We start from the raw sequence: 123,473 nt of genomic DNA, 5'->3' as shown, positions 1-123,473 counted from the left end.
ACGTGTTTTATGTTCTATAAGGAAATAAAATCGCAGACCTCTACCTGGTGTCCCTGGGTGTTCATTTGACACAACGCAGTGGAAGCTCTCCGCTACACAGTGATGTACAAAATTTAATTAGGGCAATAAAAGTCTTAACTCATTTTGTTTCTTCCATCTACTCAGTGTTATACTTACTTGCCAGAGATAGCATAACTAAATAAACTTATGAAGGAGAAAGGGATCTCGGAAGAGAATAGATTGAGAATAAGGCTAGAGGTTGTAAATTCTGTCAGATCAATTTTCACATGCAGTAGACTAAGGGAAACCTGATTTACAGTGCTGTGAAAAAGTAAGGATACCTCATGAACAGGTGTGTGTTTTTCAACATATTTGCATGTATGGATATTTGATCTTCATTTCAACAATATTGATAGATAAAAGCGATCTAATTTAACAACAATGACAATTATTCATTTCAATCATTTATTCAACAAAAAAAGTCAGAAATGCAATTGTCTGCTGTGGAAAAATTAAGTACAACCCCTAGCTTCAATACCTGGTGTTGCCCCCTTTGGCAGAAATCACATCTTGTAGGCATTTCTTGTAATTCAGGTGGGGAGCTGCGTCAGCATGCGAAGGCTGCAGAGGAACAAGTAATAGGTTTATTCCATGCTGAAAAACAACATCAGTGACACCTGAAGGAGGCTCCATGGCCGAAACGTTGTGTTTTTTCTCTCTTCTTTTTTTCAGCATGGAATAAACCTATCACTTGTTCCTTTGCATTTCTTATAATTGTCTATCAGTCACCTACTGTACATCAACTTGGAATTTTTTTTGCCCAGTCCTCCTTACAGAACTCCTTCAACTGTGTGATGTCTGAGGGCTTTCTTGCATGTACTGCCCGCTTCAAGTCCCCCCACAGCATTTCTGTGAGGTTAAGATCTGGGCTTTGACTTGGACATTCCATAACGCTCCATTTCTTCTTTTTGGGCCATTCTTTTGTGCATTTGCTTCAGTGTTTTGGGTCAATGTCTTGTTGTGTGGTTCACTTATGGTTCAGCTTCAGCTTTTTTGACAGATGGAATCACATTCTCCTCAAGTACTCTCTGGTACAATGTGGAGTTCATGGTTGAATCTATGATGGCAGGCTGGCCAGGACCTGAGGTAGAAAAGCAGTCCCAAACCATAATGCTTCCACCACCATGCTTTACAGTTGGTATGAGGTTCTTTTGGTCAAAGTTTTTGGTTTTTGCCAAACACGTCTGGCATTGTGGCTAAAACAGCTCTACCTTTGTCTCATCCATCCAGACCACATTGTTTTAATAGTCCTGATCTTCACCTAGGTGTTGTCTGGCAAACTTCAATCATGAATCTGTATTCTTTTTTGAGAGCAGAGGCTTCTTCCTTCCTGACCTCGCATGTAGGGCTAAGTTGTGCAGTCTCTTTCGGATGGTTGCCTCCTTCACTTTGACATTGACTAAGGCAAGATTTGCCTGTAAATCCCTTGATGTTATCCTGTGTTCTTGGAGACTTCCTGCAGCATCGTTTGGTCAGCTCTTGGGCTGAATTTGGTTGGACAACCTGGCCTGGAAAGATTGCCAGTGGTTTTACATTTTCTCCATTTGTAGATGAGCTTTCGGACAGTGGAATGATTGACTACAAATTGCTTGAAAATGGCTTTAAAACCCTTCCCAGACTCATAGGCATCAACAGTCATTCTTCTAAGGACCTCAGAGAGCTCTTTTGATCTTGGCATGATAAAGCCACACATCTCAATTCCTAAGACCAAAGCAGACCGCAGGTCTCTGATTTTTATATAAGGCAGTGCCCTCCAAGTTACTCTCTAGTGATGTTCTAATCATTTGCACCTGTTTTGGTGCACCTGATTCTAATTTAAGGCATTTGATTCAATGATAAAGTTATTGGTGTACTAACTTTTTCCGCACAGGGAAATTGCATTTCTTTCGATTTAAATAGTACAATGAGTGCAAAATGTAATTTTTCGATGTTATTTTTTAAAATTAGATCACATCTATCCATCAATATTGTTGAATTGATGATCAAATATCCTTTTTTCCACAGATATAAAAAAGACAAACCTTTTCATGGGAGGTACATCCTTTTTCACACCACTGTATGATATACCGTATAAGTTACTACATAGATTACATATCACATCCTGTCTTTAAACAGAGTGAAGGCTGCCAGTTCACCTTTATGTGTAACTGGAAACTCTCATTATTACTGGGACTGCAGATGGTTTTCATGTTTCTGAAGCTTTCTTTCTCAGGCACTGAGGGGTGTTTTTCATATTAAAAGAGTGAAGCCTGGCCTCTTTACCCGTGGCCTACCTTCTAAAATGGCAACACATTTTCAGCTTCTGGATTAATTATTTTTAGCAAAGAAATGTTTTTTCATCAACTGGATGGATAGAAAAAACACTTCAAACACTTTGGTAAAGAGACATTTTTAGTGTACTGACCCATGAAAGGCCTAATACAGTTCTGAAGGGGAACGGAAGATCTTTCCTTAAGTCATGGTCACCTCTTATTGAGTAATGGTGCGGTGGCTCTGTGGCTAAGGATCTGTCGATGGAAGTTTGCTGGTTCAGATCCCATGTCCAGCAGAGGAATCCTACTATGTTGGGCCCCTGAGCAAGGCCATTAACCTCAACTATTCCAGGGTTGCTGTATAAATGGCTGACCCTGTGCTCTGAGCCCAAGCTTCTCTGCCTGTCTGTGTGTCTCATGGAGAGCAAGATGGGGTATGTGAAAAGACAAATTACTAATAAAATAAATTGTATATTGTCAATAAAGTGATCTTATCTATTTGCCAGTGGAGCTAACAGAATTGCAGCTGAAGGGTCATTGTGTTTAAAGAGGAATTCCTTCTGGTCTTCCACACACTGAGGGAGGAGGGGAGCTCTGCTGGATGGGATTGGTGGCTGGATTTGGAGAGGAGATGGGACAGTCACTAGAGAGCTAGAAGGGATATGGATATTTCAGTGTTTCTGTACCCATATGATATTGTATACTATTTTCTTTTATGGTTTATTCCTAATGCTCTTTAATGATGGTAATCACATATGATGGTATGTGAACTGTATGTGAATAATACATTTCAAGAAAATAAACGCAGCTGTTAAACGTCTTCAAAGTGACGCCAGCGGGAACAATTGAACCTCCAGCCAGTCCACTTGGTTCAGTTGGTAGAGCATGGGGTTCTTAATTTCTAGTTGGAAGTAACAAGTAATAAAACTCCAGCACATTAAAATGTGCTTCAACCTTTAAGTTGTGGCTTTACAAACTAGGATATTGAGGGAGCACACATACAGTACACGCTGTGCGATGGAGAACAAATTGAAATCCATGTCTGTGCTTTGAAGGAGATTCTCAAACACTTCTATCATATTTCTTTCACGCTAGGACGTGAGTGTATATATGTCTCGCGGTTCCCATTTCACTGAATTTCATTGTAGATTTGGGGATTTACGATGAAAGAATCAGTAGCCTCAAAACGCAAAAGCTTTGCTTCTCAGTGATCATGAAGGCCCTGGCCGACTGCACAGGGAAGGGTGGTGATGTCACCAAACCAATTCACACATCCTGTAATGTTGGCCGTATGCATTACAATAGCATGTGCCACCGATGATGCTATTGATATGTTATATGTGCTCTTGTTTGTATTCTATGCATTTTTGTTGTTAAAATAAAAAGTAAAAAAAGCTTTCCAGATGCTGTAAAAATTAAACGACATCAAGGGTGCTGTATGCAGAGGTCTGAAGCCTGTTCAGGCCTTCTGAAGTTCCACAGAAGAACTACATCCAGAGGTGCTAAAGAAGATTTCTCCATGAGAGGGGAAGCATCTCAGAAAAAGCAGGCGCAGTGGGTTCCACAGTCATAACGCCACTAGGTTGGATGACAAGAGTGAAAGCCACCTGGCTTTCTCCAGGCTATAATAAGACAAAGAGATGGCCCAGAATGGGTAGTATGGCTTAGCGGTTGAAGGCGCTGGCTTAAGGAGTCAGTCTTTTAGGGGGCGTGGGTTCGAATCCCACCGCTGCCAGGTGCTGTCAAGACCCCCTTTCTACTGACTTCAATCACAAGGAAGGGAATTGCTTTTGGACAGTCTCTTGAAAAACTAAGCAAAGTGTTTAAAGATACTTTGTCAGCTTGACATCAAGGGAGAAAAATAAAAACTTCCTTGCGTCCTCTCAACCCAAATGCGCTTTGCCACCTTCTGCGTTATGCAGGGAACAACGTCTACAGAGATCACTTTTGAATCAGTGCAAATCGCAGTGTGCCATTAATTTCAACTTATTGCTTAGATAAAGTTGTCAATAAATCTTTCACTCAATATCAGCCGTGTTATTGGTACCGAGCGCTAAATGTAGGCATGTAGGAGAGGATCATAATGAGACTCAAGACATTCTGGTCTTTTCTTCTTTTGAGGACGAATGGATTACTATGTTGCAAAAATCGGTTCAAAATTAAAATCCTCTCCTATTGCTGTTGCTTCTTTGATAGTTTCTTTAAATCCTTCAACTGAATGTCGATATTGGGTGACAATATCGTACAAATTGTGGTTTTCTTTTGATCGCCAATTTTATTAAAATACCAGCCTCTTTTACTGTTGTCTTAGATATTTCACCAGGTATAATACTTCTCCTTGCATTCTCAGATTAAATATTTTAAAACTACATCAACATTACAATAGATTGAACAGCATTCATGGTTACAGATTATTAAAGTTAAGGTAAATAAATGAAAATATAAAAATATAACTGTACAGTCCTAACCTACTAATATCGCAGATCTGTCTTTTTGCACACCACACAGGCCACAACACTAGACTCTGGACTACCACATCATTAAAAGCCAGCTATTATACCTCTTCAAATTGACAGATTGTTATTGTTAGTCGGGACAATAACCAGTGCCTGACTAGCTCAGCTGTTAGAGCATGAGACTCTTAATCTCAGGCTCATGTACAGTATTTGAGCCCTATGTTAGGTGTGGTAAATGCTTGTATTAAAAGACAGATCCTTGACCACCTTGTTGAGAAGTGTAATAATACAGGCACACATTGTTAAAAACAAATATTTATTGCAATCACAAAACACAAACTGCACTACACCCAACAAAACATACAACACACATGTTACTTTATATAAAGTATTTACACACAAATCATCTCAGAGGCCTAACATTCTGGTCACCCAGAAAACTCTGGACTGTTACTACGCACTGAATTCTTAATGCCTACAGAGGCCACATACAGATGCAGCCATTCAAAGTGCGCATTACAAACACGTACCGCAGGTGGCGTCGTGCATTGTGACGCAAGATGACGCGTGGCACCGCAGTACGTGATTTGTTGACCGACAGGGGCACTCGTGGTCCGTTGGTCTGTCGTAGAAAGACTTACAGTTAACGTCTTTGCTGTGCCCGTTGTAGATATTGAATTTTACCACTGAAGGGAAATCTTAGTAGCTGAGCATAAAAAGAATAGGAGCACACTGTAACGCGTGTGAAGGCCATAAACGATATTAATTTTGGAACATAAACATACAGTACTGTATATGGCTGGTCTTGGTACTTTAAAGAAAAAATACACACCAGTATTCCAATTCTCCCTAAACATTTTAAGCATCGAAGTCTTTAACTAAAGAGATACCGGAGTCAACAAGCATACTTTTAGAATTTGATTAATAGGGAATATAATATGGAATTGCGTATCTAAAGAATTTAATAACGATATGATTATATTCGTGTACTGCGACAGGGCTGTGTAGTGCTGTTTTGCCTCCCTCTTCCTGCGACTTCCCCTGTAGCCTACTGGTCTACATGCCTGTTTACCAACTCATGGGTTGTGTGTTCAAATCCAGCTGGTGCTGGACTTTTCTTTTAACAAACATTTCTTCGAAAAAGTAGAATAGCGATATTATAGACAATCAATTGACTTTTATATTTCAAAATATCACAACATGATCGATTCTAAGTCATTTTTGATAACAATGAATAGTCACCTTCTTCCCTTCTGACAACGGTCCCTGCTTCTGCTTCCTGCTTCTATTGTGTGTGTGTGTGTAATAGAGTACATTTTTATAGAGAAATGGAGGCTGGACAGTATGCGATACAATATAAACATTTATATTGATTTAAATCGTGTTTTGATTTAAATCGCAAATGCGTGTTTAATTATATGTGTTTTTTTAATCATAATCAGGCTAATGCAACATAAATTGATACAGTATCTCTGTCTTATTTTTAGTAAATAAAGTGCATTTTTGCACACTATATGTGCAAACGTTTTATGATATGTCGCTGTTGTGAATGTCTGTGGACATGTGCTGGCTGGACAGGAGGCTCTACTGTACACAGAGAGCTTAGAAGACAAAGATATCAATTTATTTTAGTCAAAAATTTATATATCACCTTTAAAAGTGGAATCTCAAAGCAAAGTAAATACCCAACACTGATTGAACCCATCTGCCATGCTAATAAAACACCTTGAATTGAATTGAATTGAGGGAGAGAGGGGGGGAGGGCGCGCGGCAAATAAGATACACTCCACAGGCATCCACAACAGCAACATATGAAACGTTTGCACATATGGTTAAGTTATTACTTGGTTTTCAAAGTGCAATGAAATACAATATTGTTGTTGTTGCTGTTCTTGTTGTTTTTATCCTGTAAAGCGTTTTGAGAAGCCACCTTTAAAGGCGATATATACTGTAAAAGCGCTGATTCTTATGGAATGTGTTCCGCCGGGGATTCAATTTTTTTTTTAATCGCGTATCTAAGGAAATCTCAGTATAACTTTGTTCATGAACAAACAGTAGCATGTTACATTATTATTAGTTTTTTTATTTCGAGAGACTGAATAAGTAGTTCAAGTGTTTTTTTTAACTTCCTGAAAAACAACTAATAATTTAACTATATGTGCAAACGTTTTATGATATGTCGCTGTTGTGAATGTCTGTGGACAGGAGGCTCCACTGTACACAGAGAGCTTAGAAGACAAAGATATCAATTTATTTTAGTCAAAAATTTATATATCACCTTTAAAAGTGGAATCTCAAAGCAAAGTAAATACCCAACACTGATTGAACCATCTGCCATGGTAATAAAACACCTTGAATTGAATTGAATTGCGGGAGAGAGGGGGGGAGGGCGCGCGGCAAATAAGATACACTCCACAGGCATCCACAACAGCAACATATGAAACGTTTGCACATATAGTTAAGTTATTACTTGGTTTTCAAAGTCGCGAGACATTAGAGGCTAGCCACACCCGGACTGTTAAACCAACGCATTAGCACGTCAAAGCCCATTGAGGACCCGGGCGCAATAATTGTTTTGTCCCTTGATTTACTGATCTGCATTAATTATGGAAATCGAGTTCCTGCTCTGTGCAGACGACCTGGTCCCGCTGTCGCCCACAGAACAGAGGCTGCGCCAGAACCTGGCACTGCTGGAGCAGCACTGTCAGACCTGGGCGCCAACAGTCAATCTGGACAAGACCAGAGTTATGGTTTTCCAGAAAAAAAGCCAGACCTCAGGGAAACAGGTACAAATTCACACTTAACAACACATTAACACCTAACAACGGGAGCAGGGACGAATTAGGCCAGTACCCACTACTGTTAAACATACAGAAAAGGATATTAAAGTATTGAATATTAGTATTGGCTTTAGTATTAGCCATACAGAACATTAAAGTGCCCCTTTTCCATTCAGCGGGTGCCTGAGCCGCTGTGTCCTATCTTCTGACAGTCGCCGTTGTGAACAAACATTTCTTTGAAAAAATGAGACGTTTCCCTTGGTCAGAGATATAAATATATAATATATAAATAAATTAAATTTAACTAACATGTGAAATAGCGTGTGAAAAAGTGGTAGTTTAAGCTTTTCTGCTAATATAATATGGAATCGTGTATCTAAAGAATTTAATAACGATATGATTATATTCGTGTACTGCGACAGGGCTGTGTAGGGCTGTTTCGCCTCTCTCTTCATGCGACTGTACCAGGAAGAGGATTTCTTTCTATTCGAAACGTGTATTTTAAAAGTTTAAGAAGTAAAAACCTTACAGCGTACACAGATTTCTAAACTGATCAGGATCGTTATCTTTGTCTTATGCATAATAATGTTCACCGCTCTGTCCAGCAAATTAATAATAAACTTTATTTTATATAGCGTTTTAAACGAATAAGTAATTAGATTGCTCATAAACCTAATCACTTGCTTTTTCTTTTTATTTAGGCTCAGATTTCAACTATAGATCGTATTATTAATAACCATAATAACAACCAACCAACAAAAACAACCATATAAACATAATACCAACCTAAAACATAGATAACGACCACAATACAAAATCAAATATATCAAACCATTATACTCTCGCAAATTCCTCCAATTATCATAATCCCACCCCTTATGCAAAACCAAACCCTCCTCCCATCCCAGTTTATCCTCTTTATCATAAACAAAATCCACCTCAATTTTCAACATAAAGCATTACTGCTTACTGGGTTTTTGAGGGGGGGGGGGTGTCTTTCGCTGGAAATCTCGCCTGCTTCTACTTTACGAGTACAACCCCCTCTCTGCAGGAGTGCTGGCTGTGACGAATTAAACCGGTTTCACAGGTATTTTCAAAGTAGGAAGTACAGTGTTAACTGGTAGCTGGGCTCCTCAATGGAATCGCTTTAACATGCTAATGCATTGGTGTAACAGTCCGGGAGTGGCAAGCTTCCAATGTCAACTCGACTCGATCGGAAGACAATGAACGTATTTTAGCCCTAAAATGAATTAATAGCAAACATGGTTTACATAAAATACATTTTTCCAAGAAAGTTTATAATAATGCGATCTATAGTTGAAATATGAGCCTAAATATAAAGGAAAAACATTTTCAGAGAGCAATCACGCTGTGTTTATGTAGAAAAAGCGATTAGGTTTATGAGCAATCTAATTACCTATTCGCCTAAAACGCTATATAAAATAAAGTTTATTTAGAGATGAATGATCAGTGTCGCAGTTTAAATAATTTTCGTAGGAGGGCTTGGACAGATTCCAAGTGCATTTTTGCAATTTACGTTGCATTGTCCAATGTGCTGTTGTAATACAGTGTAGAATACAGTTAGTCTAAGATTTATCAGCTTTATTTATGGGTTGCAATTTAGAAAAAGTCAAAAACCGCACTCAAAATGCAATTTAGAGCTTTCTGGCAAGAGGAGACACCCAAATTATAATGTAACATGCCACTGTTTGTGCATGAACAAAGTTATACTGCAATTTTCCTTAGATACGCGATTAAAAAAAATAAATTTTTTGAATCCCCGGCGGAACACACTCCATAAGAATCAGCTTTTATACAGTATATCGCCTTTAAACAGATATATTTAAACACGCGTTTACGATTTAAATCAAAACGCGATTCAAATCAATATAAATGTTTATTTTGTAACGCATAGGTGACTATTCATTGTTATTAAAAAGACTTAAATTCGATCATGTTGTGATATTTAGAAATATAAATTTGTTTGGTGCGAGTGAGGTTTTATTTAATCTCTGACCAAGGGAAACGTTTTATTTTTTCAAAGAAATGTTTGTTAAAAAATAAAGTCATAGTTCCATGGGATTCAATCACAGACCATGTGACATGGGAGTCAGGAAACTAACACACAGCGCCACCAGATTTGATAACACTATAAAAACGTTATAAAATAATGTGACTAGGCACTGAACAAGTTTACAGCACAGTACAATAATAAATGCTGACCATGACTTTAGAAGCATAAATTACCTTACACTCAATTTAAACACAAGCTGTCTTTAGCCCTCTAAGCTGGTTCATACAGAAATGTAGAGATCCAGGCTCAGAACACACAGCTTCATTAGCGAATACATATGCAGGACAACTAGAGAAGACGTTTTACAGAGGATGGATTTTTAGAAACATCCCATCAGTGACATCACTGAAGTCAACTCCTACTGTAGGTAACTGTCGTGTGGATAGTTTCACAAGAATCAGACAAAGGTTTAAGCATCGCTTGTTCTAGATAAAACTGCAAAAAAAAACAACAACCCATAATGTACTTCTTTGCAGCTCTGTTTGCCCAAATCATATATTCACAACGTGAAATCTAGAAAATAATATTACGTAACCAAAATCCGCAATATGGAAACAGAACCTGTGTAATTGTTGACAGATGATGTTCTCGTAACATTTGTACAAGACAAACTACAACATTTAAAAAATGACTTGTATGTACTTGATATCTCTAATCAATCCACGGTGATATAGTTAAAGCAGTCCCCGCACAAAATGAAACTAAAACGCCCTGGGCCTACCGTTTCGCGCTTCTTATCAGTTGCTCAAAAGTAATTTGACCGTATGAAATGCATAATATAAACCTAGAAACATATACAGTACGTGAGCAGTATTTACGTAGTATCGGTGTCAAGACATACCTCTCAAATACTGTAAATCAAGTTAAAAATATCTCAAGACCGATTCTGGTCATAATGAAACCATGTTTCGTGTATGTTTTCTTTGAAGTACCGAGACCAGCCATATACTGTATGTTTATGTTCCAAAATTAATATCGTTTATGGCCTTCACACGCGTTGCAGTATGCTCCTATTCTTTTTATGCTCAGGCACTAAGATTTCCCTTCAGTGGTAAAATTCCATATAAATATTCAATACTTAAACGGGCACAGTTAAGACATTAAATATACATATACATACTGTATACAGTACAGTTTGCATACAGTAATATGTTTATGTTCCTAAATCAATCTCTTTTATGAGCATGTGTAAGGCATGGTGAATCGATTCTCAAAAATTACTGTACTTTGCATGATTGGAAAAAAATGCGTGATTGCGAAATGCTGTGGTGTTACTTTTACAAAGACGGTCAATGAAAAAAAGAATGTGGACCAGGGCAATACTTTGAGTTTACAGCTTGTCCAAGGTCATTTATTATTAATACTATTAGTAATATCTTCGTTTAAGACTTTGATGGCGACAGCTCAAACATGAGAGGTTGAGCTTTATTAGCTCCACCTTGCGGAAATTCCGGATACTATTATTTTGCTAGCGGTATTTACCGGTAACTTGCGGTATTTACCGGTAACTCGCGGTAGACTGCGTACAGCGTACCGGAAAATAATGCGGTATCGCCCGCGCATTTTGAATGGCTGCATCTGTAGGAGATGAGGTGCCTTCTCATTAAATACAATGCAACCTGCAGTTAGTTCTCTCTCCCTAACAAGGTTCAGATACTTAGCTGCAGTCCGGTTTGGTTCAGATGACCAAGAAGTAGGGGATCTCGCCTGGCGTAAGCTTCAAGTCCCAACTCCTGCGGACTTCTCTCTCCTCTCCTTGTTTCTCCTCTTCCACCTTGTCTTCTCTCTCCTCTCTCTGTGTTTTCATGTCATGATAATTTGTGTGTGTCCGTGCTGCTCCTTGCCAATCATGAATCTACAATGTATATAGGTGTGCTAAGATAAACCTTACAACTATTTCAGCTCAAGGGACCCCTCAAACCATAGCAAACATCCTCCCTCCTTGGAAGTTAGGAGTGTTTTACTCTTCCCACTTCTGTCACCCAAAGCTGTAAAATTATAGTTACCTAAGTTTTTTTTCAATGATCCCAGTAACTCTTACAAAAACATTTTTCAGAACAGCTTCTTCAATTATCAAAGATTTTATATGATCTAAACACACTCATGGAGTAAGAAGGCAATGTCTACATCTGCCCAGCTCAGAAGGTGGGTTAAATCTCCCAGATCTAGAATGACATCAGCTTCTGACACAAGGTTTTTATTTGTATTATATATTTTTAAACTCCAAACAAGAGCAATGGGTTAAAATTGAAAACGTACATGCAACATTGAAAATATATCCTCAGACTGTATTTGTTTATTCTTAAAAATAGGTTTTTGGAGCACAAATAATTTTATTAGTAAGTCTACTGTTATTATCCCAGTGCCAAAGTTGTTGAGTATAACATGTTTAAAGCCGATATTTCAGTGTTTGAATGGCAAATTGGTAAGTATGTGCTCATCTCCCACCTAATCTCACATCAACACGAACTCTCTGACATCCAGCACCTTGAGGCCCCCAGTAAGTACACATGGGCCTTGATGATAGATTACAGCTCTGCCTTTCACACAATTCAGCCCCCGAATCTCTTTCATAAATAATTGACAAAGGTGTAAATCCATCAGTGTTTTTTTATGAATTTAAGAATAGTTTTACATCAAATCCTACATTGATAATTATGTACATTATAATATCCTGCAAGTAAAACGTGGAAATATATTATCAGTTGCATAAATCGACACTCACGAGCATCGTTAACTGGCATGTAATTCACTCCTCCTCAATAGGTGGCGCTAGAAGGTGCAGTCAGGTTTATATCCGGCTGCAGAAACTCCTGTTTATCATTCCCGCTCCTCGGTTTTTTTAAGCCGCGGCAGCGCTAAGGAATAACGTAACCGTACTGCACGGCTCTGACGATATGTCATCCACTTAGCGTTGACTGAAACGCTTGCTTTAGCTAAATAATAAAGAGGAAAGTTATTCTTTTTTTTAAGTACCTTTACAGGGTCTGAATATGCCATGTCTTGTCGGTTGTGTTCATATTTGAACAGATCACAGTGATCACAGATCACAGAATACAGGATCTGTGAGGAATAAAAATAAAAAAAGTTCTTGAGTTTAACTCACCTTTGTTTCTGATTGACTCTGAAGAAGGATGGCGACGTGTTTGTTGAATCTACAAACCGAGATTCACTCTTTCATAGATATTTTACTCAAATCCATCGTGTATGATGTTTCAGAAGTTTTCCGAAACAGGATGTCTGACTCTGAGGAGGAGTTTCAAAACAAACTCCGTAGCGTCTCCCAGATCCTGGTGAGACGGGCCGTGTTTAAAATCACACAGTGTGTGGAGGACAGTGTCGGGACTGAGATGGCGCGGCTGAAGAAGGAAAACGAGAGGCTGAAGGTGAGATTGCAGCTGTGGGAGAAGGAGTCGGAAGCAGGAGGAGATCGGGGACAGACAGATCGTGTTGGACACACGCTTCCCTGTGAAGTCACCACAGGAATAAAGGAAGAAATGGACACGAAACTGGAGCTGTCAGGTCAGTGGGGTGACTTGTACAGTATGAAGTAAGTGTCTGAACTGTTGTTGTCTGATTATGGCGATTATAATACTTAGTTCAGATATACCAGTTGTTTCACTGAATTATCGTATAATCCTATGTCATTAGGAAAAAACTATTTAGTTTGCATTTACGTTGTATTGTTTTAGATTTTTATATGTATAACAATGATGATGCGTCTGTATTAACCTCTCTCTCTCAGTGCAGCGTTAATGTACTGGAGTGTGCAGTCAGTGTGCCTGTATGAACCCCCCTCTCTCTCGGTGTAGTGTTAATGTACTGGAGTGTGCAGTCAGTGTGTCTGTATTAACCCCTCTCTCTCTCAGTGCAGTGTTAATGTACTGGAGTGTGCAGTCAGTGTCTGTATTAACCCCTCTCTCTCAGTGTAGTGTTAATGTACTGGAGTGTGCAGTCAGTGTGTCTGTATTAACCCCTCTCTCTCAGTGCAGTGTTAATGTACTGGAGTGTCCAGTCAGTGTGTCTGTATTAACCCTCCTCTCTCAGTGCAGTGTTAATGTACTGGAGTGTCCAGTCAGTCAGTGTGTCTGTATTTACCCCTCTCTCTCAGTGCAGTGTTAATGTACAGGAGTGTGCAGTCAGTGTGTCTGTATTAACCCTCCTCTCTCAGTGCAGTGTTAATGTACTGGAGTGTCCAGTCAGTCAGTGTGTCTGTATTAACCCCTCTCTCTCTCGGTGTAGTGTTAATGTACTGGACTGTCAACTCAGTGTGTCTTTATTAACCCCTCTCTCTCTCAGTGCAGTGTTAATGTACTGGACTGTCCGGTCAGTGTGTCTGTATTAACCCCTCTCTCTCTCAGTGCAGTGTTAATGTACTGGACTGTCCGGTCAGTGTGTCTGTATTAACCCTTCTCTCTCAGTGCAGTGTTAATGTACTGGAGTGTGCAGTCAATCAGTGTGTCTGTCGTAACCCCTCTCTCTCAGTGCAGTGTTAATGTACTGGAGTGTCCAGTCAGTTTGTGTGTACTAACCCTTCTCTCTCAGTGCAGTGTTAATGTACTGGAGTGTCCAGTCAGTCAGTGTGTCTGTATAAACCCTTCTCTCTCTGTGCAGTGTTAATGTACTGGAGTGTCCAGTCAGTGTGTCTGTATTTACCCCTCTCTCTCAGTGCAGTGTTAATGTACTGGAGTGTCCAGTCAGTCAGTGTGTCTGTATTAACCCCTTTCTCTCAGTGCAGTGTTAATGTACTGGAGTGTCCAGTTAGTGTGTCTGTATAAACCCTTCTCTCTCAGTGCAGTATTAATGTACTGTAGTGTCCAGTCAGTGTGTCTGTATTTACCCCTCTCTCTCTCAGTGCAGTGTTAATGTACTGGAGTGTGCAGTCAGTCAGTGTGTCTGTCGTAACCCCTCTCTCTCAGTGCAGTGTTAACGTACTGGAGTGTGCAGTCAGTGTGTCTGTACTAACCCTCCTCTCTCAGTGTAGTGTTAATGTACTGGAGTGTCCAGTCAGTGTGTCTGTATAAACCCTTCTCTCTCTGTGCAGTTTTAATGTACTGGAGCGTCCAGTCAGTGTGTCTTTATTAACCCCCCTCTCTCTCAGTGCAGTGTTAATGTACAGGAGTGTGCAGTCAGTCAGTGTGTTTGTATTAACCCCTCTCACTCAGTGCAGTGTTAATGTACAGGAGTGTGCAGTCAGTCAGTGTATCTGTATTAACCCCTCTCTCTCTCTCAGTGCAGTGTTAATGTACTGGAGTGTGCAGTCAGTGTGTCTGTATTAACCCCTTTCTCTCTCTTAATGCAGTGTTAATTTACTGAAGTGTCTTGTCAGTGTGTCTTTATTAACCCCCCTCTCTCTCAGTGCAGTGTTAATGTACTGGAGTGTCCGGTTAGTGTGTCTGTATTTACCCCTCTCTCTCTCAGTGCAGTGTTAATGTACTGGAGTGTCCAGTCAGTGTGTGTGTACTAACCCTTCTCTCTCAGTGCAGTGTTAATGTACTGGAGTGTCCAGTCAGTCAGTGTGTCTGTATTAACCGCTTTCTCTCAGTGCAGTGTTAATGTACTGGAGTGTGCAGTCAGTGTGTCTGTATTAACCCCTCTCTCTCAGTGTAGTGTTAATGTACTGGAGTGTGCAGTCACTGTGTCTGTATTAACCTCTCTCTCTCTCAGTGCAGTGTTAATGTACTGGAGTGTGCAGTCTGTGTGTCTGTATAAACCCTTCTCTCTCTGTGCAGTGTTAATGTACTGGAGCGTCCAGTCAGTGTGTCTTTATTAACCCCCCTCTCTCTCAGTGCAGTGTTAATGTACAGGAGTGTGCAGTCAGTCAGTGTGTTTGTATTAACCCCTCTCACTCAGTGCAGTGTTAATGTACAGGAGTGTGCAGTCAGTCAGTGTATCTGTATTAACCCCTCTCTCTCTCTCAGTGCAGTGTTAATGTACTGGAGTGTGCAGTCAGTGTGTCTGTATTAACCCCTCTCTCTTAGTGCAGTGTTAATGTACTGGAGTGTGCAGTCAGTGTGTCTCTATTAACCCCTTTCTCTCTCTTAATGCAGTGTTAATTTACTGAAGTGTCTTGTCAGTGTTTCTTTATTAACCCCCCTCTCTCTCAGCGCAGTGTTAATGTACTGGAGTGTCCGGTTAGTGTGTCTGTATTTACTCCTCTCTCTCTCAGTGCAGTGTTAATGTACTGGAGTGTGCAGTCAATCAGTGTGTCTGTCGTATCTCTTCTCTCTCAGTGCAGTGTTAATGTACTGGAGTGTGCAGTCAATCAGTGTGTCTGTCGTAACTCTTCTCTCTCAGTGCAGTGTTAATGTACTGGAGTGTGCAGTCAGTCAGTGTGTCTGTTGTAACTCTTCTCTCTCAGTGCAGTGTTAATGTACTGGAGTGTGCAGTCAGTGTGTCTCTATTAACCCCTTTCTCTCTCTTAATGCAGTGTTAATGTACTGAAGTGTCCAGTCAGTGTGTCTTTATTAACCCCCCTCTCTCTCAGTGCAGTGTTAATGTACTGGAGTGTCCGGTCAGTGTGTCTGCATTTACTCCTCTCTCTCTCAGTGCAGTGTTAATGTACTGGAGTGTGCAGTCAATCAGTGTGTCTGTCGTATCTCTTCTCTCTCAGTGCAGTGTTAATGTACTGGAGTGTGCAGTCAATCAGTGTGTCTGTCGTAACTCTTCTCTCTCAGTACAGTGTTAATGTACTGGAGAGTCCAGTCAGTGTGTCTTTATTAACCCTCTCTCTCCCAGTGCAGTGTTAATGTACTTGAGTGTCCAGTCAGTGTGTCTGTATTAACCCCTCTCTCTCAGTGCAGTGTTAATGTACTGGAGTGTCCAGTCAGTGTGTCTGTATTAACCCCTCTCTCTCAGTGCAGTGTTAATGTACTGGAGTGCCCAGTCAGTGTGTCTGTATTAACCCCTCTCTCTCAGTGCAGTGTTAATGTACAGGAGTGTGCAGTTAATACAGACACACTGACTGCACACTCCAGTACATTGCCACTGCACTGAGAGAGAGAAAGGGGTTAACCCCTTTCTTTCAGTGCAGTGTTAATGTAAATGTAATGTAGTTGTGATATTATTACAGTAGACTCACATTTTACATGGTATTTTGGTTCCTGACAAAGCCTGTATATCCAAAATCGCATAAAATCAGAACACCACCCTTAGACGCTTATTCCCCTGTTTTTAAACAACTGAAATCAACCGTGTCTGCACTGTCTGTAGTTTAAAGCAGTGGTTCTCAAAGTTCTGTGTTCCATGGACCACTTACACCAAGTCACAGATGCGTTGGGCCACCTATGTCCACTTCTTATCGTGTAATAATCATCAGCTATTATTGATAGGTTACTAAAAATTTAGTAAATAATTTTTAGTTATTTACTAAAAATAACTAATATTGAATTAAATATTATGTAAAATATTTTTTACAATCAAAGCTGCATAGTTTGCAAATTTAATGTGAAGAATGGAGCTGTTTTTTTTTGAGAAATTGGAGAAGTGATATCTGGATCTAAGCTGGACAACATTAGTCTCATGTCCAGAAGCAGACAAAGACATCACATCAAGCACACCTTCTGCTTCCTTGCACATCACATTTATCACACTGTTGGAATTAGAATTACAGCACGGCTGGTATGGTTCACAAATGACCTCACTCGCATTTTCACTTCTATTTTGCATCTTACTCACACTTGCGCTGTCACTATCATCGCTATTTTTGCGTTTCACAGTCCCAGATTTGAGCCAGTGCTCCATAATAACCCTTCTGCTGCTTTAAATTACACTCAGAACTTTCAAACTTAAAGTAATACATTATAATACAAATTAATAATTGCTCATACTTACTCATATAGTGCTTTTCTTGACACTCCACTCAAAGCGCTTTGCTGGTAATGTAACCACCTGCATCCACCTTATAAGAGAAATTCAGGTTCTTTTAGAGTGGAAAGTGCTCTTTATTTCCAGCACAGCAGTAAAGACAGCAGTACATAAATTCAGCGTTATTAGGCTAGAACACACTCGGGTCACAAGGGGTACAGGTACATAGGTATAGGGTGGTTAAGTAGGTACAGGTATAAAAGTGTGTAAACCAGAGATAACTATTTATATGGCAGCCCAGCAGCCCACAACAATGTACAACCACACCTGATGGTCAGACCGCGCTGGCCAGTAGCCCTCAGTCTCCCCTTCAGGTTCCTCCTCCCATCCTGCCCTTTGCCGCGCACTTCAGCTGGGGGCTTTACGGCTGCAACACCAGGCGAGGGCGCCACAATATTGAAAAGTAAGAACAAAACAGTCCGAACAATTAGTGCGACGATCGACCCACACTCGCATATCAAAACGTAAGCAGTGTATCCAGGCAATCGTAACAACTAGTGATGTGCGGGTTGACTCGGGTTAAAAAAAAGATTTTAGATCAGGTTGGGGGGGTCAAAAAAAGATGACCTGTGCATCACTAAAGACAATAGACTGCTGCACGGCGGCAAGGACATCGCCACCAAACTGACATCATTTCATTCGTGGTGCATAAAACTAAAACACTGAAGCGATAGGTGCTGATGGGGAGAGTGAAGAGGTGAGGTGGTCTGTCATAACTCAAGCTTCATTAAAACACAAAGGTAACAGAAGGGTACAGCCAAGAAGAATGAGTGGAAACTCTGCCCTTTCAGCAGACCCTCACGACTAGGCTGGTGTTCGCCTCACTAATGACACACACAGTCCCCTTAAAGACTGGTGAAACCCCAATACCTAGACTCAACACACAAGTGCCACCTCCCACTTTTTACAGCTTGCAGTTCTTAACAGTGCCCCCAAGGGGGAGCCACTTCATAGCAGACACTACAATATTCTTTCCTATGACTTAAACAGTTTTAAGAAAAATGATTAGGTCAGCCCACGGACCACACTTTGAGAATCGCTGGTTTAAAGTATAATGAAAACAGTGATACAACTTAACTTGCCTTGCCTTTCCTCTTCATACTTGTCATATTGATGGTGATGCTGCATGATAACAAGTGACCAAATCCCAAAGAGCAGCTCAGATGTGTGCTACATTAGAGTTGAGTTCTTGAAATTTCCTGAATTATTTAAACATTATTTACACTAGTTGTATTTTTTTCACCACTGACTAGGTATACATGAATTTGTGTGAAAATGATGTAATCATGTAATTACACTACATACTTCATAATTATTTGAGTTTTTACAACTTAATTTACATGCAGATACTAAAGAATGTCTTTGCTATCTGAAATTTAAATTTTAAGAAGCTTTTTGTATTGGAATGACTTCATTTTGATCACTACTCTAAGCTCATGCTAAATGCCTTGTCGTCTTGTCCTGTGTTTTCAGGCTCAGTGGCCAGTGCTCTCCCTGATGCTGGGGACAGGGCTCCTCTTGAACAGCAGCACAGAGAAGAGGTGTGGGGCTCCAGTCTGGTGCAGGAGACAGAGCTCCCTGCTGCAGAAGGGAAAGAGACACTCAGTGAGCAGCACACAGACAGCAGACAGAGTGTGGAGGATCTGCACTTTGTGCCCGTGATGAAAACAGAGCCTGAGAGTGAGACAACTGGGTTCTTAGTATGTGATGCTTTTACAGGGAAAGTTAATATTCTGGACAATAATACTATTACAGTAAATTGCAATGCACTAGAATCTGTGTCTGTACAGAGGCTCAAAGAAGAGGAGCTGGATGAACTGGATGGGTTTAATCTTACAGAGCAGTACATGGTGATCCAGCTAATTGACCCTGCAGAGCAGCAGACATTTTTAGATCTTAGTCTTGTCTCTGAGCCTGGTAAGTGTTCTATCTAAATTTAAAAAAAATGTTCTCCATCCTTCACAATAATGTTGTCCAGATAACACTGTGTACCTGTAGTTCCCTGCATGGCTTGTTCCATCACCCTCTGCCATACAGCTTGAGCCCCAGAAACTAGGTGATTGTATTGCTAGTATTAATTGTCAAACATTGCTTTGATGATTCTTCAATCTCCATTTGAAGATATCCCTGAGCCGAGTCAGTCTTGGAAAAACGCTCACCTCCTGCTAACGTTACAAAATTGCCTTCTACACAAGGTAAAGGGTAATGAACACTGAGGAGTACAGGGTTTATAGTAACTTTAAAATCTCTACAAATGTGCACATCACCAGCCTTTCCTCAGTTCAGAACTGGGACTGTTGGATTTGCTCATTCCATTCAGATTTAGACAAGATTCCCATTTCCTCTAAATTTTGTAATTCTGGCTCCACCTTAAGACAAATAACATATGGTGCAGGGTGTCGCGATCCATCTCATTAACTGTAGCTTTTGTGTTAATTCCCTTCAAGATTGCAATGCCTTCCTTATTTCCATGTTTTGCATCAGGCAACAACTGTGAAATTCTCTTTTTGGTGAGTTTGTTACTGGAAGAGCCTAGATTTAGTGCCCTGATGGAGCTCCCATTGAGGGGACTTTTTTTCAACCACTCATGACCTGACGATACAGACACCCCTTTTCCAGCAAATAAAGGTCTGGCTTACGTGTTATTCCTTGCATTCCATTCCATTTCCTTTAATATCCCAAGAGTCGGCTCAGTCTCACCAGTGTAAGTTACAAAAGGGCCGACCTTGTGTCTAGCTCCATTTCTAGTTTTACTCCAGACACTTCTGGTATAATCCAAATTATTCTCCTACAGTATCATCCTCCCTAATGCTATACAGTTGCAATCATCCCAGATCATCCTCAATTGAATTTGCATCAGTATATGATGCACCTTGTTCAATTTCAGAGTATGTGCTTTAGTGGTTTTGCTTTATTCCACACTGTTGGCTGTTTTTTTCTGGGATTGCATTTTCACTGCTCTACACGTTCTTAATGTAGCCACGTTTGTGGCAATTTCCACAGTCTTTTTCTCTAAACCAACATGTGTCCCCAGTCAGTGGGGTCATGTGAGGATTTGCCACCATGAAAACAAGGCTGCCCTTTCCAGTATTTTTTAACAAAAATCTTATGTGTAGCACATGCAACTATTTTCTGATGCAACTCGTTTGCATCTTTGGCAGCCACTTCCATCAGAATCACAATGTTTAAAGTGTGCCGCAGTGTTAAATTGTGCTCAGTGAGCAGCTGATTCTGTGTGTTTTCACTGAGCAACCCACTCACCAGTTTGTCCATCAAAGCATTTGACAGCCCGGAGCCAAACTGACACTGTTTCAGTCTTTCACTAGTTTCATTTATGAAATGGAAATCTCTCCACTATGATCAATGGCTTTCAGCTCAAATGATTCCGCAGGGCAACCACATTTTCTTTAAATGTCTTTTCAGAAGTTTTTGCCGGTGTCATATCGAATTAGGGGATACTATTGTGTATGCAGGTAACATGGCTAAGGTGAATCTTTCTGCCTACCCATAAAATATTTCAGGCAAAGAAAAAAATACAGCAAATCAAAATACAGCAATATCTTTTTATGTTTATTTTGGTTCCTCTCCAGGAGTTCGTTTATTTAATGCACGTTAAGACTGAATTCATAGGAAGATGTAATTGCCGATTAACACCTCATTTCTCATGATTGTAATACTTAAGTAACTGGTTCAAAGTATAATAAAAACAATGATACAATTTAACTATTCATGCCTTGCCTTTCCTCTTCGTACTTGTCATAATGATGGTAATGCTGCGTGATAAGTGACCAGATCCCAAAGAGCAGCTCAGATGTGTGAGTTGATTTTGTGAAATTTTCTGCATTTTTAAAATTTGTATTTACACTACTTGTATTTTTTTCACCACTGACTAGGTATACATGAATTTGTGTGAAAATGATGTTATTATGTAATTACACTACATAATTCATAATTATTTGAGTTTTTACAACTTCATTTATATGCAGATACTAAAGAATGTCTTTGCTATCTCATATTTAAATTTTAAGATTTTTTTTGTATTGGAATGACTTCATTTTCATCACTACTCTAAGCTCATGCTAAAGGTCTTGTCATCTTGTCCTGTGTTATAGGCTCAGAGGCCAGTGCTCTCCCTGATGCTGGGGAAAGTGCTCCTCTTGAAGAGCAGCACAGTAAGGAGGAGTGGGGCTCCAGTCTGATGCAGGATACAGGTCTCACTTCTGCAGAAAGGAAAGAGACACTTAGTGAGCAGCAGACAGAGTCTTGAGGATCTGGACTCTGTGCCTGTGATTAAAACAGAGCCTGAGAGTGAGACAGCTGGGTTCTTGGTATTTGATGATTTTACAGGGAAAGTTAATATTCTGGACAATAATACTATTACAATAAATTTCAATGCTCTAGAATCTCTGTCTATACAGAGGCTCAAAGAGGAGGAGCTGAATGATCTGGATGGGTTTAATCTCACAGAGCAGAACGTTGAGCCCCAGTTGATTGACCCTTCAGAGCAGCAGACTGATATACCTGGTGAAGAGAACAGTACTGAGTCACAGCACACAGAGGAGAGTCATTATAGGGAGGAACAACAACAACTCCAACAGGGCTTGATGATAATAAGGCCTTGTTCCGTTAAGGTGGAGAGACTGTCATTGCAGAAGTGGTTTAAACAATTGGATAATCCCTCAGTATCAAAGGACTTTATAGAGAAGTGTAATCTGAACACTAAGAATATTGCAAAGCATATAAAAGAACTAGAGTTGGTCTCTGTACAAGGGCGCAGGGAAGAGGGAGAGAAGGAATTTAATGTTTTCAGTCTAAGGGAGCAAGAAAGTGGGTCCCAGCTGATTCAACCTGCAGAGCAGCAGACTGATGTATCTGGTAAAGAGAACAGTACTGAGTTACAGCACACAGAGGAGGATCAGTACCGAGAGGAAAGAGAGGAACAACAGGGAGGCCCACAGGACTTGATAAGAATGATCCCTTCTTCTGCAAACATGCAGAGACTATCAGTGCAGAAGACTACAGCCCAGAAAATTAGGAAGACTCATCCCAAACCTTGTTCAGATAAAGTGGTGAAAATGTCTGTTCAGCACAAACGACAACAATGTTTTCGGCAACCAAGTAAATTAAAAAGTCACCAGCACACTCATACTGGTGAGAAACCATTAACCTGCAGTCAGTGTGGGAAAAGATTTAATCAGACAAGTCATTTAAAAACCCACTTACGAATTCACACAGGAGAGAAACCATTCACCTGCCGTCAGTGTGGGAAGAGTTTTAATAGAGCAAGCAATTTACAAAAACACCAACTCATTCACACAGGTGAGAAACCTTTTAACTGCAGTCAGTGTGGGAAAAAGTTTACTCAGAAAAACCATTTAAAAACCCACCAGCTTAGTCATACAGGAGAGAAACCATTCAGCTGCAGTCAGTGTGGGAAAAAGTTTACTCAGAAAAAACATTTAAAAACCCACCAGCTTAGTCATACAGGAGAGAAACCATTCAGCTGCAGTCAGTGTGGGAAAAAGTTTACTCAGAAAAACCATTTAAAAACCCACCAGCTTAGTCATACAGGAGAGAAACCATTCAGCTGCAGTCAGTGTGGGAAAAGTTTTAGTCTGCAACGCAGTTTAAAAACACACCAGCTTATTCACAGAGGAGAGAAACACATGATAAGATGGTACACAGAAGTTTAGAGTTGTACAATGATTTATTGATTTGGAAACTTCAAATAGTCTTGTTTTTTTTCTAATCTATTTCACCATGGCTAGATTCATGAAATAAATGAGTATCTGAGGTGTTTAACCTCATAGCAGAAGTCACAGATTGGGTGTCTTTACGGGTTTTACATTTACAACACCCTCAAGTTAAACTTACATCATCATAAACAACACATTTAAAAAAAATACAAGTGATACAATTGTGCATCTAAGCTCCAACTTTCTCTATATCCAGCCATTAAATTTATTTTCATGGTAGTGAAACTATGTTTTTATATAACATTGTTTACCTTTTTGCTTAGAAACATTATCAATATGAGTTTCGTTCTTCAAACCTGAGTACTTTCACAACAGAAATGTGGATTTCACCCCTGCTTCAAGCATAATAGTTTGAAACTCAGGTGTATATGTATTCAGGGTATGTTTTTACTGTTGAATTTCTTAGCCTGTTATTTTCCTCCTGTTGTGTAGTGTTACATTTGGCAGGGGCAGATGAATGGTAGCTCTTCCAGTTCAGACAGTTGACGTTCTCTGGAGTGACTGAGCTCCACAGCTGCCCTTTGTCTTGTCTGTTCAGCTCTGATTGAGGTTTTCTTTTTAGATTCTTAATGTTGCTTTAGCTTCACAGAAAGCTCTTCATCTTCATCAAGTTCAGATTGAAAATCCCTATAACTAGACATCAATACATTGCAGTTTTTGAGGTTCACTGTATGTTCTTAATGGACTCTCATATTTAAACATGTGAGTTTCCCTTTTCATTTCTTTATCAAAGTTCAGTTTGATTGTGTTGCAGGATGAGTACTGAACTCATCAGCTACATATGTGTCATCTAACCTTGTAATGCAATTAAACACACCTGCTTATGCATGATGTATCAGCAGTGTATTCTTCTGACACTTCACTTCCATTCACCTTTTAATTAATATGTGTGTGGCTGAGGTCATTCACCCATTTGGTCAACTCTCAGATTAGGGATTCTGTATCATATATATCATGAGTACATTGTCCCAGAAAAAAATCATATCAGTGGTTCTTATCTGCTATACTGCAGTTTTACTGCAGCCTGTACCCCCTTTGGTTCTCAAAATCTAAAAATAAAAGAGTTTTTTAATCAAAGTAGTGTTTACTAAAACAGATTTCAAACCAATGAGTTTAATAAAACAACATAGTTGTGAATCATTTTGTAGTTGTGGTGCTCTCAATACTACTTCCACTTCTTCCTGTGCCTCTTGAAGGCCATCATTGTTAATCACGTGAGATTTCTCTTTTAGGAAATTCACACTTGGCAATTTTAGATCTTAATCTTGTCTCTGAGCCTGGTAAGTGTTCTATCTAATTTTTTTTAAATGTTCTTCATCCTTCACAATAATGTCGTCCAGATAACGCTGTGTACCTGGAGTTCCCTGCAGGGCTTGTTCCATCACCCTCTGCCATACAGCTTGAGCCCCAGAAACTAGGTGATTGTATTGAAACAGGCCTTTGCTAGTATTAATTGTCAAACATTGCTTTGATGATTCTTCAATCTCCATTTGAAGATATCCCTGGGCCGACTCAGTCTTGCAAAAACGCTCACCTCCTGCTAACGTTACAAAATTGCCTTCTACACAAGGTAAAGGGTAATGAACACTGAGGAGTACAGGGTTTATAGTAACTTTAAAATCTCTACAAATGTGCACATCACCAGCCTTTCCTCAGTTCAGAACTGGGACTGTTGGATTTGCTCATTCCATTCAGATTTAGACAAGATTCCCATTTCCTCTAAATGTTGTAATTCTGGCTCCACCTTAAGACAAATAACATATGGTACAGGGTGTCGCGATCCATCTCATTAACTGTAGCTTTTGTGTTAATTCCCTTCAAGATTGCAATGCCTTTCTTATTTCCATGTTTTGCATCAGGCAATAACTGTGAAATTCTCTTTTTGGTGAGTTTGTTACTGGAAGAGCCTAGATTTAGTGCCCTGATGAAACTCCAATTGAGGGGACTTTTTTTCAACCACTCATGACCTGACTATACAGACACCCCTTTTCCAGCAAATAAAGGTCTGGCTCACGTGTTTTTCCATTGGGGGCTACATTTCCTTTAATATCCCAAAAGTCGGCACAGTCTCACCAGTGTAAGTTTCAAAAGGGCCGACCTTGTGTCTAGCTCCATTTCTAGTTTTACTCCAGACACTTCTGGTATAATCCAAATTATTCTCCTACAGTATCATCCTCCCTAATGCTATGCAGTTGCAATCATCCCAGATCATCCTCAGTTGAGTTTGCATCCGTTTCTGATGCATCTTGTTCAATTTCAGAGTCTTTATGTGCTTTAGTGGTTTTGCTTTTGTCCACACTGTGCATTTTGGTTCCTCTCCAGGAGTTAGTTTCTGTAATGCACATTAAAACTAAATTCATGGGAAGACTAAATTGCCGATTAACACTCCATTTCTTATAATTGTAATACTTAATTAAACCTGAAATTCAGAATTGCGCGTTTACTACACGCTAACAATGCTTGTGTGAGTCTTTTGTTTTTGTTCGGGAGATGCAAATAATTGAAATACTTATGTAAACCTGACATTTAGAATTGAGCATTTCCTACAGATAATAAGCACTAGCAGGCAGACAAATAATACCTCTGATTTCCAGTGCACATGCACACTTTGAAAAGGTATGCAGATTTCTACAGCATACACAATTTGACACAACGCCAGCGCTGTCCTTAGTTGATGAAAGCCCCTATCGAATAAACAGAAAACCCTAGGTCTGTGTCCCAGCAGTGCTTTTCTTCCCTGTCTTGTCATACAGAACTTACCATTATGGAGAGCAACATAGGTCTTGATTTACTTTAATACAAGTGTGCATTTCATCTTTCATGACCTTGCGATGAAAGATGAAATGGAAATCTTGCGTATCAGTGCAGAAGAAATATTGCTGGCTGGCAAAGAAATGCTAGCAAATTTTCGTTTCTTAACGATAAACTTTCAATAAAGAAATCTGAAGTGTCAGTCTCTGTAGCGCAATCGATTGTTAGTTGCAGGAAATTCAGGTGTGGAACTACAACAAAAGTAAACAGATAAGTATGGAAGTTAATATCACCTACAATGTCCAATAATGACCAACATCGGCAACTTCCAAAAAAAATATATTCCATGATCACAGAATCTGATCGTCGAATGGGTGGGGGAGGGATTCTTTTATATTCCCGTGGAATCCTCAGCAAAAATATTTTAAAATTATAAAACAGATTTATTTGGGAACTTCACAAGCAGAAACGCCAGCATTGGTAAGTTAGGACTGTACACTTTTATTTGAATATTTTTATAATTTTATCTCAATCAATGTTAATATGAATGTAAACATGAATGCTGAGTAGTATATTGTAATTGTTATATTTTTATATGTATCATTGATCAAATTGAAAATAATCAAAAAGCAAATGTATTTCCTTGCTTGAGTGGATAAATAAAAAAGCCTGCCTTCAACATATTCACAGCAGGCACACGGCAGCTGCGCCGAGAAGCTTTGCTTATGCACAGCTTTCTCCACCGCTTCCACTGAACCTCAGAGCTCCGGATTTGGATACGGAATACAAGATACGGATGGAGTCGTACAGATTTTTTTAAATAGCCAGTGGATCTACCGAAGCTCCGGATGCCGTGAGACGTGCTACATTAGTGCACGTATCGGAGCACCCGTGCGGCGGATTTTCGCCAACCTCCCTGGAGAAATAGGGAGAACAGACTGTAGCTGCCTTAGACACTTTACACCACGGAGAAATGTGGTTTTGGAATGGCATATATTTAGACAAAGATCTGTACGGAATCCCCAATGAAGAGGTATGCAGATCCTATGCAGAAGGAGGAGGAGGTAGATATCGAAACAGGCGTACAATCTGAAACGTCAGGTGAGATCATGGTCGAAAGGCGAAAGGTACTGTAGTTCGAAATCCAGGAGATGTGAAGAGAGGCGTACATTCCAAATCAGGAGGCAAGGTTCAAGGTTGAGGGGCAAAAGGGTGGTTCTGAAATCAGGAGAAGTATAGTAAGTGAGGTACAAACAAAGGCGGGATAGAGCTCTCTAGGAAAAGACTCAATACCGAGCAGCAGGAAGTGGGTTAGGATGGCTTAAATAGCGCTGCCTGCCACACGGTAGAGCATGTGGTGATGGGTTAACGTGTGGCGGCGCTTATTATTATCAAACCGCTGCTGGCACTGGTTAGCTCTTTTGTGGGTCGATCTGGGCTGGCTGGCGGTCGTGACAAGATCTGTCTCAGGACAAGTCTGTTGATGCTCTTGAACTGGCTAAATCGTGTGACTTTGGAGGATTGGAAGCTGACATGTTAAGAGATCAACTTGTGGAAAAATTTGCACATAAAAGACTACATGATAAATTGCTGCAGGAGGAAGGACTGACTTTAGAAAGAGCTCTTACAGTTGCTAGAATTTATGAAGCAGCTCAAGCAGAATCAAAAATGCTTTCTGACCACAGTGACAAAGCTAGAGAGAGTCATGTTTACTTCACGAGAAACAATGAACGGGTTGCTCAGTCAAACTTTAGAAACAAAAGCCAAGCAGCAGGATGCAGTTAAGCTACAGACGTAGAAGAACAGGGGACTGCTGACATTAAATTACATAAATGACATTACAGGTGTGGACTACCAATGACAAAGCAGATGAATGTGGAGTGCAAATAGCAAAATGTCTACACTTTAAGAAAACAGGTCATTATGCACGAGTGTTTAGAAAGAAAGACAGTTTCCAAAAAGAAAAGAAAGTTAATACAAATAAGGAAGGGACAAACCTTAAAAAAACTGATAAACCTCTGGGAGGAGTTCAAGAACCATCTTCAGACTCAGATGAATTTGTTTATTCCATTGACCCTGAAGGTAAAGAAACTGTTCAAAGAAATGGCCAAGAGATAAAAATGGTGATAGATACAGGAAGTTGAAGAAACCTCATTGGAGTAGAACTTTTCAAGAAAGTGTTTGCACACAGAACTAAACTTAAGCAGACTAATAAGAAATGCTATGCCTGTGCACAAATTAGTCCACTTCAGTGTGTTGGCTATTTTGAGGCACAGCTAAAATGGCAGAAAAATGTATTAAAGGACTATGGAATTGAAGGAAATGTAGAACAGTTATTGGGAAGAAAAGCATGCTTTGATCTGAAGATTCTGAATGCAGGAGACACTGTCAAGGTGGTTGACCAGTCCTCAGAGAGGTTTAAGCAGTTAGCACAGGAATATGAGTCACTCTTTAAAGGTTTAGGACAGATCAAGGTTATAGTAGATGAGAAAGTTTCGCCAGTAGCTCAAAGTCTGAGACGAATACCCTATCTGTAGCGGCAATGCTTGTTAATAAGACAGAATTAAGTGTTGCTGTGCTTTCCCAAATGAGGCCCCATCTCTCTCTTCATCTCTGTGGTGCAGAGAGAAGTAAATGGCTGGTCAGCACACCACATTTAACTGTCACTATGACTTGTGACAGGCATGATACAGCTACCATAATGCAGCTACCTAACCAAACAGTTTTCTTGCAAGTTCCCGAGGAGGCCATAGTACAGCTTGGTGACTTAACACTGTACGGTATGGAACCAGACAATATAAGACCAAACTTGAGGTCATGGATGCCTTCAGGTGCCACACTATTGAATTGGATAGAAGTCCAAGAAATAGTAAGCCCTGAAGAGGTACAGGTAGTTGAGTTTGCTTTAATGGAACAAACCTCCAACCCACCCTGGCAGGTGCCCAACACAGGTGTCGTGGTTTATCAGGGGGGCTGGGAACAGGAACTGTTGTTATTGTAACACTACTGCGGGGTAGCTGGGTCATGACTGACAGTGTACTCTGAATGCTGTACTCTTACATCAAGATGTACTCCGGGTAGCACGAATGAGTCAAAGGTAGCATGTCAAAAGAAAGGAAGTTACTTCTTCCCAAATATCTGCCTACAGAGGTATCAGATACTGACAGTGAACTTCCTGATGTGTAATGCCTAGACTGAGATGATGTCTCCTACTTGTTTATACATACTCCAGATTTTATTCATCCTGTTTGTTCCCAATGCTGGTTCCGATATGAATTCTTGAGGAGTAATGTGGACATTTAAGGTTAATGTTCTAATGACAAGGGACATCACTTAACTCTGTTTTGTTTTGAAGGCAACAACGCCTCAGGAACTCGTGACCTTAAAAAAGGGGGGATATGTAGCGGCAATGCTTGTTAATAAGACAGAATTAAGTGTTGCTGTGCTTTCCCAAATGAGGCCCCATCTCTCTCTTCATCTCTGTGGTGCAGCCACAGAGAAGCTATTCATGCAGGCTGATTTAAAGATGTTTTCTTTTGATAAGGGACAGCTCCCAAAGGGGGATGCACTTAGCTAAGCCTGGCTATCATGATCAATGGTCATCCATTGGCGCCTATCTGTCTAGGGAGTGCCAGATGGACATCTGGACTGCATTCCTAAGTGTCAGGAGTAAGTGACTCATATCTCACCTTGATCAACCAATCAGGGACTGGTAGGGCCGAGTAACCCACGTGGGTCTCTGATGCCCATGACACTTTCACCCAATGAACAACCTGCAGTTCCTCCAGGTAAAAACAGGCAACACAGAGAGCCTGTAGGAGACTTTCCAGTAGGAGAATCTCTAAGGAGAATTCCAGGGGTGTGAGACAATTCCAGGGCAGGACGGCCCAGGAGCAGAAAGGCTCCCAAGGGCAGGACATTCTCGCAGCGCGCCTCCTGACCATCCTGAGACTCAGCCCGGACAACCACGGAACGGCCAGTGTGTCCGAGTGCCAGAACTTTCCTTTGTTCTAAGAGTCTAGAGCGGAGGTTGCCAGAGAGTAACCAAAGGATCCACCCGAGGTTAGCATCAGCAGCAAGCCTCGTGAACAGGTCGGAACTGTGGACAGCTGAATCACTATTCAGAACTAGCGCTTCATCAGGAACGAACTGATCTTCTTCCTGACCTGCTGGGACCCACAGTCATCTTTTCTCCTGTGCACAAACTCTTGCTAGTTTCAGCCAAAACTAACTAGCCGGTCTTCAGAGAGCATCAGCAGCACACCGTCGCAAGCCGCAACAGCACAGCTTGGCACCTAGCCAGAGAGCGCGGATTGGACAGCAACAAGCCTGCAACTGTTTCTTTGTGCCCACAGGAGATCTGAATCCCCAGAGATTGGATGAGTATTCAACTTCACTGCATTACTGCTTGAGAATTCAATTGTTATCCCAACCAGTTGATATCAATTTAATTCCTAAGAGTAAAGTATTTGTTTTGAGTATCTAATGTAGAAGTTATAACCAAGTTCATTTACGAAACGATCTAAATGAATGATATACTGAACGTATGTCCTCTTGATATATGTAACTCGTCGTGACTGATTGAATATATACCTTTTGTATTCTGATAACCCTCTTGATAAGATCTGTTAGGTTTATATGCATATTCTATGTATAAATAAATGTATCCTCGTGTATTAGTACCTGTGTGTGTGCGTTGTTTGAGTTATATCGCAAGGTTGGATTCTAAAGCCATTAAAAGAATCATTTTGTGATTTACGGCTACAATTAATAATTGTCCCCGTAAATGCCCAAACCCCTACAGAACTGGTGCCTCATGAGAGCACACTACATATCCGATGATAGAAGCTGTTAATCAAGAGTTAGATAAAATGTTGGATGATGGAATTATTGAAGACGTGAATGAAGGTGCAGAATGGATCTCAAATATTCTGATAATACCTAAAAAAGACACCAAGGAAGTGAGACTGTGTGTGGATCTGCGAGAAGTGAATGAAGCAGTTATCAGAGAGAGACATCCAGTACCAAAAAAGCTTGAAAAGGGTTCTGGCAAGTTGAGTTGGCCCCGGAATCAAGACAGCTGACTACCTTCATCACACACAGGGGTTGTTACCGTTTCAGAAAAGTTCCTTTTGGCTTGTCTAGTGCACCAGAGGCCTATCAGAAGGCTATGGACTCGATGTTGTGTGCAATGCCAGATGTTGTATGGTACAGTATATGGATGTTGTTGTAGTACATGCGGAAAATGAAGAACAACTAAAACAGAGGCTCAGGCAAGTATTCCAAAGATTCCAAGACAGAGGCTTAACTTTAAATAAAGATAAGTGTATCTTTGGCCTAAAAGAGATCGAGATACTGAGACCTTTGGTTACTGCAGAAGGAATAATATCAGACCGAAAAAGGTGACAGCTGTTTGCAGTGCACCGAGACCTGAAAATGTTGCACTTTTGCGCTTGTTCTTAGGCACTTGTAGATTTTTTATAAAATTCATTTCTAATTATACAGATATATCAGAACCCTTTAGAAAACTAACTAGGAAAGGACAGGCAATGCAAAGTACATAGCTCTCCAAATGTTAAATTGCCCTATTCTGTTTGTGTTTTCTATGTAGAAGTTACTTAGTCTGCTAGAAATGAGGTGATATTTAGAAGTGACTTAAGTAGAAATTTAACTAAAATTTGAGTTGTTACATATTTGAGTTGTTGTTAAAAAAAGAGAGTTGAATGTGTTGAATAGAAATGGAAGGTTTTACATAAATTTTGTTGTAATAGATAATTTTCTTGTGTGTTGATATATAATTCTTACAATCGTATGGTAAGGTTCTGGACTAAAATAACAAAAGAGGAGATGTATTATAGTGAGTAGACATTGCGAGACAACACAACGAGGGAGTATGAATATATGGCATAAGGTTGTGATTTGTGTAGTTAATAAACAGGTCAAAAGAATATAAGAATGGCTCTTTATTAATATACAATATATTCTGGATCCAAAAGAAACATTTAAAGCTGATAAAGTTTCCATTTATTTTGCTTGTAGTTATAACGTCCCTCGAAGAGAGATTTTATCAGTTACATGCAATGTATATTTTTGGCTTTTTGTATGGTACCAGAAATATTAAAAAAGATCTCATGAAGTATTGTCAGGACCTGCTTTTAGCGCTCTGTAGCGATAACGTTGCTGATATTCATGGACTAAGATGAACTGACAGCTTTATCTGCGCACCTTCTTTTTTTCAGCATGGAATAAACCTATTACTTGTTCCTTTGCAGCCTACGCACCTGAAAAACTAAAGCTCAGAGTCATGCTATGTCATGCTATAATTTAGAATGCAGTTCACGTTAAAAATAAAGGCAAAAAATAAAATCAGCATCACTCTACAAGAGTTAATAATACCCCTTCTGCTACAGTGTCATCTACATTAAAACTTGTGTTGGCCCTCACCGGGCAATTTCCAATAATGACCAACATCATCAACTTCAAGTAAAATAAGATTCACACATGGAGTTTTATCTTGGAAAGGAGGGCGGGAGAATTCATTTATACTCCCGTTGCATCTTTAGCTAAACTATTTTAAAAAATATGATGCAGATTTGTTCAAGACATTCGTAATTGCCTTAAAGAGAGTTTTCATGAAGACATACGTCGGCTAGCTCTCCACTGTTAATTGACAGGACTTTTGAAGAAACTGTTCTCATACAACCAACATACAAATCATACATCTTAATAAACATGAATGGAAATCCGTGTTGTGAATAACATAAAACTGTCACTACACATGATTGAGTCCTTGAGTCTGGCACCTAAGACCACTCAGCCATCCTGACAAGCAGTGGAGGCTGGTGTTTTGAATGCGCCCGTTTCTTTGTCGAAGGATTATTAACTACTACTGATAGTTCTTTTCTTCTTATTACAGAGATTTCTACATTGCAAGACAATTGACGATATAGATAAAGTAAAGTCTTGGCAAACGAAATAGGGACGGACGGGGTTGGACCCCGCGATCTTCGGTTTACGAGACCGACACCTTACCGATTTATAATGACATTCACAATAGATTTAAGGAAAGCACAACCACCTGAACAGGAACTTGAACCCTGCACCCTCAGATTAAAAGTCTGATGCTCTACTGACTGAGCTATCCAGGCTCCAGAAAAGAGTTGACACTGTCAGTATCCTCGCAAGTCACATGTCTCTTCTTGTGCCGAAGCGCAGTCGTACCCGACCCGTCTGGAATGACCACTGACGGACTTTATCCAGAAGCGACGGGACCACTCCCAGGAGAATGAAAGAGAAATACAGAACGACATGAGGAGTCAAGGGGCTCCCACAATTCAACTTTCCTCACATTACTCATTTTTTCACTAACATTTTGACCTTTTCACAATCAGATATTTCACATTTAATAAGATCTTTTAATCAACACCATTTAAGAAAGAAAACAAACGAAACATTTTTTGGAACAATAATTAAAAATAAACTTTCGATGCCTTGGTATAACACCCAAAGAAGGCTCCACTGCTTCCTTCTCGTTTCAGCATGGAATAAACCTTTACTTGTTCCTTTGCAGCCCATGTATGCTAACACAGCTACTTACTTAAATTACCACCAGCTGACCTGTACACAGATAGATGAGAGATATCTTCTTAAACAAGAGGAGCAAGATGGAGTACCGGAAACTTGAAAAAGCTCTCGCAGTTAGATTCTGTGTTTTGGTTGCTCCCTAGATATGTTTTTAATGTTTTTTTTCTTTTTAAGTTGTTTCATTTGTTTGTTTTTATAGCTGTTAGACTACTACAGGGATTTACTTAGGTTCCCGGAAGACTTCTCGTGTTGTGGTTGTTGTGTTTTTGGGTTACAACTGTTTTTTTTTCTATTGATAGGACCCCACGCATTACTGTGGGACTAGTCAACTTTAGTTCTTACATTCTACCTGAAATTACCTCAATACCTACAACTCTGTTTTTCTTTTTTTTAAAGGCACAAGTGATGTTTTTTTCTTGAGGCTGATCGGTATCTACAACAGGTCGATTGCAACGAACTTGGCTGCTGAAATTTGTCTTCATCTCTGTAATAAAGACTAGCAATCTGGTATTTGCGATGAAGATCAGTTTCACATTTTTCGGCACTCTCGCAGTTAGTATTGCCTGGAGCGACAAAGTACCATACCCGTTCATTTTTGCAGCTACATCAACGGTAACAAGGTTCTGAATCGTTAAGAAAAAATAGTTGTAAAACCAACAGAAAGCACAGACTGCTATAACTAGTCTAGTTATATAACGATTTTAAGTATAAGGATAAACTACTGCAAGGAATCGGTCCACCTGAGCAAACAGGATCGTAATGTTGACACTCAATAACAACACTGATATGTGCAGTTCCTGGACGGATAGCCCTCCTGCCCATCAAACAGTCCGAGTGACTGTTAGTGTCAATTAGTGTTGTCTGACCATTGACAAAGTACAACTTTTTTTTAGGGTGCAGGTTAAGTGAGAGAAAGTGTTCAAAAATCCTTTTGCCCAGAACTGAGGGGGAGACACTCCTCCCTCCCCCGTGATGCCAGGCCTGTCCCCATCCTATTCCATAATGTCATTATATATAATACCTTACAACAGTGACCGTTTCCTTACTAACTGCATGCGTTAAAGTTGCATATCAGCACACAGCAGGGAGCACATTGCTGTGATGTATTATCAATGTTAAATTGCAACCGTAATATCGACAACATTAATAAACGCATATATAATTGACATTGGAAACACAGTAACTTTTCTGGTTATATACCACAATGCATTGCTGATATTCGTTAGTCGCCATTTTGGTTAAATACTTTCACGTTTTTCAACAAAGAAGAAATCTGCAAAAATCTCAGCAGTCCTCTTTTGACAAGTAAGTATAAATAATAATAATACTATTTGAATACATACAGGTCTTACTTAATATTATTTTGGTTAAAAATAGTACGTTAATAAGCAATAAATGGCACATAAAATAGTGTGAAGGTGAAGATCACACAAAATCAACTACAAATTGTGGGAATTTTAAAATTTTAGGATTATAAATTGCATGTAGCACATTAGCAACACTACAGTAATGCTAATATAACAATAATGTAAGAAAATCCTCACCTAATTTCTTTCAAATGCTGATACAAAATGTGAATGATTTCAGAGTTTCAGAAGTGGGTATTGAGTCTCCTATAGAGATCAGAGATGAATTGAGGCGTGTGAGAAGGTGTACAGAACCGTTGGACTCCCAATTCCACATCAAGAGGCTGAGCACAATGGAAGAGTTCTGTACACACGAGCGAGTCCTTGCTGCTGGCATGATATTATATTTTCTCTGTGGTATAGCCAAAAGCAATATTAAGTGGAACTGATGGCACACTATGGTTTGCACTGACTCTCGGCAGCTGTTGTTGCCAGCATAAAGCTGAAGGGACCAATGAGCATTTCTGTTGAGAAGACAAATTAAAGCTTTTTTCTGCCTTGATGTTCAGCTGACAAAGACTATCTTGAAAGACTTAGCTCAGGACAGACTGTCAAATAAATCTTTCACTGATTTAATCTCTGGGGATTGGTGTTGATCAAGTCAAATAGAGGACTTATTAATAGCCGACAGTCGAAAATGAACCAGCGGCCACAATGGAGAAATTAGCACTATGCCTGATCAGTGATCACATTATTCCTATCCTGTAGTCCTTGCACTGGCTGCCTGTCAAGTTTTGTGTCGACATCAAAATCCTCATGCTCACCTATAAGGCTCCGCATGGCTTGGCACCTCAGTACCTTTCTGAGCTGTTATTGCCCAACTCCCCACCTTGCAATCTTTGCTCTTTTAATTTTGGTCTCCTATATGTCCCCCAAGCCCGTCAACACTCCCTGGGTGACAGGGTCTTCTCCCGTTATGCCCCATAGCTCTGGAACTCTCTCCACAAGCATATCAGAGAGTCACCTTCTCTAAGCTCCTTCAAATCCAGACTCAAAACCTTCTTCTTTAGAAGAACCTTTATTTAACTGTTCCTTACCCCTCTGCTTCTACTGTACTTAGTACCACCATCTACTGTCTCCTCTAACTGTATATCCTCATCCTGCTTATCTTGTGTATTTTTTTATTTTATTGTTGTTATCATTCTGTAAAGTACTTTGAGAAACCACCTTTAAAGGAGCTATATAAAATAAGGTTTATGATTATTATAAATGATGAACAGTGTATTTAACACAGACCACACACGGTCCTTCGTTGCGAAAGATTGCACGGGTAGGGAGTATTCTTTTCACTCGTTTTTTTGGCTTTGTTGCAGGAATTGTCTGGATGCCATCATTGTAGGAATGAGAGGATCAGGGTTTAGGGGAGTCTTTTTGATTCCTGACACTGTGTGGTTCTCTAAACAAGCTTTTCAATTGTGTTGTTGAAGACCGTATCCCGGCTTTGTTGCAGGAAATGTGTGGATGCCATCATCGGAGCAAGGAGAGAATCAGGGTTTTGGGGAAGTCTTTTTGACACCTGAAACTGTGTGGTTCCTGGTTGTAACGGCTGGCACTCTACACCTAAACAACAGAGAACACCGATGAAATTGCTGAACTGCCTAGCGGACATTTTGTCACTTTCTTCTGACCTGTATTTAACGCAATTCTCTGAAAACGTGGCACGTTATATGTGTGCTACCTTTATAAAGGGTCATAGATCTGATCATAGATTCGATCACAATCATCTAAAAACAAGCATGAGAAAATGACATTACACTATAAGGCTGAGTTCTCCTGTTCCCTCTGCAGCAAATGTGTGTTTTAAAGACGGTGTCATGTTATTTTTTTTTTTGCCGTGCCATAAGAACAGCATGGTTGTTTAAATTAATTGGTCTGAAATTGGTTGAAACCACAGGGATGTAACAAGAAAAAAACAAGTTCTTCTTGACACAGAGATAGTTGGAGATATTTGGCAGCAGTGGGAATCCAACTCAACGCCCCCAAAGAGACTGGAGCTTTAATCCAGCTCTTTAGAGCACTCGGCTGTGTTAGCCTTGATTGCCTCATACTTCACACTGTTGGCTCAGAGAAAACTGGGTGACTTATAAAGGCTGGTAGGAGAGGAAAGGAACAAATGCTTCATTTTTGGACAAAGACTTTATCTACTAAAAGAAGGAAAGAAATATTTGATTATTGTTTGTTCATTAGACATTTTGATCAAATTATTGAAATGCAGTGCCAGGTACAATTAAGGTATAATATGTACACGAACATCATGTCTGAGTCAGTGATGGCAGCTGACTATCGCTGGAGGACAGTTCTTCATGAGTGGGTAAGCCTCCATAATGAGGGAGAAGAGATCAGCCTCTGTGACGCAGTGTCCAGTGACACTAACTATCTGTCCTACTTTTCTCTGCTAATGTAGAGGGTGAATGTAAGGTTTTTCTTGTAAAATATTTTCGAGCGCATTTTTGTTGCTGAAAATAAATCTTGTGCATTTGAATGAATTCCAATATTGTCACCTAATTCTATACATTTTATCATCAGTCTACAACATTTAGAGGAGCTCAATTGGATAATGATAGTATTTCTTGCCTTTTAAATACATCAGTCAAAAATGTAGAGAAGGTTCTCCTGTTTTCAGCATTATACTGTGAACTGTGATGTACCACTAATATTTACGCTCATAAAAGCATTGTAATTGTATTGTTCTGTTCTGTTACAGTCTTGAATGACACAAACCTTCTCTTTTACTGCACTACACAGTTCAGCACACAAGGATCCTCAGTCAAACAAACACTGCAATCACTTGATAAAAGCCATTTCTCATCCTTTCTCTTGGTGTTGGTGCTACTACTGTATGCAAAGAAGGCGACATGACAATGAAAGGTGTAATCATCTTAAAGAGAGTCTTCATGAAGGTGTGTGTCGTGAAGCTCTCCACTGGCAATTGACCAGGCTTGTGAAGAATCTCATTCAACAATCATACAAATCACAGCTTAAGGCACATGAAGTGAAATCTGTGAGCTGATTGACACAAAATAATGTCGCTACGCATTATCTGCAAAGCTGTTTTGCTTGTCTGACCACCTCTTCCTACTTTACAGTGAGCGCATATATTTCAGTTTCTTCTTTTGTATTTTCCTTACTATTTTACTGTCCCTTTCCCCCATGTTGAGATGTATCCACAGCCAAAACCCTGTGTTTCACCCTACGTTTGTGCCAGTTTTACAATCTGTGTAGGAGCCTGGCTTACAGAGGTCCAGTGGTGCAATCGATCAGTGTATGGTACATACACAGCTGTGCACAGTGGATGTTGGTCTGGACTCTAGAAAGTGTTTCAATTCACAAGCTACTCTGGACCTCAACACCTGTTGATGGGTCACTTCTGTCAAACACACCAGTGGAGCCCACACTCATTTACACACACTGACAGATATATACCTACACACTCACACACATTTACACCCACAGACACAACACACTCTCACAGACACAACACACATTATACACACAATCAGACACTCACACACTCACAGATACACACCCACACACTTACTCACACACATTCACAGACACACAAATAAACACTATATACACAAATAGACACCGCATACACTCTTAGGTACAGATGCACTATAACTAACACTAATGCAGATACTGCTAATATTACAACAATAACACCATCACCAAAACTTACACTGTCATTGTTACTAACTGACAAAATCTACTACTAGACTAATAATACTTATAATTACAGTAATACTGTCATGAAAACTAACATGATGATGATACTCTGACACTAACAGTATAATTATCACTAATATTAACATGAATACTAGCATTAAAACTAAAATTAAAAGTATCTATCATCACAAACTCTTACATGTTTACTTATATTATTAGTAAAACTACCAGATATACTCTCACTAATATTAACATGAATACTAGCATTCATACTAAAACTATCAGTAATCCTATCATCATTAATACTCACATAGACACATAGACACTACACACACTGACAGACATACCCACACATACACTTACAAATATAAAACTACATACTGACAGACACCACACACTCACAGACACACACCATACACACACATTCACAGGCATGCATTCACAGAAACAAATAGACATTACACATACTTACAGACACACACTTATAGACACCACACACTCAGAGACCCCACACACTAACAGACACAACATGCTCACAGACACTCACAGACACACAGCCCACACATGAACAGACAACACATCTACAGATACATGATAACTAGCACAAATTGATTCTACTAATATTACAACAGTAACACTATCACTAACACTGACACAAACTACTAATGATAACAGGAATGATATTATTAAAATTAACATTACTACTGGTGTTAATACTCTAACCGTAACACTTTAGTTATAATTAATATTAACATGAAAATGAACATTAAAAGTAGCGTTATTGTCATTAATACTCACTTGAACACTAGCATTAAAACTACCAGTTGTACTCTGATTAATATTAACATGAAGACACTGGTATTAGTATTAGTTGCTGCCTGTGACGTCACACCGCTCTCTGTGACGAATGCAAGACACTTAGAGGCAAGCAGCAACGGGGCGCCTGTCGCCGTGGTTACCATTCTTATGATTTATAAACATTGGAAAACATTGGTTGTCGATAGATAAGTGATCAATAACTCTCCTGCGTGCTCTCCGCGCACCTCCCGCGGTCTTGCTCTCTGATCCCGGTGATCCTGTTAGTGTCTGTGACATCACAGCCCTGTTTCTGACAGAGCAGAGCGCGTCTCCGCTGGAGGAGACTCCTGTCCGGAGCCCGGAGGGCTTTTCTTAAAGATATAACATCTCCAAATAAAAAAAGAAAACACCGGGCTGTGAAGAGAAGCGAATCATCACAGTTGGAAAAGGAGAGCGACGGACCTAGGAAAGATATTCATTAAACAGAAAAAAATAGTTGACTTCGCAGATTAATGCGTTACAAAGCGTACCCATGTGGAGCAGTAGAGAACGAGCACGAGTCCCTGAAATAAGCGCTTTTAAGGGTTTTACACGAATCTTCAGTGTAATCTTCAGACTCCTGATCTCTCAATTCCTCTGCGGGTTTGATGATTTAATTAACTGTATAAATGTTATCAGACTCTGTTTAACTGTATATTCATAAGACTCTGAGAGACGTGTGGGAGATGCTGAATCCCAGGTCTGGTGTGGAATCACACACAGACAGGTCTTCTGTTTGATCTGAGTCCCACTGCTCAGAGCTACAGACTGGTCAACTGGTCACTATTGTAGACATGACCTTCAGACCATTGGCTACTGATAATCAATATACTGATCACAGTGTCACTACTGGTGTTAATTACATAAATACTAAGATAATTCCACACTCACTTGTGTTATAAAACGTTTATAAAAAACATCTTTGGAGGCTGAAATACAGTAAAGAAAGTAATACTGAAGGGCTGGAAGTCCTGGAAAGGGTTAATAGAAACTTGTTGCTTCTGACCTGGAACAGAGCCCACAGCTGCCAGATCAGTGACCCCTGAGCCCTGTTCACGGAGAGGAGAACCAGGAGCTCTTCTCTGTCTCTAAGAGGCTGTTAGGAAGGAGAAAAGGGGGAGATGTGACCTGAGTCCAGGCTGTTCTGATATTATTCATGTAGCAGCACTGATTGTCTGAATGTACTCTTGTTCTGGATTGTGAGGATAGAGAGCAGTATGGAGTTGAACTTCAGTCTGAGTGTGAGTCTAAACTGTGAATCTGACTGAGAAGAGAATAATGATTTTTTATTCTGCCTCAGAATTTTTCTTCTTTGCCAAGTGGTGTTACATCCCCTTCAGAGACTCTGCACAGACTGTCAGAGTGAGAGAAGAGAGAGATGGACAGATAAGAGCACACACAGCGAGAGAGATATGTCTTGATTTACTTTGAAGCAAGTGTTCATTTCCTTTCTAGAACAAGCTGTTTCCAAACTTCAAGAAATTCATACAACTTCTGGAAGATAAAATACAAATCTTGCTTATGAGGACAGAAGAAATACTGCAAAAAAATGTCAGTGATTCTTTCTCCTTTTAACGAAAAGTGCAGAAAAACAACAGCAGTGCATCTCCGTCGGCTTGATTTAGCTTAATACAAGTATTCACTTCCTTTTCTGGAAATTATAGCTTGCGAAAGATTAAATAAAGTTCTTGATTATTCTTCGTCAGTGCAGAAGAAATACTGCCAGCTGGCAGGAAAATGCCAGTATTTTATTTTCTTTAACTACAAACGTATGAATGGTGAAAAAATGTGTCCCTGTGCAGCTGTTAAACAAAGGGCTAGTGGTTCAAGCTCAGATTGTTACGATGTAAACATAATCTCCGCTAAAAATTGATGGGATTTCTTTGCAAACCCTTTTGAACTTTGGAGGAAATGTGTTTTACTCGTGTGGAACTACAACAAGTAAAGAATTAAGTACCTACGTCAATGTCCAAGAAAACCATTTTCACGTGTGGAATTTTATCTTCAACTGGCTTTCGGGATAATTTATTTATACACCTGTTGTATCCTTAGCAAAAATATTTTAAAATTAGAAAACAGATTTGTTAGAGAACTTGACAATCCTTGACAATTTTTATTAAATGAGCACTGTACAAATGTCCGTTGATATTTTTTATATGTACCTCAACTGGAATATATATATATAAACATAATTGCTTTGATATGGATGTTCATTTGAAGAATTTGAGGAAATATCAAGGATTTCAGAACATCCAAAGATACATTTGGGCATCTGCATATTTGTAAAGATTAAAGAGCACCATAAGTGTGAAGTTTGCACACACGAGAGAAAAAATCAGTTTCAATGCACTTCATTAAACTAATGGTGTACTTATCAATCATGCGAAAAATGCTCATAGCAGAGGATGGTTTCCATTCGTCGACTTCAGGGTAAGGGGCCCAGCATGCTTTTGCTGAGGGGAGCTATTCAACACAACTGCTTTTTCACCCGAGATGAAAAGTTTCAATGGTAAACGCAGACATCACATTGAGCACTTGGTGTTTTGTAGTACAAATCATCACACGCTACTCTACATGGGCGTTTCTTCAAGATCATTGAGAACCAAAGCTTCTGCCTTCCGAGGCAACTGATTCTTTCGTCGTTAATTCCCAAATCTTCAATGAGAATCAGAGAAACGAAAACCAAACACATGTACAGACTCGCGTCCTAGCGTGAAAGAAAAACAATGGAAGCATTTGAGAAATAACAAGAGTAGTCTGAACAGCTCCAGCCTATCAACTGCTCTACAAAGTGATGGCTCCCTCTACACCCAGTTTATAACACTGAAAATGATGCAGGAAGCACAGCAAAGTTCTAAAACCAGCGGTTGAAAAGCGTTTAGATACATAAGATGACAATTTCTCATAAGTAAAATCTTCAGCTTTAAAAGATTGTCATCCATATATTTTTGTTTTTCTCTTTTTTACATAACATGCTTTCGAGAAATAAACTGTCTTGTAATGAAGGCTGCATTAGAAAATGTGTATCTAGCTTTGTTCAATTAAAATCGGGACATCCCAATGGGCAAACGATGTAGAATATACGTCTATTAAACTCATATCTTAGACGTACTGTATAAATGTGGTCTAGTAACATGGCAATATATATATATAGTAATGACAAACACAGACTAATTACATGAACACGCCAATATCTAACTCAAAACCACATTTCGATTCAAATATGTTTTAAAATTGACAACTTCTGTATTCCAAGAAAATATTATTAATGTAGCACAAATGCTACTTTCAACGGCACAAACACAGCACTAAAGACCAAGGTGGGTTTCATCGTTTTTGCTGTTTGTAGGGGGCCAACTTCACTGAGCTGAAACAAGCTCGTCCAGCAGCTCCGGGGTTGAGGGTGAACATGTATCGTATTCTAATGGCTTCTATTTCAATTGATGAATGAGACAGATTCACGAGGAGATCCTTCACATGATTAAGCGAACACATTGCCTTTTCTGTCTGATGTAGAGGCTACATTTGTGTAGCGCTTCATCTAAGAGGATTGTTAGAGCACAATTACATTCACCCACCCAACTTATTCTTTGATCATCTAAGAGGATTTTTTTACTTTCGCACACGGTTACATTCGCCCACACAACATATAATCTCTGACTATCCAATGGCTCAATAACCCTGTTTTCCCCTGGGAACCACCAGTGTACAGTCCCATCCCATTCAAAAATATAATGGATATACTCAATTGATATATTCAATTAACAAATATAAAAAGAGCTCTCTTGTTCATATAGATCCAGGTTTACACAATTAATTTAATGCATACTCGAAGTGCCTGAAGTCTTCTTCTGCTGTTTTAAATATACCTCCAAAGCATTTAGTTGTGTTAACTACCAAATTATTTGAACTAATTTAATGTTACAGCATATTCAGGAAATTCAGAGGAAGTCTTCAGACTTGTCATGGCTGTTGAAGAAGCCACCTGTTGAATCTTACCCGGGATTTCTTGAGAGATCGTTCAGCGAGCGAGTCCTCCTTCTGCACTCCGCACTGAGCTGAAAGCTGAATCGTATAAAATATCCATGGTACAACTCGAGAAAAACTGAAGACTAAACAACGACTTTAGTCGAAGAGATTCAAAAAACACAACCGTCCGCACACGGGCTTGGATCCTGAACGCTTAAGTTAAAAGACAAAACGAAGGATACGAACTGTAAACTCTCTTCACGTCTTACAGTTTATGAAATAAAACAATTTCTTACTTTCTTAATAATTTCTTACTGCTGATAGACGATTTATTGCATTTGAACAAAATCACAATTACAAACATTCTGGGTTAAACTGTTATTCACGTACTCTAGCGGAGAGAAACGTTAGTGTCTTCAGCTGTATGAGCCCATTTCTAAAAAAATAAAAGTTATATTAAATTAATTGTTCTACTTTTAAGGCTTGCATAGCCTTATGAATGTTTCGGTTAAATCTTTTTTTCTGTAGTAATTTCAGTTGATATTAATATTAGTCATGATTTACATTTTTTGGACATGGTTCATCTCAAATAATTTTGTAATTAGTTTCAGTTTTGGAAAATCGCACCCAGAAGCTACCAAAACTGGTAATGTTCATATAATGTGTAATGCAATAGCAGCATTTTGGGAGGGAAAACAAAAAGTATTTCTTGGTATGAATCCCAAAGACTTCATAAGCGGCGTTCGAGGACTTCTCGCTTCAGATAAAGGTGTCAATACATCGCAGATTTTTACTCAATCAATATCAGCAGTGTTATCGCTACCGAACGCTAAATATAGACCGGGGTAAAGTTAGCTTGAAGTTCGAAAACGATTTTACACGAAACCTCTTAGAATCGCGAGAATACTTGCTTTGTGTATAAAATATATTGTGAATGCTTTCTAAGCCTTTACTTTTTCGTTTATATGACATTTTTTTGACCAAGCACGAATATTCTTTTGTCCATATCTTCGCAACGGAAGCACAGAACGCCTTCAAACCAAATGCATTTTAAAGACCACGACATGTGGATATTTCCACAGCCTCTACATCAAAGTATCAGTGAGCTAATTATCTTTTTTTAAACCTCCGGTTTTTCATCGATGCGTAATTACGCACTAACTGGAACTCGGGGGACCGCTGTATACACAAGTTCACAACGCGAGAAATACTGTTCAATACGGCTCCATGCGAAAAACCCGTATATGACCATAGGCAACAGAATAGTGCAGTCTCCAATTACTCAGACTGTAAGCACGGGAATAAAGCTTTGTCTGAATTCTGAAACCCTTCCTTTACGTCCTGTTTTCATTAAGGTAAGAGTCAACTATATGCACAATACTACTGACAGCAGGAAGATTAAAATATTCTTTACTCAGCAGCTTATTAAAAACAGCTCCCATGATGTTCAAACCGATTTTTTACACAGAACACTGACACAGCTTTGCGTTCTGAATCTCTTTTTCTCGTGCGTTTATTTAATGTGGCACAATGCACTGGGATAGGGGTATTCTGTTCACAAACCAATAGCATTTAAACCACAGCACCCACAATGCTGCAAGTAAGTGTTTTGCACACTAAGCAGAGAGCGATGTCTTCCTCGTTAGTATAGTGGCGAGTATCCCCACCTGTCACGCGGGAGACCGGGGTACATCAGGACGCGCATTGAAGTGAAAGCAGGATGCGCTGCGACATGCACTGTGCAGATCCCGCCACACTAAGAGGTGAGTGGGTCTGTTCGATCACAGCGCTAGGCGAATCCCCAAACAGTGTGTGTGGCGACAAACGAAACGAGCCTGTTTCCGCCCGGTTTCAAACCAGAGAAATCGGGCCCAGTAGAATGTGTAAAATGTGGCGCTGCCTTGTAGAATTCTCCACTCTTGTAGAATTCGGGAAACAGCCTCTTTTTGCACTCTCCTGTACTTCACAGAGGTCTTGAGCGACTGGTCATTTGTTCCCAATGTGTTTCCGGTGCCTTCACGCACTCTTGTACCAAACGCACGTTCCTTCTGTACGCGGAGCCGATCATTTGCAATTGGGCTGTGCCGACAGACCAGGACGAGCTCTGTCGGCTCAAAAGCAGCGCAGGACCTGCAAGAACAACAGAAAGATTAGCTTCCAGCGGGGGCCTCTTAGTGAGCCCAAGATCTCATCAAGAATCGGCTCCAGCAACAAGGCTGGGCGCATTGTTCCATTCTCCGACCACTCTCGGTGTAAACAAGTCCCTCCTGGTCTCTGCTTGAATTGCACTTTCCTGCATTTGCTTTGGTGTAACTGGCTTCCCCTGCATGGGCGAATGTGAAGAAGATCCTTAGTAAGTCATTGAAGAAAACCGAGAAGAGGTCGGAGTGGCCTCTGTCGTTCATCAACGATCCAGTCAGGCAGTACTCCTCTGTAAAGCGCCGTTCATTCACATCGATTGGCTTTTTTTTTGCCTTCATTCATGCAAGTAGTAAAAGCAGACGCCCCTATTCTGCCGTGACCCAGATTCGAACCGGGGTTGTTGCGGCCACAATGCAAAGTACTGACCACTATACGATCACGGCGAGTTACCGATACACATGTGGCAGGGCAGAAAAGGATGTGCTCTCTTCGTGTGACATAATTCGGAAAAGTCCTGACGTTGCATTTCAACTGAGCCCCAGTAAACATCGACCCTTCGACACTCTGAGTGACAACTCTTTTGCGTGTTTTCTCATATTTATGTAGTTTGCTTGCATGATGCCCGGAAGAGGGGGGTTGTGCTCTCCCATATGGTCTAGCGGTTAGGATTCCTGGTTTTTACCCAGGCGGCCCGGGTTCGACTCCCGGTATGAGAACGTGTCAGTTTTGCCTCCTGCTTTCCAAAAGATCAGCACCGTGTACGAAGGAGCCGCATTGAAACCACTCGAACGTGCAAAACGTGCGAGAAGAGGGGGCGCTTGTTTCCAACCGAAGACTTCTCGCGTGTGAGACGAACTGATCATTGCTGCAGCTCGGAAAGCTGCAGGAGGTGGGAGGGTGACTCTGGTAGACAGGGCTGACCTTCGGTAATAGGATTTATACTCTCCAAGATGATATTTGCACTTTCTGGAGAGGCGATTTTCTCCACGTCAGTAGCCCGATTTCGTCGATTGCGTGGAGAGGGCTGTAGAATGTGGCACCGCCTTTCCTGCTCCGTCCATGACAGGCGTGCTGGTTTCTGGAGAGAGATCACAGTCCATCAGTGCACTCCAATAAAGGCACTGGAAGCAGCTGAATCGCATTGGCGAAGCTCAGCACTGGGCCGCTGGGCATGATTTCCCACCGTTTCCGTAGTGTAGTGATTATCACGTTCGCCTCACACACGCAAGGTCCCCGGTTCGAAACCGGGCGAAAACAGACCGGCGCCTTTTGTCTCCACGCACACTGTTTGGGCATTCGCCTAGCGCTGTGATCGAACAGACCCACTCACCTCTTAGTGTGGCGGGATCTGCACAATGCATGTCGCAGCGCTTCCTGCTTTCACCTCAATGCGCGTCCTGATGTACCCCGGTCTCCCGCGTGACAGGTGGGGATACTCACCACTATACTAACGAGGAAGACATCGCTCTCTCCGACCCCCTGCATCGTGTCCCGACCCACCGTGCAAGAAGCCGACGCGTGCTGTGATTCCTTTACAGAGCAGAAATGACAACCGAGGAGCCGAGAGATCATTTCAGCATTTCGCGTCTGAACGGAAAACACAAACGACCAACTCGGAATGACTTGCCTTTGACGCTTATCAAAGCACTCTTTGTGCATCGAACAGACCCACTCACCTCTTAGTGTGGCGGGATCTGCACAGCGCATGTCGCAGCGCTTCCTGCTTTCACTTCAATGTGCGGAGGCTCTGAAAGCGAGAGCAATGAAAAGGTGCACGACGCTGTGAAAAAAAACAGAAGTGAAAGGCAGTCCTTTCTCTAAGGACGTAAAAGAAAAGCTACTCCCCGGCGGGGAATCGAACCCCAATTTCCCGCGTGACAGGCAGGGATACTTGCCACTATACTAATGTAGAATTTGGGCGTTTAAGGGTACAATTATTAATTGTAGCCGTAAATCACGAAATTGATTCTTTTAATGGCAGAATCCAACCATGCGATATAACTCAAACAACGCACACACACAGGTACTAATACACGAGGATACATTTATTAATACATAAAATATGCATGTAAACCTAACAGATCTTATCGTGACGGTTTTCAGAATACAAAAGATATATATTCATTCAGTTACAAAGAGTTACATATATCAAGAGGACATACGTTCAGTATATCATTCATTTAGACCGTTTCGTAATTGAACTTGGTTACAACTTCTACATTAGATACTCAAAACAAGTACATAACTCTTAGGAATTAAATTGATATCAACTGGTTGGGATAACAATTGAATTCTTGAGCTGTAATGCATTGAAGTTGAATACTCATCCAATCTCTGGGGATTCAGATCTCCTGCGGGCTCTCTGGCTCCGTGCCAGGCTGTGCTGTGCGGCTTGCGACGGTGCGCTGCTGATGCTCACTGACCGGCTAGTTAGTGTTGGCCTTTACTAGCAAAGTTTGTGCACAGGAGAAGAGATGACTGTGGGTCCCAGCAAGTCATGAAGCGCTAGTTCTGAATAGTGATTCAGCTGTCCACAGTTCCGACCTGTTCACGAGGCTTGCTGCTGATGCTAACCTCGGGTGGATCCTTTGGTTACTCTCTGTCAACCTCCGCTCTCGACTCTTAGAACAGAGGAAAGTTCTGGCACTTGGACACACTGGCCGTTCCGTGGTTGTGCAGGCTGAGTCTCAGGATGGTCAGGAGGCGCGCTGCGAGAATGTCCTGCCCTTGGGAGCCTTCTGCTCCTGGGCCGTCCTGCCCTGGAATTCTCCTTAGAAAAGTCTTTAGAATAGTCTTGGAGCTCTGTGTTGCCTGTTTTTACCTGGAGGAACTTCAGCTCGTTCATTGGCTGAAAGTTCCATGGGCATCAGAATCCCACGTGGGTTACTCGGCCCTACCAGTCCCTGATTGGTTGATCAAGGTGAGATATGAGTCACTTACTCCTGACACTTAGGAATGCAGTCCAGATGTCCATCTGGCACTCCCTAGACAGATAGGTGCCAATGGATGACCATTGATCATGATAGCCAGGCTTAGCTAAGTGCATCCCCCTTTGGGAGCTGTCCCTTATCAAAAGAAAACATCTTTAAATCAGCCTGCATGAATAGCTTCTCTGTGGCTGCACCACAGAGATGAAGAGAGAGATGGGGCCTCATTTGGGAAAGCACAGCAACACTTAATTCTGTCTTATTAATAAGCATTGCCGCTACATATCCCCCCTTTTTGAAGGTCACGAGGTCCTGAGGCTTTGTTGCCTTCAAAACAAAACAGAGTTAAGTGATGCCCCTTGTCATTAGAACATTAACCTTAAATGTCCACATTACTCCTCGAGAATTCATACCGGAACCAGCATTGGGAACAAACAGGATGAATAACATCTGGAGTATGTATAAACACGGTAGGAGACATCATCTCAGTCTAGGCATTACACATCAGGAAGTTCACTGTCAATATCTGATACCTTTGTAGGCAGATATTTGGGAAGAAGTAACTTCCTTTCTTTTGACATGCTACCTTTGACTCATTCATGCTACCCGGCGTACATCTTGATGTAAGAGTACAGCATTCAAAGTACACTGTCAGTCATAACCCAGCTACCCGGCAGTAGTGTTACAATAACAACAGTTCCTGTTCCCAGCCCCCCTGATAAACCACGACACCTGTGTTGGGCACCTGCCAGGGTGGGTTGGAGGTTTGTTCCATTAAAGCAAACTAACTACCTGTACCTCTTCAGGGCGTAGTGTTTCTTGGATTTCTATCCAATTCAATAGTGTGGCACCTGAAGGCATCCACGACCTCCAGTTTGGTCTTATGTTGTCTGGTTCCAGACCGTACAGTATTAAGTTACCATGCTGTACTATGGCCTCCTCGGGAACTTGCAGGAAACTGTTGGTTAGGTAGCTGCATTGTGGTAGCTGTATCATGCCTGTCACAAGTCATAGTGACAGTTAAATGTGGTGTACTGACCAGCCATTTACTTCCCACCTGCTCTTCATGGGGTTCATTAACCTCTGCTCGTTAGTTCATTAACCTCTGCTCGTTAGTAGCTTTACACCCTTCATTGGTGAATCATTTAGACACAGCCAATGGATAGCTTTGGTAGCCATACCCATCTCAAGATTTGGAACCAAATTCAATCTTGAATTGCCTTCTGGGTGAGCTATGAATGATGGGGTGGTTAATGTTACATACTCCTCTACTGAGAAGAGTGGAATCAAGTGGGTTGGGAATTGTGCCATGGCTAGACTGGCTACAGTGGCACTGAACTCCCTTAACAGGTCTTGTGTCAACATTCTGGCCTGTTGCACACAAGCATAAACCCACTGTATAACACCGGCAATCATGTCCACTGGTTGGGGGATAAGGTTTAACCCTGTTGCATAGGAAATTGCCTGTAGGGTTTTCCCTAGGCTTTCCAACTTTTGCTGCTGTTGATACAGTCTGTCACTACCCTCTGGCATCTCTGACACCTGCCTTCTTGGGGCAGTCAGGGTGAGAGTGCCAGTACCAAACAAACATACCAGAAATAGCAAATGCACAACAGTGGCGGCAGCAATCAGTCCTCCCAAAAGTCTTTTAGGGTGGCTGATCCCTGTCATCTCCTTCTGAGTGACTGTTGCCTTTCTAAGCTGGCGCAGCGTGTACATGGTGTCTTTCTCAGTATGCCATGTGGCATCTTGGGCACCAACATCCTGGAAATCTGGGGAGATCTGACGCAGCTGCTGATGCTGCTCCTCCATTTCCAGGGCATCTGCTTTTTCGATTTGTTTATGCCTGTGCTCTAGGAACCCTGCAGGGGGCGGTGCAGCGGTGGAGCATGCCTGACCCCCGGCTGAGTGGTCATCTGGAGCACCTGAGTGATCTGGGATTGTTACCCCGAGTCTCACTGTTCAGGTCCACCCTGCACACTTCCTAATTGAGGAATCCCTCTATCGGCATGTTTAGAATCGTTCTCTGGGCGTGGGTGTAGGACACGTGCTCGCTCCCCCCTTCCCTCGCTAGGGGTTCAGGGAGCTGCCCCAGCACTGGGATAGCCAGTTCACAGTCTTCGAACTCGCTATCACCCACCAGGCCCATGTCAGTGCGGGCGGGGATTCTGACACCCCTCTTTGCCGTGTTCTGCACTAACAGGCGGGTGGCTTGACCATGCAGCTCCAGTCTGGCTGAACCACTGTTGGTCATACTCAGACTGACAGACTGAGCTGGTGGCTGTAAGAAAACCGGCTCGGCTTTCATTCCCTGTCCCCTCTGGGGGACTGGGTGTGTTGGCAACCCTGCCGTTGAGGCAGGAACAATCAGGTCAGTCTCACTCACTACCTGGTAGTTGTGAGAAATAATGTTACCTGTCTGCAGGTTCCCTGGGTCACAGCAGAGGGAATCGGCAGCGCAGTAGTCTCAGCGTCCAGCTGGACCTCCTGTCTAACCTGTGAATGTTGCACCAGGGGCACCTGGCGGTGGCCCTGTGACAGCTGCTCAAGCAGATCCTCACTAATAGAGGACCTCTCAGGGCTAAGGGTGAGGGCTACATCACCAACCTGCTCTCCTGCCATCTGGATCCCTTCCACCACTGCAGGGTGGTGGTCCTGACCCCTCTTGGGTGCCAGGGTGCACAGGGAAAGCTCCTTTTCATCACCAGGTGGGGAGATCTGCTCCTCTTTAGGGATGTAAAAGGGGTGTGCTTTACCTGGTGGATCAGGCGGCTGCTTGGAGCACCGCTCCTGTGACATGGAGGCTGTTGGGACCTTGGCCAGGGCACGACTTCCCTGTATATCCGGGGAACAAGAACATATTTTTATTTCTTGTCCAGAGGGAACAGAAGGAATCTCCACATAGGCTTCTGTGTTCGGTGGGCACTGTGTGAGCACAGTCTGCCTCTTGGACCCCCTTTCCTTCTGTACAGAAGGCTTAGGAGCCTTGACCTGTTTCCACACTCTGCCTTTTTGGTGATCCACCAAAGGTTCCTCTCTGAGTCGCATGCCCTTTTCTTTTTCAACCCGTTTGAGCTTGCCGTGTGACATCAAACACCTTTCAACCTCAGTGTCAATCAGTGTCTCACTGGGTAAGACATCTCCCATGGCAGCCTTGAGGTAAAAGCTTCCTGCTTTTCCTCTCTGTTTTACTGCCTGCTCTGTGACTTCAGGGGTGGAGTCAGCACTCGCTTGGGAGTGGCTGACCTCATCCAGGCAGGAACCCTTCCGCTCAATCAGATAGACTGAGGGAGGGAGAGGGGGCGGGTCTCCGCCTCCTCCAGTGGAGAGTATCAGCTCATTCACGCTTCCGGCAGCCTTGGGGAGTGGTTGTCTCTGTCCTAATAAAACTTGTTCAAGCCTGGCCAAGCGGGCGGTTACTGAATCCTTTTGTTCAGCCTTTTCTAGCTCTTTCCCTCCCCCGGTGTTCTCATGGCACTTAGGACGCTGGGTGCGGTCCTGTGTGCCTGCTTTGGAACGGGGCTTAGCCAGCTCAGGAGCCTGTGCTCCTTCGAGCAGGAGGGAGTTAACCCTGCTGGCTCTGACGGCGAATACAGTCGCTTTAACAGCTTTTTGCTCAGAGCGACTTTGGACATCATACTCCCAGGCTTTCTGTGCAAATCTCCTAATATCAGTCATTTTCATGGTCTGTGCATCTGTATGCGTTAAGATCATCTTTCTGACTGACGGGTGGAGATTCGCAATGAATAAACCCTTGAAATGTGTGTTTTAGCAACCATCGTTAAACTAGTACGAAATCACAGTTTTACCACAGAAAACCACATGATCAAGTATGCAATCAACCCGGTAGATCGCAAAATATCACAAAACACTCAAGCACTGCTTAAAGAGCAAGGGGAACCTTTTGTCTTTCGGCTTTCAGCACACTGTATTGTCGTGTATGAAACCCGCAGCGTTTTATATGAATTATTCCGCTTGGTTGACTCATTTCAGTCTTGCCACGCCCACCCAGGGACGCCAAATTAAATGTAGTGTGCTCTCTGAAGGCACCAGTTCTGTAGGGTTTTGGCATTTACTGGGACAATTATTAATTGTAGCAGTAAATCACAAAATGATACTTTTAATGGCTTTAGAATCCAACCTTGCGATATAACTCAAACAACGCACACACACAGGTACTAATACACGAGGATACATTTATTAATACATAGAATATGCATGTAAACCTAACAGATCTTATCGAGAGGGTTATCAGAATACAAAAGGTATATATTCAATCAGTTACGAAGAGTTACATATATCAAGAGGACATACGTTCAGTATATCATTCAATTAGACCATTTCGTAAATGAACTTGGTTATAACTTCTACATTGGATACTCAAAACAAGTACATAACTCTTAGGAATTAAATTGATATCAATTGGTTGGGATAACAATTGAATTCTCGAGCTGTAATGCATTGAAGTTGAATACTCATCCAATCTCTGGGGATTCAGATCTCCTGCGGGCTCTCTGGCTCCGTGCCAGGCTGTGCTGTGCGGCTTGCGACGGTGCGCTGCTGACGCTCACTGACCGGCTAGTAAGTGTTGGCTTTAACTAGCAAAGTTTGTGCACATGAGAAAAGATGACTGTGGGTCCCAGCAAGTCAGGAAGAGGACCGGTTCGTTCCTGATGAAGCGCTAGTTCTGAATAGTGATTCAGCTGTCCACAGTTCCGACCTGTTCACGAGGCTTGCTGCTGATGCTAACCTCGGGTGGATCCTCTGGTTACTCTCTGGCAACCTCCGCTCTAGACTCTTAGAACAAAGGAAAGTTTTGGCACTCGGACACACTGGCCGTTCCGTGGTTGTCCGGGCTGAGTCTCAGGATGGTGAGGAGGCGTGCTGCGAGAATGTCCTTCCCTTGGGAGCCTTCTGCTCCTGGGCCGTCCTGCCCTGGAATTCTCCTTTGAATTATCCGAAAAAGTTCACAGAATTCTCTCAGGCCCTCTGTGTTGCCTGTTGTTACCTGGAGGAACTTCAGCTCGTTCATTGGCTGAAAATTCCATGGGCATCAGAGTCCCACGTGGGTTACTCGGCCCTACCAGTCCCTGATTGGTTGATCAAGGTGAGATATGAGTCACTTACTCCTGACACTTAGGAATGCAGTCCAGATGTCCATCTGGCACTCCCTAGACAGATAGGCGCCAATGGTTGACCATTGATCATGATAGCCAGGCTTAGCTAAGTGCATCCCCCTTTGGGAGCTGTCCCTTATCAAAAGAAAACATCTTTAAATCAGCCTGCATGAATAGCTTCTCTGTGGCTGCACCACAGAGATGAACAGAGAGATGAGGCCTCATTTGGGAAAGCACAGCAACACTTAATTCTGTCTTATTAACAAGCATTGCCGCTACACGGGTTTGCTTGAACCTTTGATAAAAAAAGTGATCTGATCTGAAACTACCCAGCTTACAATGTCTGAGGTAGTTGTCACTAAACTCGGACGTGATGTGGCACACATGTGCCGTGTGCCTTTACTTTTGTAAAAAACTGGTATCGGGAAAAGTTTCTTAATATTTCTTTTGATTAGCATGCAAGAAAATGTGATCATTACCTATGGAATTTCCCGCCAGCGTGGAGCTTGAATTCACAACCTTGAGATTCAGTGTTCAAGAGTCACAGAAGAGGTCGGCCTGGTCTTCAATTTGCCAACGATAAGCTCCGGCAGTGCTCCTCTGTAAAGCAGATTGTTCGGATCGGTTATGTGGGACGGCACTTCTATACTAAGATCGTTTGCAGCACACGCATGGTTTCCCCCCTTCACGCAAAAAACATAGACGAAGGAAGCTCTCTTGTCTTGGGCTGCTGACTCCTGGATTTAAAGCGCTCTGGGTGCCAGCTAAGTCTCTAACAAGCACACTATAAAGACAGGAATTATACTTTGCTCACGTCACGCATGGAATGGCGAGGCTACTTGTTCCAATATTATCTAGTCTCACATCATATGGTGCCGATTCCTGGTTTTCATTTAAGAAAGAGCACTGCAAACACCGTAAACAGTGCAAAACGTGTGATGAAAGAAGTCTTTTCCCCCCTTTGTCTAAAGCAGAACACAGCGGAGTCATGCCGAGGGTTGTGAGATCAAGATTTCAGCGGAGCACTGTCGTCTACGTCTTTAGCTACATGAGTTGGACATCCTCTTGTACACGGAAAGCAGATTGAGATCCTCTCACATGAAAAGTGCCAGATAAAAGCCATTTCTCATCCTTTCTCTTAGTGGTGGAGCTATCGCATGTAAATGAGGCAACTTGCAAGGCGAGCAGGCTCGGTGCACACCGAACGCAGATGTCTCAGAGCAGTTGAGACGTGTCCAAGTGGCTGTCAAAGGACAGCACTTTGCTGGCGCTGTGGCTTAGTTGGCTAAAGCGCCTGTCTAGTAAACAGGAGATCCTGGGTCTGATTCCCAGCGGTGCCTTTCTTCCTGTCTTACTGTACAGAATTTATCCTTATGGGCAAATCCCATGCCTTTTAATTCAGGTGAATGCAACTGTTCGTTTCCTTTCTGGAACAACTTGTTTTGAAAGAAATCTATACAGCTTGCGAAAGATGAAACACAAATCTTGCTTATCAGTGAAGAAGAGGTACTCCCAGCAGGCCAGCTAATACCAGCAGTGTTTTTTTTTTCACCCTAACCCAGAGAATGGAGAAAAGCGAGGCGCCTGTGGCTCTGCAGTGTAATCAGTTCGGGAGTTCGACGGTTAGCTGAAAGAGTGGTAAATGGAGCTCGCCCCAGCCCGTCCTTATTCTTTTAAAGAGGATAAAAAACTAACTTCGCCGCCATTACTACCAGCTTTAAAAGACTGCCATGGGCACGGAAAAAAACACACTACAGATGACTTTTCTGGAACCGAAGCAGAGATTCCTTTACGAACCAACTGATAAAACTCAGCCAGTGAATACTGTTAACAGAATGTGAAAGCACGATCAACTTTGTAACTGCAACCACAGGAAAAACAGCAAGAAGCAGGCTCCATTCCCCATTTAAATCTGTCGTGTGAGGCATGCTTCTTGAACGCATGAAGTAAATCGCACAATTGCTTTTGAACTTGGACAAAGTACTTCCAAAGGAGCGCTATGCGCAAAGATTTAACAAGCTCAACCCCCGCCAACGATTCGGTGTGAAGAAGCAGAACATTCAAGTTTCACAGACAGAAGCGGCATGCCAGCACAGCCAACATTAAAACGGAGGGCACACTACGATTTGCATTGACACAAAAGTGATCTGGGCAGACGTCGTTCCCTGCATAACGCAAAAAGTGGCAAAACGCTTTTGGGTTGAGAGGACGCAAGAAGGTTTTTGTTTTGTGCCTTGATGTCAAGCTGAGAAAGTATCTTTAAACACTTTGCTTAGTTTCTTGAGAGACTGCCAAAAAGCAGTTCCCTCCCTTTCGTCTGAAGTCAGCTGAAAAGGGGTCTCGACAGAACACCTGGCAGCGGTGGTATTTGAACCCACGCCCCCGGAGAGACTGGAGCCTTAATCCAGCACCTTAGACCGCTCGGCCATGCTAGGGGCTGTGTGCTGTCTCTTTGTCTCATTACTTGCTCGGAGGAGGTTGGGTGGGTTTTGCTCTTGTCGCCCGACTTAGTGGCGTTATGACCGTGGAACCGACTGCACCTGCTTTTTCTGAGATGCTTCCCCTCTCATGGCGATATCTCGACTTCTTTAACACCTCTGGATAAAGATCTTCTGTGGAGCAGGTTTCAGACCTCTGCGTACAGCACCCTTGATGTCATTTTATTTTTACAGCAGCCGCATCGGGAAAGTTGTGTCTTTTACGTTTTATTTGAACAACAAAACTACATACAATACAAACAAGAGCACATATAACATATCAAGAACATCATCAGGGACACTTGCTATAATACAATTACACTTCATGAAAAACGATTACACAAGGTAAATAAAGATAAGGTCCGCACAGCTTGTTCTTACATTTCGAAAGAGTCTGTAAATACCCCTTTACGTCTATTTTGAACTGTTCAAACGTAGGACTCTTCCCAGACCATTTCACTTTATACCACATTCCTAAACGAGGATGCATCTCCTGTTTTAGAACTATTTTGGGCGGTATGGCTTATACAACACACCCACAGTATTCTAATGGTGGACTGCAGCTCTGTGCTATAGTTCAGTCGAATTCGAAGGATCCAGCAATCGTACTGGATTTGACTGGGATTCTGAAATGTCTCTTGCAAAAGTATTCGGGTTTGCTTGAACCTTTGATAAAAAAAGTGATCTGATCTGAAACTACCCAGCTTACAATCTCTGAGGTAGTTGTCACTAAACTCGGACGTGATGTGGCACACATGTGCCATGTGCCTTTACTTTTGTAAAAAATTGGTATCGGGAAAATTAAAGTCGAAACCCAAAACAGTAACATACTTAAGAGTAAATGCCTCCTAATAGCTAGCAAGCGCTTCTAGTAAGTAAAGTTGTTTGTGTCCCTGCCTGTCACGCGGGAAACTGGGGTTTGATTACCGACGGGGAGACAGCTAGTTTTTTTATGATCAGATTCCAATCTTTAATGCTGTGTGTGAGAGTTTACGTAACTTTCCTTTTCTCACATTTTCTGACGACTATTCCGAAGGAGCGCCCTGTCAACTCCTAATACTTTAAAAAAAATCTGCCTGCATGTTTGATTATTTTTGTTTTATTTAGAAAAAGTTCAATATTGATCATAACTAAAGAAAATAATGATCAAAAACAAAAACAAAATGTTGAAGATGCGACTCAATCTTAAATCAGAGCTGGGTGACACGGGCTTCTGTTCTGATATGGCTATACGAGAACCAGGAGGAATCTTTTCTCTCCTATGGAGCATGAGCTGAATCAGGAATGAGACATTTTGTGTGTTTGTGCATATGTCAACGCATGACCTACATCGTAAAACTAAAACTAAATTAAAAACTAACATTAAGTTTTCAGAGACATTCATTTATATACAAACAAGAGACAGACAAAGCAATAATTCTACATTAACTTGTCCTGCACTGATCAGACTACTTGAAATGGTCTGATTCAGAGCCTGTGCAGCTCGTGCTAATACAACATTTTCCTTTGATTTCCTTTGAGGGCGGAGTTGTCTTTAAAATCTGGATTAAATAAAAAGGAGTGACGTCAGTGTAAAACAGCTTTCCTTCTTGGGGAACAACGGTTGTGTTCCATATTTCTAATTATTTTGGTTTCAAGATAGCAATTTAGTATGAAACATAAAAGCCAGCTGGATAAAGCTGTTACACGTCATTTACAATGGTCTTTCAACTAATAGCCCGTGCAGGGATCAAACCCCAGCTGTTGGTACGAGTTGCATAAGGCTCTGCAACATGCAGATGAGAAACTAACCTCTGCTTCTTCATTATATACACAGTGAGCTATATATGCGGGCTTACTGCCCCCTACGGGCTCTGTATTTGATTGCGGTACAAGACCGGCCGTGGAGAAATGAAGTGAAGGGGGTGTGTTCATTAAAAGGCTCATAGCATCCCTGGACGGTCTCAAACCACCACCCTTTTGGTTAACAACCGAGCCACAAAGACTCATGTACAGCTTAACATTTCTCGGTCTCGGTGAAGGTGATACACTCCGTAAAATTTCTGGAGAATCATTTGTTTTTAAAGGAAAATCGCCAACAGCGGCCGAGATCTATTGGAGTTTTTTCATTCTATACTGCAATTTCTGAAGGGTACCCTGTGAAAATACGAATTTTGACGAGAAGCGATGGACATATAAGGTCAGTAGGCTTGGGGAATTGGACCTTATGGTGAAGGCTGCTGGCTCGGCATCAGCAGAACCTGATCAATATCGGTTGACTCCGATATACTTTGACAACTTAACTTCTGGATTTAGAGACATTTACCTTAGTGTCGGTATACTAAGATGTTTTGGTAACGAGGAAGGAGGGACAAAGCAAATTGGCAGAATGTGTGCTATTTTGTTGACTACAAGTCCTCACATGCCAGAGGGTCAACATTAAAAAAAACGTAACAGTATAATCTCTTGTACTTCACGATTTAATAGTTTCTGTCACATTGTATCTCACACCTCAGTGTCAGAATTGTGAGACGAGTTTGTAATCAGGAGGGAGGGCCATAGCAATTCAGCAGAAATTGCATTCACCTTTTCCCAATGCATTCTCACATGCCATTTTCTCACATGCCATGCTCAGAGGGTCATATTTTTAAAATGATATCATAAAATGTCCTGAAGTTCAGAATTTTGACAGTCTGTTATATTGTGTCTCACACCTTGATGTCAGAAATATGAGACGATTTTAAAATCAGAAGGGAGGGCCCTAGCAATATAGCAAACATTGCATTTACCATTTGACAATGTATTCTCTCATGCCATGTTCAGAGGGTCGTTTTTAAAAAACGGTACAGTACAATGTCCTGAAGTTCAGGATTTTGATTGTCTTTTCCATTGTCTCTCACACATCTGTGTCAGAATTTTTAGACATTTTTATAACCAGGAGGTAGGTTCGATCACCCTCTGCTCATCCTCAGTTAACCATATAGTCTCATATGCCATGTTCTAAATGTCCCATTTAAAACTGCTATATTAAAATTTCTTGTAAAATGCAAGAGTTTGAGACTTTTTATGATCAGAAGGCAAGGTCCTGGAAAATATGCAGAAAGTGCCAGTGAATTTACGTTTTGCCTTTGTCTTATTTACTCGTGGTATAACATGCCAGTTTGTTTTATTGTGAGTTGTGTTTCTGAAATGTGTTTCATACAAAAATGCAATTTGGACAGTCTCTACTTACATATTCCCCTTTACTGAGGAAATGTACAGTAATACATCCGGATAAGTATTTTTAAAAACGACTGTAGAGAGCCATCTACAGGCGAAAGACGACATAACATCACAGCAGCAGCATTTAAGATGGAACGAAAAACGCAAAGCAGCAGCTCGCGAATAAGAATCCAACTTCAGCCTCTTTAATGCAATAGCATTAGGTGAGGTGGAAAAATATTTCATGCTCTGAATCTTAACATTGTTATAGGAGGTGTTCTAGGACCTCTTGCCTCAGAAAAAAAAAACTGCCAGTACATCACTTATTTCTACTCCATCAATAGCAGCAGTGTTATCAGTACTGAGCCCTAAATGTAGGTCCTATCATCATATAAAAAGTCGAAAGTATCGACTGCATTCAACTGATAAAATGTATCTTCTATGAGAGTTATATCTTTATCCAAAATACATTGGAAACAAATTTGCACGTTTTTTGGGGGGGATCCTGAAGACTGACACTCAAAACTTTTTTTTTCCTTCTTTCCAGGAGGGAGGATTATTCAGATGCAAACATTGTCCCAAAATCAATGTACTCTCCATTGATATTCAAATCCTCAAATTCTTCATCTGAACGTCGATATTGAAATATGATATCGTACAAATTGTGGTTTTCTTTTTAAAGCAAATTTTATGCTTTAAATTAAATAAATTGTATTTATTTGCCGGAAATTTTTCAGTACTTTAGAGGGTTCTGCCATTTTAGATGTTATGCTGTTCCTGTCTGATTTATCAAATGTGTCATTTAAATCTCCAGTCATTTCTATATCAGTCTGAAGGCCTTGCAGTAAAGATTGCAATTCATCCAAAAATGCCAAGTTACATACAAGGAAATTAATGTATATTTTCCCCCCAAATCAACAAATTTAAAATCAAATACCTCCCTCATCTGCAGGTGGAGAGAATAATGTCAGAATAAATACAGGTTTAAAAGTCAGGAGCATTGATAGTCCTATTTTAAAATGACACTAAAATGCTCACAATATATTAAAAAGCTCTGTAAAATGCAAAAATAATAAAAAAAATATTAAAACAAGGTAAAAAGAAATAATACACAGTTATAAAGCTCAGGAATTATCAATGTGAAGTTACAATGGGTTGATTGTGTTTCATGTGATTTAAAAAATAAAATGTTTGCAAAAAATCCACTTACAATATGCTAAAAATGGCAAGAATACTTAACCTTTTACTACCAGTGACATATTTAGCCAATGTCCGCCTGGAATTTCCTCCCCCTTAAACATTTGTTATATCTCTGCAGCAGAACATAGCAGGAGCCTGGCTCAGGTCTTAAATTGAAGCTAACCCCCTTGGCTTTGAGTGTGAATAGTCAAATTTCTTATATTTCTTAATGTGTCCACTCAGCAGACAAACATATGAAAAAAAAACAAAAAAAACAGCTGGCGAACATTTTTTTTTGGTCTTCAGAGGTCAGAGTTTTCAACTATATGCATGTCAAGGGCCTGGGAATGATTTGAAAACCTTGTTCTAGGTGGCTACTAGCTTGGATAAAAATTTGGGACAAATTGATCAATTAGAAAAAAATCTACATCATGTTTCGTGAAGACTGGACTTGGAATGAAATTTCACGCCTATAATAAAAAATCATAAAAATATTGAAAATAATAAGAATAAAAACCATTGCAATTGCTATAAAAACCTTAAGACACTGCTAGAGAGCCTTTACCTGCTGTTATGCAATGAAAAAAAACCTCAGAGTTGCCTTCTGGTGTGAAAAAAAGGAGCACTGATAAGAAACTGATAAAAAACTGATTGATTATCCCTTCTGAGTCAATGATTGACAGCTAAAAATGCAGCCTGAAGCTTCTAGAGGAAGTCTCACCCCCTAAGGACCTGAATGGCTGAAAATACAAAGAATGACAGCGGATTTTACCAATCAAATCGCCTTATTTCTGGCGCTCGTTCTTCAAACATTTACTACGTAATCAGTAACGTTTACTAGTCTCTAGCTCTTGAGATAAACTAGTCTGGGTTATTTTGGATATATATCATGCTCCAGAATAAGGTAAAAACATGGGATATATATATATATGCTGGTGTTTGCTTTTGCGGTTTTGTTGGTAAAAATGTATGATATTGACATGCTGGGCTGGCCATGTGGCCGGGTGTTTTTATTGGGATTCTGCTAGTTCATTAATTTATTGGTTTATTGCATAATAGTGTCATGTCTGTGGAAACAAACGTTATGATTTTGTTGTGGTGATATTTGAGAATACGTGCATGTGAGAAAATTTGTGGAGCGGTTTCAAACAAACGTTGTTTATCTCGCGTTTATCTTAAAAATAAAAAGTGTCATCTGGGGAGACAGGAGTGGTCCTCGGTGACCGCGATCCGGACTAAGTTAACAGGTGTGTAATTTAAAAAAAAACAAGTTAAAAATAAATGCTAAATGGGTTTAACATTCAGGAATGTAATTGGTCAGATGCTTACGATAAGTGATGCTGGTGTTTCGTGTGATTTAGCGAATTCAAAAAAATATTCATTTTAAAAACGGCAAGAGCTCGTATGAAAAAAAAGTTTGTAAGTATCTTTGTTACAACAGCCGCGCCAGAACTATTCAGATGCTGTACATCAGAAAAGTACCTGAACTTGACTGGTTTATACTCAGTTATGTGCATTGGGAACGAAAGGGAGACTTAGATGGATTTTATTAGGGTTTTAGGAATCAGAAAATGTATTTTTACACGTTTATGCCTACGAGCAGAAATAACTTCCTGCTTTCAGCGCTTTTTTGTTTCTGCTTGTAACCTCGAACAGAGAAACCCAGTACTGACTCACAGAAACACCCCGGAGTTTCTGTGTTTCTGGGATTTAAGAGGGATGTATGCAGCGGTGTTACGAGTCTGGAAGGAGGAGACGCGCATTCCGCACGGGGAGCGTAGAACAATGAGCCGCACCTGCTGCGCGCTGAGTCCTGTCCTATATAACCGCTGAGCACGGACACACAGAGTCTCCAGCCAGTGTTGGAGATTTATGATTTCAGTGTGTTTTTTTTCCTTTTGAGCAGAAGATGGATTTCTTCCTCTAGTTAAAGTTATTGGAGTTGTAGTTACTGTGCTAGACCGTCGGGAATAGCGCTTTTATTTATTGTTTTTTATCAAGCAGTCTGCTGTATACTGTACGTGAAATAAAGATAAGAGTGCTTTCTTGATACTTCACAAGAGTGTACATAATTCACGAGCTGTATTAAAAAAAATGAACTGGAAGAAAAGCAATAGGGCTGGAGTTTATAGATTGTGATGCAAATACGAGAGTAGGAGAGGAGGGGACTAGTTCAGGAGCACAACCTGCCCTCTCCTGCCCATTCTCCCACCAGGGTCTGTTGTAACCCAGTGTGAAATTCAGCTCCTTGCAGTTCAGCTTTTGATCACTCAGCTGAGAAGCCCTGGGAATATGGGGCAAATACAGGAGATACCCACCAGATTAGAGGGAGAGTTTTTATTCCCAAGGGATGACTTGTTTTACAACATAAACAAAAACCTCTGTTCTGCTGCTCCAGGCTTGTTCCACTGGGAACAAGTGTGGCCAGGAGCTCATGAACAGTAATTGGGGGTTGTTTCCACAAGGGGGGCTGGAGTAAGTTGATGTAAATTGTCCAGTCTTGTTGAGGGCAATAAAACTCATTAGATCTGATTGACCAGTCAAAATGAATTGTTCTGCTTTCTGCACAGAAGCTAGTGCTCTCTTCTCAATGTGTGGGTGAGTCTGTCAGTGATATAACAGCTAGGCAAGACTGCTACTCTTCTGTGATCTATTTCATCTCCTGTGACCCCATCTTCCAAAGACAACAGTCCAGTCCAGCATGGAGTGTCCCAGACTGCTCTGTCAGTGACAGTGGGAGGTTTATCTTGTCTCTTGTTCAGCCAGAATGTGACAAATAGTGACCCCTTAATGGAGGAAACTTTAACTTTACACCACTTGACAATATTACAAGTGTTGGTGGGGGGGATCCCCAGTGATCCCACAGTCTCACATAGACAATGGCCAGTCTATACAAACCTCCAGTCAACACAGCCCTGACGCCTGTTATGTCACCCAGGTCTTCACTGTGAGACAATGATTATTTAGATTATTCAATGGAAGTATGGAATTAAAATAGTCAAGTCTTGATAGATAGAGTATATTGTCTGTTTATTATACTTCTACATTGTGACAAAAATGAATTTCAAGTCCATCATGAGCACATGCAGCATATTAAGGTCTCTGCACTGCAAAGGAATCTCAGTTCACTTATAAAAACTTTAGCTAATAAACCTGAAATTTCATTTTTTTACTGCTTGTTCTTTAAGGTACTAACTCATTGACATTATGTAGATTAAAATAAGACTATTCACAAAGAAAAAGCATTTATCACAAATGTATCATGCCAAATACACTCTAGTAATCAAGAGCAATTATGAAAAAACAAAACCATCTTTTGAGGATGCCAGATAGAAATGTAAACACACACACACTCGCACGTGGGGCCAATTTTACCAGAAACCAATTAACCCACCAATGATCTTGGACTGATGTCTGAAAACCAGAGCAAACAGTACAATATTAAAGTACTACAGCTATTAGTAGAACAGATCTAGGTTATCAATATAATACTTATGTCTGAACTTCATAGAATGGTGACACTTCAATCTTTCATATTCAATGTTTTTCACAAAATCAACAGCTTAGAACAGACCGTCATATACCTTTATCCAGTGGTTTTCAGAGCAGAGACATCCATGTGGGCAATAGTCCTTTCCTTGAGGTCCACTGCACTTCAGCTAGCCACGTTCTGGCTGGGTCGTGTGTACTCCTGGGAACGTGGCCTGCAATGAATATCGGGCACTTTGTACAAATGAATAATGTGAGCATATTAATATGATTTGTGTTGAAGCCAAACATAGAGAATCACTGTTAAAACTTGAATTCAACCTCCAGTGTCTGCTTTTGAAATGCTGATCATCACCCGTCTTCTGGCTTCTAGATGCACGTGTTAATGGATATTTCTTGTCTTCTCCCCCCCCCCATATGCTCTTCTCTGCATCATTAAGTACTTCTGGGTCATTTCATGTACCTCGTGGCATCTTGGCTGGTGGTGAATGGCAGGCAGCTGCTATAAAAATAAAATGCCTATTAATATGATGTTGAAGACAAAACCAAAACAATACAACTTTGTTTTGCACTTTACAATTTATCACAAGCTTGTCATATTTACAGTCATCAACTGATTTAGGCTGCTGTTCCTGTGAAAAATGTCCTTTGTTTAAGAAAGATTCAATTTAAAATCTTTAGGTTTTAAATATAAACCACTGGCAATATGGTAATCACTTTTACAACTTTTAAGAAGTTGCAAGATAGCTCTACAACTATGTTGTCCTTAACCTATTCAGAAACTACCACTAATATTGTAAGAAATTGTTCTCTAGACTCTAGATCTTGTGGGCTCTGTTCTCGATGAATTGGAAAGGTGTCGTTCATGAAGTCCAGTACTCTGTCGATCTCTCTCTTACCAAGAGACTACCCATCTAACGCTGCAGGAAACTCCAGTGCCTGGTCTGGGAATGCTGGGCTATTCAGATTCTGTCAATACATTTCAAGAATGGTTCACCTTTTTGTTTACACTGTGGCATTTCTTTGCAGTAACAATTGAGTGGGATAGTTATCTGCCTTCTATACTCTTCTGAAAATCATGTATCTTTTTAGCAGTCCTATATCCCTTCCTTATATCCTTGCTGATGAGAATGAGAAATGCTATTTTCAAGACATTAACACGAATATAATTTTTACATTAATTCCAAGGTACAAGAAAATGAATATCTGCAAAATATGCACTTTAATATACTTACTTAGTTTCTTTTTTGGAAATGGTCAGTGAACCAACCACTCCAGAGCTTGTCCTTCACCTTGAAATTATTTCCTGGAAATGCTGTAATCACAGAGGAGCTCTTCTCCCCTCAACAATGTCCCTTTTTGTCACAGACAGAATTATGACAGGCTGTTCGTTGATTATAAATGACTTTCTTACAGCCCTTACATTGTCTTTTCTCTTTGATGGATTTATCCATCTTCCGATTTGCCTCCTTATCCGGGAGGCAGGCTCAGTGTTTTTCACGAGCATCAATGCACAGTTTTTGTGCAGGTTCATCTGAAAAGAAAAGACATCTCATGTCTCCCTCTGCCATCTGTGAGCTTCAGCAGTTGTCTTTGTGATGACCTTGCCGTTGTAATCACACACCACCTCTCCCTTCTGGAAACACCTGGAAGTCACAAACTTCTTCCCCTTCACAGGATCGTCAGTGATGCTCAGGCCTTCCCAGATTTGATACTTTATCAACTTTTTAATTTGCATGTCATTTGGTGGCAGTCCTGTGTTGGGCTTCCACTTCTCCAGCACTTCAGACACTGTTGATACATTGGCTGACCAGTCCATCTTCTCCGTCTCCTTTCACAGCTGCTGACCTGGGCATTACAGCGCAGTTTAGTGAAGTAAAGATGAAACGGCTGATAAAACACAAATAAAATGCAATTAAGGTACATTCCAGATTTTCTTAAATACTGTACATGATTGGAGCTATGCAGGTGGAGGTCTTTTGTTCGGTATTAACATGGATTTTAATTGGCTTCTATGAAAATTGGCCATGGTGTGAGTGAGTCCTGTGATGGACTGGTGTCACATTATGGGTGATACAGTACTTTGCATCCACTGCTTGCCAGGATGGTTCCAGTTCTACCACAACCCTGAATTGAGTGGATGGGTATATCAATGTAGCCATCAACTTGCATGTTCATCTTCTTCACTCAATGCAAAGGAAGCCAGCTGTTGTTTGAGGTTTTGTGCTCTTTAACAGGAATTATGACCATTTTTGTGCCCACTTGTTGAAACAACACTTTCTTTGCACCCATTCCTCAACCTGTAATAGTGAGAAAATAAAAATGAATACACCAAACTGTAAAAATCCCATATATGTAATTTCTTACTTTTGTTGTATGAAAGTATTCTTACTGTCATGTTCTTTACCACCCCGGGGTGCTACAGGTGCTTCAGCTGGAGAAAGGCCTGCAGGTAATACAGTACAAGAAGCTGCTCAGGCAAGGTGATGTCTTGCCCAGTCTGTGCAACACATCTCTCTTTGCAACCATCAACACCTTCCAGCAATCCTTCGTACTTGGTTCTGGACTCTGCAACTGTCTATATCTGTGGGAGAAATTAATACTCATCAACTTTTTTTGTATTCAAATTAAAAGTACAACTGAAAGAAGTTTTAAAATGAAAATGACCTATTTTTAGTAATCTCTTGGCAACATTCTTACTGTTCTTCTTCTGAATATCCTTTAGGATACTTTGGAAGTTGATGATGAGGTTAGCTAGGCTGGGATCCTCTACTTTCACACTGATATCATTTAGGATGTAGCCCGGAAAATGGTTTATGTTCTTAATATAATTAGCAATGATTTGGTGAGACAGTCCAGTGGTCTTCATTTGGTTACAATAATTGTTGTTTTGGATAGGCCCTTTACAAAGTTTAAGGAAGATGCAGATGGATCCATAAAAACAGGAATCTGGAAACATTTTCTACCTGACAAATGTAGAGTCACTATGTTTATGGCTGAGATTTCACATGGGTGAATTTTAAGCTAAGGAGTAAAAACATGTGCTATGGAAATATCACTGCTCAATTTTAAATGCCTTTAAAAAATAAATACCTCCTGAGAGCAATCTGCCACTTCAAGATCCTTGGTAAGGTCCTGTTTAAACCCAGCCAGGTGAGGAGCATCCAGGGAGTGCGTTCTGTCCAGTCCAGCCTGGGTCACCGTCTTCCCGAGAGCCTGCTGATGGCTTTTAAGAACTGGGGGACAGTAGGAATACAAAATACACATTTAACATTTTTACTTCTAAGACAAACTAGAATACAAGTATAAAACAAAAGATACATTTGGAAAAAATAGAAAGTTCTCCAGAACTCACATCTTCCCCTTCCTCTTCCACTTCAGTCTCTGGCATCTCTTCCTCCTGGACAGCAGCCTCTTGCTCAGGGCATCTGGACCACTGGTATATCATTTTAACATACCCTTACATAAAGGTAAAGGTTAGAAATGAAACAGAAGAACCCTTATAAATTATAAATATCTTACCTTGCTGATGTGTCTTCAGGATTCCACATAAAACAGTCCATGGACTCCGCCAGTCTCACATTCTCACCACACATGAGCCCTATGCTCTTGTAATCCCCGACCTGCCCATTCCTCAGGTGATTCAACAAGTCCTTCCTGGCCTGGAGAAGGACCTTGCTGATCTCCTCTGCTGAGGCTCATTTCATACACACCCTTTTTAGGTGAAGAGGAAACTGGTCAAATGTCTTCAGGCAGGTCTTGCACACCAGATGAATCCTCATGGGTCTCTTTTGAAAATAAATAACTTTTGTGTAAAGGAACAAGTCAAGACTGTTTCAGTTTCTTAACCGAGCCTTAATTTTCTCTCCAATAGCTTCACCATATTGTTTATTGTATTTTTATCAGAATTATACCTTGCTCTAAAATAATGACTTTATAAAACAACTTAACTCTTACTTGGTCTTGTTCGCAGTCTTTCCAGTAGAAGTCGTTGTAGAATTTAAAAACTGCTGTGATAATTTGATCTGCCCGAGTGTCCTTCCCTAACCCAGTATTGATAGCTTGTGTACTGTAGGGTCCAAAGGTGGTGTTCTGCAATTTCCTCCCATAATGTTTCTTTGATCAGTTGGAAGCAAGTGTGAAAGCTTCCTCCCAGTGGGGAAGCTCAAGATCCTCTAGTTGTATGACAGATTTTGCTCTTCGAGGATCTGCAGTGTGGTGTGAAGCCAATTTTTGGCATTGCTTACCAGCTTCAAATATGTGAGTTTGGGTGGCTTGGCAGGTTTTATGAGTTCCTCGGTCTTCCGTCGTAGGCTGGCGGGTGCTCGGTTCTCCCGTCCAATAAAACTGCTGTGTTTTGTAAATGGTGGACTGTTTGGATCATTTTGTAGATGATCCTGGTTCCTTGTTGGAAGGTATCCTGTCTGTTTGACATGTTTGTAGTGTAGGCAGTGTGGAGGGTGACCGTACGGTTGCGTGCGTTGTCAACTCTGGATTGATCCATACTTACCATTTAAATGCCTAAAGCTTCGTTGACACCGTTAGGTTTCCAGTGTTAGGCAGCTTTACCTCTGTAGAATCTGTGGCTCCATAGGAAGACAATCTTGCCTTTCTGTGTGTCGCTATGTTTTTGCCTGGGTCTTCTTCATTCATTGTTCTGGAACACTGTGTCCATGCTGGCCTGTTTTTATCCTGTTTTGTAAGGGGCAGTGTGTTGTAGTTCCTCCTAGGGGGCTAGTTTGTATCCTATGGTCTGTGTTCCTTCTGTACGTTTCTGTATGAGTAGGTGCAGTTTCAGTTGGTGAATGGGTTTCTGTTTTCCTTGGGGGGGATTATGCATGGACCATTAACATCTCAATAGGCAATCAGGGTCTTTTGTTTTCCTCCCTAGTAGGACTGTGCAAGCTGTGCGAGTTTCCATAGCTGATTGGTTTCAGTTATTCTTCTGTTTGTTGCGTGTTAGTATGGTGAAGAGTTCCAGTCCCTGTAGGATCTGGCTAGTTAGGAGAGGGGAACAAAGCTCCTTCTCCCAGATTTTATCCGAGAGGGGACCATCTGGGACAAGGAGAGCACTCTCCTTCCAACGACTAAAACCCTCCTGGTTTTTCTGATGTTCAGGTCTTGTGTAAAGATAGTATTAAGTCTTTTGATCCACTCCCTTTCCTTTTTCTTTCTTTCTATCTCTGTCCAGTTGGGGTTGCTTTCCAGTCCCGTGGTTCCTGATGTACCTGTGTTGTGTCAGCTGGGTTCGGATGGAGTTACCCGTTCCCCCCCACATAGGTCACCCCGCACTTTTTGCACTGGATGCTGTAGATGGCGTTATTGATGTTTTCTGAGAGTGCCCTTTGCAACTGGAAGATTTCTTTAGTTTCTTTGTTTTGGATTGTTGTTTTCTGTTATGAAATGTTTGGCTCTTGATGTATATGATCTGTTGTGTACAGGTTTTAGCTTGCTTTGGACTAATTAATGCTGAAGGTTTTTGTTTTTTTCTGTGTGCAGATATGATTTGGTGCTCCCTCAGTATGTTTGTGTTTTCTAATATCATGGTTTTTGGTTGGTTTTTATGCTGAGTTAAGAATATGATTATTGAGGGGTATTTTTCTGTCATCTGGAGTTTTTCTATTTAGAAATGTTTGTGCCACATTTTTGAGGAAACTTTGTGTGTATCTTCTCTGGCATAAAGCTTGGAAGAGTGTGTATTTGGCTTCCTCAAAGTCTTGTTGTTGTGTACAGATTTTGTGGAAGTGTAGGAGTTGTGATTTTACCAGTCCTTTTAAAGTATGTTTTGGGTGGAAGCTATCCTTGTGCAGTAAGCCGTGTGAATGTGTCTTTGAAAAATACCTTGATGTCCAGTTTGTCTGTGTTGTTGAAGGAAGAAACCTTGTATGTGGTGGTGTCTAGGAAGTCTATCAGGCTACCATGCTTGGTGTATTTGAGTTTAATGGACCTATGGTGTGTGTTGAGGCTGTTAATGATTTCTTGTAAGGCTTGATATGTGCTGCCTATATGTTTATTTTTTATATCTTTGCCCTGGGATGGACTGGTGTCCTTTCCAGGGTGTAGCCTGCCATGTGTCTATTTCTTGCGACGTTTTAAAGTAGAGTTACAATCTTACTATTTTTTCAGTTTTAAATTGACATTTACAAATGTATATTGAAGCAGCTACCCACCTGAACTAAACTATCTCAGCATGTGTAATCTGCAAAGGAACAAGTAATAGGTTTATTCCATACTGAAAAGAGAAGAGAGAAAACTCAATGTTTCAGCTGTGAAGCCTTCTTCAGGTGTGAGAAAGACAGGGCAGATTACAAAGATTAAATAGCACAGAAGAACAAAAGCTGGGAGAGGGGAGGAGGCAGGAGCAGCAGAGAGGCCACTCAGGAAGTGCAAAATGGAGAGAGGTGAAGAAAGGTGTGAAGTCAAAACCTGTAAGAGAATAGAGAAGATTATTTTAAAATAAATCAGTCATTGAGAGATCCTGGCTATTTGAGGTGAAAAGAAAAACTATGGGCTTGGAGAAATCTTTAACCTTCCCAGCCCTAATATGTTCTCTGAAGTGTTCTCCTAGTCTCCTTTCGGTTTCCCAAATGTAGATAGCTGGGCATTTTTTGCAAGAGATACAGTAAATGAGATAGAGGATGTTGTCAGGGTTATCCGGAATTGTCCTGTGATGCCCTGAATGTCGGTAGATATGTATTTGCAAGTGATGCAGCGAGTGCTATTGCAGGGGAAGGTGCTGAGTGCGAGGGAGCTGTGAACAAGAAGCTTATGTGGTGGTCAGCGATAAGAGATGATTGGGCGGTCGGAAAAAAGAGTACCAATGGAGGGATCGTCCTGTAAAATGTAGTCATTGTTAATGATGGTCCTGGGGATAGAAATTGGGTTAGGGTGGTAGGGAAGCACCGAGGGAATGCAGTTGTGAGACTGGGAGTTCCTGATTGAGTTGATGATCCGAGTGCTGTTTTTGGCCCGGGAGTACCACGCCCCCTTTTTCAGCCAATGGGAGGCCGCCATGGGCAGATGTCCTGCCCCCTTATCGGCCAATGGTGCAATGTTATGGGTGGATGTCCCGCCCCCTCCAGAGCCAATGGTGTGTCATAATGAGTGTTGTTGTCCCGCCTTCCACCCCGAGCAGCCCCAGGCCTCAGGGTCCAAATGCCCACCACCGCATCCCCTTCGATTTATAAATAAGTGTGTGAAAGCGCGTATTAGCGATGAGGGATGGAAGGTGATCATGTCTGCTGCAGGTTTGAATGCAATCTATTATAACCCTAGGGAATCGGCGGTGTGGGAAGTCTGGTGAGGGCTGCGAGTTTCCGGGATGTGAGCACACACACACACACACACACACACACTGACTGACTGACTGACTGACTGACTGACTGACTGACTGACTGACTGACTGAGTAAAGTGTCACAGAAAGAACTCGCAGGACAAATAGCATGTGAAATGTGAACCACTTTATTTCATCAGTAGGTTTTAAATTACAGAAACATCCCAGTATACACTTGTAAACTTTTCACACACATTACAGACTACTGCTTGCAATCGCCAATTAAATGTTGGTGCAGAAAATTAGTTGTAGCTATCGCCCCAACATTGTTCAGAAACTCAGCAGCATCTGAAAAAGCATTCATAACGCCCTTTCTCTCGCCATTTCTATAGCCGTGAACACCGAACTGGGCGACCCTAACAGAGCAAATAAATTAGCCTGAGTGATCAGAGGGACGGTGTTACCACAGGTTCTATGTTAAATACGTTGTATTTTGGAATATACACTGCTGAATCCGCCAGGCTTCAGTTTCTGATCTGAAAACATCAGAATCGCAGTAATTTAACTCATGTTCTTTACATGCACATCTATCTCTTTAACAAATTCAAGGACATTAGCATTCAGTTAATTGATTTTCATTTCAAGCTTTGCAGAAGGAAGAGTGTAAAGCACTTTTTGTAAGAATTCTTACGTATACATTCGAAATTTTTCATTCTTCTCACGATGGCACACCTGTGTCTGTAAAACAGAGTGAGTTTTCACATTGCGAGTATTTCACAGCCCTGGTTTTACATAGATCTTTTTTCTTTTCTGTAAAAATAAGTATAAATAAGTATAAAATAAGTTTTGCAACGCACCAAAAGTCACGTGTAGTATTTTTCCATCTACCTTTACAAGTAAGGAGCGTACATACTCATATGGCGAGCGGTCGTCAATTATTTTTCTCAGCAAGTGCTTTATACTCCACTCAGTATCATCTGTAAAAGTATAGGCACCCAGGCCACTGGCGATGTACAGAACAGCCGATAAAATTCGGTCTAAACTGAGACACTTATAAATTTCTAATGCGGCAAACAGCACATCTTTGTACTGTAACATGACCAGGGGAAGGGTCATTCATAACAGGTATTTTCGGAATGACCTTCTTAAAATACTAGATATGGACCTTAGCAAAATGGCTGCCAAAAAGAATCAGCTGACCGGTAAATGGAAAGGGTCTACCCTGAGAAACAATGAGACACAGCTGAGCCGCATCAGGAACCGAAATATAAGTGCCCCGGAGGCAGTGAACAGGGCGGAAGCCGATAAGGTGAATGCGGTTTGGAGGAAAAGAGAGGAAAGAGGTGTATGTTAAAGATCGGGCTAAAGAATAACGGACTACTGAAAGGAGAAAAGGTTTATGGTTTTTGGATTACGGACACTGGATAAGGATACATCGCGGATTGGCTTTATTACGGACTTTTGGAACTCGGATCGGATCAGGATTAAGGGAACGGATTACGGACTGTATTTGGAAGATAGTTGGAGGAAGAAAAGCCACGAAACTCAGGAAAGAAAAGTGTGGTGTGAGTACTACTTTCATTTACATAAACTTTCCCCCGGAGACACCACAGTACCCATCCGCGCACCCGACAACTAGGCATGTGTGACCCCGTTGACCTGGATGATTAATCAAACGGGCCGCGCATTCATCAACCACAACCCCCTTTAAACAATGGTTGAAGGTGCAACATACCACCGACTTTACAATCTGATCCATAGCATCGGGCTCATTAGAGCCATCGTTGGCTAAACTAGGTTGAACATCATCATTAATCACATTTTGGCAAACACACATGAACAGACACGAAACATTCAAGCTTGATGGTAGTTTGAAGATTGATGCGTCGACCTCTTCGTTATTCTATTAAAGGAAAAAAGAAAAGGAAGGCTTAACAAAATAAATAGGCATGCTTTTTACCTAAAATATTTACAATTGTAATGCCTCTTTTGTGTTAGAGTTTTTCGTTTGCTTCGAACTTGCTGTGGTTTAATATTTACCATTTGTAGCAACTCTTCATCAGTCGTTGACGGACCCCCAACACCTGAATCACCGTCAGAGTTCACATGACAGCCACTGTCACACACCACTGAGTGCTGGGTCAGCTTTTGCTAAAAAGAAGACAAAGTGTTGAAAACAAAATACGCTAAACACAGATTGAAACGACAATTCCACTATCAGAAAAAATATTTTAGCAACCTACTTCTTAAGTTTGCATAGCAGAGGAATCCGATGATTCACTACTCAAAGAAGCCATCTTCGCAGCAGTCAATATCGGGGCCTGACAGCTCAGGTGTCACACTTCAAAACCCGCAAGTCGGCTAATTTAAGCATAAACTCCAAATTTGTAACCATGCCTACATAGCTCAAGACATTTTTCAAATGGTTGTGATGTTTAAGAATGCCCCACCATATCCCCCCGCCCCAAAATCACACGTGTTTTATCGAGAGTGAAAAGTAATCACGTTGAATTAAAATATGTAAGCTTATTTCAATGACAAATTCTCAACAACTTTTCAAAAGTTTGAAAAGATTTTCCACGTACCGTGAACGTAAAGTCTTTAAACCTTAAAAATATTAACATGCAACCCAAGCCTCAAATGATGTGTGTTTCTCAAGAAAATAAATTACATTGAATCAAAAAATGTAAAACTTATTTTATCTTTTGAGAAGAGCGTTGTAGGGCGGGTCTTTATATTTTAGTGGATAGGTCATAAAACTGTTAAAATAATTGAATAAGACACATTTAGCAGCGATAACTTATAAGCACGAGCAAAAATTGATATTTATAACGCTTATAGATTTTAACAATATAACAGACTTTACTAAAATGTTTACTTTTAAAATAAATATTACATCACAACATGTCCACACCCAGGCACCTGCCGTTAAAGGTTATGGGATGTAGAGATACAGTATATAAGGTTCATGATGAGAATAAAAAACGCTCACGCTAATACACAAGCACCTGTGTCTCACCAAAGCTGACAAATAAAAAGCCAAAAAGCCGCACTGCACGTGTGAACAGGAGAATGAGCGAGTGAGTGGAGATAGGGTGCCTCCTGCAATTAAAGGCTTACAGCACCTGGTATTCCCAGGCAGTCTCCCATCCAAGTACTGACCAGGCCCACCCCTGCTTAGCTTCCGAGATCAGATAAGATCAGGCGTACTCATGGAGGTGTTGTCATAGGTAAGAGCACAGCTAACTGGCACCCTTCTTATAGAGAGGACAGCTCCGTCACCTCTTTTACGACGCTGCTTTTTTTCCCTTGCGTTTTTCTCTTCTTCCCACGTTCTCTCTCTTCACTGCCTTCGTCCCCGCTCTATTTCACTTCAGCCTTTCACTCTTGCTTCCTTCCAATGAGGACGGAGCTGTGGGAGAAAGGGCGCTATAGAGGATCGCTGTGGAGAGCTGCTGCTGTGCTTTGACATCTGAGCTCTGTGGAAAACGATCTCAATACAATTCTGAAAAACGCGACTCCCCGAACGCCAGCCGAACAAGTCTCCACAGCCGAAGCGCTGTGTCTCTTTTTAGCTGGCGATAAACCTTTCCTCGATCCTTTGCGGACTTGTAAAACTGTTCATGATCAGAATAAAAAACGCTCACGCTAATACACAAGCACCCGTGTCTCGCCAAAGCTGACAAATAAACAGACGGACAAGCCGCACTGCACGTGTGAACAGGGGAATGAGCGAGCGAGCGGGGATAGGGCGCCTGCTGTGCTTAAAAGCTTACAGCACCTGGTATTCCCAGGCAGTCTCCCATCCAAGTACTAACCAGGCCCATCCCTGTTTAGCTTCCGAGATCAGACGAGATCAGGCGTGCTCAAGGGGGTGTGGCCGTAAGCGAGAGCAAGGCTCGCTGGCACCCTTCTTATAGAGAGGACAGCTCCGTCACCTCTTTTACGACGCTGTTTTTTTTCCCTTGCGTTTTTCTCTTCTTCCCACGTTCTCTCTCTTCACTGCCTTCGTCCCCGCTCTATTTCACTTCAGCCTTTCACTTGTAGCGGCAATGGTTGTTAATAAGACAGAATTAAGTGTTGCTGTGCTTTTTCAAATGAGGCCCCATCTCTCTCTTCATCTCTGTGGTGCAGCCACAGAGAAACTATTCATGCAGGCTGATTTAAAGATGTTTTCTTTTGATAAGGGACAGCTCCCAAATGGGGATGCACTTAGCTAAGCCTAGCTATCATGATCAATGGTCATCCATTGGCGCCTATCTGTCTAGGGTGTGCCAGATGGACATCTGGACTGCATTCCTAAGTGTCAGGAGTAAGTGACTCACATCTCACCTTGATCAACCAATCAGGGACTGGTAGGGCCGAGTAACCCACGTGGGACTCTGATGCCCATGGAACTTTCAGCCAATGAACGAGCTGAAGTTCCTCCAGGTAAAAACAGGCTACACAGAGGGCCTGAGAGACTATTTCCTGGACTTTTCTAAAGGGAATTCAAAGGAGAATTCCAGGGCAGGACGGCCCTGGAGCAAAAGGCTCCCAAGGGCAGGACATTCTCACAGCGCGCCTCCTGACCATCCTAAGACTCAGCCCAGACAACCACGGAACGGCCAGTGTGTCCGAGTGCCAGAACTTTCCTTTGTTCTAAGAGTCTAGAGCGGAGGTTGCCAGAGAGTAACCAGAGGATCCACCTGAGGTAAGCACCAGCAGCAAGCCTCGTGAACAGGTCGGAACTGTGGACAGCTGAATCACTATTCAGAACTAGTGCTTCATCAGGAATGAACCGGTCCTCTTCCTGACTTGCTGGGACCCACAGTCATCTTTTCTCCTGTGCACAAACTTTGCTAGTTAAAGCCAACACTAACTAGCTGGTCAGTGAGCATCTGCAGCACAGCACAGCCTGGCACGGAGCCAGAGAGCCCGCAGGAGATCTGAATCCCCAGAGATTGGATGAGTATTCAACTTCAATGCATTACAGCTTGAGAATTCAATTGTTATCCCAACCAGTTGATATCAATTTAATTCCTAAGAGTTATGTACTTGTTTTCAGTATCTAATGTAGAAGTTGTAACCAAGTTCACTTTATGAAACGGTCTAAATGAATGATATACTGAACGTATGTTCTCTTGATATATGTAACTCTTTGTAACTGATTGTATATATACCTTTTGTATTCTGATAACCCTTTCAATAAGATCTGTTAGGTTTATATGCATATTTTATGTATTAATAAATGTATCCTCGTGTATTAGTACCCGTGTGTGTGTGCGTTGTTTCAGTTATATCGCATGGTTGGAATCTAAGGCCATCAAAAGAATCATTTTGTGATTTACGGCTACAATTAATAAATGTCCCCGTAAATGCCCAAACCCTACAGAACTGGTGCCTTCAGAGAGCACACTACATTTATTGGCATCCCTGGACTCATTTCAGTCATACCTGGGCTATGGTAAGACTGAAATGAGTCAACCAAGTGGAATAATTCAATATAAAACGCCGCGGGTTTCATACGCGACAATACAGTGTGCTGAAAGCCGAAAGGAAAAAAGTTCCCCTTGCTCTTTAAGCAGTGCTTGATTGTTTTGTGATCTTTTGCGATCTACCGGGTTGATTGCATACTTGATCTTGTGGTTTTCTGTGGTAGAACTGTGATTTCGTACTTAAAAGTAATACTCTTTAAGTTTAACGATGGTTGCTAAAAGGTCTGAATTCGAGTCGCTATTAAGCACTCTCTCTAGCAGCGACAGGTCTGACCACGATCTCCGTCATATCTCCGTCAGCGGAGAAGCTAGGAGAATAAACCTCCATTCTCTGAGAGAGCTAGTGAAGGACATGGAGAGATTTGACCCTGCAGTGTCAGAGAATAATATCGAGAGTTATATTCAAGACCTCAGGTATACCCTGCAGTACCTGCCAAACGCCACAGAACAGGAGAAAGTGTTTCTGGTCAGGAAAACTAGCAGCAGAGCTGTACATGAGTGGATGGCTAGGCAGATGAAAGAAAGTCTGTGATGACTTTGAAGAGCTGTGTCAAGCACTTATCCGAGAATACAGTGCGTTTATTGACCCGACTGCCGCGATTGCCGCTGCCCTTAACATTAAGCACGAGAGAGCAGAGTCCCCTCGCGAATATTACGAGAGACTTAGACGAACTTATTTTGCAGGGCAAATGATGAGGGTTGCGAAGAGAACACACATTTCAAGGGTTTATTCATTGCGAATCTCCACCCGTCAGTCAGAAAGATGATCTTAATGCATACAGATGCACAGACCATGAAAATGACTGATATTAAGAGATTAGTGCAGAAAGCCTGGGAGTATGATGTCCAAAGTCGCTTTGAGCAAAAAGCTGTTAAAGCGACTGTGTTCGCCGTCAGAGCCAGCAGGGTTAATTCCCCCACTGCTCAAAGGAGCACAGGCTCCTGAGCTGGCAAAGCCCCGTTCCAAAGCAGACACACAGGACTGCACCCAGCGTCCTAAGTGCCATGAGAACACCGGGGGAGGGAAAGGGCTAGATAAAGCTGAACAAAAGGATTCAGTAACCGCCCGCCTAGCCAGGCTTGAACAAGTTTTATTAGGACAGAGACAACCACTCCCCAAGGCTGCCGGAAGCGTGAATGAGCTGATACTCTCCACTGGAGGAGGCGGAGACCCGCCCCCTCTCCCTCCCTCAGTCTATCTGATTGAGTGGAAGGGTTCCTGCCTGGATGAGGTCAGCCACTCCCAAGCGAGTGCTGACTCCACCCCTGAAGTCACAGAGCAGGCAGTAAAACAGAGAGGAAAAGCAAGAAGCTTTTACCTCAAGACTGCCATGGGAGATGTCTTACACAGTGAGACACTGATTGACACTGAGGTTGAAAGGTGTTTGATGTCACACGGCAAGCTCAAACGGATAGAAAAAGAAAAGGACATGCGACTCAGAGTGGAACCTTTGGTGGATCACCAGAAAGGCAAAGTGTGGAAACAGGTCAAGGCTCCTAAGCCTTCTGTACAGAAGGAAAGGGGGTCCAAGAGGCAGACTGTGCTCACACAGTGCCCACCGAACACAGAAGCCCAGGCGGAGATTCCTTCTGTTCCCTCTGGACAAGAAATAAAATATTTTATAATAGACCTCTAAAGTTATCCGTATAATAGACCTCTAACCATATACGTATAATAGACCTCTAAAGTTATCCGTATAATAGACCTCTAAAGTTATCCGTATAATAGACCTCTAACCATTTACGTATAATGAACATCTAATCATAGACGTATAACTGACGTATAACAATAGACGTATATTAGAATTTCATTCTAGACGAATTGCGGACCACATTTAGACGTCTAAGGTATGCATTTAATAGACGTATACTATACGTCTTTTGTTCACTGGGAATGGCAAGATCGTATTTGGAGTCCAGCATTTCTCATTTCTTATGCAGAGCCGTCGACTCGGAAAGCACTGCCGAGCGCAATAAGGAATTGTGGCTTCAGATCACTGTAACTTAGAGCTGCCTTGGTCTGTTCATGCTGCCTACAAGCTTTGAATTGCTGCCATTTTCTGCAAGCGTTCCATTCTGAGGTTTCATGAAATTCCTTACATTTGAGACAACACTAAAATATTTCATTTGGGTTACCTAATACATAGTGCAAACTGTATCTGCATGGGAATCCTTTGGCTCATGAAGCCGTTTGTTATTCTGTTGTGAGGTGTGAGGGGCAGAATGCAAATCGAGTTGGTGAATAGAAAACGAAACAGAAGTCACTTCTTGAGCTACGAATTCCAAAAAGTATGAAAACCCATGGATTTTAACAGTGCAGAATACTCTGCAAATTGCACTGAGTTGCTTGCTTACTTCTGCTGCTTTTACAGTCATTCACTGTCAGCTAGCACTGGAACAATTCAAGAGAGGTAAAAATGGAAGCTGTCAGGAGTGGGATTTGAGCCCACCCCTCCATTTGGAGACCAGAACACCCAAGCCAGCTTGAAAGACACACATCCTTGAGTTTGGCACCTTAGACCACTCAGCCATCCTGACAAGCAAGAGCAAAAGGTGTGCTGAATGCACCAGTAGTTGACTAAACTGAATTTCTTCCCTGAAATGATTTGCTTGTGAAGAGCCAAGTTGCCTTGAACGGATCTTGGCAATCAAATATACGGATGGATTCAGAGTGTGCTTTCCAAAGTTTGTGTAACATTTTCCTTTGCTAGGGCGCAGTTGTCTTCCCAATCTTGATTACCTAAAACCGGGTCCCATCAGTGTAAAACAGCTTTTCTTCCTGGGGAACAAAGGTTGTTTTCAATATTTCTATTTTTGGTTTCAAGATCGCAATTTAGTGTGATTTTAAGAAATTATTTAACATCATACGTGATCTAATTTTCTGGAGCAAATGCATTTTTCTATTGTAATCTCTTGTGAATGAGTGCATAGGTTTCATGGTTTCAATATAAGACTATAAAATGTCTTCTTTGTATTATTCTGTATTAATTTGTGAAAAGACAATAAAGTTCTTAACAAATCCCATATATTTGATTTCTGCATTCTGTTAAGGCTTTAACAGATAACTTTGCACTACAATTTTGAGACAGAGCAACAAGCAGAGACGTTTTGCAAGTTACTTGATGAGCTAGATAAAATAACATGGCGGTGAATAAGGAAGGCACAGTAGGTTTAGAAGACCGACAACTTAGCTCTTGGCCACCATCCCATTGCATTCAAAGTCTCAGCCTACTATACTATGTTGAATCAACGCTAGTAATATTACTGTTGTAATAGAGGAGACCTGGCGACCCTTAAGTTCAAGATTGTGGATTCAAGGGTTTTTTGTGTCCTTTCTGATCCCTCTAAGCTTTTCGTTGGACAGTGCAAGCAGGACATGATAGTGTACAGTGATCCCGAGTGCCTTATGACCTTTGCCTGATTCAGCTTCCTTTCCATTTTGAGCCTCGTTCAGATATTGCTCTGAAAGCATCGGGCGAGCAAGAGTGTGTCTGAATCGAGGAAGATCTGCTCACAAGGTAAGTATTAAATACTTCAGCGTTTACTGTTCGAATACCACACTTTGTTAAAACACAGCTGCTTTTTAAGCTAATGTGTAGCGGTTTTTGAGCACGCATTGTATAGTTAATGCTGTTATTAATAAAACCTTAAATTCACATAATGGAATTTGGATGGCGCAAAGTAGTCTAGCCTCTGTACAACTGTACATGCCCGCTGATTAGAGCTTAAAACTACAGTAGCAGGAGTAGCAATAATGGCAACAACGAGTTCGCATTTCTCATGTCTTCTGCAGAGCCATCTTATTGGAATGCACTGCCCGAGATAAAAGAGGACTTGTGGCTTCGTTTTTACAGACTGCTGCGTTGCTCTGTTCATGCAGACTACACGCTTTAAATTTATGACATTTACTGCAAGAGTTGATTTTCCAGGTTTTTTTTTTAATTCCTCGCATTTGAGCAGGCACTAAAATATTTCATTCAGGTTCGCCAAATACATTGTGGAACCGGTATTTCCAACGGAATGCTGTCTTACATGAAACCTTTTTGTTATTCGGTTCTGAAGTTTGAAAATGAAAATGAAAAGGGGTGACTCCCTTCGTAGGCTTGAAAGAAGTCCAAGCAGCATAAAAACCCACGAATTCTCACAAATTGCATTGTGCTGCACCTTTCTTCTGCTGCTTTTATAATTCGGGCTTCAACATTTGAATGCATACCTTACTTCTGCTAATCACATTCAAGCATTCACTAAGCTTTTTCCTGTCCATTATGTTCTTGCTAAGCAGTTTCTCCGTTTGCCTCCTATTGTGATTGTCAGCGAGCACAAGAGGACTGGAACAGTGTAAGACAGGGTAAAACTGTCAGGAGTGGGATTTGGACCCAAGCCTCTATTTGGAGAGCGGAACACAAAGCTTAAAAGACACGAACCTATGAATTCATTATTTTAAACCATACGACTATCCTGAAGAAATGTATGCTGAATGCACCAGTTGCATCCGATTTTCCGTAACTTTAGGACGATTGACACGACTGGACGAAAACAATTTGTGGCGTTTAGCATGACATAGTCTTGCAGGCAGACAATGTTTTGTCCCACTACTTATATAATTTTATCGTTTACTCGTTTAAAAAAAAAAACACGGTCTTCTCGTTCCTAAGTCAGATTTTAAGTGCTTTCGAACCTTACTTCCAACCTAAACTGACAGCTCGCTCGATCTGTTTGTGATCAGACTGTGGAGTGGGGGCTGTACCAAACGCACGTTCCTTCCCAATGCTGAGGCGATCATTCGGAAGATGGGTATGAAGAGAGACAGGCTTTGTCGACTAAAAAACAGGGAAGGATATGCAAGAACATGAATCACTGGCGACAGTTATGTTCTTCTTACTATAGAGACTCCTACATTGAGAGTTTTTTGAAGACTTTGAAACTAAAGGAAGTAGTGATAAATGAAACAGGCACGGGTAAGGTTTGAACCCACACTCTTCAGTTTATGAGACCGACGCCTTACCACTTGGCCACCCCGCCTTTGAGCAAACTGATGAATAATGTTGTTCATATTATTCTTTTCTGAATCTTTACATCGCCTGGAGGCAACAACAACAAGAAAAGGGATTCTTAACAAGGAGATACGCAGCAGCGGTGTGATTCCAACTCATGCCCCCAAAGAGACTGGAGCTTTAATCCAGCTCCTTAGAGCACTCGGCCGCTTTACTCTTGACAGTGGCTCTTCAGCTCTTGTGGTCTGATCTAGTGGTGTTATGACGCATGGAAGTGACTGCAACTTCGTTTTCTGAGATGCTTTCTCTCACGAGGTGAAATCTCGACTTCTTTGGCACCTCTGGATATAGTTCTTCTGTAGAGCAGGCTTTCACACCTCTGCTTATAGCGCCCTTCAAGTGATTTTATTTTTATAGAAAGACGCATTCCAAAACAATATCTCCTATTTTAGAAATGCTTTATGCGGCGTGTTTGATTAAACGGACAGTTTTCTAATTGTAGAAATAGCGAAGCATCCTTAGGTCTCTGGCTCGAAGGAATGCGCGTTTTGTGAACTTTAATCAAAGAGTTAAAATAGCCAATCTTTTTCACTCAGACGTTGATGAAAAGCTCCATAAACCACGAAGCAGAGGCTCTTGTTCCGAATTCAACTCCCGTCTGATTGTCTTGTTTTGGCCAAAATCTGATCTTTGAATTCAGGGACTACTCTGTCTGCTTTGTAATTCAAAAGTGTATACAAATGTCACGTTTTTTTTTTTGTAGATATAAAGGTGTTCTCTGTTTTCAAAGGAAAGGATATGTACTCAATTGGCTTTATGATTCGGTATTGATTTTGTATCGTTATATTATTAAGTTAGTGTTTTTTTGTGTTTTTAACGTATTGTGCACTTATTTTTTAAACAAATGCTTACAAAGGCAAACAAGGCACACATCGGTTTATACCAGCGGTGAATTGTACATTTATATTTACAAGCTACTCTGCACTTTTGGGAGTATAACAGGTTCGATATAAAGTGGCAAAAATATAAAAGGGGAAAATACCCCGGACTGCGTGTAAAGCCCTCGTTGTGACTGTTGTTTTATTGTTAAATACGGCGTACTGTGCACGAAATGTTGCAGAAACACAATCTGATATTTTAATAATTATTATTTTAATAATGGACTAATAATAGACTGAATAATATTCAGTTCTGTTTTTTTTTAAGTGATATCTTCCCTTCCTCTCGTGGAAATCACACGATGTGAGCAATTGTTTTTTGTTCTTTTTTTTCACGTTGCGATCCAAAGAGCCTCAGACGCCCAGTCTGACAGTAACCAAACCAGAATGGATTCTGTTGGGAGCCGGACTGAGCTCATTCTATGTGCTAAAAACAGAATAAGCTCTTCCTTTATATAAATGAACTGCACCTGAAAGCTATAGAAAACACTTTGGGTAATTTGTCGAAATTCGCATGAGGCTGCAGACAACTTAACCCTGTACTGTCTGGAGATCAACTCCGTCTCTGAGCTCCATTGCAATGAAAAACTGTACGCGTGCGTAACAAAGCTGGAGAGCAGCTGAGCTTGTGCTTAGTACGGTACTGAGGGTTCAGTACAGTCGTTGTTCTAATTAGCACGAACTGCACAGGCTCTGAATCAGACCATTTCAATTAGTTTGATCAGTGTAGGACACATTAATGTGAAGTATTACTTGTATATAATGTATAAATATATAATTTGTATATTATATACTCTTGTTTGTTTATAAATGAATGTCTCTGACAACTCAATGTTAGTTTTTAATTTAGTTTTAGTTTTACGATGTAGCTCATGCGTTGACATATGCACAAGCATACGAAATGTCTCACTCCTGATTCAGCTCATGCTCCATAGGAGTGAAAAGATTCTTCCTGCTTCTCGTACAACCATACCAGAACAGAAGCCCGTGTCACCCAGCTCTGATTCAAGAGCGACTCGCATCTTAAGCATTTTTTTTTTGTTTGTGATCATTATTTTCTTTAGTTATGATCAATATTGAACTTTTTCGAAATAAAATAAAAATAATCAAACATGCAGGCAGATTTTTGAAAAGTATGAGGAGTTGACAGGGCGCCCATTTGGAATAGTCATCAGAAAATGTGAGAAAAGGAAAGTTACGTTAACTCTCACACACAGCATTAGAGATTGGAATCTGATTGTAAAAAAGCTACCTGTCTCCCCGTCGGTAATCAAACCCCGGTTTCCCGTATGACAGGCAGGGATACACACCATGACACTAACTAGGAGCGCTTGCTAGCTGTTAGGAGGCATTTACTCTTATGGCTACTACTGTTTCGGGTTTTGACTTTTTTTTTCATTCCTTCCAGAGGAGCGCATGAAAACGAGTTTCCATCTGCGCCATCCTCACTCCTGCTCTGCTATTGTCACAGCTCCTCCTTGTGCACGACCAACACCCATGGAGTCGGTTCTTTCAGCTTTACTAATTAGGTTTTCAAAGGCTGGAAATAGGGCACAAGACACGTGAACGCTAAAAGCATCCTTATCTGCTTCCAGCTGCGAAATGTCATTCGTGGACACTGAAGAATTTATTTCCAAGGCAGCGGTTTCAAGCAATTTCGCATTTTAAAAGTAGAGCAATGCGTTTCCATTTTTATGCAGGCACACGATGACGTAAGGAGATTGTCGTAGTCAGCAGGACTTGAACCTGCGTGGGGAGACCCCGAAGGACTTCAAGTCCATCGCCTTAACCACAAAAACACAGCAGAACTCTTCAAACCAGATTGAAAGGGGCGACTTAAGGGTTCCCATCTGTTTCCACTACGGGCTTCCGCTCCACCAAATGAAAGATCGAAGAAGTGAAAGCTTATCTTACACATACAGCCCGATCTCAAGGTTGTAAATTCGAGCTCCACGCTGGCGAGAGATTCCATAGGTAATGATGAAATTTACTTGCATGCTAATCAATAGAACTATTAGGAAACTATTCCCGATAGCAGTTTCAAAGTGACTTTGTAGGTGACGTGTTCTTTATGAGAATAAGGTTTCGTATGTGATCAATAACAGCACCATAAAAAAATACCGGAAAGAAATGACCTGTCACTAAGGAAATTCATTAAGTGAAGCCGTCCCATTAAGTGAAAGTGTTCTAGTCGCTGTACTCTTTGTAGATAATCTAAACAAAATCACAGTACAGTACACAGTACAGGACAGGACACGCAGTGAGGAGCTCACACAACTAATACTCTTTAACACAACAAAAGTAAAGGCACACTGCACATCTGTGGCACATCACATCTGAGTTTAGTGAGAACTACCTCAGAGATTGAAAGCTGGGTAGTTTCAGATCACTTTTTTATTAAAGGTTCAAGCAAACCCGAATACCTTTGCAAGAGACATTTCAGAATCCCAGTCAAACCCAGTACGATTGCTGGATCCCTCGAATTCGGCTGAACTATAGCACAGATCTGCAGTCCACGATTAGAATACTGTGGGTGTGTTGTATAAGCCATACCGCCCACAATTGTTCTAAAACAGGAGATGCATCCTCGTTTAGGAATGTGATATAAAGTGAAATGGTCTGGGAAGAGTCCTACCTTTGAACAGTTCAAAATAGATGTAAAGGGGTATTTACAGACTCTTTCGAAATGTAAGAACAAGCTGTGTGGACCTTTTCTTTATTTACCTTGTGTAATCGTTTTTCATAAAGTGTAATCGTATTATAGCATGTGCCCCTGACAATTTTCTTGATACATTATATGTGCTCTTGTTTGTATTGTATGTCCCTAGTTTCCTGTACTTTGTTGTCCTTCCGGTGTCTCTCTCTCTGTGGCTATATATTTCCTGGTCACTCCTTCCTCTTCGTTCAGCATTGACGTTCGGATGTCCTGAGAGCCACCTAGCCCCACGTCCGCTGCCTGAGGGCATGGGTTTCTATGCGACTCCTGAACTGCTGAGCCCGGGCTAATCCCCCGTTCCACCGCTATGCATATGGATCTTTTCTGCTTTCCTGCCATTCCATAGTTTGTCCCTCCCAACATCCGTGACAGGACCTGCAGCTTGTGTTTTACAAAAGAGAGGCTTGAACATCCCATTTGTGCCTTTCTTCTATTTTGTTTTTTTAATAATTTGATGTATCAAAATTAGAAATAAAACCATTCATTAATATCTGAATGTACCACTTTTGATGGTAACATTTTTTATAAATTTGATTATAACAAACTTTGTTTTGCAATAAACTGTTTAAAACTATTTTTGTTATCTGTGTGTAATTTTAAATGTATGATATTAAAACTATCAATAAAAAATTAAGGAGCCCTAGGCCACTCACAATGATAATATCCACCCTGTAGGAAGAGGAAATGTAAATGTTTTCAACTTAGTCATATAAACTGATCTACACAAAGGACACAGTAGACAAAACCAGACACAACATGAGACAACCTGACTGGTATTGAAATTTCCCTACAAGAAGGCCACAATTCCAAAATCTAAAACTTCAGAAATGTTATAACTACAGACATCTACTAAAGCATCTGGATTCAAATGACAGGAACACAGGAGAGTTAAAAGTTTGCTCAAACAATGCACACTTTGACAAGTGTGACAAACTGACATTACAAAATTCATGATCATGAAAGAACAGGCCTTTTAAGCTCCCTTCCTAAAATAATATCAGAATGTTTTTGAACTGTAGGAGGAAACTGGAGCACCTGGAGGAAACTCATGCAAACATGGGAACAACATACAGTACAAACTCCACACAGATAGCACACAGGTCAGGAATGAAACACAGGGCTCCAGCACTGCATGGTAGCAATGTAAACCACTGTGCCACCTGTAAAATAAATATAATTTGTGAAGCACTAAAAGATTATGTAAAACAATATTCTATATGATTTCACTCTGGACCTTTAGCAATGCATTTAACCTTTCGTCTGCTGAAAATGTTAGGCTGCCTGCGTTTGGGGGAAAGGGAATTTTCCAGATTAAATTAGCAATAATCAACAAAATACATTTACACATATAAACACAATGATCATAAAATATACACAATATTCTTTAACGTGAGTTCTGTATTACTGAGACAGTAATTTTGTTTGAACGTTTTGTTTTCAGTTCCATTACTGTATTACAGATGTTTTCAGCACCAAAACCAGACAACAAGAGTTCAGTTTCCAGTAAAGAATCATGTCGCTACTTACAGTAACACAAGTCTTTCCCACGTAACTCTGCATCTCTCCACTATATTCTCACCAGTGAGGAAGTTAAAGACTCTGTTTTTAAACACACACTGACTTCATACAAGTCACCACACTGACCTGACAGCTTCAGTTTTGTGTCCATTTCTTCTTTTATTTCTCCAATCTCTTCACAGGGAAGCAATTCAGACCACTTCCACTTCCAGGAAGCAAGGACACATAATTGCAAGGGTTTCAATTCTCAAAATTAAAAAAGCTCTAAAATACCTTTTATGCTGTATAGTGGGCAGTCTTTCCCTAAAGCTGGTTAGCTCAGTTGATTAGACTGTGGTGTTAAGGTCTCAGGTCCGATCCCTGTACTGGCCAGGAGACCTCCTTCTCTTTTTTTTTTCATGGTGAAATATGATGGAAAGACACCACATACTGCAGACAAACGAGAATGTTGCAGGTAAAGAGGAAGGTGTTCAAATTTTTAAGAGTCTCTTATGTGGAGCACAGATAAAGTGTCTCAATTTGCCTGAGTGAGGCTTTCAAATCATCTCTCCATAAAGATGCTCAAATCTAGCCTATTAAGTCTTAGAACCAGATGATTGGCTCATTTCCTAGGTGAAGATAGCCAATCAGAGAACTTAGTGTGTCTGAATGGCTGTTTATTAGCCCTTTAAGACAGGAATTTGGGGCTCAAGTCCTATATGGGGGTGTACCTCGTTTTTGTGTTCAAACCCCGAGATTGCACTCAAAGTGGGGATGAAATGTATTGTGGCAAATGTGACGTTAGATCCACTCCCTTTCCAGAAGCCAACCTGATAGAAATGAAAGCTTTTTTTTTTACCGAAGATCCTTGTGCGATGAAATTGCTCCTGGAGGCGTGTGTACAGTAAGGCAGAAGGTTTGCGTTGATAATACCATGTCAGAGTGGCTGATAACTTATTGTTATTATTACAATATTTTTAGGAACAGGAAACATTTCTTGTGCATCGCTGTTCTTATAGCAATAAAAACACCAGCACTTTCTCTAAACTAATTCAACTGACCCCCTCTAAGTGCTATAGTCTAAAGAATCGCCAAAACACAATGTATCGATATGACGGAGACGAACAAAACAGGAACACAACCTGGAAATCCACAGGGTTTATTTTCAACGACAAAAATGTGCTTAAAGAGAAGTTGACAACAAACCTTACATACACTTAAGCTTATACTGACCCACTGTGTTAGAATACAGAAGAGAAGAGTAGGAGAGAAGGACCAGATATGCAGTAACAATGCCGAATTGAATAAACGTCAAACACCCGAACAGCGGATAGGCTGGCACTGTTGTGATTTCATCTGCCTTTTTGTTTTCAAAATAAAAAAACCTAAGCATCACGCTTCACAATGTTGTTTGGGTTTTCCTTTTTCTTTCCCGGAACAAGAGGAGAGCTATTGTTAATTGAAACTTTATTGTGTAAAATTATTTCTGTGTGCCTTATTTAAATTATTACAATACATCAAACAGTACAGAAAACCAAGACGGTAAACCAAATTCTACAAAACTGCGTGAAGGCGAGACGTTTTTCTATGAGCAGCTGGAACGAATTAATGGAATGACAGTATGAAAAGCCTTGGAAAAAGACATGCTGTGTGCCCATCTTCAAGCGATCAAATCCTAGGATTAAATGATGTTCCAGCAAAAGTGCTCTGTTTTATTAAGTCATCTGCGTACTGTAGGAATCATGCAGCGGGACTGGGATAAAGTTGCTCACTTCCTTATTTCTGTCTTGTAGAGAAATAGGTGTTTCTATCGGTACAGGTATAGAACACAAACACCCATTGAAAACAACTGAGCATTCATAATCCTGAATTTTAAACCCATGGAATACTTATGCTAGTGAAACTTGAAAAATATTGTTTTACAGTTGCGACTGTTGAGGACAATTGCAATTCGCGAGAAGAAGCTTTCACCGAAACAAATTGCACCCGTTGTTTTCATCACACCGAGTAGTTAAAAGTACCGAGTTTGTTGGTAAACTTGCTTGTACTGTACACAGTCACGTGATTGCCCGAACAAACAAGGCGCTATACAGTGTATCTCGGAATCGACAGCAGCAAAACGCTACTTTCAACAGCACCAACCGGCACAAACGTAGCACTAACGAATGAGATGGGTTTCATCGTTTGTGCTGTCTGTAGTGGGGGTCAACCTCAAGGAGATGCGTTTTTAAAAAGTTATGCCGACTCCCACTCTGTCCGTATTAGGAATACACTGAACGGAAATTAACTGGTTAAATGTCCCCGTTATGAACACACTTCTCACCTTGAACAAGACTCTCCTGTTATCAACTTGTTATCTGCCTTCGCTTTCAACCTTTATGCTTAATATCAGCTCGTGAGAATGTATTGTAATAAGGAGGTGTTTGCTGGCTTTTCAATTTGCTCAGGTCATCAACACAGCGAGATCTTCGAACACAGTGAAAGTTACCGCGATCTGCATTACAGCTATAATGTTAATATTGTAACGCTTATGGCCGACAGGTACTGTGTAAGAGCCGGCTTACCAGAGCAGGTGACGTCACCGCCCTTCCCTGTGATAGCAGGACTACAGCTACTGGGCTGTAGAGAGATCTCTCTTTAGCTCACCGGGCTGGGTCCTTGTTGAGTGACACGGGAGTCCCGGGTACGAGTTCCCGACCTAATGCGGCAAGGGCGCCCACATGAATCCCGTTGCGTTACAATATTATGAAGAATCATTGTGAAATTCAAACACATCACAGTGCAATTCGATCAACCTGCTTTTTGCTCCATGGATTGTATGTCCAGTGGGTTACTTGCTTCATAGTTATTATCCACGTAAGGTTTTAAACATGAGATAGTGGGGGAAAATATCATCCACCTCCTGGTGGTTTGAGCTGTAGCCTCATTAAATGGGTACATCTATGCTTGAAACCAATACATTTACCAGGGAGATGTTCATACCTAGCAGAGCACAATACTAATAAGATAATAAAGTGATCTCATCTTATTAGTACTGTTCTTACCTAGCAGAACACATCTCCCTGGTAAATGGATTGGTTTCAAGCACCTTATGCAATGCTTGTGTACCTGATTTTTTTTTATGAAGACATGAGGTGTGTACCATCATGACAATTCTCCAGTTTAACAGGTTTGAAATGTAACCAAAGATAGCCTGCATGCAGTTCAGTACCTTATCTTCAATTAGATGAAGAGAAGGCAAGTGTGGAGGACCAGATGTAGAAGCATGACGCAGTAGAGCACTCTCTCCACTTTCTTGATTTCTGGTGCTGTAAAGAGTTGCAGTGAAAGACCACTTAACTGTATGCCTCTAACACTCCACCCTCTCCCAGGCAAAATGGCTCCTCTCTCAGCCAACAGTCTCCCAAAGCACTGTGGGCACAAGGTGTGGACCACCAGGACTTGGCTGGTGCTGGTGGCTTCCTACAAAGGGTGTTACATCAGGACCTGGGTAAGGGGAAGTTCTGGGTTTGGACTGCCTGGGAACTTGTGTGAGAGCAGTAGTGCCTTAGTGAGTCCAAACAACTCTACATAGTGCTTTTAACCTGCAACCCTGTTCCCCACCACAGAGGAAGAACCAGTAGCAACACTATGCCCTGACAGTGCGATACTATGACAAGGAGCACAAGAGATGGGCGACTGGCACAGTGTCCTGCCATGTGACACTTGCCCCTCCACCCCCACCCCCCAAAGGCCTGACCATCTCCTGCAGTGAGGTGTGCATGACTGTGACCCTGCCTGCTGCCCCCCTGGAGGAGATCAAGGTTCAGAGTGAGTGATCGAGCAATGTTAAAGCACAGGGCCAACTCTTGCCAGTTCTTCTGCAGGCTTCTATATTCTAACCAGCTCCCACTGTACCATGAGAGTAGGCTGGGTTTCAATGTGGCTTCTTTGCAGGTGCTTCTGGCAGCCTGTTGTCTGTGCTGGAGGGTGCATCCTGTGGGTATTCTGTGACTGCAGGGCAGCACCTGAACACCCTGACCATCCTGTACACTGGTTGCCATGTCCAGCTTGTGGTGAGGAGCTTCAGCTCTCCTTATACCATGGCCAATTCATAAGCAGTGTTACAAAAGCATTTGTCTTAATTGTGCTGTTCTGATGCAAGGTCATTTGATCTTTAGATGCCACCATTACCCTTCATCAAAAATACCTTCATAATGTATTGCAGCAAGCGAACCATATGGTCCTCTAAATGTTACCACCAGTGTTTTATTCTCTGACCTTGCTGTATTGAACTTGAGTACCTGCAGAAACAGCCCATTCATGAAGCACTTCCTTCTGCCCAATTTTATTGGCCAAGTATTTGCAGTGGAAGAAGCCATTAACATTCTCTTTACTGGAATTCCATTACCCTCCTTATTGCAGGACCAGCGCTACACTGTGAAGGTGGTGTACATTCCCAATGATGGCCCAAGAGGGGAGATTGTGGTGTCCTGTCCTTATCGCCCCTACAGCCCAAGGGAGGGTGAGTGAATAGGTTTGAGAGTTGGTAATTAGCTCCATAGTTGTGCTGATGGATCCAGTCTGGTTTTCCCAGGATGTAAACTACCCAGGAGCCATCAGGTGGCCTGTGCTCCAGAGAGCATTTCTCCAGCCAACTGCCTGGCCAAGGGATGCTGCGTGGACCCAGAAACATCCTCCTGCTACTATCCACTGGAGGGTAGGCCTCTCCTTACTGAGACAGTCCCAGCCACCTTCCTGACCAGAAACATGCAAATCCTGAAGTGCCGTTATCTCCCCAGAGTGCACTGCCGACATGCACTTTGTCTTTGCTGTCCTTTGGACCATCTCTGTACCACCTGTGGATCCTGCCAGCCTGGCGATTGCTGGCAATACATCCTGCTCCCCTGTCATCTGTACCCCTGAACTTGCCATCTTCAAATTCCCTGTCACTGGCTGTGGGACCCATGCCTTTGTGAGTACAGTGAGGAACAGACCTGTCTAGAAGCAGTGAAATTGTCGTTGCGTGAGATCTGAACTTCTGATTAGGATAAGCTTGGATAAATCTTTGGTTCACTAACTTGCCTGCTTAGGTGGTGGGAGAGACCACCATCTACCTGGCTGAGGTGGAGACTCTGGCCAGACGAAACAGCCAGAGCTATGGAGTCATCACCAGGGACAGCCCCTTCAGGTGAGCAGGACAATCTTGAGAAATAGTTCAGACCTCCAGTTCTTGCCAAGCAGACTTGTACTAAGCCATTGGCAGAACATGGCACAAGTGAACTAGTTGCAGTGAATTAAGGTTTTCTTGCTCTCCAGACTGCTGGTGGAGTGTCGCTATGCTGAGAGAAACCTGGCCAGCACAGGCTACCTGGTGAAGAGCCCCTACCTGCCCTCTGCTGTTCTGTCTCGGGGTGTGTTTGGGGTGCAGCTTCGGATTGCTACAGGTGAGGGTTGTTCATGGTATTCATGCAGGTACCCTCAAGGGGGTACTATGCCATGACTTTAGGGTTAATCAATGTACAGTACATAAGGATATTTGTTCTTGATCCAGTCGTGAAACACCTCTGGCTATACTAGACTCCACAATGCCATGACTTCATAATCCGGACTCTGTATACAGCTCTACCCAGCCCTTCTCCATCTTCCTCTAGATGAGAGCTACTCCAGGTTCTACCCCCAGTACCACCGGCCTCTCCAGCTCCTGCTTGGGAACCCAGTCTACCTGGAGGTGCGACTGCTGAACGCTCCGGACCCCAACGTGGTGCTGCTGGTGCACTACTGCGTTGCCTAACCCCGCTCTGGCCAGGCTGTCTGGGTGCTGCTCTATGATGGGTGAGGGGCTCCTGTGTGTGCAGCTCTAACCCTGGGCTAGTCAGTGGGTTTCAGGCAGGGTCCTGATCTTGTTCCCTCTCTGCAGCTGCCCCAATCCTCTGGACTATGGCCACACTTCCACCCTGCACATCCACTCCAAGCTGCCTCTGCCCAAGCACCACCGCCGCTTCCACATCCAGACCTTCCAGTTCCTGGACAGCACCTCCTACTACTATATCAATGAGGAGGTGAGGCTTTTTGAGGTTGCAGGCTCTGTAGATCCATGTAAAACTACATATTGAATTGTCATGGTTTTCCCTCTTCCAGGTCTACTTCATGTGCTCCACAGAGCTGTGCCTACCGTCTGAGCGGCAGTGTGTGGAGGGCTGCTTTGATGGCCGCAGTGAGTCTCGATTTTAAGCTCTTCTCCATCATGTGTTCTTCCTGCCCGAGCACATCTGATGCTTTGCAATAGTAGCTGTACTTCAGGAGCCTGCTGTCTGATCCTCTTTTGCAGAAATCCCAGTGCTGGAGAACCCAGATGCCAAAAGGCACTGTGTCAGGACCTCCTGTCCAGGAAAGGGTGAGGGCCCCAGGGACTGAGGGGTAGGTTGGGGGGGGGGTTACCAGTGTCACTTAATTCCTACTGCACCCCTTTGCATGGAGGTACTTTTTTCCTGGACATCTAAGGCCAAATTCTTTTCTGTAACTTCTCTCCTGTTGTAAGCATCTCAAGAAAATCCTATTTTTCCTGCACTTAATGGGGCTTCAACCACTTTTTCAGGTTCTTGCTTGCTCCTACAGGATGCTGGTCCCTGAGTCTGACAAGATGGTTCTGTTGGAGGAAGTCAATTCTAATAAAAATGTTGAAAGTGATTCTGTGTCCTGTGTGCCTTTACTGGAGAGGGGGGGTGGCCGGGCTCTTGAGCAAGTAAAATGGGTGAAATTATCCATGGTCACGTTGGTTTACCAACTTGTATGGGTCTAATGGTGTCCTTTTGCCAGTGAATTGTAGTTCTTGAAGGACAGGGTCTCACTACTTTGGTCAATGGAGGTTACTGCCACTGTCTGCTTCCGTCATGAAGGGTCAACCTGACTCAAATATGGGGGGCATTATAATCACTTGGGTAAGGAAAGGTGTTTGCAATTTTGTTTTATGTACTGTATATAGCATTACTTTCTCAAGCTTCACATCACCTTAGGTTTTAGATCAATTGCATTAGAGAATGGTTGTAAATCTCTTCTCCATTGAGTCAGTGGGTTTTAGGCGGTGTAACCATTTCAAATGGTGCTGCATCTCTCCATCCAGTCATTCCTGCACCTAAATGGGAGGGTTTGGCCAGAAGTACTGAAAGGGGACTGGAGCAGTTCTTGCACCTAGGGAATTTTAGAAATGCTGCTGTGTACATGGGTGTAGTTGGAAGCTTTTCATGCCTGCAAACAGCACATGTTCAATTCCAAATGGCTGCTAAATATTTCAGGTCTTGGTGTATCTTTCTGGTGAGTGAAAGATATTCAAAGCCCTAATGTTTAAGTAGGTATTAATTGGCTTTGCTACCCCAACAAAAAGGCAACTGCAGCCATTCTTCATATACTTTTCATTTTCAAACCATCCAGTGGGAGGGTTGTAGGACTTTCTGAACATTAGACCAGCACTAACTGTACTCCTAAGTATGTCTGTTTCATTTAAGTGCAGGGCAAAATGCTGTAGTGGCAATGCTTGTTAATAAGACAGAATTAAGCATTGATGTGCTTTCCCAAATGAGGCCCCATCTCTCTCTTCATCTCTGTGGTGCAGCCACGGAGACGCTATTCATGCAGGCTGATTTAAAGTGTTTTCTTTTGATAAGGGACGGCTCTCAAATGGGGATGCACTTAGCTAAGCCTGGCTATCATGATCAATGGTCACCCATTGGCGCCTATCTGTCTAGGGAGTGCCAGATGGACATCTGGACTGCATTCCTAAGTGGCAGGAGTAAGTGACTCATATCTCACCTTGATCAACCAATTAGGGACTGGCTGGGCAGGTTAACCCCACGTGGGTCTCTGATGCCCATGAAACTTAAAACCAACGAATGACCTGCAGTTTCTCCAGGTAAAAACAGGCAACGCAGAGAGCCTGTGGAACAATTCCAGGGCAGGACGGTTCCGAAGGGCAGAACAGTTCCCAGCATGCCTGCTGGACTTTCAGCCTCAGGGCTCCACCTGAGCATCCTCAGACTCAGCCCGGACCACCACGTAACGGCCAGTGTGTCCGAGTGCAGGACTTTCCTTTGTTCTAAGAGTCGAGAGCGGAGGTTGCCACACGTAACAAGAGGATCCACCTGAGGTTAGCATCAGCAGAAAGCCTCGTGAACAGATCAGAACTGTGGACAGCTGAATCACTATTCAGAACTAGCGCTTCATCAGGAACGAACCGTTCTTCTTCCTGACCTGCTGGGACCCGCAGTAATTTTTCTCCTGTGCACAAAATCTTGCTAGTTTCAGCCAACACTAACTAGCTGGTTTTCCGAGAGGATCAGCAGCGAATCGCAGCAGTAATCTCCACCACGTCGCAAGCTGCACAGCTCGACCTGGCCCCGAGCCAGAGAACGCTGATCGGACAACAACAAGCCTGCCTTTGCTTCTTTGTCCGCGGGAGATCTGAATCACACACAGATTGGATGAGTATTCAACTTCACTGTATTACCGCTCGAGAATTCAATTGTTATCCCAACCAGTTGATATCAGTTTTATTCCTAAGAGTTATGTACTTGTTTTGAGTATAACGTGTAGAAGTTGTAACCAAGTTCATTTACGAAACAGTCTAAATGAATGATATACTGAATGTATGTCCTCTTGGTATTGGTAACTCTTCGTGAATGAATATATACCTTTTGTATTCTGCTAACCCTCTCAATAAGATCTGTTACAGTGGTGTGAAAAAGTGTTGGCCCCCTTCCTGATTTCTTTTTTTTTGCATGTTTTTCACACTGAAATGTTTCAGATCATCAAACAAATTGAAATATTAGACAAAGATAACACAAGTAAACACAAAATGCAGTTTTTAAATGAAGGTTTTTATTATTAAGGGAAAAAAAAATCCAAACCTACATGGCCCTGTGTGAAAAAGTGATTGCCCCCCCCCCTTTAAACATAAATCAATTGTGGTTTATCACATCTTTGGAAAGCTGAGTTCAATTTCTCTAGCCACACCCAGGCCTGATTACTGCCACACCTGTTCTCAATCAAGAAATCACTTAAATTGGACCTGCCTGACAAAGTGAAGTATACCAAAAGATCCTCAAAAGCTAGACATCATGCTGCGATCCAAACAAATTCAGGAACAAATGAGAAACAGAGTAATTGAGATTTATCAGTCTGGAAAAGGTTATAAAGCCATTTCTAAAACTTTGGGACTCCAGCAAACCACAGTGAGAGCCATTATCCACAAATGGCGAAAACATGGAACAGTGGTGAACCTTCCCAGGAGTGGCTGGCCGACCAAAATTACCCCAAGAGCGCAGCAACGACTCATCTTAGAGATCAGAAAAAACCCCACAAGAACATCCAAAGAACTGCAGGCTTCACTTGCCTCAGTTAAGGTCACTGTTCATGACTCCACCATAAGAAAGACACTGGGCAAAAATGGCCTGCATGGCAGAGTTCCAAGACGAAAACCACTGCTGAGCAAAAAGAACATAAAGGCTCGTCTCAGTTTTGCCAGAAAACATCTTGATGATCCCCAAGACTTTTGGGAAAATACTCTGTGGACTGCTGAGACAAAAGTTGAACTTTTTGGAAGGTGTGTGTCCCATTACATCTGCATAAAAGTAACACAGCATTTCAGAAAAGGAACATGATACCAACAGTAAAATATGGTGGTGGTAGTGTGATGGTCCGGGGCTGTTTTGCTGCTTCAGGACCTGGAAGACTTGCTGTGGTAAATGGAACCATGAATTCTGCTGTCTACCAAAAAATCCTGAAGGAGAATGTCCGGCCATCTGTTCGTGACCTCAAGCTGAAGTGCACTTGGGTTCTGCAGCAGGACAATGATCCAAAACACCCCAGCAAGTCCACCTCTGAAAGGCTTAAGAAAAACAAAATGAAGACTTTGGAGTGGCCTAGTCAAAGTCCTGACCTGAATCCGATTGAGATGTTGTGGCATAACCTTAAAAAAGCGGTTAAGGCTCGAAAACCCTCCAATGTGGCTGAATTACAATAATTCTGCAAAGATGAGTGGGCCAAAATTCCTCCACAGCGCTGTAAAAGACTCATTGCCAGTTATCGCAAACGCTTGATTGCAGTTGTTGCTGCTAAGGGTGGCCCAACCAGTTATTAGGTTTAGGGGGGAATCACTTTTTCACACACGGCCATGTAGGTTTGGATTTTTTTCCCTTTAATAATAAAAACCTTCATTTAAAAACTGCATTTTGTGTTTACTTGTGTTATCTTTGTCTAATATTTCAATTTGTTTGATGATCTGAAACATTTCAGTGTGACAAACATGCAAAAAAATAAGAAATCAAGAAGTGTGCAAACACTTTTTCACACCACTGTATGTTTATATGCACATTTTATGTATTAATAAATGTATTCTCGTGTATTAGTACCTGTGTGTGTGCGTTGTTTGAGTTATCCCGCATGGTTGGATTCTAATGCCATTAAAAGAATCATTTTGTGATTTACTGCCACAATTAACAATTGTCCCAGTAAATGCCCATTGAATAGCACTTTAATCACTTCCAGGTCATCGCATCAATTTCAGTTCCCTTTTATCCAGTTCAAGGTCACAGTGGCTCAGAACAGCAGTGCAAACCCCTGCGCCCACTGTGCTGCCCTGCCCTCCATTTCAGGTGCTGAGGTGTAACTTCTAAATTCTGTGACCATTGACACTGAATGTCAAAAGAAACTAGAAGCCTGAATGCCTGCAAGCTTCAGAAAAAAATCAAATATTATTTATTTTTTAATATTATTAAATATATTTGTATCTACTCTACAGATTTTGGATACTGATTAAAACTTTGTCATCTTTTTATTTCATCATTCATGGCTGTCTAGGACACACTGTACTTGAGTGACTTTGCCTGTTCCACTAGAGCTCAGCCACCTCATTACATCTTGGAACCTGGAAGCTGGAGTCGGTCACCTCTGGTGCACCTGCCTGCAGTGGAGTAGAGTCCTCTTTAGCAATGAATCAATGCAGTGAGCCTTTGTGTGGATTTATGGGAGCCTGAAACAGATCTGCCTAAACAATATGAATGTCTAATCACTACAGAGCTCTTGAGTGCACTTTACTACTTTGTTCAGACCCTGAGAGCACTGCTGCACACGTTACAGGTTCGTTTCAGCATGACCGAGTTCCAGGAGCACAACACGCGTTACTCACGTAGCATGGGACAGCTTCCTTCTGCGATGAGATGCATGCAGTGATTGCCCTACGTACCGTACATGAGCCCTGTGGAAGTCTGTAGGACTTACTGGGACAGTGTGTGTTGTCCAGTGGTCTTTCAGCCCTAGACAACTGTACCCTTGTCCTCCGTATCTGACATAATGGAGAGGAATGGGACTGCCTCCCATGAGACAGCATGTGTAGCCTGGTACCCAATATAGAGTATGTGATGTTCCCATGGGGACATTTTAATAATCAATCTTTTTAGAATGGTGGCCCAGGGAGAGTGTCACATGTGCACCCGAATGGTAGAACCCGTTTTACGGTGTAGTGATGCTAATCTCCCAGCAGAGCAAAATCTAACCTGAGAAAAAGCTCTGGTCTAATTTGAACTGTGTAGCAAGCTCTTCTCTTCTCTCCTCTCTCCAATACTAATATCCAGGCAGCTAGGCTGCTTATTGGGCTTATTGGGCTTGAAAATCCCCAAAACTCATCTGCAAAGTATATTTCTCAACTCCCACCAGCCATGTCACCCTGCAACTCACAACTGGCAGCCCCCCACTAAAGCTCAGCAGGTGTGAGCCTGGTCAGTACCTGGAGGGGAGACCTCCTGGGAAAAACTAAGGTTGCTGCTGGAAGAAGTGTTAATGGGGCCAGCAGGGGGTGCTCACCCTGCGGTCTGTGTGGGTCCTAATGCCCCAGTATAGCGATGGGGGACACTAGACTGTAAACAGGCGCCGTCCTTCGGATGAGATGTAAAACTGAGGTCCTGACTCTCTGTGGTCATTAAAAATCCCAAGGTGTTTCTCGAAAAGAGTAGGGGTGTCCTGGCCAAATTTCCTATTGGCCTCCTAATAATCCCCCTCTCTGAACTGGCTTCATCACTCTGCTCTCCTCCCCACTGAGAGCTGATGTGTGGTGAACGTTCTGGCGCACTATGGCTGCCGTCGCATCATCCAGGTGGGGGCTGCACATGGGTGGTGGTAGTGGGATTCCCCATGACCTGTAAAGCACTTTAAGTGGAGTGTCCAGAAAAGTGCTATATAAGTGTAAGCAATTATTATTATTATTATTTCAACCAGACTTTATGGTTCCACACAGAATCCTCTGTCTCTCTATTGTGAGATATTCATTTAAATATTTCAGTCCTTCATGTGAGGATCTTACATGCTCTCTTCACCTTATTTGGTTTTAAGACCCTAACTAAAACAAACTCAGGAATATTGTTTTTTATTAATTATGCTGTTACTCTTTTTTTATATAACTATAGGCCAAACATTACTTTGTCGACAAAGTGAGTGAAGAAACTGAGATAAGCAGAGCAGAGTCAGAAAAGTGAGTACAGAATGACTGGTCTAGCAAAGACTACCTGGAGAACCTGAACTTCACTCCAGACTCAACAGCATTTAGAATTATTATATCAATCCATCCATTTTTTAACTGCTTCAGCCAGTACAGGGTTATGGGAGAGCCGGAGCCAATCCCAGCAAGCAACAGGTGCAAGACCTGCCCAGGCACACACCCTGGACACCCAGTCCATCACAGGGGACACACACACTCACGGCAGGGCCAGTTTTCCCAGAATCCAGTTCACCTACTAGCATGTCTTTGGTACCCCAGGAGTTGAACCTCTGGCCCAGTGTTGCGTGCCAGCAGTGCTCACCAAGGCCATTACCGTCTCCACAGCCTCGTCAGAAGAGATCCTCCGTAACGTATTTGAGAACGAGTGCTCTCGAATTGAGTCCTACTTCCAATGGCCAAGCGACTCAGCTGCAGTCCCATCCAAACTGGCGACAGCTGGCTTCTTCTACACAGGTGAAGAACGGTAACTCACAAATCTAAAAACAACAGCACTGTCATCTGGCATCTGTGCTCACCCGATGTCAAGCTTTTTATACATATCAGTTTAGTAGCAATTTTGTTATTTTTTAATAGAAACACTGGTGTGCTCATCCCATATATGATGTGGTGTTGCCGGGGGAAAACAGGTGTAAAAGAGATGTAACTCACACCACACTGATCTTCTTTGTTCTTCGTCCGTAAGTCTCTCCAAATCCGTTCCGCAATCCGTTGCCAGTATCCTTAAACGATCCAAATTCCCAAGTCCGTATGTCCACACTACTCCGCGCCGTATCCAGCTCATCGCTTCTGGGGGATTTATATCCTGTTTCCTGATGTAGTTCAGCTGTGTCTCCTTGTTTCGCTGCATAGGCTTTTCCCAATAGCAGGTCAGCTGGTTATCCTGGGTGGCCATCTTGCCCAGGTCTATATCGAGTATTTTCAGTGTTTCGTTCCGGAAATACCGGTTATAAATGACCCTTCCCCGGGTCCTCTTACAATGATCACAACTGATTTTTCTAAAGTCTGCTGTTCTTGTCGTGTTTTTATCAGTATTTTGTTGTGGAATTAGTGGACAAATGTAATTTCGGTGTGGCTGGTAATTTTAAATCAGTCAATCAGTCTTTTGTTTTCTCTGGAGCCCTTTGTAAAAATGTCACAGAGTGCCTTACAGATTGCTATAGCAGGTAAACAGCACCTGACCATGTGGCCAGGAAAGAGGAGAAAACAAGCCCTCCCCCGTGGGTGACAAGAAACCTCTGGAGGTCCCAGGCCCCAGTGGCGACATCCCCCACCCCTCCTTCCACTAATGTTTTTTTTTATACATTGATTATCTTGAATCTGGAAAACCTGTGAGGTCCAGGGCTTGTTTCCTGGGTCTGCCAACGTGGGTGCAGTACGCTCAATGTTGTGTTCTTGCGCTGGGATCCAGGCAGTGGGAACATTAAATGGTGAAAGAGCGCATTGCAATAATGGGCGGGTTTGTGAATTGTGACAAAGGACACTTTTTAATGTTTTCACAAGTACTGCACATGCGAGTCATCTCCAATATCCTCTAAATCCAACCATTAAGTTTGTTTTTACAGCAGTGAAACAATAAAAAAAAACTTCTGATAGCACAGGGTTATCTCTTAGATTGTTTCAGGACGTTCTACAATTTAGTGGTCGTGTAGCTAAAGACAGTGCCCCCAGCAGTTATTTTGTAATTTCTTGGGTCCACTATGTAACCGCTGTGCTCTGCTTGGTCTGTTTTTAGCAGATCACTTAAATAAAGGGGCGGTAGACCCTTAAGTGTTTTGTGGAGCAGAAGAAATGCTTTAAAGTCTGTATTGTTTTTTTTTAATTCAAGTTGAGAGACACATTTCAACATTTTGAACAGGGTGAAGTCAGGATATAGTGCAGTCTTCTGTACCAGACAGCAGCAGGTTACAACAGTCTGGTCTTTGTAGAAAAAAGTCAATATTGTTAAGATCTTTCTGATGTGTAGATGTAACTTGAAAATGTATCTAGGTGACGAGGAAACTGTTCAGTGTTTTCAGTGTGGTGGGGATATTTTACATCGGCCTGGAGGAGCTGATCCATTACAGGAGCAGCAGAAGATCTTCTCACAGTAAGTTATTCTTCCACAGAACAGATTTTTTAAGTTGCTAAGAGTCACTGAGTTCGCTCAAATCAACCTGTTGGACACCTGCAATAAAACTTCTAACTGCAGTTATTAATGTCCTGCAGCACTGAGTAGCATGAGCTATTTTCTACAAGTTTTCACTTTTAGAGATGCATATTTTCATTGCGCAAATCAGTCTGTGAGCTTGAGAATGGAAGCAGCTAGACGTATAGAATTTTAGATCTTTTTGCATATATGTGCAATGGTATTGAATTTCCTCAGGAAGGATTTTTAACGTATCTGTCACGACCACCAGCCAGCTGAGATCAACACGTAAGCGAGCTAATCAGCACCAGCAGCGGATTACTACTAACAAGCGCCGCCGCACGAGTTAACACACCTGCAATTGCTCTACCGTGCGGCACGCCGGGTTATTTATACCATTCTTACCTGATTCCCGTTGCTCGGTATTGAGTTCTCTACTTGTTGCTCAGCCTAGCGTTCTTACCCCCCTCTTTTGCCTTCCTGGAATTCTGCCTTCACCTTTTGCCTTCGGACTTCGGATCTCGTCTCGCCCCTTGGATTGTTTGCTATCTTTGCCTGTTTTGGATTTGACCCTGTAGCCCTCTTTTCGACCACGATTCTGTCTCACGTTTTGGATTGTTCGCCACCAGTGCCTTTACCGGATCTCGACCTACCTTCGCCTTCGGACTACGACTCAGCTCCTGGATTTGCTCGGTACGCTTACTTACCTCCCTGCGACTCCTGCATCTGCATCGGATCCTTTTCACCTCTACAGCGTTACAGTATCTTTATAACATGTCAAGATACCTCATTAATCTTATGTTATTAATACACAAATAAACGTCTGCTTTCAGATGCCAATATGTTATTAACATCAGTCAAAATCCGCAACAAAGTGAGACTGCAGTTAGCCTCAAAAAGGTAAGGGTTTGGATAGATTTTAAAACTTCCACCTTTCCGTCTTGATTATTCAGCTCTGATCCTTGGAGTGCTATCTGTTTCAAGATTGCTCAGAATCAGCTGGAGCACTAAAAAGACCTGAGAGTTACTGAGATCAACGACCTAGAGAGGAAAAAGGAGGGAGGATTAACAGATGACTTCTGACAATTCAAAAATGGAATTGTTTCCAACTGCTTGTTTTCAATTCCTCACCCTCATAATGACCTTAATGACTGAAGCCTTAATTTAAATAACGTGCTGATTCATTGGAGTATTTTTAGAAGTTTTATTTTTCTACCCCAAAGTTTGGAATTTGAGATTACTTATGAGTAAGTGTTGAAGACCAAATACTGTAAATCACTAATCTTAGAGAAAACATCAGCTATCACTCAGGAAGTGAAAGTGCATGAACAATTGGAGGTATCAAGTGATATCATGAAAGGAAGACATGAAAAGAAATATTGGCACAAAAGTTTCCCAGATATCATCAGTGATTTCAGGGCTTTATTTTACATTAGCATTTTAGAAAAAAATCTAGGAAGCTAGTTGTCTTTCAGTGTGTACTGGTGTTGTAAGATGACCAGAGGAAGGGTCATCCAGGACAGGTATTTCAGGAACGATCTGCTCACTATACTTGACTTAGACCTGACCAAGATGGCCGCTAAGAGAAGTCAGCTGACCCGCAGATGGAAAGAGCCCAGTTCACAGAGTGGAGATCCAGGAGCTTTGCTCTGTCTCTAAGAGGCTGTGAGGAAGGAGAAAAGGGGAAGATGTGACCTGAGTCCAGGCTGTTCTGTCTGATATTATTCATGTAGCAGCACTGATTGTCTGAATATACTCTGGTCCTGGATTGTCAGGATGGAGATGAGCTTCTGTCTGTTCAGGAAGGAGGAGTTTGGGTACTGAGTACTGAGGGACTCAGAGCTCTGTGTGTGAGTCTGAGCTGTGAATCTGACTGAGAGGAGATAAAGATTTTTTTTCTGCCTCTGAGAAGTCTTTTCCTTTGCCAAGCAATGTTTCATCCCCTTCAGATACTCTGCACAGACTGTCAGAGGGAGAGGAGAGGAGAGAGAGAGATGGACAGATAAGAGCACATGCAGCGAGAGAGACTGGATGGGGGAGAGAGGAGAAAGAGCAGGAAGACAGTGCAGGTGTTCAACCACATTGTGACCACAGGAGACAGGAGGCTTTTCTCAGCTGCTGAGGAGCTCAGTGCTCATGGCCACTCAGGCTCAGAGGCTCTAGCAGCAGTCAGGTCTGAGAGCTTCTCCTCATACTGACACTGGAGCTCTGAGAGTCAGCCTCCATTCTGACAGGAACAGCCCCTCCTGTTCAGCCCTGAGAGACACACTGAGAGAGCTGTGTGGGGAGAAGACCTGTCACCCTGTAGAGCTCTGAACACTGGACTCTCCTGTGTCTACCTGTGCAGCACTGGAGCTCTGAACACTGGGCTCTCCTGTGTCTACCTGTGCAGCACTGGAGCTCTGAATACTGGGCTCCCTGTGTGTCTCTCTGTACAGCTCAGCTCTCAGCTGCCTCATCACACTGACACCCACAGCCTCACAGAACAGCCGGGCTTCCTGTGCTGGAGGAGCTCGGAGGAGCACAAACCACAGACTCACTGCAGAGCCTGACCTGTAGCTCCAGTGAAGCTCTGCCTTAAAGCACCGTTGTATTAACAAGGACTAAACTTTGTTTTTCATAATTTTGTTGCTTTTTCAAATTTGAAACTGACTCCTGCTCTGCGGCTCCTGCTGCTGCAGCTATTATGGTGAAGCTGTAACACAGAACTCTGCTATATTGAACAGGAGGGTTTAAATACAGCATAACTGCTAATACTACTCCTGCTACCACAACTGCTGCTGCCACTGATACTACTAATATTTTACTGCTGCTCCTACTGCTGCTACTACTACCTATAAGAAAGGTGGAGGAGGTGAGCTGTGCCCTCACACTGTTCAGCTTGGTGGTGTATCAGTGTATCAGTATCAGTATCAGTTCAGCTCCACTGTGCTGTTAGAGAGTCTCAGTCATGCAGTCGGCTCCGCACAGAGAGACACTGGGGCCACAGCTGGAGGGGTTGGAACATCTGTGTGGACTGGAGCTGCGCAGGGACAGACTCAGGGTCTGAGGGACTCAACTGGAAGAGCTGCTGTCCAACAGGCTCAGTACATAGGGGACAATCACTGCTGAGCTTTTCTTTCTTTTTCATTTAAATTATTGATCTCTGATCACAGTCACAGGACAGCCAGTTCTTATTCAGTCCGCCTTGTCTCTGTATTCCTGTGCTGACCTGAGTGACCTCACTGCCACCTTGAGCACAGGCTCTCCTCACACTGCCCTTGACCAGGACCAGAAGACATTACTGTCTGGAGACACAACAATTCTGTGACTCACTGCAGGACACCAGTCATTGGACACTGCCTGACACTGACAGCAAGGCACACAGGACCATATTCAGGACACCAGTCACTGGACACTGCCTTACACAGACAGAAAGACAGGACCACGTTCTAGACACTTCCTGATACAGACAGCAAGAATTACAGGACCATATATACATAATTGATTATCTTGATACTGATTTAAAAATATAATACTTGTCTACAATTTTTTTTTAGTTTAATATCTGATCTCTTCCTGCCCCTGCAGCACCTGTAGCCCTGCTGTCTGTATCTGTATCTGTGTTTCCTCCAGTGAGACACAGAGCTGCTCCTGTCTCTCCTCTCCTCCGCACTGCTGGGAGTGTCTTCAGGGAGAGGAAACAGTGATGTGCCTCTGATATATATGGAGAAGACTGAAAGGGCCCTGTCTGATTGGCTGTCCTGCCTGTGTGAGAGGTTCCTGCTGTCAGTCTGAAAAGGCAGTGCTGTGTGTGATTGGCGGGGCGGGGGGCTGTGTTGTTACTGGGGGTCCGGGGTGCGGAGCAGCAGCTCAGTTGCCCTGTTGGCTCAGGAGTGAAGACAGGTGTCTCAGCTGCGCTCTGTCCTGATGACAATGAAAAGCTGCCTGTCCATCTTCTCTCTCGCTGTCCTGGTGCTGCACAGCTCAGCCAGTAAGTGACCAGTCTTCTCCTGTCCAGACAGACAGACAACAACTGGAATTAAATTAAGTAAAGTTTTGATGTAAATGGAGCAATAAGTGGGTTGAACAATTTTTAAATGTTAATTTTACATTCAGTTTTGTGGGTATTCATAAAAAATATTATAACTGTATTTTATCTTGGTCTGTAAGTAAGGAAATATAATTAGTTGTGTCTAAATATAATTAGTTGATTTTAATTTTTATTGGATTTTATTAAAATATTCTTAAGATTTCTAAACATTATATAATAATAATGTTTTAGATGTATAGAGCAGAGGCTGGCCATTATCACCCTCTATTGATAATTTGTGAAAACATGAAGTGTATTAAATCTTTAAAAAGTTATTTAACTTACTCGTTACTGTAATAATAAACTTTATATATAAGTGATAATTTGAGTGATATGCTGTGACATGTGAAAAAGTCTTCATTTACTCAAAAACAAAAAAAGTGTGAGCAATAAAAATGTTTCTAGAATAATATCATATGATACAGGATGATTCAGAAATACCCTGGGTTGTTTATTGTTTTATTGTGATCAATTCTGACTCCTCAGTATTGTATTATTACAGACTGGTGCATTAATAGAGATACACGTGTTTTTAAATAGTGAATTATTATTGAGACTGATATTAAATTCTTACAGACTGATGTATTAATAGATATACAGTAAATGTGTCGTCACCACCAAAAGTGTTTATGCTAGAGAATTAAGACTGGAGATTTAATGCTGTCGTTATACTGTATCTTTGGCGTACTCAAACAGTCCAGGTTTCTATCGTTAGGCTGTGTGATATTCAGTTGCTGTGAAAACAAGTAAAAAATGATAGGAAGTCATGAGTGTGAATTCTTCATTTTAAAGGCATACAATTACATTTTGAAAATGTAAAGCATTTTTAGTCATAGGACAATGAGCTCTTTTTTTACTGTGAAAATAATATCGATATATCTATTACTTGGTTCATAAAGCCCAGGTTTGCTTGTTTTCACATTGAAAAACACAGGCTGATAAACGTTACATTCATTATTGGTTTATAAGCTATAAAATGAAAAATATTTACAAAATTATGGAAATTCTTAGTATTGTAGGTGTATTATTATTAACTGGGGTCTCATCAGAAACTGAGGTGTAACATTAATAATTTAACAGCTACAAGACATTGTGGCATTACTGGAGGAATTAAAAAATGGTAGTTGTGTTTTGTGTTTATACATAATTTGTCTATTATTTAACAGCTGAATAATTTAATTTGTGTTTTTAGGTTAGTTATCCAATGACAGGTTTTTTTTTGTAAATTGTGAAGTTTTAATAAGAATGCTTTATTGTTTTTGACTACATTAGAAATCTGAAATTATTATCAAATGCAATTATATAAGTATGAGTAATACAAATTAAATATTTCATTACATGTTATCATACAAATGCAATATTTAAAAATTAATTCATAATCACAGGACTCAAGTTTAGATTTTTGAGCAGTTGCTCAGGACAACATCACAATAAATGTATCTGTGTCTATTTGTTAAACCTGTCTAGTATTTTTGAAAAATGTTGTTCTTTAATATGATTTAATCAGATAAGCATGTGTTAAGTTTAGATGTTGGAAGTTAAAGGCTAGAAAACCATTGTCAACAATTCACATACAGACAATGGGAATATACGCCTCACATACATTTCAGCACAACATGTGAAGCACAGGTCAGCCTCTGACCACTGTAGTGACCACAGGTCCCACTAACACAGTAACACTGGTCCAAGGACTTGGAAGCCACAGAGTAAGTACTGTCATTGTCCAGTATGGTGACAACAGCATCCTGGAACCACTACAGTCATTACAGCCACTGCCCACCGTAGTGAACACAACATGCAGAAGTGATTTTCTGTTTAATTTAAAACTCAGCTTTATGGGTATTCCTTAAAATTATAATTGATTTTATTCTGGTGCTATAAATAAGGAAAAATAATAGACAATTTGCAGTATTAACAAGAATTTCACCTCTACAATTAATCATAATTAATTGTGATTAATTGTATCATCAATTTCCCTACGGGATTAATAAAGTATTAACCATCTATCTATAATATTAATTCAGTTTATATGTTTTTTAAACTATTTTCTATTAATGCTGTATTAATAGTTTCATATGCAGTTATACAGTATTACACACAACACAGACTAAGGATAATGTTTTTTAAGTACCAACATATAATTATTATAACTATTAATATTGTAGATATTTAGCAACCTTATCAAAAATGTTGTACAACTTGACAATCCCTTATCTATTACCATAATAATAAAATACAAAATATTGGTTGTAATTTGGGTCAAGTGCAAGGACTTGTGGAAATTTTCCCATTTGCAAACAAAAAAGAATACAAATGTTTTAACAATAATACAACGTCTTCAAAATATTTACCGGGGGTTGTTTATTTCATTGTGCTCAATTCTGCCCTCTCTAAGGGGTATAACAGACTAGTGTATTAACAGAGATCAGAGTGTTTTTAAACAGTGTTGTATTGGTCTGACTGATATTTTATTTTACACACTGATGAATTAATATGTTTTATTAAAGTAATTAATTAAGTGTGTTATTAAATACTAGAGTATTATTGAGACTCCAGTATTATTACTATTGACACATTTTATATTTACTGTATTATTAAAGTAACATTAATAATAATAACATTATGGAAATGTTATTAAAAAATTGAGTATTTTGAGAGAAGGTGACAATTTTAGTGCAAAGAACTATTACAGACAGGTGATCAGAGATAAAAGTATATTTAAGGCCCGTCTCCGATTAAAAAAATAATATTAGTAACTCGGGCCCTATTGCAGGTGAATGTGCTAATACAAATAGGAGTACTGAAGGTAAATGTATTAAAATATTTTTGATCCATGGTTATTTTTGAGAATGATTACAGTAGTTTTAGATACTATGGTAATTATATTACAGAAGAATCTAACATTATAACATGATTGAGGACAAGACATATAGTTGTGTTTATTTGTTATAACTGTCAAGTTCAAGTAGTAAGTATTTTTATTGCAGTGTGTTGTAGTTTGATGACCTGAATCCATACTGGGTGCTTTTAGACAACAGTGTCCAGTTTCAGTAACAACACAGGAGTCCTGAGGCAAATCTTAGTTTTTTCAACTTTAAACAAAAGTTTGGGATCTGTTCAGACTGAAGTTTTATTTGAGAAATGTGTCTATTATGTTGAAAGAAATGTGTATTTGACCTGGAAGTCCTTCATTTTAAAGTGATAAAGGTTTAATTCTTGTTCCATGTTTATTCTGCATTTGACTGATATTTCACAACTAAATGAATTGTTGTTTGTAAGTCTTAGATAAATAATGATAGGGATCATTTTTCTTACATCATGGAATTTTAAAAAAGAATGATTAATAAAAATAACCTGTGCACTGTGCTTTTAGAATATATTATTAAATGCAACTATAATTCAATCTGTGAATTATGGATTAAGATCTTGAGAGGTAAAAGCTAAAACACATTGTTCACATATATATCATGTTATCATAGTAAAAATCATATATGAATAAAAAGTAGTATTACAATGAATTGTAGTATACGATAGAAAAAAATATTTCACACTCCAAACTGAAGGTGATTGAATATTTAATCAAAAAGAACAAATCTAGTTACTGTAAATGTGTCCTGGACAGTAAGTATAAACTCTTTACGTACAGACTGGGCTGGGACTGACTCGCGTCAACAGCAACATTCCCTCGAGCGCTCACCCTGATATTCAGACTGGGTCAGGACGTCTTTCAATCAAACCTTCAGTCTTTCAATCAGGCTCCCAGTCACGCTAATCACCTCTCTAATTGAAACTGTTCAGAACACCGAATCTCCATCATGAGAGCTAAACCTTGTGAGCCCAGCGATCACATTCCTCTCATAGTCAAGTTTTTACTCGGATATTTTCATATCTCACTGCTCCTGCTCTTCGATCCTGAAATATTTTCTCTGTTTTAATTTTTTCCCTTTTCTGCTCCGACTCGCCAGCCTCTCTTTTCTTTATTTCAGCTGGGAGACAGGCGTCCCTCTTTATTTTTTCTTTCTGCTCACCTTTTTCATTCAGCCCAGCAGCCTGCATTCGATCTGTTACTCCCTGATCATTCAAACTCTGAAAGAGCTCAAAGTCCTGCGCCTGGGTTTCAATTATATCTCCTGCTGCAGATTTTCCAACTTTCTGCAGCATTACACTTCACATATTTCTGCACAAGTTGTGAAGCATCCATCTATTAAGAAAATATTTTATTGATTCTGTTTTGGATTGTATAACTTATTTTCAAAGTAGAATGTTGAAAAGACTTATTAGTGTTTAAATCTCTTACTTGATACAGACATGCGGTCAGTATCCACTGTTAAGTACATGCAGGGCCTGAGACACAGATACACCAGATACACCAAACCAGGTTTCAGTGATTCAGTCTTCTGGCACCACTGTCCACTGTACTGACCACAGCCCCCAGAAACACAGGAACACAGTCATTACAGCTACTGACCACTATACTGACAACAGCTTCCAGAAAAACAGGAACACCATCATTACAGCCACTGACCACTATACTGACCACAGCTCCCAGAAACACAGGAACACCGTCATTACAGCCACTGACCACTGTACTGACCACAGCTCCCAGAAACCCAGGAACACAGTCATTACAGCCACTGTCCACTGTACTGACCACAGCTTCCAGAAACACAGGAACACAGTCATTACAGCTGCTGTCCACTGTACTGACCACAGCTTCTAGAAACTCAGGAACACCATCATTACAACCACTGACCACTGTACTGACCACAGCTTCCAGAAACTGAGGACCATAGTCTTTACAGCCACTGACCACTATACTGACCACAGCTCCCAGAAACACAGGAACACACTCATTACACCCACTGTCCACTATACTGACAACGGCTTCTAGAAACACAGGAGCACAGTCATTACAACTACCGTCCACTCTAATGACTACAGCTCCCAGAAACACAGGAGCACAATCATTACAGCCACTGTCCACTGTACTGACCACAGCCCTCAGAAACCCAGGAACACAGTCATTACAGCCACTGACCACTGTGCTGACCACAGCAGAACAGCCCTCTGCAGTCACACAGTGATATGGACAGAGAGATATATAACAGGATCCGGACACAGGTGTGTGGAGGGAGAAGTGAGATGGGTGCTGATGGACTTCCTGTCACTCCACTGTCTCTTCTTCCCCATGGGAGGGACTAGCCATCCAATCAAACAGGTAAAACAAAATAAAAATTTCAGGTGTGCTTCTAAAATGTCTTAGTATAAAAATATCCTATAGGCATCTTGATAAGTTTTGTTTCTCTCTCTCTGCAGGCAGTGCTAATGTGAGACTGGTGAATGGAGCCAGTCCCTGTGAGGGCACAGTGGAGATATATCATGGTGGAGAGTGGGGAACAGTTCTTCACTATGGCTGGGATCTGAATGATGCTGCAGTGGTGTGCAGACAGCTGGGCTGTGGATCTGCTGTTTCAGCACCAGGAAGAGCTCACTTTGGACCAGGGTCTGGATCAGTCCTGCTGGGTTATATCTCCTGCAGGGGGTCAGAGTCTGCGCTGAGGGACTGTGGAAACACTGAATGGAAACAGTATGGCTACCCTCATACCTATGATGCTGGAGTGAGGTGTTCAGGTAGGAGACAGACTCTTTCCAGTCTCCATCACTGAGGACAATTAAAACTCCACTGATCTAGAGTCCATCATCATGATCCATCTGTACATCCTCCCATTCCCACTGCTCCTGTCCTGCTGAGAGCTGAGACAACACTCCTCACTGTCATTGTGTGTCTTTTCTCCTTCTGGATTGTATTTCCTCCAGTGTGTAGAAAACATATTGAAAACTGTCTGAAACCCCCAATCCCACCTGTATGCTTTCTGTTAGGTTTTACTATGGACAAATAATGAGGCCAAAGGAAAGTCTGTAAATGTACAGTATGTGACCGTTAGATCTGTAGTGAACAAATGTATTCTTGGTCTTGATTTTGAAAACTCCAGTTTGTCCTCCTTGAAATTCACCAGCATCATTTTCACTCACAGTTCTGCTGAGTCTCTCTCACGTATCCCTTTTCTCTATTTAAATTCAGATTCAAAGAGCTGTATTGATCAAAGATTTACAGCATTGACATTGAACATCAGTTGCTCTTCTCTGACATATTTACAAACATTAGAACAACGATCGCATTCTGTGAGATTGAGTGAAACAAATTAGTTACAACAATATCTAAAAACTATAGAATAAAAGCAATATGACTGATATGTATTCTCAAAAGACTTATTACAAAGGAAAGGAGATTTCTCAGCTTCCTGGTCCATTTGGTAGTCAGTATTGATCCAAGGATCTCATCTACTGTTTCTTCAAGAAAGCTGGGATATCTGGGTAACTTGTTCCATATTCCTACAATCCTTTAGCAAAGGGGCCCTCAGTTCTCAGTGTACATATGTAAGCTTTTTAAATATATATGAATACATTCACATTCTTAGAAAATAACTAAACAATCTGATATAACATCTCTGTTTCTGTAGGGAAAAATGTCCCTCTCCCTCTGTTCCATGTCTTCCAGGGGAGCTTGTGTTGAGCTTTCAGAAAATAAAAACACTTTGTAAATCAGTGTCAAACAGCTCTTTGGATAAACACAAATACAGCCTTCATTTCCAAAGTAGTGTTTCATTATTTACAGTGCAATAAAAACAACCCAAGAACATAACCAAAAATGTAGAAGCTAAACTTCTGAATGAGAATCTTCACATGAAGTAATACAACAGGCAGTTAAGCCGCTCACCAGCTCTGTTGCTCTTTAAAATCTCTCTTAAAAGTGATCAGTCCCTTCGTCTGCTCCCATCTCCTCTGGGTGAACTGCTTCCTGCTTTTAAATGTCACCTTACAGGTGACTGAGGATGGCAGATCATTCTCCATGGATTTGACAGGAATCACAAACTTGTCTTGTCTCCACATGCTCACCCCTTTACAAATCACAAAAGAATATATAGGCACTTTACCTGATTGGTCAGGTACTGTGATCTCTGTTACTGTTTTGATATTCCAGCTCATTGAGGGGTCAGACTGGTCAGGGACAGTGATCTCTGTTATTGTTCTGATATTCCAGCTCATCGAGGGGTCAGACTGGTTAGGGACAGTGATCTCTGTTATTGTTCTGATATTCCAGCTCATCGAGGGGTCAGACTGGTCAGGGACTGTGATCTCTGTTATTGTTTTGATATTCCAGCTCATGGAGGGGTCAGACTGGTCAAGGACAGTGATCTCTGTTACTTTGTTCTGATATTCCAGCTCATTGAAGAGTCAGAGTGGTCAGGGACTGTGATCTGTTATTGTTCTGATATTCCAGCTCATCGAGGGGTCAGACTGGTCATGGACTGTGATCTCTGTTATTGTTCTGATATTCAAGCTTGTTGAGGGGTCAGACTGGTCAGGGACAGTGATCTCTGTTATTGTTCTGATATTACAGCTCATCGAGGGGTCAGACTGGTTAGGGACAGTGATCTCTGTTATTGTTTTGATATTCCAGCTCATCGAGGGGTCAGACTGGTTAGGGACAGTGATCTCTGTTATTGTTCTGATATTCCAGCTCATCGAGGGGTCAGACTGGTTAGGGACAGTGATCTCTGTTATTGTTTTGATATTCCAGCTCATTGAGGAGTCAGACTGGTCAGGGACTGTGATCTCTGTTATTGTTTTGATATTCCAGCTCATTGAGGAGTCAGACTGGTCAGGGACAGTGATCTCTGTTATTGTTCTGATATTCCAGCTCATCAAGGGGTCAGACTGGTCAGGGACAGTGATCTCTGTTATTGTTCTGATATTCCAGCTCATCGAGGGGTCAGACTGGTTGGAGGCAGTGATCTGTGCTCTGGGAGACTGGAAGTGCAGCACGGAGAGACCTGGGGCTCAGTGTGTGACTCTGACTTCGACTGGCAGGACGCAGAAGTTGTCTGTCGAGAGCTGTACTGTGGGGTTCCCTCACAGGTGCTGAAGGGGGCTCATTTTGGGAAGGGGGAGGGAGAGGTCTGGACAGAGGAGCTCCAGTGTCAGGGAAGTGAATCTCACCTGTCCTTCTGTCCAAAGTCCTCCACAAAGACACAGAGCTGCACCCATGAGAACAATGTGGGACTGGAGTGTTTTGGTAAGAGGAGAATAATCCATTTCATTTTGTTTTGAATGGAGCTCAAAACTGAAGCTTAGAAGAGAAACAGATGAGTGTTGCTATAGCTCTGTTTCAATACTGGGGATTGGTGTTTAACACTGAAAATTCAATACACTGATCTTCTGATCAACAGTAACTTAATTATACCTTAAATTACCACCCTTGCTGATGAATAAAGTATTTCAGATTGAATTGGATTGAACAGTAGCACGTTAGTGAGGTACTTGTAGGACAGTAATTTAAAGCTCAGGATTGTAAGTAAAATTGAAAGTGTGATTGAGGGTTATTGCTGGTTGTTGTGTTGTGAAGCTGTGTCTCTGCTCTCTCCCCTGTCCTATCTGCAGGATACACAGAGTTCAGGCTGGTGAATGGCTCAGACTCCTGCTCTGGCCGAGTGGAGTTACAGTGGCTCTTCAGGGACTGGGGAACAGTGTGTGATCTCTACTGGGACCTGAGAGACGCTACTGTTCTCTGTCAGCAGCTGGGCTGTGGGGAGGCTGTAGCAGTGCCAGGACAGGCCTGGTTTGGACAGGGCAGTGGACCAGTATGGGCTGATGTGTTTGAATGCCGGGGCAATGAGAGCCGTGTCTCACACTGCGCTGTCTCTTCATGGGGGAGAGCAGGGTGCTCTCATGGACAGGACGCAGTAGTCATCTGCTCTGGTGAGAATTGGGTGTTTAAAACACAGTAACACCCCCTCTACTTAAACACAGCAGCACACTATTACAGTAGTGTGTACATCTAATAATAATAATAATTGCTTACACTCATATAGCGTTTTTCTGGACACTCCACTCACCACCACCAATGTGCAGCATCCACCTTTTTTCAGCATTTATTTCAGATCATTACACAAATACAGTGAGGACTAAAAATCAGTTTTATATTTATATTCAGATCACTAATGGTTATAAAATGATCTAAAATACAGTATCCAGTAACTAACAACTGTCTCATTTATTTCGTTCTTTATCCCAACAACTAATTCACCAAGAGGCTGAAGAAAAAGCAAGAGTCAGATAGTGAAGATTTATAAATTGTGTTTCTTAGCCCCACACATACTGTAGCTGACACTCCGCTGGTGAAACATCACTCCTGTGGACAGAAATGAGAAAAAATATATTCCTTAAATGATGTTATATAATTAATATAATAATTATATTAAATATAATAATTAGAGCCCAATTAAACAGGAGGCTGAAGAAAAAGAGTCAGAAAATCAAGGTTTACAGATGTTATGTACAGCTTATCCCCTCACACAGCTGAAATGATCTCCTTCCATCTCTTTTACAGCCTCAAAAATCAACAGAATTTCACCTGGAGCAGGTAAGGAGAGAATGAGGACTGTCTTTATCACATTAGTGCTGTTTTAATTGTAGTTTTATTACTGGTGTTAAATTGCTCATCTGACACACAGCTCACACTCTGATTTCTCTCTGTGTGTTTGACAGGTTTCCCGTCTTCAACAGTTCCTTCCTCACTAGCACCAGGTATGAACTGGCTTTTGTTCTGTATCTACAGGGCTCTCAGTGTGTTGACATCTCTGTTGCTCAGTTCTATCCTAGACTAAGCTGCAAGGCAGCAGGTGTGTGTGTGCGGTTTGCTCTGTGTCTCACACACACAGTCTGGGTCTTTGGGATCTACAGCAAAACATGTGAAGCTATTGTCTCTGTGCCCAACAGTGGATCACAACAGTAACACATGTGGTATAGTGCTGATGATCAGCACAGAGTCTGTTACAAGTATTGGATATATTAAATTAATCAAAAATCAAGAAACACTGTACTTGTACTGTATCTGTTCAGGTGGGTAGCTCCGTCAGCATGCGTAGGCTGCAAAGGAACAAGTAAAAGGTTTATTTCATGCTGAAAAAAAAGAAGAAAGAAAACACAACGTTTCGGCCATGGAGCCTTACCTTACCAGGTAAGGTACCTGGTATCTTACCAGGTAACATACCCTGTCTTACCAGACACCTTACCTTACCAGACACCTGAAGAAGGCTCCACTTGTTCCTTTGTACTGTATCTGCTATGCTTGTGCTTGTACTGTATCTGCTGTCCCCAGTGGCAAGAGGTGATGTTCAACTTCTAACAGTAGACCGTCTCTACCTAGAGGTCATCATTGTGATATCTTAGTACTGCACTGACTTCTGACCTCTGACCTCTAATTCTCTGCTCCTAGGCCAGCTGTCCATCAGGCTGGTTGGAGCAGGAGGCGACTGTGCAGGGAGGCTGGAGGTTTATCACAGTGGCTCCTGGGGGACAGTCTGCGATGACTCCTGGGACCTGGCAGACTCTCAGGTTGTGTGCAGGCAGCTCCAGTGTGGGGCGGCCCTCAGTGCCACAGGGCCAGCCTCCTTCAGCCACGGGACTGGACCCATCTGGCTGGACGAGGTGGGCTGTCTGGGGAATGAGTCGTCCCTGGGGGAGTGTCCCTCAGCATGGTGGGGACAGCATGACTGTGGACACAAGGAGGACGTGAGAATCCTGTGTTCAGGTAGGGGAGCTAACTACAATTATTCTACAGTTACAAGGATCCAGATTCTTTAATCCCACATTGTTAGAACCATATGATTTTCACCTGGAGTGTCTTGATTGTTTTACTGATATAACAAGCTGGATTCAGGATTTTAAAACGAACATCTGTATTTCAGACACATTTGTCACCACTCATTCACATTGTTTTGCAGTAAACAGATAAAGAAATTCTGGCACTGAAGCTACCAGCTTCAGAAACTCCCCTCCACCAGCAACTTGAATATGTTGTGTGGACAACTCATAATCTCTGTCCTCTGTGATGTCTAGGACTCAATCTGTAAACTCTCCCCATCAATTTGACCTGTTGTCCTTCATCCTCAAATGTTTCATCTTGATTTGATCCAGGAGTCTTTTACTCTTGGTGTTGAATGTCAAGCCAATCTGCAAGTTCTCCTTTCACAGCGCTGCCTCAGTCACCCTGACTTGTGTTGCTGCTGAATGGCCAAGGTGATCGGAATGATGCTGCTGATTTGCAACATTTAATTAAGCTTACAGTCACTTAATTGTTCAGCATCATTTCTCATCTCAGATAGGGCTCCATGTGTGCTGTTCAGGTGCTGAAATCAACATGAATACATACTCCTGGCACCTTTATGTCAGCTGTGTGATTGTAAAGCTGTCATTGCATGAATCCTGAAATTACTGGAAGTACACAGCAACTGGGACTGTTTACTGGTCACATTGTTTGCCTGTTGTTTCTTACCAGTTCAGAATGAAACTCAGGATTTGTTTCCTTTGACTTTCCCTGATGTCTTGGCAGATCACACTCTACTGAGACTGTCTGCAGGCTGTTCAGGACAAGCAGAGGTTTACTATAACGGCACCTGGGGCAGTGTGTGTCAGAATGGCATGACTGACTCCACAGCTGCAGTGATCTGTAAACAGCTGGGCTGTGGAGACAAGGGCACCGTCAGAGAGACAAACTCCAGGCTGAGCCCGGATCCCAAATGGCTGGACTTTGTCTCCTGTCGCAAACACGACTCCACCCTGTGGCAGTGTCCCTCCCCTGCCTGGGGTCAGAATGATTGTGAAGACCGGGAAGTGGCTGAGATCACCTGCTCAGGTACAGAGTGAAGAGTGATGCTATCTTCCTCTTGAGCAGCTCTACAGTGATTGTCTCGTCATGAGCTTTCAACAGAATTCTTAGCAATGTATATCCAAACAAGTATAAAAATAAAGGAAATACTATTGTTGTTCTTCACTATTTTCTGTGAGTTTGATTTTGTATATGATCATTAATCTTTGAAGGTCCTAGAAAAGAAGCTGACAGAAGCACTCCAGCCCCTCAGGAAGAGCAGCCTCAGCGGTACTGCCCAGGTGAGTTCAGTGTGTAAAACAATCAGAGAACAGCCCTGAACTGAGGAACAGTAACCATACAGCTCTCTTCTAGAGCCACTCAATACCTCACTGATCTCTACTACAGTCACTCAGTAACTTCTCTGCTCTCTTCTAGAGTCACAGAGCTGAGGATGCTCAGTAACCTCACTGTTCTCTTTCAGTCCCGCTGGCTCTGCGCTTGGTTGGAGGCACTAACTGCTCTGGCCGGGTGGAGCTGCAGTATGAGGGCTCCTGGGGGACAATCTGTGACGACTCCTGGGACCTGCAGGATGCCCAGGTGGTCTGCAGACAGCTGGGCTGTGGGGATGCAGTGAGTGCAGCAATAGAGGGCTCATTCGGACCAGGGAGTGGCGCCATCTGGCTGGACGAGGTGAACTGCAGTGGCAGTGAGCTTCACCTGTGGGACTGCTGTCACTCTGGACTAAATCAGAGTGACTGTCGGCACAAGGAGGATGCAGGGGTTACCTGTACAGGTGAGGGGAGTCTTAGCACTGTAGGTGAACAAGGTAGCAGATTAATGGAGAAGATACACTAAAGCTACACATATTCTATAACTGTTTAATATCTAATTGAACCAGCTAGGATCATCAGTCATAAAACTAGGATGTTGTGTAGCTCTGTGTGTGTGAACAACACTACTCTTCAATTCAGAACCTGACTTCTTTCATCTCTGCAATCTTACGTTTTACCTCAAGAAATAAATATATTTTTTATCAGCTCCACTGTAGATTCAACTTGCTGTAAAACCAAAGGCAAAATATTGACAGTTCTCGTATCTCTTTCACAGGTCTTTCAGAGACAACAGCCAGTCCAACAACAGCAACAGGTGAACAGAAATCCTTCTTGTCATTGATAACTCCCGTCTTTCTGTCTCTTCAAATTCCCAGTGTAGCTGTAGTGTCTCCTCTCCTCTCTCAGTGATTTTCTGACAGTGTTGATGTAGCATCCTTTACAATTCTATGTTGATATTGGATTAACCCCGAGGTCCTAACACCTCCTGATGGGAAACTCAGGGAATTTAATGTGTTAAAGCCTGTATGAGCCCACTAGCACAACTCCTCATCCCTGTTCATCCCCTGTCTCCTTCTCCCTCAGGCAGCACCAGGACAACACCCCAGACACAGCCGCTGGGAGGTCTGTCCGTCTCACCCCTGGCCCTCCTGCTGATGGGGGCTCTTCTCTTCGTGGTGCTGGCCCTGTTAGTGGGGCAGCTGATCCAGAACAGGAAGCTAAGGAAAGGTAGAGAGGGAACTTACCATCCACATACTGAACTCTAGTGGCCATTACTGTCACACAGAACTGATCTATATTGGACTTCAGGAAAACAATCTTCTCTAAATGATCAATTACATTCTGTCTAATTTAATGTGGATTTTGGATGTGAACAATTTAGTAGGGTAGAGAAAATGTAGGAAAGAGTGTAAGTAATTACAAAATATGAAGAAATTTGCAGATGTGTAGAATTATAACATTGATATGCACAAATATTCAAAAATGTTTAGCAGTGACTTGATTTGCTTGTACTCCTTGTAACCCTGAGTGTCTGTTTCCCTCCACAGCTCTATCTGAAGGAGCACTTGCCCCCTATCATGATGCCGTCTACGAGGAAATAGAGTACAAACTGGCCAGAGAGGGAACCTACAGTGCCCCCAGGAGAGGTGAGTGGAGAGAGTGTTCAGGTGTGATTGATCTCCACCCTCTGAGGACAATCTGAGGATGTACACTTGTAGAAAATGTCACTCAGCTGGTTTCAGACAGTAATTTTCTTTCTCAAGAGGTACGTCAAAGTGAGTAAAGAAAATCAGCACAGCACTGTCCCTGATCTGACTTATAAACACAAACTCTGTGTTACTGTTCACACCCTGGCTTATCTCCCAGTAGAGGACAGTGAGACTGCTGTCTGACTGCAGGTATTAGTGATCTGTCCTCCTATTCACAGGGAGATTCTTCTCTGACGAGCTGCCCTCTGGATACGATGATGTGGAGGACAGTGAGGGAGACCCAGTACTAGGTGAGTGGAGATGGAGTCACGGGACTCAGTGTGGTAGTGGGAGATCTTCAGTCCAGTACTCACTCTCACCTCAAACCAGGCTGACATTTAGAGAACTTAAGTAGATAATCCTGGGTCTTACAAAAATGACCACATGTGTTTGTGATACCTTATAAACTCTGCTCATTGCTAGCCTGATCTCAACAGATCACAGAGGCTGAGCAAAACAAGACCTGGTCAATACTGGGATGGGAGACCTTTAAAGAAAAGTCAGGATGCTGACTAATTGGTGTTGATTGAGTAGGAGATGGTGCCTCAGGTCCAGAATTCAGTACAAGTTTCCCAGTGTGATGACTGGGGAACAGTATGCTGTAGAAACTCTCTTTCAGATCAAATGTTAAATCACTAACCCTAGAGTCGTGCCTTAATTATACACCACAAAGCATTTAAAAATGTACTTCACAATAACCAAATAGAAAATGTGACTTACTTAATTTACTTTCTGTTTCATACAGACAGTACACACAGACATCAAAGTGTTATGAAAGACTAAAGTTATTGTAGCTATGTGGTGAAGTAAGTCAGAGTCCTGAAGTGTAAATTGTCTGTATCTCTGTGTGGTTCAGAAGAATCAATACCCTCTCTGAAAGAAGAGGCCCCAAAGTACTATGATGATGCTGTAACTGTACCTCAGAGCCCAGATGCCTTGTCAGGTGGGTTATTTCAGTCCAGTCACATGGAGAAACCCTGCACCAATCCGTCTGTATTATTGTGCTGTTTGGTTCCCCTTCTGATATCTCAAAGTGTGCACATCACTACTTTCTCTGTCCAAATACAGCCATCATTCACTGTTCAAATCTAGTTTTAAATTTATAACGGAAGTGAATAGGAGTGGAAAAAAGGATCCCTGATCTCCTGTATTTAAAGTCCGGTGTTTTAGTTCCCAGTGTGGTCCGTTTGGTTATTCTCCCTCCTCATTGGTTCATTAATTCATCCACCTTGTCGTATGACATCATTCGTGATCAGCTTCTTGACCAATCAGAACTCACCTTCTTCGGTATTTAACTTGGAGGTTTTCAGAACGTAGGGGCCGTTTTGCTCAACTTCGGTTCTGCTCGGCTCCGCTTCAGCTTCTTGTTCCTCTGTTTTCGTTCGTTTTGTTTTGTGTTTGTGTTTCCGTATGGCTTCAGCTTTGTTAGTTTGTGTTCTTCTCCTCCTTGTACTTTATTTGTATTATCCTTTGTTTCACCATTACCTTGCCCAAACATGTTATATCAACCTCTGTGCTCTTTTGTACCCCGTTCCTTGTGTCTACACTCGTTTTCCCTTATCTGAATTCGTAGCTCACTTGTGTATTTGCGTGAACTTTTGTTTAAAGGGTTAGTTAAGTTTGTTGTTGTATTTAAAATCTGATGTGTGACAGTGAAACTGTGCTCTGTGTGGTTCAGGAGAGCTGATGTCCTCTGTGAAAGAAGAGGCTCCTGAGCATTATGATGATGTCATCACTGTGCCCCAGAGCCCAGACACAGTGTCAGGTGAGTTATTATAAATAAGACTCAGGAGTACCCTCTGTACCAGCCCACAGTAGCCTTTGTCATTAGAAATGAGTTTCAACCTAATTTCACCCCAGCAAATAAACACTAACGTGAAAAGAAGAGCTCTCTTACAGGCCAGCCTGTGTCAGAATGACAGAGACATTACTGACCTGCTCTTCTGTTCACAGAGAGACTCCTCTCTGATGAGACACACTCTGAATACAGTGATGTGGGGGACAGTGAGGAAGATCCCACTTTAGGTAAAGGGGGCTACAGCCAGGGGGCTCAGTGTGGGTGAAGTAGTTCAGGTATGGGAAAGATGACCCCCAGTAATCAATCTCTGTGCCACTCTCATCCAAGACAAAGGGACATCAGGCATTTTGCAGTAGTAGTGTCCTGCAGGGATAAATAACAGCCAATACAGGCTAAGAGACTGTACTCGTACAAGGTTAGATCTCATAGATCAGAGTTTCATTGAAACCCACCTACTGTCACACCCAGCCAATCAGATGATTGAGATTGATTGGCTGTTAATCAATTCAGAGAGAGTGAGGTCTGGGCAGAGCAAAGCTTTATATTCCCCAACACCAGGAATTGTGTTCTCTGACTGTGGAGAGAATTCCTATGTTCTGAAAATACTGTAGTTTTAGAGAATTTGTGTGTCATGAACAGAAGTAAAATCTGCACTGAATCAGGAATTCATCCTAAAGGATACAATTTTATTTGAAAAAATGCTTAATTAATGTTTTTTGACTACAATATTGTAAAAAAACTATTCTATATACAATAACTAACACTAACAGCCATTTATATCAAAGCAGATCTCTCAGATATGTTCTATTACACTTGTAGTTTCTCATGCATGCTATGGTTATATCAATAAAATGTATATTGTTTATTTAGAATGCATGTGTGTCAGACTGTGATCATCAAGTACTGTAACAATTTGCTCTTACAATTTCAGATTGTTCCAGCAAATTAAAACCCCCATTCACTATACTGTTGTGACTATGGAAGTGTTTTTAAAAAATGTAGATACACCTGGCTAGAGTCAACATTTCCAATTCTCATGGACTTCAATGCAAGGAGATGTTAGCTGACATGTAGGGGTGTAAGATTCAGTGATTAAAGCAAACATAATTTTTACCTTAGTGAAGTTCCTGGTAGATGAAAACTCCTTGTCCAGATCAAGCAGAAAGACCACAACAGAGTTTAGTATTTGAACCGCGTTAAGAGAGGTTGCCATTCTGTTGTTTTTAGAAACTTTAATGTCTTGTTTAGAGACTCCCTTGGCAAAAAAACAGCCTCTCCTGGCATGTGGGAGCATTTTTAGAAGATAGGCTGCCATTCGTTTTATAGTATCCGGGTTCATGGAGAGGTGTATGTAGGTGTAGGTCATATTCTGTTTGGTTTAAAACAGCAGCTATGCCTCTCCTTTTGACCTGTGTAGGTATTTTGTAAATGTTGAATACTTGGTGGCAATTTGGGTTTTTCTGGGTGGTTAGGATGTAGGTCTCTAAAGCACCTTGTAAGTAAATGTGTACATGTGTGCTGTATGTTTATGCCATGTGTTGTTTAGTGTGTATATTGTCATTGTTAGCAAACATTTGTTTAACGAATTGTGCCTGAACTATTCCTTTTTTTCCCCATAGCTGTGCAAAAGATCAAAGAACTCATCTTTCTCTAACACTACCAAAAGCTTGGGCATATTCTTGGCAAAATCTTTACAAGTTTGGGGTTATGATTATTTTAATTATTATTTTATCTAGTCACTTCTGATATTCACCATTTTCATAACTCCAATTTGTAACAATATTATTTTAATAGCTGACTCATTTGACAAACCATGTTAGTCAAGGCCTGATTTAATTAAAACATTAATTTTATGACACTATCTATTTCCACACAGTTAATAAACAAGTACTTCTTATAGATTTTAAAATCACACATATACAATTTCAAAAATACATACTGTACCCATGATTACAAATGTATGGGTCTAATTTTAATGACCTCCTAAACCAAAAATATCAGCTAACAGAGTTATCCCTGTCCCTCAGCTGTCCACTGCCCGTCTCTGAGTCTGTCTCTTTCTGTCAGGTGTCCCCCACACTGGACCTGGAGTGGACAGGGTCCTGCCCACATTGCCCTCGGAAGAAGGAGCTCCTGCCCCTGACAAGACTGACTATGACGATGTTGGGGATGAGTCTCAGGGAGAGGATGGGTGCTGTGAGACTGACAGGGCTGTCTGGGAGAAGCTCCTCCTGCAGATCTAGACACAGAAGAGCTTCACCAACAGAGTCACACAGCCTTAGAGCAGCTCTGAGA

The 123,473-nt window shown here is 41.7% G+C and overlaps 2 protein-coding genes and 3 pseudogenes across 2 annotated transcripts; 3 read left to right on the top strand and 2 right to left on the bottom strand.

Moving 5' to 3' along the window:
- Positions 1-12,695: 12,695 nt before the first annotated feature.
- LOC148824639 (uncharacterized) lies at positions 12,696-90,682 on the top strand. Its single transcript, XM_088926162.1, has 6 exons — positions 12,696-13,144; positions 18,962-19,280; positions 20,025-20,029; positions 21,917-22,406; positions 90,236-90,354; positions 90,597-90,682. Exons 1-6 carry the CDS (start codon positions 12,757-12,759, stop codon positions 90,680-90,682), a joined length of 1,407 nt encoding a protein of 468 aa, XP_088782288.1. The 5' UTR covers positions 12,696-12,756.
- Positions 74,356-74,474, bottom strand: LOC148824641 (5S ribosomal RNA; annotated as a pseudogene).
- LOC148824640 (5S ribosomal RNA) lies at positions 75,012-75,130 on the bottom strand (annotated as a pseudogene).
- A 7-nt stretch (positions 90,683-90,689) lies between the features above and the next one.
- On the top strand, positions 90,690-93,260 carry LOC148824638 (zona pellucida sperm-binding protein 4-like; annotated as a pseudogene).
- A 4,728-nt stretch (positions 93,261-97,988) lies between these two features.
- On the top strand, positions 97,989-122,977 carry LOC148824637 (antigen WC1.1-like). Its single transcript, XM_088926161.1, has 15 exons — positions 97,989-98,025; positions 99,685-99,853; positions 111,127-111,218; positions 114,090-114,267; positions 115,197-115,330; positions 115,927-116,241; positions 117,043-117,345; positions 117,531-117,599; positions 117,782-118,117; positions 118,755-118,859; positions 119,180-119,278; positions 119,560-119,631; positions 120,237-120,323; positions 121,059-121,145; positions 122,798-122,977. The coding sequence occupies exons 1-15, from the start codon at positions 97,989-97,991 to the stop codon at positions 122,830-122,832; spliced, it is 2,118 nt and encodes a 705-aa protein (XP_088782287.1). The 3' UTR covers positions 122,833-122,977.
- The last annotated feature ends 496 nt before the right edge of the window (positions 122,978-123,473 follow it).

This window comes from Atractosteus spatula, chromosome 10, assembly GCF_055471065.1.
Source record: "Atractosteus spatula isolate fAtrSpa1 chromosome 10, fAtrSpa1.hap1, whole genome shotgun sequence".
NCBI lineage: Eukaryota > Metazoa > Chordata > Actinopteri > Semionotiformes > Lepisosteidae > Atractosteus > Atractosteus spatula.
The sequence above is the reverse complement of the archived record's forward strand: the minus strand, read 5'-3'. Positions and strand labels throughout refer to the sequence as shown.

Bases quoted from the DNA above. Each gene is read 5' to 3' on its own strand.
- LOC148824639 (XM_088926162.1), top strand. From the start codon at position 12,757: ATGGCGACGTGTTTGTTGAATCTACAAACCGAGATTCACTCTTTCATA. The intron at 13,145-18,961 runs GTCAGTGGGGTG...CTGTGTTTTCAG, and splicing joins CACGAAACTGGAGCTGTCAG to GCTCAGTGGCCAGTGCTCTC. The intron at 22,407-90,235 runs GTACCGAGAGGA...ACCCTCTCCCAG, and splicing joins CAGCACACAGAGGAGGATCA to GCAAAATGGCTCCTCTCTCA.
- LOC148824637 (XM_088926161.1), top strand. From the start codon at position 97,989: ATGACCGAGTTCCAGGAGCACAACACGCGTTACTCAC. The intron at 98,026-99,684 runs GTAGCATGGGAC...GCGTGCCAGCAG, and splicing joins GCACAACACGCGTTACTCAC to TGCTCACCAAGGCCATTACC. The intron at 115,331-115,926 runs GTGTGTGTGTGC...CTCTGCTCCTAG, and splicing joins ACTAAGCTGCAAGGCAGCAG to GCCAGCTGTCCATCAGGCTG.